At 37.0% G+C, this 144,179-nt stretch overlaps 4 protein-coding genes across 6 annotated transcripts; 1 reads left to right on the forward strand and 3 right to left on the reverse strand.

Annotated features, from left to right (window-relative positions):
• Positions 1-23,735: 23,735 nt before the first annotated feature.
• fbxo8 (F-box protein 8) lies at positions 23,736-31,195 on the reverse strand. The gene is made up of 6 exons (XM_079614867.1): positions 30,869-31,195; positions 28,372-28,720; positions 27,993-28,119; positions 27,320-27,438; positions 26,853-27,049; positions 23,736-25,428 (listed from the first exon to the last, which is right to left on the reverse strand). The coding sequence occupies exons 2-6, from the start codon at positions 28,710-28,712 to the stop codon at positions 25,241-25,243; spliced, it is 972 nt and encodes a 323-aa protein (XP_079470993.1). The 5' UTR covers positions 28,713-28,720; positions 30,869-31,195; the 3' UTR covers positions 23,736-25,240.
• Positions 31,196-31,374: 179 nt separating this feature from the next.
• Positions 31,375-39,808, forward strand: cep44 (centrosomal protein 44). Of its 2 annotated transcripts, none has more exons than XM_079614866.1 (11): positions 31,375-31,670; positions 31,753-31,843; positions 34,197-34,344; positions 35,854-36,000; positions 37,145-37,240; positions 37,342-37,506; positions 38,497-38,709; positions 39,091-39,151; positions 39,253-39,347; positions 39,463-39,497; positions 39,655-39,808. In XM_079614866.1, exons 2-11 carry the CDS (start codon positions 31,755-31,757, stop codon positions 39,701-39,703), a joined length of 1,098 nt encoding a protein of 365 aa, XP_079470992.1. In that variant the 5' UTR covers positions 31,375-31,670; positions 31,753-31,754; the 3' UTR covers positions 39,704-39,808. The 2 variants fall into 2 exon arrangements, with proteins under 2 accessions (XP_079470992.1, XP_079470991.1); XM_079614865.1 differs by having other exon boundaries at positions 31,409-31,521; positions 39,655-39,807.
• Positions 39,809-51,137: 11,329 nt separating this feature from the next.
• hpgd (15-hydroxyprostaglandin dehydrogenase) lies at positions 51,138-58,649 on the reverse strand. Its single transcript, XM_079614868.1, has 7 exons — positions 58,513-58,649; positions 58,159-58,282; positions 57,511-57,617; positions 56,195-56,291; positions 52,773-52,849; positions 52,326-52,489; positions 51,138-51,691 (listed from the first exon to the last, which is right to left on the reverse strand). The coding sequence occupies exons 1-7, from the start codon at positions 58,603-58,605 to the stop codon at positions 51,568-51,570; spliced, it is 786 nt and encodes a 261-aa protein (XP_079470994.1). The 5' UTR covers positions 58,606-58,649; the 3' UTR covers positions 51,138-51,567.
• A 210-nt stretch (positions 58,650-58,859) lies between these two features.
• Positions 58,860-117,096, reverse strand: glra3 (glycine receptor, alpha 3). 2 transcript variants are annotated; one of them, XM_079615016.1, is made up of 10 exons: positions 116,712-117,096; positions 91,683-91,810; positions 90,726-90,793; positions 80,746-80,969; positions 77,404-77,486; positions 76,171-76,308; positions 65,322-65,536; positions 64,716-64,865; positions 62,470-62,586; positions 58,860-61,065 (listed from the first exon to the last, which is right to left on the reverse strand). In XM_079615016.1, exons 1-10 carry the CDS (start codon positions 116,780-116,782, stop codon positions 60,793-60,795), a joined length of 1,467 nt encoding a protein of 488 aa, XP_079471142.1. In that variant the 5' UTR covers positions 116,783-117,096; the 3' UTR covers positions 58,860-60,792. The 2 variants fall into 2 exon arrangements, with proteins under 2 accessions (XP_079471142.1, XP_079471143.1); XM_079615017.1 differs by lacking the exon at positions 62,470-62,586 and having other exon boundaries at positions 116,712-117,075.
• Between the last annotated feature and the right edge of the window lie 27,083 nt (positions 117,097-144,179).

Below are 144,179 nucleotides of genomic sequence, written 5' to 3' on the forward strand. Positions count from 1 at the left end.
TCCTCTCTTTTAACGGCCCTTTTGAATAAGACATGGCTATTGTTCTGTATTGACAGCACATACTTGGACCTGTCAGTCAACGTGTCACAAAGTGCGTATTGACGAACACAGAGGTTGCGTTATCACTGAGAGTAATAAATCCGATGGCGTTTTAATGCAGTGCATTTCAAGTATTTTTACAGCTATGTAATCGGTGTGATAGAAACCGCCAGAGCTGTTATGACATGGGAAAGTTGCCTTACCACCCAGGTGCTAACACCCTTTTGAGCAGCTCTGTTTAGCATTGGCGTCTCCTCCAAAGCTTTCAACAGTGCTGTGACTTTACAGACTCGCAAAGACCTCTGGGAGGTGTAGTCCTTCAGAGTCTCGGAAACCCAACGGATGCGGATTTTGCTTCTTTCATGTGAACTGAAGAATCCGTCTTGCCTAAAATGTTGCAGTTGTGTTCAGAGTTTAGCCTTAAGCACAATCGCAGGCTGAAAAACACAACAGATCCCTTACGCTCATTGTAGCCGAGCTGGTAAATGCAAGACGCCATCTGTTTTTTTTCAGTGAATGCCAAAAGTAACCCAAGGGGATGGGCGAAGACTGTGATTGGGTCGGCACCCTGTTGCTTCAGAGGCCTGGTCTCTGTATCAAACGACGCCATGCTGGAGGAAAGACCCCATGGCACAGGGGATACTGGTGTAGAGGCAGTGACCTGGATGTGTGTCAGTAGGGAGTGTGCTTTATCTCCTCTCTATTTGTCATTTGTTCTTTTCCTTTTTCTATCACTCCTCCCCCATTTCAAAAGGGCAGTTGAGTTTCCCTTCTCTACTCCTTCTTGTTTCCCCTCTGTTTTTCCATGAAATCACTCGTCTGTCACCAGATCCTAGCCATCGTACACAATTCAATTGTCTCGGCGGACGTCGCACAATGAGTTCCTTGTCAGCTTTGATGCTTTTGTCTGGAATGAGGCCCGAAACAAAAGCTGCTGTGCTTTTAAGCGCGTTTTAGCCTGAGTTTGTTTTATTTCTGAATTGAAAGTTGACCCAAGTCTCATTCATATAGCGCCATAAAAAGGCCTCATGGACTCCCGGATTTACAACTCACTGTGTTTTCCCAGGGCCTTGGAGGCCATAGTATACCTGACTCAACTGATTCCCCCTCCCGCCACCAACAAAATATTGAACCCAAAGCATTCTAAGCCACTAGGCGGTCAAGGCCCATAAAAGCCTAACAGTCTATGCTGTGGCTGTTGGTGGTCTGTCTTGTTCTTTGGCCTTTAGATGGCAGAAGGGGCCTTTTTGTCTGTCTGTGTGTAAGTGTGTGTGTAAGTACGTCTTTTGCAGGGACGTCTGAGAGAGAAAAACATCAAAAGGCAACATAATCCAGGTACAGGGCTTCACTTTTAACTTTTCAGCAGCTAGTGTCTGAAGCAGCTATAAAACTGTGGCCAATGGGACGAGAAACGTGATTGATGCTGAGCACAGCTTAATTGCTAAGAGATTTAGCTGCCTGTTCATAATATACTGAAAATATAGAGGCTTTGGGCAGAAGCTTTATTCAGAGTTGTGTTTCCATAACTCAGCTCATTCACACACACACCGGTGTTCTGAACCGGCCACGCATATATTTAAGGTAGTTTATGTTCTGAAAATAAAGAATGTTTAGTTTAGCATTTACATGTTGCTGTTATACACAGTAAAAAAGCACTGTTACTTTAAAAAGTAAGTTTCCTGGTTGCATTCATTGAGACAAACATTTGAGTTTTTACAATTAATGAGATTGGTTTAATAAATAGAGTATGAAGTTATCCGAACCACATTAATTATCCAAGTTGATTTGACAAAAAAAAAAAAAAAAACTGTAAGTCACGAAAATTATTTTTTACAGTGTTGCTTGCAGCTCATTTTCTTTTATTTTAATTAATGTTCCATTTAATGTTTTATTAACTTTTATTTTTCAGGTATACATTGTACAATTCAAAGAGGTGGGGTAATGCAGCTGGGTAGACTTCATGTGACCACCTGGGTTCTTCTCAAGTCTAACCCACTTCCAGAGCACCCTCAGAGGTGAGTGAGAGGGCTCATTGGGATAACTTTTCCTGTAAGTATGCAAGTCTTGTTGGAAAACATAGAGGGAACTGTAAGGAGGGGGAGGGGGGAGTGAAGGAGTACACTTTGGAGATTTCTCAGGCACTGTCATAATCTTTATTGCATGATGTGATAGAAAATAAATGTCTCTGGATCATTGAGGTTGACGTGCCAGGGGAGCAGCTTACAGTTTAAGGGTATATGACTGCATAACATCTAGTTTTCTTTTTCTTTTTCAGTGTCATTCACATGCATGCGGGTTTATGGTGACCTGGTTTTATTTTGATCCAGCCTAGAGGGATGTTAAAGACAGGCACTTGAAAGCCTTTCACTAAACCTCATGGTTGAAGGGGGTTTTATCTCCACCTAGCGGTTTAATGGTCTTAATGCTACAGGTGAATGCTTTGTAGTGAAACTTCTTTGTTATCTAATGCGTCAGTGGTGCATGCGCTTGAAATGCAAGATGCAAATTCTGAAGCAATATTAACCAACCCACTACTGAAAGGAAAGTGGAAAAAAGAGAAAAAGAAACACATCTGTATAATCATTTTCTTAATAATAAAATGTATGCAAGGGGATAATCGGCTACATTTTTTGTAAGTAATTAAAGTTTGCATAAAGGACATGCAGAGTTTCTACCACGGAAGTTACAAACGGAACACTATAAAGAAATGCAGTAGCCTATGATCTTATTGAAAAATGTATGTTATTTGTAATTATCCTCATTAAGGATCAACAAGTAAAAGCTATTTTCTGTGTTTCTTCGGGATTTCCCCCCCTAAGCATAATGACTGAATATTAATTATTTAAATACATTAAAATAAAACAGTTATAGTTTACTGCTAGATAAAGACAATACAACATTATACAAAAATATCACAAAAATACCACCATTATTTTTAATGACAAACTGTTGCAAATAACAAAGTGGTGCAATAAAAACAAATGTGCTGTCAGTGCAGTAGCATATTTTACAAATAGTTCAAATGATGCACAATCATGAATACCGCTCTAACATATTCCTTTTTAAGACATGGAATCATGGATTAATTATTTTTGAATATGTTTTTCTTTCACGAATTTACGGACTTTACCAAACCTAAAGGGCATGGATGTCATAATTTCCACCAATGTCCCGTTCAATATTATGCCCAGCCAATATATTTTAATTTGCCCTGGTTTTGATCTTTAGGAAAATTGCACGCGCATACAGATGAAACACACATTCATGAAAACAATGAAATTATGATTAAATCCATTTGTTAATTAATGTAGCTAATTTAAAAGAAAGAAAAGAAAGAAAGAAAGAAAGAAAGAAAGAAAGAAAGAAAGAAAGAAAGAAAGAAAGAAAGAAAGAGCTTTATAATCTATTTTGGATATTGGATATCCACTTATGATATTTTTGTTCATAAACATTTCATTTCTCCTGCTTATCTATATTTTACAATGTTAGCATTATATGGTAACTTTTTAAATTAATAATAATATAATATATAGGCCTATATATAGGCTATGCTTAAAAAACAAATAACTAGCCTATTAGTCTATATATATATAGCCTAATAGTTATTTGTTTTTTAAGCATTCAAAACACACTTTTATTTCAGGTATTTAAATATGCTAATGTTATCTCGTTTAATTGGCAGTCTGTGGCATCATCGGCTATTACGAAATGATCTTGTACTCTTCATCTTTGGTGATAAATGTTTTAGACAAGCCACTCTTGACATTCTTACTCAATATCCTCGATGAAGCCATAAAGGAGAGCGCTGGAGCTGCAGCAGGACCTGTTCTTTCTCAATGCACAATGATGGATACCACTGCAAACTTCTTCACTTCACATTGCGTCCCAAATATAGATTTACAGGTGTACAAAAATAGGGCAAATGTAATCAGTTCGCGTTTGCCGAAAATTACTGGCAGTTAATTCACCTCAAAAATGTATGTGTAAACAATTTATGACGCATGATAAATTGAATAATAAACGAAAGACATAGCGACTTAGTATGACATTTCTTTAGGCTATTATCGCGTTGTAATTAATTATATATGTTTTAGGCATTTTATGACTATATATCTAAATGTGTCCTATACTGTTTAGTGTTTAGTGTTAAATGAACGCACGAAGCTTGCCTAGCCTACCTGCTTGACACATTCTATTTAATTTCGTTTTCATATTTTTTTTTTGTCAGTTTAACAATGATAAACACCATGACACATTTGTCTGTCTAATAAGTACCACATAACATGATTATTACTATATTTATTTTGAATAGACGACAGTAATCGCGATCAAACGTGAAAGAGAAATGGCTTCAAGAGCCATGTGTCGTTATTGGCGCTCTGTCCTCTGAAGTCATTATGAATGTGCTTTCCGTGTATAATGCACACACACCTCTGAGTTTTATTAACTTGGTTTCTTATTTTACAACGTAATAATGTGTGAAAATAGGGAGGGTTCATAGTCAATTAAGACTTGAAGAAATCTCCACAGTGTTGCACACTGAAAAAAACTCTGATGAAGCTATAGCCTAATAATAATAATAATAATAACAATTACAATAGGTTTTCAGCACTTCGTGCTTGAACACCTAAATAATAGTAGCCAATATTATAATTATAATAATAATGCAGTCAAACAATCAAAATTCACCTAAAACCAACAACATCGAAAACCTTATATGAAACTGCCAAATTGAAATCCGTGCGCATTAGCAGTTCGAGCAGGCACGTGCAGAGGGGGGGGCTTTGGGTGCTCGAGCCCCTGCCCTTTTTCAAAATGAATCAAAAGTGCCCTTCTCAAACAAATATCATTGATAATATTGTGGTCAATAAAACAAAATGCATTTGCTTATAATTTACATGACAATGTGTACAAGACTAAAGTAGCCTAAATTCACGTTTTTTTTTACATTTCTGTCAGTCTGAGGTGTCGTTGCTATAACGCGTTGCTATGGGTTGCGTCACTTGCGTCAAGTTGTGCGTGTCAGTTGCTTCGGTCTTGACTGACGATCTCCATTTTCGAGGCTCTAAAACTCCGGAGTAGTGTGTGGGCGGCAGGCATATCGTAACAAAAGTTATGCATTTTAACATAAAAATGTACTATTCAGTGTACACGTAGGTATCCCACACAGTCTGCTTGGGAACCGATCGCTCTCGAGCGTCTTTCAGTGAGTAACGTTATGGCTCGACGGCAGAAAAAAAAAAAAAAAAAAATTATTATTATTAATTTTTTTTATAATAAAAGGTTGCGTGTCGATTCAATTAAAAATCCACATAACACATATTTTAAAATATTACTTAATTCGCTGAAGCCTGTTTGTCATGCAAAATACACCACAGACCAATCGTCATCTGGCACAAGAAGTTCAAATATCATTGGACGGTCATTTATAAATAAATCATTTGAAAATTACATGGACAGACGAATTTACATTGAAGTGATCTGAATCTCCGTCGTTGACCTAATGGATGTTAATTGACTACAAACCAGCACCAAAAGTAGCATTAATGGTAAGTATAGTATTCAAGTCACTTGTATATTTAGTCTATATTGATACACCGTTTACCATTATGAAACTATCATAGTTTGTTAAATGAAGCCCAGGCCTACTGCAGGCCTATTATGTGAAGTGTAGGCTGCCTGACAACAACACGCGAAATGGTGACTTTATTATTTTAACATTTTTGCTTAAAGCCTTATGCACTTTAAGCCTGCATTTATTTGATCAAAAATACAGAAAAAAACTACAATTTAAAATAATAGTTTTCTATTTTAATATACTTTAAAAATATAATTTATTTCTGTGATGCAAAGCACACACACACACACACACACACACACACACACACACACACACACACACACACACATATATATATATATATATATATATATATATATATATATATATATATATATATATATATATATATATATATATATGCCCCTTTTTATATTTGAGCCCCTGCCCCTGTGGAACTCTCTGCACGTCCCTGAGTTCGAGATAAGCATATTTATGATCATCAGCGTGATAAGGAAATTGGTTAGGCTATGAAATTAAATTCTTATTAGAAGTAAAAAGTTAACTTTAGACTGAGATTAAGCAGATAAAATAGCAAACAATTATGCATTAGTAGTGGGCATGTGCGCAATGTTTAGGGTCAAAAACAAATAAACAAATCTAACAACAGCAACAAACATGCAATTACAGTATCAAGTAGTACGGCTGTGTACAACAATAGCTGTGTCGGTTATCTAAACAGTGGACTTGCGAATGTAGTGTGTCTCTCCCATAGACAGTAAAAGAAATGGACACAGCGACCCCATTGGATTCAGCGGAGACAAGTGAAGTCAATTAGAAGCAAGCACTTCCTGATTGCCGAGCGTACTGCGCAGACTCAAACTGAGGTTGATGACGTAGATGTGACGTGGGCAACCTGTCTGACAATTGTAAGTCTTCTAGTAGCTGTGCCGAGAGAAATCTGAATCACCCACCGAATCTTGCAGAGACGTGAACAGGAGCAACTTTTGGTAAGTATTTTGATTAATTATTTTTGTCATTTTGCATAGTTTTTATTTATTTAAAAATGTAACGCCAGTACGCCATATTAAGTTAATGCATAATATTAAGAAGTTATGTAAAATTATATTCAACTTGTGATATTAATTAAGTTACCCAATACGTAAGCAGATAATACTAGGCACAGGCTAATTATTCCTAACTAAATGCTAGTTAACATTAGTAATTAATCTTAAACAGCTAAGTCGAATGTAAGTTAAATGAGTCATATTTATTTAATATATATTTAACCGCCCAGGGAGCGCATATTTTAAATATAATTTAAGCACGATTAAATTAGGCATTGGTAAATATAACGTGCTTGCTGGGCACATGTTTTAATCATAGACAGTATATAAACGGTTTTAATTGATGCACATGTTGTATGGGGTTGTATAACGTTAATGGTCGCCGAATATAACCACAAAATGGCGTTAACTGTTATGTTATCTACATCGCAAGAGAAATGGACGAAATAGTCATATAAAAAATTACTATAGTTATATAGTAAATCGCTTTGGACAAAAACGTCTGCTTTGTCCTGTTAAATAACATATAGATAATAGATGGACAATAACGAATGTCACCAATAACATCTATAACTAATGGTTGCCCTTTTCATTTTCCTTTCCTCATAGGTTCAAAAACTTATTTTAGAACTTCGACTGCACTACACCTATTACACCATGGATAACAACAAAGGTAAGCCATGTAGCTATAGTATAATTTAGAAATATAGTATAAAATATGGAAAGCAACACATTGACTGTAAGAGAGAATAAAATAATAAATGAACCTTGTGTAATACCTATATTGTCATATTATTATTTCAATGAACAGATAAGAGCAATTAATTTGTGTTTTATTGTATGCATAGACTTTTTTTCTGTTTTGTTCGGATAGAAAGAAATCAATGACCCGAGACAAGTTACTTGTGTGTGTTAAAATATGTGTACTGACACTGACTAATCAATGTTTTGATTGTGATTGCTGTATGCAGTGATTTGGATAATGGGGAGCAGTTACATTCGTCGTGGGGAAGAGAGGGCCAGAGAGACCATAGGGGCCAATCTTGGCCTTGCGGCCAAGGTTCACTGGTTTGGCTGGGGTGGACTTCGATGGCACGGACTCCTTCCTTTTTTCTACCGGTCCCTTAGAGGAAGAGCAGCCCCGGATGTCCTGCTGATTCACTGCGGCGGGAACGACTTGGGATGCAGGAAGAGCATCGATCTCGTCGCAGCAATGAAGCAGGATCTGCAACATCTCTATCGGCGTTTCCCTCAGATGGTCATCGTGCTGTCTGACATCACCCAGAGACGTCGGTGGAGATCGGGCCTTCCGGGGAAAATTGACAAGTCCCGTAAATGGGTGAACAATGTTATGGCTACCTTTGTCTTGGGAATGCAGGGGGGTATCGTGCATCACCCTCAAATTGTATTTAACAAGCCTCAACTGTTTCTTAGGGACAAAGTTCATTTATCCACTATGGGTAATGATATTTTTTTAAATAATTTAGCTGAAGCCTTGAGAGTCTTAATCCAGTAGGGGTGATTCTGGATTAAACCTTTCAACATGTTTTAAACATGAAACAGTTGAAGATTGTTAAATTCTTTTGGGGTTGTGTTTGTGCCTTTTGTCTTTAGTTTAATACATTATCACATTGGTAGATATAACACTGTTCAATAGTCACTGCTCTTTCTCCCCCCCACCCTTTCTCCCCTCCGTGCCATTTATGTATCACCCTAGCCATCCACCCTATGGCCTCTCTCTTTTCTTCCCCATGACGAATGTAGCTAGAGGGCATAGGGATTTTTTTTACTTTTTTTATTGTTTTTAAAAAAAAGATTTTCAAAAATGTGTGTTTATGGTATATATACGGTAATAAAGGAATATTTATTAACCAAATGATTCAATATTTATTATCGAAAAACACAGTAGACACTTCAAGTAGACATACTTTGACAGAAATGTGATGTGGTTTTATTACTTATGGTTTAGAACTTCGTAATGATACATATTCAAAGTCAGTGGCCTACTGAATATTGATAAGGGAGGTGATACCTCAAGACACCTTTAGATTAGATTTATCTTTATTGTCAATGTGTAGAGTACAAGTACAGAGACAATTCAATGCAGTTAGTGTCTAACCAGAAGTGCAAAAAAGTACAGTATAGACAGGTAGTGTGGTATAAACATTAAATTACATGAAGTGTAGACAGTAGTATACAGTTAACCTAGTGGAATGGTTTACAGTAAGGATATGTGCAGTGTATTAACGATAGCATTATAAGAGCAGAACACATGGGTATGCAGTATGAAAAATACAGACAGATATGTACACTGTTAGACCTTACCAGGTTTTTTTTACAGTAAAATTGCCAGTAATTTACTGTTTTTGTGCAGTTCCTTACTGTAATCTACAGTATGTTACTGTAAAAATTCACTAAATTAAAACTGGAGTTAATTCATTTCACTTTGACCAAATTGTCAAGTGAGGACCAAATTGACCAACTGTCGTTTAAATGTATTAACTAAAATTGATAATGCAGTAATAATGTGAGCAAAATATTACTGAGAACTTATTTCATTTGAGACCACTAAAAAACTATTGTACATAAAAAGATTTCCACTGTCCACAACTGTGACTGTGCAGTCACTGCATGTTACATAAAGCAACACACAGTGCATCATCAAAGTTTCTAGATCTTCTCCTGGACTGAAGCACAGGCTCTACTCTTCAGCACAACGGTGACCCAAAAAACACAATTTTACAGTAAACTACTGGCAACAGTGTTCCCAGTATATACCTGTTTTATTACTTACAGGTTATTACTGTTAAAATACATTTTGTGGGTGTGTCTTTTTATCTTACACTGTTAACCCTTTCAACCCCACAAGAAAATCCACACTACAAAGAGTAAAAGTAACATTGCAAAGTAAAAGTAACAAATAGTCTTGCTATTTGAACTGTTTTTTTGCAGGTCACACTTGTGCACACACACACACCTGTAACGCATCCAAGAGGAGAATGGGGTTAACAGTCTGGTTGAGGTGAGCTCAGTCTTTGGTGATGCTGTGCGCCTTACTAAAGCATCGCTTGCCCTGTATGGCCTTGATGGAGGGGTGTGAGGAAACAGTGATGCGTTGGGCATTTTTCACCACCCTCTGCAGTGCGTTCCGGTCAGAGGCATAGCAGTTGCCATACCATACTGTGACACAATTGGTAAGAATGCTCTAGATGCTGCAGCGGTAAAAGTTCACCAGGATCTATTACACCTGTAATAGCAATGACATAATAATAACATAGCTGAGAAAATAATTAAATTGCTTTGGTCTAATAGATGGCTATAAACATGTTGGCTAGAAAGCATATAATACAGTAAACTACAGATGTCGTAGCTGTAACTTAACTTGGCTTAACAGCCAAGTGACTAAGTATAACTAAACTTTGTATGTGTGCTGCTCTTCACTGTCCTCAATCTGAGTTAAAAGTTATTTTATACTTAGCAGTGTTCGTTACTGGAAAAACTTGGAAACAACCACCACCAGCATGTCTGAAAAAGAGAAAGGATGAGCAGCATCTTGGCTTTAACTCTCAACATCTAGCCTGGCTTAGTTAGAAGCCCACTCACCACGTCAAGGTGCAGGCTCAGAGTGGGTAGACGGGACAAGACAAACGTAACAAACAGACGCCACAAACAGACAACATAATGAAACATCTGAACATTTGATTGTAACATTTGAACAGACTGTACTGTATAATCACAAAAAAAAACAGTTTAACCTTAAAACTTCATGTAACTTGTTGATAGCATTTGCGTAACAGCGAACAGAAATGTGTTACTGACAGGTTTTTCCCATGTGCGTGTAAAGACTTGGTTTTCTCAAAGCAAGTGAGAAGCGTGACAGCTGAACATATGTAAAGTCAGGTTTATTCAGCAAATGCTTATGCCCCGTTGATGCGGGCTCTAAGCAAAGCAAGTGTGAGCGATGTATGAACAAATGTGAAGTGAAGACAGGTTCTCACAGGCTCGGCAGACGTGACGTGAAGCTCAGGCTCGGTAGACGTGACGTGAAGCTCAGGCTCGGCAGGTGTGACGTGAAGCTCAGGCTCGGCAGACGTGACGTGAAGCTCAGGCTCGGCAGACGTGACGCAAGCAGTCTCTGGATCGGCAGACGTGTGCTTCCTCCATGCATGCAGAACCGCCAACGCATAAAAAAGGAAGACAGCTCTCTTGGCCGTGGCAGGACTGATGGTGGGATCGTCCGGGGCGACCTCCAGGACGACAGCAGGCTGCAAGAGCACGGCCTCCGGGACGACAGCGGGCTGCACGGGCACGGCCTCCGGGACGACAGCGGGCTGCACGGGCACGGCCTCCGGGACGACAGCGGGTTTGCTCAGGGACGGCCTCCAGATCATTAGGGAGGCATGAAGTGTGAGCGATGTATGAACAAATGTGAAGTGAAGACAGTTTCTCACAGCAAATGCTTATGCCCCGTTGATGCGGGCTCTAAGCAAAGCAAGTGTGAGCGATGTATGAACAAATGTGAAGTGAAGACAGGTTCTCACAGGCTCGGCAGACGTGACGTGAAGCTCAGGCTCGGCAGGCGTGACGTGAAGCTCAGGCTCGGCAGACGTGACGTGAAGCTCAGGCTCGGCAGACGTGACGTGAAGCTCAGGCTCGGCAGGCGTGACGTGAAGCTCAGGCTCGGCAGACGTGACGTGAAGCTCAGGCTCGGCAGACGTGACGTGAAGCTCAGGCTCGGCAGACGTGACGTGAAGCTCAGGCTCGGCAGACGTGACGTGAAGCTCAGGCTCGGCAGGCGTGACGTGAAGCTCAGGCTCGGCAGGCGTGACGTGAAGCTCAGGCTCGGCAGGCGTGACGTGAAGCTCAGGCTCGGCAGGCGTGACGTGAAGCTCAGGCTCGGCAGGCGTGACGTGAAGCTCAGGCTCGGCAGACGTGACGTGAAGCTCAGGCTCGGCAGGCGTGACGTGAAGCTCAGGCTCGGCAGACGTGACGTGAAGCTCAGGCTCGGCAGACGTGACGTGAAGCTCAGGCTCGGCAGGCGTGACGTGAAGCTCAGGCTCGGCAGACGTGACGTGAAGCTCAGGCTCGGCAGACGTGACGTGAAGCTCAGGCTCGGCAGACGTGACGTGAAGCTCAGGCTCGGCAGGCGTGACGTGAAGCTCAGGCTCGGCAGACGTGACGTGAAGCTCAGGCTCGGCAGACGTGACGTGAAGCTCAGGCTCGGCAGACGTGACGCAAGCAGTCTCTGGATCGGCAGACGTGTGCTTCCTCCATGCATGCAGAACCGCCAACGCATAAAAAAGGAAGACAGCTCTCTTGGCCGTGGCAGGACTGATGGTGGGATCGTCCGGGGCGACCTCCAGGACGACAGCAGGCTGCAAGAGCACGGCCTCCGGGACGACAGCGGGCTGCACGGGCACGGCCTCCGGGACGACAGCGGGCTGCACGGGCACGGCCTCCGGGACGACAGCGGGTTTGCTGAGGGACGGCCTCCAGATCATTAGGGAGGCATGAAGTGTGAGCGATGTATGAACAAATGTGAAGTGAAGACAGGTTCTCACAGCAAATGCTTATGCCCCGTTGATGCGGGCTCTAAGCAAAGCAAGTGTGAGCGATACACAGAAAGTGCTGTAAACATTATTCAAACAGGAAGATGTGCACTAAAAACACCATACTATTGGTGATGGAATAGTATTAATTTGTTCATCCTCCTCCTCACAAGAGCCCCTGTTACTTTCTCAGTTTCTCGCCTTGCCAAATGATGAAGGCGTATCTTGCAGTACATGGAGGCTGCCATCTTAACCAAGGTGTGAACATGATTGTCCTCAACACTGGTCTCAAACATGTGGTTGTGCAACTCTGAAAAAATATTCTTGTCAGCACAATCACTCAGAACCTGAATTATAATGGCAGCTGTAACTCCTTTTCCTTGAGGAAGCTTTCCTCCACTGGTGTTTAGAAGTCTTTGAAAGCACCTTTCAGAGGCTTTACACACCTCTACAATGCTTGTTGATGGATTCTGTAAGCCTCCCCTGTTCTTAAGGGCAATGAAAGCATGCATGCTGGAATCAGAACTCAGTGCAAGAGAACAGGGCATGCACAAGATTTTCTCCTTCATCTTTTTCACCACAAATCCAGCAATGTAATGGATAGCGGCGTCCTTGAACTCGGATATTGAATCGACAAAAGGTAAGCTACTGTAGTCGTGGTCAGAATCCAGAGGGAGTGCTGGTGTGACATCAAATTGACGAGAAGTTGGACCAACTGTCACTGCCAACATGTTGGTTCCATCTCTAATGAGACAGTTCCCTGTTCCATTTTTTACTTGATGTCTCACTAGGAGGCGTTTGTACGCAGCTTTGAACTGTCGGGCAGTTGGGTTGTTGTTGTAGCCTCCTCGTGCCCTAACTGCAGAAAAGAACAGCTCAAGATGATCCTGACTGAGTTTGTAAGTGAGGAGATACTTACAAGGTGCATCCTGTGCTTCAACCAGCTCTTTAAAAATGTTGGAAATGCTTCTGGAGCTGGCAATGAATCCAATGGGACCTGTTTTCCTAGGACCTGCATAAAGATGTCTCCCAGAGCTATCTCTGAGCTGCAGAAGGAAATTTTCAGCTCTCTCCAACAGACTCAGCATGTGAAGTTTATTACAACTTCTCAAAGGAGCTTTGGAACCCTTTGCCAGAGGGTTCCTGCTGTTGAGAACATCAAAAGCTAAGTCGATTGTTCTCAGAAATTCGACGGTTTCCTCTGAACCATGAAACTGAGGCAAGTGAAGCTCCTTGTTGCAGAATTCAAGGGCATCTGCAACACTGCTGCTGAAAACTTGAGCAGCAAGATTTACCTTCATCTTCTGATTTCTCCACAGAATATGTGCCATCTTCAGCTTATTACCCAGCCTCAAGCCCTCGGTCTCCTGAAGTTTGTTGAGGTCTTCTAGGTATTGCCACCTAATCTTTTTGCCACTGCCTGTCTGGAAAACACCTCCATCAGCAAAAGCGTTCCTCAAGAGTTTCATCATGTGACACACGTCAAAAACCACATGTACAGCCTGCATTGGATTTGCAGGGTGAGGAAAAAATGGCCTCATGTTTCCAACTGTGATATTGGCTCCAAGAGCCTGCATCATGGTGAAGTGACAAGACGGTCCATCACATGTCAGGGAAACAACGCGCACTCCAATGTCATGTAGCTTGTAAAGACACTGTGTGACAATATTTGCTCTCTCTTGTCCGCTTAACCCGTCAAGGAGAAAGTAAGCCACAGGGATTTTCCAAGATCCATTAACAGCTACAACCATAAGGACCAATGCATCCTTGGCTACTGGCAAAGAGTCATCAACTTTGCCACATCCTACATCAACATACCCATGGAATTTTCCTTCAGCATATTCAACATGCTTTCTGATGGCCATCTCATCCATCATAAGAGCACAAACAGTCTCCTTACCATCCTTCCTTCCTTCCTCCACATGGGATTGGAGGGCAGCGAATGATGCCTCTGTAAAGCCTGGGTCTGCAGGAATGCTGCTGTACCAAGACCTGATTGTTTCAGGATGAGGCAGAACACAATCAAAGCTATCACGAACAAACTGGTAAGCTTTTGCAGAGTAGAAATGGAGAGTCATGGCAAAAGATCTCAAATGATCAGAGATTCTAGAAGATTTAGTCTTGCACTTGGCCCTTGTAAGAATTTCTTTAGCAACACCGCTAAAGGAAGCCTCCAGCATATCACCACAGCTGGTGGAAATAAGCAGCTTCTCTTTCAGATCAGTGATAACTGAAGAGAGAGACTTCACTTTCTTTTTCAGTCTTCTGACGCTCTGGTGTTGAAGCTTCAATTTTTTCTTGCAAGAACGCAAGCTATTTTGAACAAATGCCACCTTCCTCTTTAGAGGACTGGGGGAATTTTCCTGTGTGTATGCACCATGATCTGCAGAATGGATATGGCTGCAGCTGGCTACACTCATCTCGACTGTCTGTGGTTCACTGTGAGTGCAACTGATGTAATCATGGTCATGACTGATGTTCCTGCGTTTACCAGCTTGTGTGTCAGAGTCAGTCTTACTAACCGTTGTGTTTTTACTGACTCTGGTGTGCCTCACCTTGACCTTCACCTGGCAATGGGGGTAGAAGATGGTTGGCACCGCGTTTGGTTTAAGGGTGTTTCCTCCCCGGACAGGGATGAAACAGTCCTGTGTGAAGTGAAGGGAGCAGAGGCGAGAACGCTTGTTTGGTATCCAGCTCTTTCTCTTGACATTGTGTATCCACTGCTGCAACCTGTCTTTATCATTGAAGGGGAACCTGACAAGTAAAAAAAAGCATATCACATTGTTCAAGAAAATGAATTTAATGGAAATTAAACCAAAAGTGATGTTTTATTCTCTCTCAAAGAATCTGCATGCCATGCTACCCTAAAATGATCTCACTGCCCCCCGCCCCAGTTGAGAATCAATTGCAGTGCCACTACATGCTGATCTGTCACTCACATCCAACCAAAACAATAACATGTGGCTGTGGTGGTATATTAAAATTGGTAGAAAGCATTAAACTGGGCACTATAAGCTATTGTATGACACACACCCATATGAATGTGCATGTACAGACATGTACACACAAATGCACACGTGTGCATACACAAACACACACATTATGCACATACACCCTATATTCACAAATATTTTATTGTTGCAGTCATTCATTTAAAATAAACCTGAGGTGTTAATATTGAGGTGTTCAGCTTTATTTTGATTTTAGAAAATAAATATGATTTCTCATCTTACAAATCAATTGTTTATTTCACCTGCATGTCTTAAGTCATCTGCATGTCTCTCAGGTGTTGAGGACGACCTGCATCTTTTTTAGCCATATTCAGTACGAGTAAAATATTTAAATATTGTTGAAATCAGAAACGTTAAGACTTTTACTGTCAAGTTGTATTGGAAATGGTGACTTGTCATTTCTAATGGATTCTTTTTTACTGTAAGGTATCTGTATTTTTACTCAAATATGGATTTCAGGTAACGTCACTCTTTACACCTCTGCTTAGGCCCATATAATGATGATTCAAATAATCATAATCTGGTAACACTTTACAATAAGGGTGCACTAATAAGCATCAATTCATGCTTAACTAATGCACAGATAATACTGAATTAATGTATTACTAATGATTATCTAAGCTATTCATTATAAATTGCCTCATTAGCAACTAATGAAGAGTCTGTCTCGTTAATATATTAGTTCATATATGAATCTTTATTAATTAAATATGTAAGTGTGTATTAATTCCATAATACCTTATTTTATTAACTAATAGTGTTAATTAATTTGTTAATTACCGCAATGAGCCAAAGCCTTATATTTCAACTTCCAGATAATACAGGTAAACTAATATGCATTAATACATTTTTAATCACAGCATTAGTGTGTCAATTACTACAATGTTTTTGGAAACCAGTGTTTAATAAACAGCTTTTATAAACTCTAGTGATGGTCATTAATGATTAATTAATCATTAGCTAACGATCATTATGTTGTGACTTTACTTGTTGGGGCACATCTTTATTAACTCATTATCTAGTAATTGTAGTAATTGACACACTACTAATTAATAATGTATTAATGCATATTAGACTCATTGTGGTAATTAGCAAATTAATGAACACTATTAGTAAAAAAAATAAGTGATTATGGAATTAATCCACAATTACATATTTAATTAATAACAATTCATATATGAACTAATATATTAACCAGACAGACTCTTCATTAGTTGCTAATGAGGAAATCATTAATGAATAGCTTAGATAATCATTAGTAATAGGCCTACATTAATTCAGTATTATCTGTGCATTAGTTAATGCTTATTAGTGCACCCTTATTGTAAAGTGTTACCCATAATCTTTCATTATATTGATGGAGACGTGGACTTACCTGAAAAAGCTTAACTCGGAAGAAGAGTCTTGTCTCTTAGAACACATGTATGCTACACAGCAAGGCATGTTCGCACGAGGGACAATATGCTAGCAACAAGTCAATTGAAGTAAATAAAGGAAGATGAAATAACGAAAAAAAGGCAACACACTGAATTAATAAAATACCACCTATAACACAATACTTATCTTGAATGATGATCAGAAGTTTCCAAGGTCGAATATCACGGCTCTCCAGAAATAAGGGTTTTGACTATTGCCAGGTAAGCGCAAGCAAGCTGACAACGGTCAATGACGCATCAGAGTAAACTCACATTGAACATTATGTGTGTGTGTGTGTGTTTTGGAAATCAAATCGTATAGTATAGTAATAATAACATAATATAATGTATATTAATATTACAATAACATATTACGCTATACAATTACATTAAAACATTATAGGCCTGACAAAAGAAGTGGCTAAAATCGACATTAAAATATAGCCTACTTTTGTATTGTAATCGTCTGAGTAGCCTGTTCTTAGTAATTTTAGTTAGTTAAAATTATAATAAAACATACACACACACACATATATATATATATATATATATATATATATATATATATATATATATATATATATATATATATATATATATATATATATATATATATATATATAGGCTATAACCAGATAAAAAATTAAAAGATAAATAAGTACATGTTGTGTGCATCTGTGCCTATCTGAATTACTTTTAATAATTTTGGAAGATTGTGCTGAGATGATCTCAGCACAATCTTCCAAAATTATTAAAAGTGATTCAGATAGGCACAGATGCACACATACATGCATTTAAATAAAAAAATGTCCTTTTCTTCTATCTACATCAAACCGAATAACCCATTCAAAACAGACTTAGTAAGCCAAGGAAGGAACCATACTGTAAGTATACAATATACTATCCCCTCGAGTCATTTTCGTATCCATTCAATATATTTATTTTAAATTGTCTCTTAAAATTGCTCATTGTTCTACATGATTTTATCTCTTCACGTAAAACATTTGACCATAATATTCCAATTTATAAATAATTAGTTTTGGCTAGGCTAATAAATCATGGTCAAAAACACTTGAACAGAAACGTTTTTCTTTATTTCACATTAGGTTATGTAGACATGGCTTCCGACCAGGATGAAAGGGATCACATTCATCTTCAAGCGCTATAGCCATCTGTAAATAAATAAAGGAATAACGTTAAGCGCGATTGACATTGAGATGTTTTTTTCTTTTCTTCCATTGCATGTATAATTTCATGATAATTTCCCCATCCCCCGTTAATATAGATACCCAGTTACCCATACTTCATTATTTAATGAAGTAGATACATTATTTAAAGGTAGTGGATAAATTACTTCATATCATATAGGCTATATTCACTTGCCACATACCGAATTATTTCCAATTCCTCAAAACGTTGTTGAACAATTTTGTCCCGTTGCTTTTATGGGCTCTCTATGGGCTTCTCCCTTGACTTTATGCCTCCACGTCCCCTTGATTGTCTCGCAGACAGTAAAAGAGTCCCTGGGAGCTTCTCTGCCCGTCCATACGGTAATTTTTCGACTTGTGCGACAGAGTCGCGCGGGTATGACGCAATCGTTAGCCTATTTTTACAAAAACTGCTTCTACGGGGCCATAACGTAAGATACAAGGTAATGGAGCCTTTTATACATTTTCGTGTTTCTTTAGAAATAAACAATGGACAAACGGTGTCTTTAAACGCCTCAGATGTAAAGTTATTCGCTGTCAAAGTGACGCCAAAATGAATGGGAGTCAATGGAATGCTAACAGCAGGTGGGGGTCCGCTAGCCAATGGCGGCGCCCAGGTCGGCTTCAATATCTTTCGGAACACTGCCCCCCTGGTCTCTCCAGCAGTGCTGCCACCAGAGATCAAACAGTTTGACACTGGCGCAATGAGCGCAGCTTATGAAGGGGTCCGAGTGCTGTGTTGGGTGCTGGCTGGGGAAATGTTATGATCTTGTAATTACGGGTCTTGGACAGATGCATTATCCAGGCTCAGCGTTGGAGCCACTGGATATTATTGTAGCCAGAGAGCCGGAGGGCCAGACACCTACCATCGCGGAGAGGGGCTGACCCCGCTGGCCCTGCGGCTCCCGCGCCATATTGCACATTTAAGCACAAGGGTTTTTCAAGTTCACCGGCGTTGTTGATTAACAGGCCAGCATTGAGGGGAGATGATGTCTGCATTCTCCAAACGAGTTCCCAACAATCCACACGCGGTGAGGTCATGCTGATAGGGCGTGGGTTACTGGGAATGGCAAACATATATTAACCCGCTTTGTTTCATGTTGTCCCCTTTGGCATAACATTTATTTATTTATTTATTCAGAAGAAGAAGAACAAGAATAATATTGCTTGACAAAAACATGAGTTCATTGCAACTTGTCTGGTTTACATGAGATTAACTAATTGCATTTAAGTTTATTTCGTTGCCCTTAATAGGGAGACCTGAGAGTGTTGCAATATTTTTTATCAGAATTTAGAAATCTACATTTCTCTAAACTTCAGATATAATCTGCCACAATATTTAATTGTAACATCAATTATAAACATCTATATTTTTAAGTTCGTACGAGTGTCTCCTGTTAATTAAATAGCATAGGTTATATATGTAAAAATAATACAGTCATTCCACAGCAGTTATATTTCATTTTTCTATTTAATGTTTTACAACATGCTGATAAAAAAGATTAGCCTATATAAGCCTAATTATATACATGTATGTGGCTACCAAATTATTAAGAGAACACACTGATTTAGATGATAGCCATATTTAACATATAGGCTAAATCTACAAATCTAAATACAACTCAGATTGTATAATACCAAATTATAGCCTACTTTCTGTAATGCTTTTTTTATTAGGCATATTTAGATATGATTAATTTAAACTATAATCACATTAAACTGACTTAAACAAAAATGTCGACTCATTTATAACTTATAAAAAAGTTGAACATTTCTTAACTTATTTTGATGAGATAAAAAGCTATGTAAACACATATGTTGTCACCTAATGATAATATATATATATATATATATATATATATATATATATATATATATATATATATATATATATATATATATATATATAAACGTTTTACATAGGCTACATCTGATTAGGAGGGTGCTATCATAATGCTAAGAGAATGTGAATTTATTTGTGAACATACACATTTTTAATCACTCACCCTTCCTAACATGGGCTGTACGCTATTCCTTGACAATTCCGTGTAAATAATGAGGCTATCAATTCAAATCCACAAAACAACGCGCAGCGGTTCAGTTAGTCCAGTGGTTGCTAGGCCTAATAGGCTACCTGTAGCCTATATAAGATGGCATGCTCTACATGAATGTCTTCCATCGGCTCTGCGGTCCTGGAATAACTCTTTTCTTAATCCCACAAGTGTCAGACACCCGCAAACGTCAAGCGTCCTGTATGGCATGATGTGACAGTGGACAGCGCCTGTCAAAGAGATACGGCCTCGCGCATAAACAAACCATAAAACAAACCTCTGCTATAATATTTAAGATGGGTTTCAATAACTCAACGTGCTTGTGAAGGCCGTCTTTCCGTGTCTCACATGAAAAGCTCACCTCAGACAGGTAAAGAAACAGCTCTCAGGAGCGTTTGATGCTCTTCGATTGGTTTCTAGCACAAACTCACAGCTGTGGCACACCTGTGCCGTTCTCTGAAGGCCGTTTATAGCATGAATGACAGAAGACTATCTGCGCAACCCGATCTAAATGCGTCTCTATACGCGGTGTGTTTATCGTGCAATTTATACGCGTAAATTAGTTTTTACGTGCATAGGACACGCATATGTTGGTTAGGGTAGGTTTGTGTGTGTGGGGTGCGTGTTTATTATACGTTTGGGTAGAATTAGTGGTGTGGGGTGCGTATCAAATGCACGCTAAAACTGCGTATCATATGTTGTAAAAACAATTTTTCGCGTATAAATTGCACGATAAACACGCGTGCTATAGACGCATTTACGCGAGAAAGGGCTGATCTGCGCATCACTGAGACATGGCAACACGCTCAGCTCATTTGTGAAGCTCATTTCCAACACTTGTTATCTTAGACCTGATCTTATGATGCGCGCTCATTAGAAAACTTTTGATAGTTTTCATCCCTTTCATATAGCCTTTATAAAAAGTTGAATCAAGCATATAGCCAGTCTGTCTTTAGGTCTGTCAAAAAAGTATCCTGTTAACCCAAACGCGAATTAGCCTACTCAATATGTTTTACTCATTTTCATCATTAGGCCTAATACGTTAGGCTATTTAAAAAGCGATCAATGTAAATACTGCGCAGTTTTAAGGATTGGCTACACTTTATAAGCTTATGCAAATACTTGTGTGTGTGTGTGTGTGTGTGTATATATAGGCCTATATATATATATGCTAGATAGTAGGCCTATGAAATATACATAATTATATTTTTATTTATTTATCTGGATATACATATTGACCTCATTTAATTTTAAGGTAGGCTATATGAGGGATATGCAGAGTCTGTCTAAAAAAGGTTAATTTAATGCGGTAACGTTGCAAAGGGAAATGCTGCAGTTGCGGGCGCGTCCATCATCAGCACCAGTTGATTGCGCACTGGCCTAAATTCCTGCATCCAAATGAGCATAACCAACACGAGGTATTGACATTTTAATAAACTAAATTAGGGCAGGCCTGTATTAAATCCTTCTCTGTAGGATTTTTAGAAGCGTCACCCTGCTGGGTAAAAACAAAACAAAAATAACATAAGCGAGCCTATATGCTGGTTTTAGCTAGTTTAAACTGGTCTCACAGCTTTACTTAACATGGTTATATTAGCCAAACAGCCTGGCTAGGCTGATGTTCAAAAGTCGTCTATAGCAATTCTCCCAGTCTGACGAGCTTATAAAAGCCCCAAATCTTTGTAAAACCAGCCTGACCATGTTGGGAGAACAGCAAACCAGACTGCATTTCAGCACAGAAAAAGTAATTCATCGCATTGTCTCAAGACCAAGGAAGCCAATCAACCCAAATAATCACTTACTCAGAAATTCGTGATTATTTAGTAGGCTACAGAAACCTATATTGCGTTTGAGGCGGTGGCCGGGGGTGGTTTGCAGGAAACAATTACAAACAGGGGCAGTCCCATCCTAAAGCATAGTCTGGGTTATACCCGTATTATAAAGGAGGACACCTAGAGGACCAGCCTAAACAACCTGTCGTCATCAGCCTCCATCCATAGGCTATTTGTATTATTTAGGATTATTTCAAAACTCACATAGCCTATAGTGACTAGTGCGAGATTATAAAGAATGCATTTGGCTTTTGAAATCAAATTCATTTATTCGAAACAAATTTAGACGATATCCAGGGTAAATCAGGGCTTAAAACCAAAAAAAAAAGCAAGACACGTTCTTCATTGTAACCATGTCTCCATTGGATCTGCATCAATGGCCCCTGCCTTTCAACACAGAAAATGTTAAATTTATCGACTTCAAAGACAGATGTACGTCGAACTCGCCTTTTCCAGAGCACAGAAAATCAACTTTAATATTAAACAAACAAAAAAAAAAACATAAAAAAAAAAATCCAATTACTCAAGACATATAAAAGCGGGGACATTTGGTTAGGCAGTTGTGGTTCTTTTTTTTATTTGAGCATCATGACGTTTGGCATCTGCTTGGCAATCATGTCGACGATCGAGTTGCGTAACAGTGTTAAAATACTCAGCGCACTTGCAGGAGAAGAAAGAATATAGCCTATCCAAAATAATATTAATAGAGCATTCGTGAAAAATATACTATATATATATATATATATATATATATATATATATATATATATATATATATATATATATATATATATAATAATAATAATTATTATTATTTTTTTTACAAGGCTAGGCTATTGTTCCCATATCTCCGTCAACGGAGAAGTGTCAAAATCACAAGGTCTTTGCATTTTCTCTGGGGTGTCAGGTAGACCAGACGCAATTTCAGGCGTCAGAGAGGCTCGCGCTGTTGTTGAGTCAGTTGTATTGATGAAATGCAGTCATAGCGAAGGCAAGGACTTCATCAATCATGCCAAATTATAGCCAAAACTCTGCCATTAGACCTGAGAAACATAACGTCACCTCAGATAAACAACATTTTAACGACATGCCTTTGATAAATCCATGGACAAAACAGAAAAAAGTATGGGCCTGCTATAGGTTATCTACTTGCAAAAATAACATGCATTTTGATTGAATAAAACTTTTATTGTGTTCACCACTGAACTGGTTGATGACATAGCCTATGAGGTCGAGTAAAGTAATAAAATGAATCATATGTAGTTTATTTTATTATAGAAGTAGGGGAAACCGAGACCAGTTGTCACACTTTTTACATAGGCCTATTTGTTAGACTAGGTTTATTTTTAAAGATAATTTATGGGCGCATATACCTAAAAGTTTTGGCTACAAAAACAGCTACTGTTATTTCATGTTTTTTTTTTGTTCTCCTAGCATACGTATAACATTTAAAGCACAAACAGCTCGCCCCAACTATAGATAACAGCGCAAAATGTTCAGTTAAATCTACCTTCATTATTGCTTCTTGCCTAAATGTTTGTTAGTGTGTGTAGCCTATCAGTTATTGGTATTCAATTTCATGCAGAAATCTGTACTTCCATTTGAAAATGAAGTCTCATTAAATCTTTTCATTTGCCCGCCACACATGAACTGGGAAACGATCATTCTTGCGAAGTCTTTCTAATGCAGAATAATTTTGAAAGCATTATACAAAGTATTTGAAACAATCGCATTTAACCTGTGAACAGTTTTCTTTTGTCAGACCCAAATGGTTGCTTTTTCTCATTTCCAGGAAGAAATAATCTCATATTACTTTGAAATAGCTTGTTTTAATTAAGGTAGTCGCACAATTTATGTAAATTTCAATTTCCCCAAAAAATCATTAATCAATTAATGCAACATCAAAATTCTTAAGTTTTTTTTTTTTGCAAATAAATTCTCGTATTTAAACAAATGCATTGCTTTTGAAGTGCTAAGGAGTGGACACACATGCACACGTGACTATGCAAGCAGTGACTTTCAAAGTTTTATTTTTTTTGATACAATCTATAAGTGCGTTAGTCCAGTGTTATCATTCTGAAATCTATACTAAACAAATGCGTTCTGCTATTTTACTAGTTAAGCAGATTTGTTCAAATAGAATTGCATTTTTTGGATAAATACCAAAATAATGCATGGTGAAAAAAAAAAAAAAAAAAAGAACCAGGGAAAGACAAGCTGTAAACTGTTATTAAAATTACAGTTAATTCAGCACTGGATAACAATGGTCAGAATTATGTAGCATTGTGACATGGTAAATATGCCCAAATAAAGTGCAACCGAGAATGAACTCTTTTAATTGAGGGAAAAACCACAACTCTTAGTTAAAATACTCCAAAATAAATTTTAATGTTTATAAATCTCTATACTTAAATATATACATAATGTGCAAATAAAATGTTCAAGATTAAATTAAACTATGCAGAGCGTGTGAATAATAGTATCATTCCTTATTATTGTGTATATGTTGTTTAGTATTTAATCCTCTCTATTGGCACCCAATTGTAGAAAATCTAAATAAAAGACAAATCTGAATAAAAGAAGGAAAAAAAATACCCACATTTATGAACAGAGCAAATACTTAACCAAAAGACAAGATGTCCAATTAATTTTTTTTAGAAAAGTTACTCTCGAGTACTCAGATGTTCAATGATACATGACGATAGCTGATTTCATCTGCTTGTATATTAATTATTTGCATGTATATAATTTATATAGGATTGGAAAATGGTCTAACAGAATGTCTACATACAAAAAAAAAAAGAAAATTAGAAAGGAAGATGACCAAAACAAGGTACCAAACCTACGAAACATACGTGATAAAAATTCAGTGCATACAATGTCTCACAGGGTTTTACTCTTCTAAAGGAAGATGAGACATATGTGACAATGCACAAACACAAAGCCTCCTAAAACACAAAAGTGCACACAGAGTTCAAATAAAATGCTTTTGTTCATTTTCAATAGTTCTGCTATTTTAGCATGTCAATCCTTTGATATCACAGTGACTAGATTGAATGTCTTAGACTTGCCTGAATTTTGTAGATATGGCAAAAAAAGCTGACATTCATTTGATATGAGAGGTTTTCAAATTAGAACGAGGAAGAAAATAGATGTTGTTGTAAATATGACGCAAGCCCCATTAAGTCTACATTCAGCTTTAACTGACTTCATAGCTTATCTCATACATCTTCATGTAGCTACATAGTTTTGCATGTTTAAGCGGTTTCTTGTAGGTAAACCTTGTCGCTACCATTGCTAGCCTGCTAACAACCGACTTGCTTCACTGATTCTTCACATTGTGGCCGTCCTCCACGTCTGTAATGCAGCACATCATATCTAGAGCTCATAGGACTTCATTTTAAAATTAGTTCTGACAGTGTTTCTTCCTGCTTCAAGTGCAATCCTTCCTAGTGGACTGCTAATGCTTTACGTGCCAGCTCTCTCTGACGTACAAGCGCTGTAGTGCCTAGGCCGCCACGTGGCCGATCAGATAGATGTTGTCATAGAGGTGGCCTACAAAGTCCTCGCTGATGTTCTGAGCAGCCCGCCGTGTGTTTCGGATAAACTCCCTTTTGGACATCTTGTTCTTTACGTGAGGGCTGGTCAGATCGATGGAGAGAAGGATGAGGGAGTAGCACAGCACGTACACAGCATCTGCAAAACCAGAAAAAAAAGAGAGAGGGAGAGAGAGAGAGAGAGAGAGAGAGAGAGAGAGATGGGGGGGGGGGGGGGGGGGGGTGTTTGTCATTTTTAATTGTAAAGTTGTAATCCCTAGAAACAGTAATTGTATTTCACACTATTACATTTTAACTTAACTGTTTTTTGTTTTAATATTTAAAACATAATAATAATTTAATTTAGTCCATGTGATCGCAAAGCTGAGTTTTCAGCATCATTACTCCAGTCTTTAGTGTCACATGATTCTTCAGAAATCATTCTACTATGCTGATTTGGTGCTTAATTAGTATAAATTATTATTGGTTTTATGAAATTGGATTATTTAATTATTAATAATGGTTCATATTTTCATATTTTTGTGAGCCATTTTTCTTCCAAGATTCTTTGACGAATAAAAAAATAAAACAAAAAAAACAGCATTTATTTGAAATAGAAATAAATACATACATATATATATATTACTAACTTAATTGCCCCAAACTTTTAAATGGTAGTGTATCACTGTTTACACAAAATATTAAGCAGCACAACTGTTTTCAACATTAATAATAATAAATGCTTCTTATTTTGTTGTTGCAACAAATCAGCATATTAAAATGATTTCTAAAGGATCATCACTCATGATTTCTCAAGGTCATCATGACACTGAAGACTGCAGTAATGAAATTTCAGATTTGCCATTACAGGAATCAAATTTTTTTTTTAATATATTCAAATGGGAAAAAGTAATTTTTTGTAAGAATATTTTACAATATTTCTGTTTTTACTGCATTTTTTCTATCAAATAAATGCATTAATTAATTATTTATTTATTCTAATTAATTAATTAGTCCAAACTTTTGACTGCCAATTTATATACATATATGTTGAAACAATGTGAGAAGAGCACAACTCGGCTTGAACCCTGTCAGTAATTTATAATAAATCGTCCTGCTTGTACAGTTAGACACATGCACTACAAGTCACATGTTATTGCAGGCGGTAACTCTGATTGGTTGGACTCAACACAGGGCCCTCTTCTGCTAACACTTTAAGCCAGCGGGCTTAGTTTGGCTTTAGAAGCAAACGGCAGTGTTAGTACAAGGATTTCTCACATGTTGCTCTCTATACAAAGACAAGATCATGCATTGCAGATCTGCAGCTAATAAAAGATGGTTGATTCAAATCAATACACAACAATAATATTGCAAGTTGTGATTTGCATGTACCACAAAACCAGTACTTCAACTTTAATTGTTGCCTATGGCAAAAATCTGTGAACGTCACTTGTGACATGCTGTACATGTCTGACACCGAGCAAAGCAAACCACCGTGATCTTGATGTCGCAATTACACACTAGATCACATTGTAGTATAAGTTCCGTTTGGCATCTGTAATGACTGTGCTGTAGTTCACTTACCAGGACTTAAGCCCACTTCCCGGACCAAAGTGGGGTTGCAGGCACAGAAACGATGAGAAAACTTAGTGATTAGGGTCTCCAGGTACTCGCCCCGCTCCTCCGGGGCATGAATGTGTCTGAAGAAGTCCCTCAGTGCATTAGGGAGGAACTGGTTACTAAAATTATGAAGTGTGACTAACTCATCCAGGACATCTCGCCTGCAATCACGGGAAACTTAATCAACGTTTTTAGTTATTATCAGTAGCAGAATATCATATACATTGAGATATGCATGCATGTATACACACACACAGACAGACACAGACACACGAGTGCGTGTGATTTTATATATATATATATATATATATATATATATATATATATATATATATATATATATATATATATATATATAGTGCTTGGTATAAACTATAAAACTACATGTCTTATACAATAATAAAAGCGAATGAAACAGTTAGAAAACAAACCGTTCATCAAGATAATTCCGCAGCATCTTCCAGTTGAGCATTCTGGTATAGAATATAAACTTGGCAATTTCCTTCGGGTGGTCCAAAAGAATACCTCTGAACATGAAGTAACTGATACCCTGAATGAAAGAACCCACAAAAAACAGGGTGTGGGGATTAGGGGAAAAAGTGAAGGAGGGGGCGAGCTTTTTTGCCAGACACCGCGGTTTAGTCCGGAGCAAGGCTATCGCATGTCCTTTAAGTGGACAGCTAAAGCTTTGCTAATCTAACCTAAGACACGAGCGAGGGGGAGGCAAGACATTCAAATGCATCTTTGAACAGAAATTATGTTTTAAGAGCAACTTGCATGAGAGAAAAGCCATTCATTTCGTTTTAATCCGGGTTGTGGTCTAAAAGCCTATGTCATGGGCCATTATTCATTCTAGGTGAGCTTGTAAAAATAATATATTTAGTCTGCAGTATGAGCATTGGTGGGTTATGTGGGAATTTACAGGGTGGAGGAGGAAACCGTCATATTAATCATAGCTGAGGTTGGTCAGAATTGTGTTTCCAAAGCACACTGTGGCCATGATCATTTCTCTTTTCTTTGCCCGTTTAAACATTAAATGGCTTGGCCTCTAATTACAAAGACATTATTGTGGCGAGACAGAACAAAAGTTTGTATTTTTTGTACCTCTTGCGGGTTGGCGTTGAAGGTTAAACTTCCTTCATCTAATTCCATGTAGAGCTTTCTATAGGAAAATCCATATGGAAGCCTTCGATTGTATATGGAACAGTGACCCCAAGTGGACTTGCACAGGCTAGAGGGCAGACAAAGAAAAACAAAGCAGTTGAATAGGAGGAATGCTAAAATATAAAAACACACAATTAGTGGAAAAATAGGTAATATCCCTATTTTTATTTATTTCGTAATATTGGGAAATCTAGGAGCTGAAATAATGAATACGGTCTAGTTTGCATCAAATCCATTGAAAGAAACATGATCCTCCCTGAATTATTATTGAGAAAATAATGAGATGATATTTTATATGGAAGCTAAACTCATCACTGACCCTTGCCACAGGTACTCATCACTGCCCAAGTCCTGCCAAACACAGGAGGCCAGGCACAGGTCGGTAGCATTCAGGTAGGAGAGGATGGTGATGCTGAGTTCGGGCGGCAGCATCTCAAGATCGATGAAGCCCTGCTCGTCTTTGCCCCTGCGGACGCGCAGCAGGTGACTGATGTCGGAGCCGGGGACCTGGCACTGTGGCGTACGGCCCTGCTGCAGCGGTTCAGACAGTGGGGGACCCATCCTTCGGCCCTGCTCTCTCTCCTGCTGGAGGAAGCACTGTTCACTGTACTGCTGCTGCAGCTGCTGGTTCCTCACCACCCTCCACAGAACCTGACCCATCTGCAGATCTGAAAGAAAAATATTCAAATATGCATTTCATTGGAGCTTCATGCATTAAAATAGTATACTCGTATTCAAGTTTGTGTAGCTTGAGAAAAACAAATCCACAACACCAACTTTACACTACACAAAAAGCTACATTTTTGGCAGCCATTAATACAGTCTTCAGTGTCAGACATCATTCTAATATGCTGATTTCGTGCTCAAAAAACACATTACTAACATGTTGAAAACAGTTGTGCTGTTTAATATTTTTGTGGAAACCATGATACACTACAATTTAAAAAGGTCAAGGGTAAGTAAGATTAACACAAACACACATTAAATTGTATGAAAGTAACCATAAAAAAAATGTATAGTGTAAATTACTTCTATTTCAAATCAATTCACTTTTTAAACTTTCTATCCTGAAAGAAAATGTATAGCCTAACTGTTTAATTAGCAAAAACTGATAAGGATAATAAGAAACGTTATTAATAATTGAGCATCATATCAGCATATTAGAATGATTATTGAAGGATTATTTGACACTGAAGACTGGAGTAATAATGCTGAAAATGCAGCTTTGCTAGCACGGGAATAAATTACATTTTAAAATATATATATTAAATAGAAAACAGTAGTTATTTTAAATTGTAATCATATTTTTTCAATATTGGTATTTTTACAAGACATAAACTACCGGGACACATGCAACAGATTCCGATTACTAAGAGTTCAGGTCTTAGATCAGTTTCTGTTTTTGATTTCATATACATTAGGCAGGAGAAGCTGATGTAATCTCAGCGAGTCAGGGCTCTGAGACATTTGATACGCACAAGCTGCTTTTATTTCCTGTTTAACTGAGAGCTTTTGTAAATCATATAATCTCGTATTGTATTTATTTATTTATTTATTTATTATTAAAGGAAAGCGTTGTGTATTAAGCCTTTTATCTCACTGCCTTCTGTTCCTACAAACTAAACCAGAGTAATCCAGAGGCCTCAAACTCTCAGCACATCATTTCTGTTAGGTCCCCCAATCCTTGCATTATCCGACAGAGCAAAACAGCCCAAAGGAAACTGTATTTAGTGCTGGTGTGTGCAGTAGTCCGCTGGGAAATAAAACCCCTGATGGCAGCTTTATCTCCACTGCAGTAGCACTAATCCTCTCTCTGAGATATGCATTAAGCCTTTTTATGTGGCCCTGTCTGACTCCCTCCAAGGGCCTTTCTCTCTAAAACATATCTCAGTCTATGAGAAGCCTTGTTATTCTTGTCTTTAATGGCCTCTTGAATGCTCTCGGGTCACTTTCTTTGTCGCAGAGTCTCTATGACAGCTTTTTACATATGATCTTGACATATTACTTATTCGGGACTGACGCAATGCTCCTTGGCATTCTGTAGGAGGAGCTTGGGAATTCTTAGACCTGCTTAAAACATGGAACGGAAATCTGAACAAGGTCAATGAACTCTTACAAGCAATTTCCCTCTGCTTTGCCTAAGGGCAGAAGCAGTTCTTAAATCATTACAAAACATTTGCGCTTATTAAAGTTATATAATGAACTTTTTAATGTACCACATTTCTAACTCTTGTCTTTCTATTAAAAGTGAAAGTAAACAGGTCTGGCAACTCCATGCATGTTCTAATTGTGTTACTCTTGACAAAACAACTATTTACAGTAAACTGAGACAATGCAAGCTGGAAAGGACAGCTATACAAGAATATCACAAAAGCACCATTTACAGGATCTAAAAATACATTTTAGGTAAATTGAAAAGTACTTAAAACGTAGTTTAACCCTGACCTAATTTGTCTGCCTTTATTTGCATAGTAGCCTATCAGTAGCCTTTCAGATTTCTGCCCGAACAAAGGAGAACTCATCTGACACATTATGGAAGTAAAATAAAATATTAGCACAACATGTGAGACTGTGAATTATCCAAATATATATTATTTGGTGTGATGACTGACATACAAATCGAGGTTTTCTACAGTTTGTATTTTTTAAGCTTTGGGTCCTCTATCATGTTTGGCTGAAGCACAAATTCCCGCCTCGCTCTAAAACGATTGGTTGGAATACCAATTTGACACATAAACTCGAACTCTGATTGGCTGTTGCGGAAAAACTCTTCTGTTTTTATTTTCGCAGCGTCAATCGCTCTAAGCACCACCCACCTCTGTGTATATGAAATACTTCTACCGCCGCCGCGACGAAATGAGTTGCTAGTGATCTGCCAGTGTGCCACGGATGAAATCATCTCAGTCTTTTAACAAGAGCCCAGGACAGCCATCTTGACAGCTCCAACGCTGCTGATCGAGGTGAGACAGTCCTGTGACACTATCATTCATCAGTCCACTCGCTCCTCCTGTCCGTCTCTCCGCCTCTTCGAACACTCTGGCCAGACTGACGTTTCTTGTTATTGGTGGAAGTGACGCAAATCTCTCAGAGTAAATCAATCACAGGTCCTAACAGTTGCACTTTCGATCAAACAGTTTTCTGTCATGTTCGTACGTTACTATTACATAAAATAAAATACATACATAAAATGAATAAAGGAATTAAGTTAATCAAAAAAATATATACATTATTACATGCGTGAATTAATTAAAATACATGAGTAAATTAATAATTAAATTAAATTGCATTAACAAATTTGTACGCTAAGACAAGAATGTTTAGAAGTGAAAAAAAGGGTTGACCCGTCGTCCCCTCGTGCATAGAAACCTGATAGAAACCAATAACAACACACCCGGATATTTCAGCGGCAAAAACAAAAAGGAGGAATTAGCAATAACGTTAACTGTTTAACTATAAAATACAACCATCGGTAAGACAGTTGTTACTGTATTACAAAAGTAAATAAGTGCGGAATTTAATCATCTAATGCAAAAGATGTAACTTACTTGTTGAAATAACATGCCACGATCATTTTACATTGTATGGTCTATGAATGGTAACTTAGCTAAATTGACATCGGTATGTAACGTTACTTAACGTTATACAGTAGCCTACATATTAATAAAAATGTAACTCCTAATGAAATCCTCTGACATTACAGAGATGGGCACTGGTGATTTGAAAGGATGTCTGAGAAAGCTGGAAGCCTCTCTCCGTTCTCTAAAGTATCCGAGAGAAGTGGACTATAAAAGGTATAACGAATTTTAAACCAATAGCTAATCATATATATATGCAAGACTGGTTTAAACATAACTAAAATACATGTTTAAACAAAAAATCATGAATAAAATTCATTTGCCAAATTATGCTACACATGGAAGTACAGGTGTTCAGGTGACCATTCTACCTAAGATAATTTCCTAATTCATTTACATGACGTTGACCACGCCTGCGTAAATAAAAGACTGGCAGTGAACCTTTTTTTTTATTTTATTTTTTTATGCACTATGGCAGAGTGAGCATTTTATAAATCTCCATTCTTGTACTACATGCATGTTAGCACTTTATAAAATAAGATTAGTGTTTATAGTATACTCTAAATCGTATATTTAAAGTCACCATGAAATAAAAACATACAAGTCATATTTATTTAATGGAATATTGCAGTATTTATTATAAATTATTTATGTGCACATCATCATTATTATTTTTACCCTCGTAATCTTTAATCAAAATCCTTCCTCTTGTTTCTCTTCTCTTCTCTTCTCTTCTCTTCTCTTCTCTTCTCTTCTCTTCTCGTCTCTTCTCTTCTCTTCTCTTCTCTTCTCTTCTCTTCTCTTCTCTTCTCTTCTCTTCTCTTCTCTTCTCTTCTCTTATCTCTGATGGTGTGTTTACTGGCACGAGGGTGGGACACATGTCACTCACAGGAGAACACATAGCACTCACAACCATCCAATCAATGGACAAAATCAAGTCCCGCTCTACATTTTTTACTCGTTCGAGAAGCTGCTTCATACGTCACAATAGGCAAGGAAAGACTAGCCTAGCAACTTCTGTTTTATGTCGACTTTAAGATTATTTTGATTTTGTAAATGCTACCCTTGTTATTTTTGTGTGTTGCATTTACATTTATGCATTTGGCAGACACTTTTATCCAAAGCACTTACATTGTATTAAAGGAATACATTTTATCAGATCATGCATTCCCTGGGAATCAAACCCATGACATTGGCGTTGCTAGCACCATGCTTTGCAGTTTGAGCTACATGAGTATTGCATGTCTCGAATATATGGATGGGGTAAAAGGAAAGCTTAATTGTCCTATGATGGTTGGCAGCATTAAATACAAGTTAACACTATGTTATGAGCGAACATCAGGCCATTGACAATAAGTCCAGGCCTTTTATGTCTTCGATAGAGATTAAGAAATAAGTCTTGGCTAGCTGAGTGGCTGTGTGAAGTAATTGATTAACTGTGTAGAAATTTGAAAAAAGTATTATATGGTTAGATTAGAGCTGCACAATTAATCGTTAAACGATCAGAATCTCGATTCATACGCCCACACAATCTCATTCCTAAATGGCAATGATTCGCCTGTGTCTATTAAACCTTTGACAAAATCACACCGGAACATTCAAATCTGAGTTTGCGCTGTCGCTTACCCGGGGAGAGCAGTTGTCATGCATAGGTATGAGCAACTTCATGAACAGCCTCTTTAACCACAGTTTTGTTATGTCTGTGTTACAACTATTCAAATTATCACAGAAGTGGAATACAAGTTTATAGTTTGGATAAAAAAATAAATAAAAAAGTCTACGGTAATGTTAAAAGTGTATTTGTCATTAAATCATTCATTCAAAGAGATTTGTTCAAAATCTGATTAAACGCTGATTAAACGCCTTTAATGCTTAAAGTAGGTTTTTAGATATAGCCTATTCCCCTGAACCTAAATTAAGTAAATAAAGGAACCTCCTATAATAAAATCTGACCACACTTGACATTCAATACAAATCTCCTTCACTTCCTAGCCTTTATGAATGCATTGCTCTTCTGAATTCATTTTTCACATGCTGTCAGCAGAGATGAGATGCGGGATGTAATTCATTAGACATTAACGTCCCCCAATTCTGCCCCCACTTTTTTTGGCTTAGACTTTAAACATCTTGACTCACGTAAACATCCAAAAGGGGGGTCTGCCAGTGTTTCATGTCCCATATTTTGTTTTGAAGTTCGGAGAGTTGAAGACTTGTCCCGAGCCTCTCCAATGCTGAGCTATTTTGTAAACATGCTTTACAAAAACCAGCTCCGTTCCTCCACCAGGATCTCAAGCTGCACATCAGATGCTCAGTGAAGAGGTTTTGATGTGAGATGCATCAAACACAACATTCTTCTCTGAAAGACAGATCCGTTTGGCTTATACATGCTGGAGATGATCCAGAAAAATGACTTAATTTGTCTCCAGCACGATACTCAAAATGGCTTGCAGACATGTTATAAAACTTTATTTGTTTTAAAACCTATATATGGTGTTGATTTTTGTAACTCTTTTTAGTTGTTTGTCAGTACAAGTGCTTTATAATTTTATGTTGTGTTTTACTCTTTCAGATTGGCTGTGGGAGATCCATCAGCGTGTCTTCCTATTGTGAGCTTTACCTTCACGTCTTTTTCCCCCTCACTCACGGAGCACCTGGTCGATTATGGTGTGGAATTAACCGGAATGAATGATTTACGATTTATTGAGAATGTTTACAAGGTGAATTGCATGAATGTAGCTTATTACATTTATGTAGCTTGTTATTGAATAGGATGAATATATTTTAAAGGGATAATTCATAAAATCAAATTATGTCATTGCTAACTCTTCATTTCATTTTATATCTTCATAGATATTTTGAGAAATGTTTCTGTGTTCCTTTTTGCCATTTCTAAGAAAGTCAGTGGTCACCAAAACTGGTTACCAACATTCTTCAAAATATCTTATTTTGCATTCAACAACAAAAAACTCCTCCAAAAACGTATAGGTTTGAAACAACATGAGGGTGAGTAAATAATTGTAATTGTTGTGTGAATTATCCCTTTAAATTCTTGTGGTCAGTTAAACTCACAGTTCAGTTAAAAGGCTATTTAATACAGCTGACATGGTTTACCTATTGGATAATTTTCATTTGAAATCAATAACAGATCTTTATTAGCATGCATATTTGTGATATTGCAGCCCTTTTTAATTTGACTTTTATAAACTGTTTGCCGTTTCATTCAAGATCTGGTTTTGAGGAGGTGGTTGTTTTAAATGGATCCAAGAGGTCGGAGTTGCTTTGTTTCAGTTATGAGGACAGAAAGTTCATTTTTGAGGTCTATGGCGACCGAACCGAGTCAATGATAATGTTTTTCACGTCGTCTTTAATGGGGTGGATTTTTTTTAATGAAAAGCAGTTTCACATTTAATTAAACTCACAAAGCCATGCTTTATGTTGCCTAATAGCCATATTTTCTGGCACTGTCCCTGATCTCAGAGGGTTTTAACCCCCAAATCAGAAACGCGGGTCTCTTCCAGAGCTCTGTGATTCGGAGCATCTGTAGCCCCATTCTCCGGCATTCAGATGTTCTGGCAGCTCTTCTCCACCAAGTCTTGGGTAATTAAAATTCTCTGCTCACGTCTCTCTCCTGCAGTGAGAGAACAAAAAAGGAGGCTTGCCTTCATGTTGGTCCAAGTCATCTGATCTCAGATTAACTCAAAGCTGATTCTGTGCGTTTAACCGTTGGACTGAAGAGCTGCTCTGTCTTTTGACACTTCCTCCTGTTCATTGACCTTTCGTGCAGTTCTAAAAGCTCTGGCCTGCGTCCCAGCAGGATCATCTGCAGAGTCAGACTGCAGCTCACGTGAAATATTCTGAGGGGAATTCGTGCTCCCAGTATATTACCTTGAGGGCCTCGATGGCATTTGCTAAAAATTAGAGTTGTTGTAACAGGAAAGTAGTGTTTAACAGTTTTATCATATTTTTCCAGTCATCGTTTTTCCATTCGCGCTACAGCTCATTGTTTACATCTGGCTTAGTCCTCCTGTGATTAGTCTTGGTGGCTCTTCTGGAGTTCTTCCTGTACCAGAAATTCTACAAATACATTTTTTTTTTTTTTTTGTGATTTTAATCCACTGAGGGGATCATTTCCTTTAATATGTTAAACCCCTGAAGTTGTAATATTTATTTTAGCACTCTTTTTTGTTGTATCTGCATTTTCATGTGGAAATCTCTTTAAAATGTAGGTCTTGCGGGATGTTTTCAGCTATAAGCCGTTGTTGACCAAACAGCAGTTTCTTCAGTTTGGCTTTGCTGAGAGGAAAGTCACCATTCTCTGTGATATCATTGGCCTTATTCTCAACAAGCACAAAGAACTGACAAAAGAAAGCAAGGTATCTCACTTTTTTTTCTTCTAATATAGCAATAAGTGAAATAAGTAGCCTACTATTTCAGTTATCAGCCAATATTAGAGATTGTTTTATTTAAAGGGTTAGTTCACTCAAAAATGAAAATTCTGTCATCATTTACTCTCCTTTATGTCTTTCCAAAACCGTAAGACTTTGTTCATCTTCGTAACAAAAATGAGACATTTTGAATGAAATCTATATAGAAAAATTTTAATCCCGCTGTTAACAGTCTACGCAACTACCACTTTGACGCTTCAAAAAGTTCATAAAGAGAAACTAATTCATATGAATTGAGTGGTTTAGTCAACATTTTATGAAAAGACTTGATCGTTGTGAATGATGGACAGATTTAATTTATGGTTTTATTCACATTTAAACATTGTTGAGCGATCATAAACAGAAGCTCAACCGTAACTGATTAAAACAGTAACCTCATTGGTTCTTGCTGAAGCTCAAACGTGATGCGTAACACACGAGAATGAACCTCATTGGTTCTTGTACGTCAAGCGAACATGCTTGAGCTTCCGTTTACCACAACTGATGTGTGAGTTTATTCATTCGGAGTATAATGTTTATATGTAAATTAAAGCCTAAATTCAATCTGTTCACCATATAAAGTGATTACGTCTCTTCAGAAAAGTTGGACTAAACCGCTCAATTCAAATATTTGCATTTGTGTTCTGAACATGAACAAAAGTCTTACAGGTTTGGAACAACATGAGGGTGAGTAAATGATGACATAATTTTTGGGTGAACTAACCCTTTAAATGCGATAATTAATTTTGCATTCTCATTTCCCCGTTTACGTTTTTACATTTGCTGTCATCTGTCACTTAAGGTTAATCTTTATAAGCACTAATATTAAATAAAATTTTTAACATATTAAATAACACTGTTAAATGTAATCTTTAGCAAATCTCAAAATGATTATTTATTTTTCATATTTACATAATGTTGTGATGCCTAAATTCACTTGTAGCATTTAAAGTGATATTAGTTCTATTTGTTTCAAGACAATAATATAATTTTAATATCAGACCTTTATTGTTTGTTGGCCATATTGTATTTATTTATGTTTATTATTTATATGTTTATATTGTAATTGAATAAACAGCAAATTGTCTTACAGCCTGCCAGTAAGCCAAAGAGAAGGCCTCAGTTGAAGAGCTGCATTACAAATGAGATCCCTTCTGAGAGTAACTCACTGGTGTTAACAGCCCTGACAGTAAGTGTAAACATAATTGACAGTAAAATAAACATAATTGATTTGATGAGGATGATAATAATAATAATTATTGTTATTATATCTGCTTCTTTCCCTCTTAGGTACCTCAGAAGCAGCCACTGGTAGAAAGGCATCTTGGCAGCAGCTCGGCACAAGCTCAGATCAGACGCTGCTCATATGAGCAGCAACAGCAGGAAGAGGAAACAGAACAGAGGGAGTTAGACAGTGAGGATCTTGAGGATTCGCCTCAACCTACAGATTCCACTGTGAGTGCGCATCCTGCAACACATGTACACACAGGGAGGTGCATAAGTAAGCATATAGTTGAGAGCACATTATGCACCAACTAGTCAGCTTTAACGGTCGAAAGAAAGTATGAGAAACTTGGTCTCTTATCATAAGTAGTAGCAGTGTTATTTTCTCCACAGCAGACCATGTTGTTAATATAAATACTTTTTTTTAAAAGAAAATTTAGAAAATCTTGATGGGTTTTTCTTTCTTCATATTTTTCATTTATTTTTTTTATTTTTCCCAAAAGGAAACCGTAGGTTGTTAATTTTTTTTTTTTTTTAAACCATTATTAATGAGAACAATATGGTGATTAAAACAACATTTAACATACACTAACAGTTCAAAAGTTTGTGGTTGGAAATATTTTTGAATGTGTTTGAAGTCTCTTATGCTATTGTTTTTAATCAAAAATACAGTAACAACTAATATTGTAAGCAATATTGTGAAATATTAGTACAATTTAAAAATAGATTTCTTTCATTATAGATTAAAAATGTGATTTTTTTCCTGTAATGAATTTACAGCATCATTACTTCAGTTTTCAGTGTCACATGATCCTTCAAAAATCATTCTAATATTGTGATGTGGTGCTCAAGAACATTTCTTATTATCAATGTTGAAAACAGTTGCTGCTTAATATTTTTGTTGAAACTGTTATACATTTTTTTCAGGACTTTTTGATGAATAGAAAGTTCAATGTATCATTTCAAATGTCTTTACTGTCACTTTAGATTAAATTTAATGCATCCTTGCTGAATAAAATCAATTTATTATATATTAAAATTATTATATTTAAATCTTACTGGCCCCAAACTAGTAGGGTTTTTCTGGGTAATAATTTGCTCTTTTTGTGTGTTGTGCAACTAAACTATACACAATTACTCAAATTGCCAATTCCTACACACAAGCAACTGCAAAATTCTGAACTTGTTCAATCCACTGTAATGCACATGGGGTCTCTTTAGGATTGTATGTTAGAGAGCCGGCTCAGGGGCGTGGAGGTAAGTCTTCTGGAGAGTGTTGGCAGACTGGAGCAGCGATTGGCCCTCATGGAACACAGGATACATGCCCTGGAGAAAAGCTTGGCTGGCAAGATTATCATCGAGAGCAACCAGTGGGAGAACTTGGAGAGTCGCGTGCTGCTGCTGGAGACCAGGCTGGCACTGACCTCAGCACAGGTAGGGGAGGTTAACATCTTTTTGGAAGTTCAATTTCAACTTATTTTGCAATTGTGGCATAATACTGTTTTCACCCAAAACTCACTTTGACGATCAAGCTTGCGTTACGGGATGAAAAGCAGTGACAGTCAGCACAGATACACACAGTATAGCAAAGCTCTCACGTTTCAGTTTCGAAGTTTCATAAGAAAATTCATATGGAAAATATGTTGTTTTATGAAGACTGCAAACCACTTTAGAGGTCAGATTACAGTCTACAGCAACTGATTTGTTCAGGAAAACATGATTTTGTTGCAATTTAATATCCTAATATAACAGTTCCTGGGTGTGTTATTTTGTTTTGTTATATGGTGCTCACAAATGTTGTCTCTACTACTATAGGGTCTAACTTCACACGATGGGGTCTTCAACTCAGGCAACGTTGAATTTAAAGAGAATACAGGTACTTCGCAATGTTTTAGCTTTTTTAATTAGAATAATTTAAATAAATGAAATATTCATAACATCTCAAATATTTTTATTTTCCTTTTGTATCTGTTAAAGTATCTGCGAGTGGCTTTTCTACAGTGATTCAACCACCATCTGACATCAGTGATAATGGCCATCTTCTAGCCAGTTCTCCTTCAACAACTACCCAGGTATCCATCCATCCATCCACCCATCCATCCATCCATCCATCCATCCATTTTCTCATCTTATTTTCAAGAGAAATTAGTGTAATAACTATTGTATATTTTTCTTCCAATTTCTTAGAATTTTAAAGCAAGGCTGGACAGAATAGTTTACATGTAAGTGTTGTCATTTTTATAAAACGTAATAAATAGTTTTTTTTTTATTATATATTAAATGTATAATATAATTTTATTTTATAATAAATTTTGCTAGAAAATTGTCACTTAGACAAAGACTGCACATCAATACATTGTTGTTCCTTTACCATTTCAGGATGAAGGATACAGCTAACATTCTGCAAAATATAGAGCCGACAATGTGAATTTGATCTCAGTCCAAGTTAAAAAAACAAATTTCATCATTTACTCACCCTCACATTGTTGTTTTTCAGTTTTCTGAGAAATAAGTAAATAAAATTAAGTTTATAAAATTATGTTTGCTTTGTTCTTACTATACTGTAAACCCACATAGTAATAAGAAGTGGTCATTCAAACTCCAAAAAAGGGGGCAGGGGGGAGTATCATAATAACACACCATGTGACTTGTGTGCTATATTTTTTCCTGACTTTCTGACAGACTTTGTGATCAACAGAACAAAATTGTAATTTATTGGAAAGCTTGCCCAGCATTGTAGCTTTCAAATCACATATGGCGCCTTCGCATCACATCTGGTTGGATGTCAATGACTTCATCAGTTGTCATTGATTCTTGTGTTTCGTGATCAAATGTTATGAGTCTCACATGTGGCACCATATTTGATTGAAAGTTTGATTTGAGAAGTGATATTTTTACTGAAAAATACCTAAATGTCAGTCTGTTCCACATACAAAGTGATCATTGACTTACAACATGATCATTAAAAGACGAGTGTTCCACTGAAAAAAAACAAAAAAACATACAAGACTGGAATGAGTAAAGGGTGAGGTAAAATATTTGTATTATTATTTGTTGGGTGAACAGTTTTTCACCTTATGCCAATATATATATATATATATATATATATATATATATATATATATATATATATATATATATATATATATATAATATATATATATATATATATATTTTACCTTGTGCCTTCCAATTGATTATACAGTTGCATTGACATGCACATTAAGTGTCTTGTCCTCTAGATGTCACTGCTAACCAAGTAAAACCTAATGGTGAATTAGTCTATAGCGCCCTCTGTGGTCAGTGTTTTGTATTGCACTCTGTGAAAGCAACATCAGCCCATTGCCACACAACAATTGTGCATTTACTTGAATATCAGGTTAAGGTGTATAATGACTGGGTGATGTCTCTGTGCATTAATATTAACGGCATGTATTTATTATTGTACAATTCTTTCTTTAGCACATGCTCTGAAAAAAGGGGAATAAAGTCTGAATGTATGACGTTTAATGTATAGTTAAAGTAGGCACGCTTGTGAAAGTAACTGGCATGAGTTTGGTATGTGACTCTATTGTGTGCATTCGACCAATGACAGATGAGGGAGTGTTTGTAGAACTTATTGAATGATTACTTTACCTGAGTGAGAGTCCATCTCTTGTACTGATCCAGGCAGAGGGCCATTTCCCCCCCAAAATGTTCCTTTAACCTGGAGTTAATGGATGTATTTTTAAGAACAGTTTCTGTATTAATGTTTGGTAGTAATTTGAGCATGTTTCTGAGTTCAGTTGACCTTTGGATGGTCTTTTGGTGTTGGGTGTCATTGCACAAGTTATCACATTCATCAGATTTCAGTTTGCGTTAAAAAAACATGAAATATCTGACTTTGACCTTGCGATGCTCACAAAATCAGAGGTCTGACTTGTTGGTCTCACAGGACAGCTTTACCCTTCTCATATTTCTGTTCAAGGCAATGATGTAAAAACTGTTTTTCATCAGTGGATTTTCTCTCTGACAACACATAGACAACAGTGACCTCTGGTCGTTCTTCCAGACTTTTCCTTCAGTGCCCTATATATACTGTGCAGGCACAATGGGAATTGCTCTGGTGAGATCAATCGGACAAAAAGCAGTCATGGAGAGGAAAAGAAAGGTTAGATGACCGTTGTAATTGTGTTGAAGGAGAGTGTGTGCTTGTGTTTGTGTGGTTAGTCACTTTCGTGTGTGTGTGTGTGTGCGTGTGTGTGTATTGAATAGCAGTGAGAGTTGGAAGAGATGCTCAGACAGATTCTTTGGGAACTGATGTGTGTCCAATGGATAGTTTAACCTCACTAAACTGAAGGGAATGCACAATGTCTCCACTAACCTAAAGACAGGGTTTTGCTGCTGTCTGCATTTGAACAAAACTGCTTAAATTTTTTATTAATATTTGTATAACTTTAGATTTTTTTCCAAAACTAAACATTTCTAAGAACTTGGTAGACAGCAACGTTTTTAAAAGTTTTCTTTTCATTAGTGTGAACAAGCTTGTCATTGACCCATATACCAACTCTGCTATATAACATCATAACCTGGGCCCCAGAAACCCCCTGTGGAATCAACAGGCCTCTGACAGGGGCCAGATGTGAATGGGAAATACTTTTTTTTAACCTTTGCTCTGCTATCTCCTTGAGACTGCATGCGAGTTTCTCAGTAGCCACGGCGAGTAGATGTTTTTTATAAATAATCTAACTAGAAACTGAATTTAGGATTTTAAGAACTTTGGAAATACCGGGTACTTAAAAGTGGATTGTTTGAGCCACAGTCTTCGTTCAGACTGGCAGCTAAAATCCGATTTTTGTGCATCTGATTGGAATTTGATCATATTTAGCAAGTGTGAACAGCAAAAAAAAAAAATCATGCAATTTTTAGGAATCTGTTTTGAACTACAATCATGTGGATTTGAAAGCCTATTCAAATCGCATTTCTGGAAATCCGCTTCAGTCTGATTTCCATGGTTTATGTCACTTTTATACGCTACGTCAAATGTTTGGTAACATCCAGAAAAAACAACGTTGTGTTGTTGTTGAAAAGTTCAGATCAAGCAGAAAATTACAATATAACGGAGACATGTTGAATTTTAAGACTGGCGGTGAGGATGACGACCAGAATAAAACCGTAGATACTAGAGCCTGCTACATTTCTGCCGCTGACGACGTAATCATCCTGCGCGGTGACGTGGCTACACATTGCCATGTGTTAAGCAAGACAAAATCTGCATTGCCAACGCCTCCATGTTGCGTTTTTTGTTGTTTTTGTATGCCTGACACAATGTTGTTGCCATTAAATGCAGATAGTCCAGAAAACGATAGAGCTCCACGGGACACACAAATCAGATCCGAACATCTGGATAGTATCCAGATAGTGTGGAAAGTCAATAATTTAATTCCGATTCCAATCGGATACAGAAATAACCAGAATTGGACTGACACTGTGAACATAGCCTTAGCAAGTTAACTTTTGAGATATTTATTAAAGAGTTTTTGCTTTTAAACTGGTATTATTATTATTACAACTATTTATGTCATTTTAATTGTATTTACATTTTCAACTCGGTTGGGTATTTTACAAGAAATCAATAGCCTTCTTTTATTCATGAGAGTGTCATTAAATTGATCAGTAAAAGCATGTTTAATGTTACAAAATATTTATTTCAAATAATTGCTATTCTTTTCAACTTTATTCATCAAAGAATCCTGAAAAAAAGTATCACAAGTTTCCACAAAAATATTGAGCAACACAACTGTTTACAACATTTATAATAATAAGAAAGGTTTCCTGATCACCAACTCAGAATTATGATGATTTCTTAAGGATCCTTTGACACTAAAGACTGGATTAATGGCTGCTGGAAATTCAGCTTCGCTATCACGGGAATACATTACATTTTTATATATTAGAATAGAAAATAATTATTTTAAATTGTTATAATAATTCACTATATTCATTTTACAGTATTTTACATCAATAAATGGAGCCTTGGCGAGCATAAGAGACTTCTTTCAAAACCACTTTTGAATGGTATTGTACAATTACAGTAGGCTACATGTCGGTCAGGTGGTCTCATCCTTTATGAGAAGATGGTTCTTGCAAAAAACATGCAATATGAACCAGAACTTATTTTAGTCAATGGCCTTGCTATGGAACTAAAAATGAATGGATCTTTTCTTATTTTATTAGGCTCATAAAATCTTCATCTAGGCTTCATTCAGCATTCAGCAGTCATTTTGTTTGGTCTCGACATCAAAACTATCCAATCTAAAGACAAAGCAATAATCAAGCTAAATAAAATAAAATCTGTTTTCTTTGCTTATAGCTTTTTTACTGTAACTGGAGAGTTTGGAGCTGGACCATGATGTAATGTGTTGCAATGATATGAATAAGAAGCAGACTAGACCAGGTCTGATGATTGCAATAATAATCCTGCTCTGGTTTTAAAAAAAAAAAAAAAAAAAAAAGGAATGAAAGATGAGAACAGGGATCCATTCATAATGAATGTGTCATTAGGTTCTGTTGATTGGCCATGGGAGCACGGCTCTGTTGCTCCAGTGCTGCTGTAATCCCCTGTTCTCATTAATCATTGTCCTGAAAGAGGGGTGGGGGGGATGAGAGAAACTTGGTGAAGTGGGTGAGAGGGAACACTTTTTGCATTCCTCCTCTTTCTTAAAGCGTGTATGTTTATGCAAGCTCCCCTCATTCCATTCCAACAGCCTCGCCATTCCATATCCCTACACATTAGGTTCATTTTCACTCCTAATTAGCAGGACCTCATGCATGTCTATGAACTCTTTACCTTCCTGATTGGTTTGTCGCGGACATGCCGGCATCTGCACCTCTTGTGGAGCACAAGGCTAATTGAGCTAATCACTCAAGTTAATGAGAGCATTTTTAAAGGTTGGAGGGCATAAGTAAATGAGATGAAGAAAGTGAAATGAAAAAGAGATATAATTAGAATCACAGATGAGTTTACTTGACTTTCAGCCATATGAAGATGAAATGAGTTTTTAATACATTAAAAAGCTACCCAGCTTACAAGAAACTTTCTCAGAATTGTAGCAAACATTCTGGCAAGGTTCTCTCAAAGTTATGAACAAAACATTATTTCTGTAATGTTAATAGAACATTTGTTCAAAGTTATCTGGGCTTTAATAACATTTTCAAAACTTTAGCACAAAAAAAGTTATTTAGATATTGTGGAAGGTTTTTTTTCTGAAATATTTTAGGTAGACTTTCGTCTAACGTTTTTTTTAAAATTATTATTAAAATGACTACTTATTTCAGAATGTTTAGAGAACATTAAAAAAAAAATGTCATTTGCAAAATTATAAAATGGAACATTCTCTTAATGTTTTCTATAGGCTAACGGTCGAATAACCAGAAAATTATTTTGAAACGTGGATGTTTTGAAAGTTATTTCTGACTGCTCTCTGAATATTTTCAAAACTTAAGGGGAACGTAAGCAAAGAACATTAGAACATATTTTTGTTAGCCGAGTATTTAGTGAGACTTTAAAGTACAATATATACAGATATAAAACTTTAATAAGTTGACAACATATGTTTTTACATCGCTTTAACTCATAAAAAAAGTTTAAAATTGTTTAATTTAACCTCCACAAGAGGTGCAATCTGCAACAGACCAATCAGCAAGGTAAACATCAACTTGGATGTTAAGTCATTTCAACTTAAATTACAAGATTCAACTAATTTTTTAAAGTCAGTTTAATGTAATTTAGGTTGAAATGACTTAAACATCCAAGTTGATTGTACTTAAAATGTAAGGCAGCAGCTTTTTTTTAAGTGTAACATTTAAAAATAATAATATGAAGCTAACTGCATTACATGTTTATGTTGCCTCATGAGCTAAATATTTTTTATCTGAGCGTCTCTTTTGCTAACCTCTTAAATTAGCATTCATTTTATTTCATTGTTTTGTTCCGAAAAGAATTTCCTCCGAGTCTCTTGATTACAAATTTACACCACTCTCAATGCTTATTTTCGTTGCCAATAGGAGCCGAGTTATTATCCTTGGTCAGCCGCCAAGACCTCATTGCCTGCCAGTCAAAACAGTTTTCACATGCTCATGGGAAGCCCTACAATAACATCTTATCATTAGAAACGAGCACATAGGCAAGTATTTGGGCCACTTGGCTCCCCTGATGTAAAATAAACATAGGGGCGCTCGGTAAACCTGCGAGCTGATTGAGTCTCAAGTCCTTAGCAACACCGATGGGAATGTACACAGTGATACTATCCACAAGTCGCTCTCTATGCTGTATATTATTCTGTATCTGTGCAAAACGTCTTTTAGAAGTTAGTCTTCATCACCTGAGGATAAAGACCTCAGATGCTCTGTTCAAATATCAGGCTGTTCATGCAGTATTTGGCATTGTGTGCAAAAGCAGCACAGTTTACAATGCCAAGACACAATCCCAAGAGACTGTCCCTGCTGTGTTTACATTGAAGATATCTCCTTTATGCACTCCTGGAACTGGCAGAAAATAGAATATTGTGTTCGATTTTCCCACCATAGTCCGTAAAGAATATATGAACTAAACACCTCTTCCTTATCTCAGATTTGTTTGCCTCTCTGCCAACAATAATGGCATGTTTGCACATTTCCTCTTCCTTGTGACAAGGGAGGACACTTTTGGGTCATTTGATTTTTAACTTAAAACCTCTTCAAGTGTGTGTGTGTGTGTGTGTGTGTGTGTGTGTGTGTGTGTGTGTGTGTGTGTGGGATGGGGGGGGGGCATTATTTACAAAAAAATACTGTTTTTTATTTCATGCTACAGATGGTTACTTGAAGATTAATTTAATTATAATAGTTATAATATTATTAATAATTATAATATGAATTTAATTATATGTACTGGAAAGGGATCAAATACAAAATAATCAATATTCTGCTTAGTAAATAAATAAAACATGAAGCAATCATGCATAACATTGAAATGCAAATCAGTAAAACAATATAGATTAGGCATAGCTGCTAAATTATGCTATAATAATATATAAAGTTTTTTTTAATGTTTTTTTATTTTATTTCCTGCTGCAAGTAAAAGTTGAAAAAAAAGTTTATATATAGGCTATATATATATATTTCTTGATATTAAAATGCAACATCATTTAATCGAGCAAAACCTATCAAATATGTGAGGCCAAACCAAAGAAGCACCATAACACTATTAAATGATTCAAAACCAGCAGTTAATTGGCTGTGTTTTTACACTATTCCTTTCTCGATCCCTTCCTGTCCTGCGCTGATGCAGGCTTAGCCCCCAGCGAGAATCGAGCTAGAAACCTCAATTCGCTGGACAGGTGACACAAGGGAGTGAGGCATCCTAGAGAATATGCAGGCCGGCCTGACGTCTTGTATGTCATTTAATCTGAGGTGAAGGAGTGTGTTTTATCATAGCTTTTAGCTTGCTTTGTTGCAAATACTCTATTCTATTTTTGTTTTGCCTCAGACCAAGGCCAATGTGACCCAAAAATTAGATTCTTAAAAAAAAAACAAAAAAACCCCAACAACAACGGTGGAGCATAGTGACTCATAGCGATTAAGTTAGACATTTTAATCTGTAATTTCGAAGAAATTCTGCGAGCAGTTTATACAGTGAGGTCACTGAAATTTCTAAATTTGGTCTAAATGACAGAAAATAACATTGCATTTATGAGAAATCATAAATTTTATGAGACATTTAAGTGCTGTTCACTGGTCTATTTCCATTTAACTTTTTAAATGGCTTATTTCTTGCTGTCAGGTCACCGTGGGTCCCTTAGTTTATAGTCCGAGACATCGGGTATAGCCCCCTCAGCACACTCTGTAATCTGTCCTATGTGACAGTTGCTAGTTGTAAACGATGTTTGAAACACTTAAGCCCCACCAGGACTGCTGAAGAATTACACAAAGCATCTAGGCAAATAAACAGCGAAGTAGTGGGTCTAGACATCTGCACAATATGAAACTCCCAAAGAGATGCATGTGAAATACAGCAATCTCTAACAACATGATAATCCACAGTACAATTTGTATCTTTAGCAACTTCCACAATAACGTTTTTGCTTCAGTAATAGCTTGTTTTGCCTTTAATGCCACAAACAGAAGGTCTATTTTAAAAGCAGAATTGTGAATCCTTAGTTGGATCTGATACCCAATATACTTGTACAGTATAACGTAATAGTGAAGTGCTCACACATGTTCACAGATGTTGTTAGAATGTGGTTCTGTCCAGATGTCCACACAAACTGTGGGACTCAGTATGACACAACGGCAGCCTCACAGAGTATTTCAATTACGCACAGTTTTAACAAGATTTGATTTAAACTATTTTATTTTTCCACAGAACATTTGTTTTGGACTTGACCAGCAATTTCTGTCTAACATGGTTTCTCAGGTTCTTTCTGTTTTGATAGAGAAATGCATGAACTGAAGTAAATAATGTTTTAGAAAATAATTTAATGGTTCTTCACATGCATATATAATATACGTGTGTGTGTGTGTTTGTATGTATGTATGTATATATATATATATATATATATATATATATATATATATATACACACACAAACACAATCTTCAAAACAATAATATATATATATATATTATTGTTTTGAAGATTGTGTTTGTATATATATATATATATATATATATTAGGCTATATGAGCATTGTTTTGGATTTTGTCCTGAGGGGGGCGCCAATAAACTAACAACACGCTATCAGAGATTAAGGCTTTATTTGTGTAAAATTAACAACTTTTAGATGATGTTTTGAAGATTGCATGATCAAATTATCACCTCTTCACGTTCACCCCCCCCCCCCCTCTCCCTCCCCTCCCCCTTCACTAAATGATTACACTAAATGCATGTGTTAAAATTCCTGCTTTGCTTGGGTGACCAAAAGCTAAACCTGTGCAGAGATCACGCTAAATGTTGAAGACACAAGGAAGCACTCAACCTGATTCCCCTTTCTCAGAACTATTACTCATGGAGGAGTTCCAAAACACAACGAAACGTTCAGTGGAAGAACATTTCTGCTTTGTAAGGATTCCCTTTGCACATGGATTGCCAAAGTGAACACGAGTTACACGCACCAGGGTCAGGAAATGACCAAGGCCACTGGAAGTTCAGTACTGGCCTCTGTGACCTAGAGCTGTCAGATATCTGTATTCACTGTCTCAGTGTGCATGCTAATATAAGTGGTCTTTCATGGGGGGGACTCTGATAATATGAAAAAAATAAAAAATAATATTTGACTGTGTTTGATCACACAGCTTGATATTGTCTATCAAATAATATTCTTTAAAATTCAGAGCATTAATTGTTTGCACATTGTTTTCATGTTTAGAAAACCAAAAATCCATCATAAATAGAAAATCTGCTTCTGAATATCAATTCCTAGGATCATATTCGTATTGCTTCTTCATGAAAGAATTTGTGTCACACAGTAATGCAAGTCATTCAACGCACCGTTTATCTCATGCCACAACTTCCTTCCTACACTGAGCTAACCGAGCTGCATATCTTTCAGCAGAGATACTAGTGATTAGTTACGTAATCTTTCTCATCTGTTTAGCCTGTAGTCACACCCCACCCCTCGGGGCCTTCACTGCGATCTCAGTGCCCTGGTTCATCTGGTCTCCTCTTACTCAAATTACTGATTAAAGTTATTTGCATTGTAAAACCTAATGGAGAAGTCCAACGGCCTATGTGTACAACAAGTACGCTATACAAAAAGTTTCTCTACGTTAGCATTAGTTACTGTGATCATGAACGAACTATGTAAACACATACCAATTGAAGTGTTGTGTATTGTTTGTCTGTGTATTGCGTTACCGAAACTATTGCATACGTATTTTTTTACTGATTATATGATGAAAACACATTTGTGTTTGTGGTTATTACAAGAATTAAACGAGGAACTGTTTGTATAATATATATGTTTGTAAAACATGCACTTTCTTTAGGAATTCCTCAAGATTCTTGATGACTAGAGAGTTAGTTGACATGTAGTTGACAACTAAATGTCAACTCAACTCACCAAGACTAGCTCTGACTATCAGCATCATTCAAACATCTCCCTCCCATGCAGCCCTCATAGACTTTTATATCTTTATCTGCTGTCATACCAAAGCTTAGTCACATTCTTGGTAATCTCTGATGTTTCATCAACATTTGTAAAGTTACAGTGATACGCAAAAAGTGTATCCTCATTTGCAAAATAGTTGGACACTCTTAGAACTGTTCTTGTCAAATGTAACCCTTATGAATCAACTAGGGCATTATATTTATGAAACTACTTTAGTGTAGACTTGGTGACTGTACTGAGGCCACTATACAACAAAACACAAGTCCTAAAGTATGTAAAACAGATAAGTCATGTTTTGATTGATCAAGATAAAGTTGATGCATTTCATGTCACGATATGTACCATTACTGTACCATTTGCAATTGATATGTCTTTGTTTTGACTGCATTTATGGAAAGTTCATGGAAAATATTATTTTTTATAAAAAAGTATGATCAATAAATCATGACAACATATCTTTTTACTATTACTTTAAAGCAACACTAAATAATTGTTTTACCTTAAAATAATGTTTCCAAAATCGTATCAGTTTTCGTCAAGTCGTAACAGAGTGAAAGGCACTTCTGGATTCGCTTTGCGGTCCTATATCTGCTATAACCGCACTATGCAAGTTTGCCAGATCGGGTAGCGTTTCTGTAGTTCGAATGAGACATACAAATGATGCATGATTTCATGAAAGTATGATGTATTGCGACATCAGAAATGAAGAAAAACTAAATAATTTTTCTTCGTTTCTGATGTCGCAATACATCATACTTTCATGAAATCATGCATCATATTCTACCTTGTCTGTGGACATCGTTCATTTTAAAGCCGGTGCTGGTTAAACAGACAGTAGGCAAAATTATTTACGACAGCGGTAATGGACAATTCCGCTTCCAACCTGTAGGGCGACCGAAGAGAAAAAGTTATTCAGTGTTGCTTTAAGTTATACAAGGTTAAAGTAGATTTAAGTAAGTTTGATATAATTGGTTCCACTTTGTTTTGACAGTCCACTTTAGACACTCTACAAACTATAAGTAACTTTGTCAACTAACTCTCATTAGAGTATTATTAATATACTGTAGTGTAGACTGTTAGGTTATGGTTAGGTGTAAGGGTTCGGGTTAGTATAATAAGTTGACGATATTAGAAGATATTAAGCAGACAGTCTAATACTCTAATGATAGTCAGTTGACATGCAGCTGCAAAGTTACTTGTAGTTAGAATGTATAAAGTGGACCATCGAAAAAAAGTTAACAAATATTACACAGTGATACTCGAGAGTTAGTTGACATGCAGGGGCAACGTTACTTGGACCATCGAAATAGTTAACAAATATTATAGTCTACTAATACTATAATTAGAGTTAATTAAGATGCAGTTGCACAGTTACTTGTAGTTAGAATGTATAAATTTGACCATCAAAATAAAGAGTTAGCAAATATTAAGCCAACCCAATCTCATGAAATGTGTCTCTATAGCACGCATTGTGTTTCTCGTGCAATTTATACGCAAAAAAAAATGTTTTTACGTGCATATACGCACTGTAAACCTCTTGGGTAGGATTAGTGGTGTGGGGTACGTGTGTATTATACATTTGGGTAGTGGTGTGGGGTACGTGCGTATGACATGCCATAGTGCAAACTAATTTTCACGTATAAATTGCACGATAAATACAATGTGTGCTATAGAGACACATTTCATGACATCAGGCTGATTAAGCAGACAGTCTGTGCAGATTCTTGGACATAACGATAAAGAAATGATTTGCTTTAAGTTTTCGGAAGTTTATTGTTTGATTTATACATAAAAAATCTTGGATATTCTCTCACAAATATATATGTAAAACAAACAAAACAAAAAAGGTTGGTTGAGCACTATTGAGGTATAATAAAAACAGTAATGAATTAGTAATAAATATGATTTTTTTTTTCTCAAAAGCAATTACTCACAGTTATGTACAACATAATGTTCAAGGGCATTACAAAATCAAACAGGTTTAGATAGATAGCTGCACACCAGTATGCAGTCCTTTTTGATTTTCAAAACTGATAAATGATAAACAGGAAACTCTCCTCTTACAAAATCTATACCTCCCTATTTATTTCCAGCTGTTTGCACTGGACTTCAATAAAATAAATGTTCTGGTAAGGAATAAACAGGACTGGCTTGATTGTTCATCACTTTCAAGCTGAAAGAGGCTCATAGGTGTGGAAGTGAATGCCTTTAGAACAGGTTATCTTCATCACGGCTCCATTTAGGCTTTCGTCTGTTATGATTCGCAGCATTCCTTCAGCAATAAGAGATGGTCTGTAGATATACACACAGACACAACATCATTTGACTATTTTGTCCTGTAGCATTAAGTGAAATTAACACAATTCAGCAAAAAAAGTGTCCATTGGCCTCAAACTTATTTTTTTTAATGTTCTTGTCAACATACTAACTTCAAATAACACATCCTTCTTTTCTGTCTACAGAGAGTTTGAGGAAGACATAACAGACATTTCAGAGGGGAAAATAAAATAAAACATCCTCTGATACACCACCAGCACCAGTGTGAGTCAGGCAAAATGCAGAGGTATGAAAAAAAGTATCATCTACTAATACTGTAGATGATTAGTTTGGGTGGAGGTGTTTGATTTGTTTAAAATGTAAGCACATGTCAAAAATAGTGCAAGCAAAACATGCGGTCTAATCCACATTTAATCAGTGGGTGGTGCAAAATGGAATGTTGCCCAGTAAAGGCAGGGTTAAAGATTTAAAAGCATTCAATATTTATATTGGAACTGTAAAGGTCTGGACTATTTGTGCCATTTTCTAGAGAACACTGTTGCTGTCTGCCCAAACAACTGTTTATTCAAGGGACTGAATACAACAAACAAAGCAAAACTACTAAGACAATCCCATTCAGAAGAAACTGGTTCAACTGAGTTTAGCTTACTTAAGAACGCCATACTTGTCGATCCTTTCTTTGAATTCATCTTTGTACTTGACAAACTTGCCCATTGTTTCCTCATGCTCCACCGTGCGAAGTAGTTGGGTGTCCACAAAGGCTGGGCACAGTGTGTTGATCCTCACTCCATAATTGCCCTGTTCAGATGCGTCCTGCCGACAACAAAACGTGTCCAAACACGGTCAGCCTAAATTACACACACAGCGCAAAGAATGTGTCAACACACACGAGTAAGAGATCCTATCTGTGAGCAAACACAACTACTCTCTCTTGGGGGAAAAGCTGGGCTGTTTAAACTGCATTGGGTCAGCCGGTTTGGTAGTCAGCTGGAATGGTAGTCAGCTGGAATGTACCATATTTTAGGCAAAGGATTTACATATGGTTACGGTAAACTTTACTTAGGGTAAACTGATGAGACAGGATTGATGTACTCACTGCTATGGCTCGTGAAAATCCAATCACCCCATACTTTGTTGCTGTGTACACTGGCTGGTGAGGAGAATAGATAAATGCTGGGAAGAAACAAAACAAACATTAATTCCCCTCCAACAAAAAGGACCATGTCTTTTAAGCTCCAGAAATGCACCATAAAAGTAACCTATGTGACTTGAGCATTATACTCCAAGTATTCTGAAACCATATGGTATTTGTGTGAGCAACGGGACAAAATTTAAGTCACTTCAGAATAAATGAGATGAGTTCAAGAAATTAGATGATTTGTTCTTTTGGTTGGATTGGTTCTTTTCAGTCCACAAATCTGAGTTCAACTCATTGACTCAACAGTTCCTAAGTTACAAGGGAATAACAACTAAAATTGTAATATATTCCCCATATATCTTTATATTTTATATCCATATATTTTGTTATAATAAACAACATTTACAAGCCGCATCAAACTGAGGCAGCCAAGGCACACCAGGGGCAAATAGCTGAGACAGTATTTACAATTAAACAATTCTTGTGTGTTCTGGATGAACAAATCTAAACACAACAGTAATGCACTTCCAGAGAATATCCCACTTTGAAGGCTCTGTTCCCCATTCTGGCTGTTTTAACATCTCAGAGACAGTTGTCAAGATTTCGTTTCGGTAAACATGTAAATTGAAGATCCTAATAAAAAGTAAATCAAACAATGAAGTCCTACTACAAAGACATGTTTCCATTCAGCATAGTTAAGTTATTACTTATTTCAGCTCGCGCCCTGTATGCTCTAAAACCAGATGCATATGATTAGTATCTATTTCCCAAAAGAGTAATGTAGTTTTAATTATAGAGATCTCTTTATTAAATACTAAAATTACTTTTGCTCCATGCTGTTCTGTGGGACGGTTTGAGGACAAATCATAATCATATAATTCATATTATATTTATAATGTTCTATTTATAGCCTTATCAGGTCTGTTTAATTTATTGTATTTGCTACTTGTGGATGTGAAACTGGATCTGACTCAGGGCAACCTAGTTTTTTTTCTCACAGCTTATGAGATTTGCTCACAGCAATAATGAAAACATCTACAGGTATAAGACAAAATATTTATTTACAATAATATTTTTTTTTTCAATTGTTCCTAGTTTCTGATAAATAATTATTTGATGTACTGTCAACGTTAATACTGATTAATTGGTGTTTAAGGAGGGTGAAAGGGGGGTGAAGCAGGCCTATATTTTAACTTAGCCTTGACGTTACTTTCTGATAAAAAGTTATGCAATTTAATGTGTGGTTAAACAGCAACAATATCAAGCTTCCAGCTTTGGAAGTGAGGGCAATGAGAGAAAGTGAGTTGCCTCAACAAAATTCAAAAGAGTACATATCCACAATAAAATAAATTCCATTTTGATAGTCACAAAGTGAGAGTTGTTCCACTCACAAAAAAAAAGGATAATCACCTGTGTTACATTAGTTAGAAACTTGAGATGCAGTGAGGGAAATATATCATCATTTATCCCATCTCTCAGGGAAATGAAAAGCCTGTTTCAAATCCAAAGTCTAAAAACGTGTTGAGCATGTTGGGGGTTATAACAAGTTCACTGTCAGCCATGCACCATTCATCATCCACCATGTACACACACACGTATATATACAAAATCATATTCATATCTTCAAAACAGTGCCCAGAATCAGTTTGTCTATGTCCAAACAACTCAATGGCACCACAACACAGGTATCTGATGGCAGATGGATAGCCTTCCCTTTGTTGTCATAATAGTTATGCTGTTGAATACAAATCTATTGATATTTTTTTAGTGTGAACTTGGATTTGCTTATGTGAATAGTCACAAAGGCAGAGATATAGCACATACAACTTCAAAGCAAGGAGTGTCCCATAATGTACTGTAAATAATTAGTGTGAGACAGATCTTGAAATGTCTCACACTCTGCAATTTCCCAGAGACTATTGAAATGGCTGTTACCAAAAAGTTTTTGTTTACTTTATGCCGGCTTTTCTTTGATGCAGTCTTGGACTTAAAATACCCCTATCATGGTCTCTTACAATAGGTTAAAATGCATCTAAGGTAAAAAAAAACACATGTATTTTCTCATAATATACATTGCTGCATCACCTCTTTTTACACAGTGTTTGAAATGGTTCAATAAAGGATTCAGTCTCTCCAAACCCTTCCTTTCAAAGAGCCTACTCTGCTCTGATTGGTCAGTTGGCACTCTGTTGTGAAAGGTCTACCTCTTGCAACGTGTTGAAAACGAAACGGCCATGACCAAATCTGAATTTCAGCTCCGGGGGTTTCTTCACCACTTTTATACACAATGATACAAACAGTAATGATGGTGTCGTTTTTACCGTATCAACGACTGGACTTGCTGACGTCTTTTTTCAGGCAGTTCTAGAACCAATTCTTTCTTTTGGGAGACAATAACTCCATGTATCATGCATTTTGATCTTTGAATCTTTGTAGACCTTTTACATTCACAAACAGCTATATTACACACTACATGAAATGTATTATGCGAAAAAGCATAAAAGTGTAACTTTAATGCTGCCACCTACTGTGGTGGATGTATTAAGTTTGTTTATCAAATTCTGCTGCATCATACAAAAACATTGTGTTTATTTTATTTTAAAACTGTATATTAACAATAATATGATTCTTGAATTCAATCTTAACTAATTTACATGCATTGTTAATGGTTTGTGCTGTAAGTACGTGGCTGTATTTCATTTGTGTAGTAAGCTTTTTCATTTCATGTCAGTGTATAAGGCTATAATTCCAATAATATTTCTCAGAAGCGATATGAATATTTTTTTTTCAGGTAATACTTCAGTTGACCAAAAAGTCCAGAGTGCCTTTTAAAGCAGACACTTTTGTAGGTTAAAGTGTCGCATTGGCATACTGCTATTATATTTTTGCATCATGTTCTTATGGCGTTTTGTTCATATTACATGCGTTCATTTAAAACTACATTCTTGGACAAATAAGGTGTGCCCAAATGACCTGTTATGCTAAAGGTTTGGACTATTTTACATCTTAATCATCAAGCAAGCCATTTATCTTGATGAGGTTGACATGGTAGACTTGGCTTTCCTTCCCTTTGTATCTTCACAAACTGTAATCTTGCACAGCATCTATTATGTCATTTATTATTTAGGTGTAATTGTGCTTGTGTAATTTTTCAAAAGTCAGTACAGATCTTTGGCAACAGACAGAACAAAACATATTTTCTTTAGTGTGAGCAAACATTTGACTCATTCTATAGTTTGCTAAGTTTCGTTCATAAAAAATACTGTTATGTAACCTTCTTGAGCACAATACTCTGTACAGGCTATATTCTGAACTTTTAGGCTAACTTTTTCAAAACAGGCACATATGTTATACACATGATAAAGTTATCAGTAGCTTACCTGCCATAGATGAGACGTTGATGATAACCCCTCCCTCCTTTCCATACTCTTTACTCATGTGTTCTAGTGCTAAATATGTCCCCTTTATGACGGATGTCTGAGGAAGAAAACAGTTGTATAAATCTACTAGCACATAGTGAACAGATGTTTTCTTAGGAGAGTGACATTATGTTGACATTGGCCTGCTATTATGAACTAAGATAAATACACATTATTTTACTGCATCATGTCCATTATGAAATCAATCTGCAGGGCATGAATAATTTTAAAGATCTGTAGATTATTTAAATTCATGTACTATTGCGAAATATTTTGGACTAGAAGCAGGGGGTGTAGTATTGTTTTGTGAATTTGTAACTCCTTTCCTGAAGTGTGGTTGAATGTTGTGCCCTAAGGCACAAAACGTCATCCACACTATCTGTTTAAATTATGTGTTCAAGGAAATGAGGTTGAGTGGAAAAGCAAGAGTTTTGCATGATCTATGCAAGTGTTTTTTTGTTGTTGTTTTTTAACCCTTAAATGCATACCTCGGGTCTTTAGTAACCCGGGACGTGATTCACTACTCTCCTCCTCATTCATTTTTTTTAAAGACATCAATCTTTTTAGTATTCCTCAATCAATTAATTATAAACAATATAACAAGAAAAAATAATACAATTATAAAATAATGCCTTTTTTCTCATTAATTTTTTGTAAAAAATTGTATAGGGTCGCTAATGACCCGAGTTGTGTAAAAGTGTATATATTTTTTTGCACAGAAAATAGAATAATTAATTACAATAATTAAATTATTTGATAACTGAATAAGTGCAATTCACCTTTATTCTACAAAGTGGCAATGTCTGATACACAATGATGAAGTGACTTTCAAGCATAGTTATCGCAGGCAGAAAACAAAAGAATCATCAAGCAAATCTTGAAATGGCTCAGCGATTCACTGCAAAGCAAGTACTGCACGCAATTAAATACTAGAGTCACTGTCACTTGATGGTGGATCTGGTGAAGAAGCTGTCAACGATCAAAATATTGATTTTGAAGAATATGTTTGAGATCACGAATATGAGCCAGATGCTGAATGTACTGGGAAATTAGCTCTGATGAGGACAGTGGTGATGATGATATAACACATCTGCTCAAACTGAACCGTTCCAAGCTCCAAAAGGTAAAAAATAAATACAAAAATGCTTTATTTAATTCTTCTGTTATTGTCATAACAGGAGAGTTGTATATATTATCGCGACAGGTAGAGATCCATCCGTGTTAGATATAAATCCGTATGATTGGTGAAACGTTCATGCATTTAAGGGTTAACTCACCAAATTTACTTCAATGGTCTTTTCCCAGTTCTTCTCGTTGTTGATTCCAGCATTATTGATGACAATATCCAATCGACCAAACCTCTCTACTGTGTTTTGAAAGGCATCTAAAGCAAGACAAACAGTTTTCATGTTTTGATAGTCAATAACAATAGTTCCACTTTTGACAGCACAAAGTGGCTGTATCAAAACCAAATGAGCAATCCAGGTAGGCAGCTCACTATAGGTTTTGAAATACAGCCAGTGTCAGCCTGCATGTGCCCTCACCTGACTTGCAACTACAGCATTCCACAAAGAAACATTTAATTAAACTCTATAGTAAGTGTGTCGTTATAAACAAGTCTAACAGGAATGAACAATCTCCTCGCACTGACCCATAAACCATTGTCTTGGAGAAATATTAACAAAGGACAAAACATTGTATTCTGTTAAAAAAAAAAAAAAAAAACTATAACATTCTTCAATGTTGACCTGGGGCCCTATGAAGGTCTACTATGACCTATTAACTTCCCAAACAATGAGACTCTGTTCAGGAATAAGATGCGCTTCACATACAGGTGCGTAAATGAGAAGTGAAATTGATTCCAACCTCAGAGAAGATGATAAATGCCCTATAAGTAAAAGCCTAAGTAAAAAGTACGATTTTACCTTTAAGTTTGCCCGAGTCCGTCACGTCACACTGGATAAAAATACAGTTATCCTCTCCAAACTGGCCATCTAGATAACTTTTGCATTCCTCTCCCACAGACTGGTTCAGGTCTACCAATGCAACCTGAATTGTCAAAAAGTAAATAAATTAATAACGTAACACTAAAACAAGTAAACTAACTAAAGCCACCAAATGATGGATGATCAAATGGGGGGAAATCGCCACAAAACAAGCAACTCAAATAGTTTAGATTTGTACAAGGTTTCCCAATAGTTCATTGAATAATTCCGCATTAAAATGTCCATTAAAAAAAAAAAAATATATATATAGAGAGAAATCTGAGTAAGCGAAACCTTCGCCCCATTCCCCAGGAGATCTTCCACCACGGCTCTTCCGATGCCTTGCGCGCCGCCGGTGACCAGAGCCACTTTCCCGTGGAGAATCATGCTGCTCACCGCCGGACGCACCGCGCACTGCTTTATGTAGGCGTACAGTCAGATGGGGGCGTGTAGATGCAGTACTACAGTAAACAGACGGCCAGGTGTCGTTTTACAAACTGTAATTTACCCCCAACAGTTGATTATACTAACAGGTTTGTATAGCTCATTAATGCCCGCAGCAGTCGAATCCAGTACAAGTACACACACGTAAAGTGAGAAAATGAACGCACCTAAATGAACGAGAGACCAAGGATTCTTTTATAAACATCTTTATGTTTCAGTCTTTCTCAGAGGGCACCTCAGTAAAACCTAAAAAAAAAAGAACTTTACACTTTACATTACAGTGTTCATGTTAAAAGTTTAAACTGTTTTGTGTGGCATTTCTTTTTTTTTGTTTTTTTGTTGACTTATAGCTATAGGCTATATGTGGACACTGTAAAGTAGAGTGTGACCAGAAGCCTATATTTGCAGATGTACTACACGGAAGAACATATGCGTCTCACCTGTAACCAACTCTCTTTTGATAGCAGCGAGAACATTTGGACTGACAGGTCAGATTCACATAAAAAAAAAATGCAGTACAACAGACTTAAGTTCATGCATAACATTTAATACATTAATATGTACAAAATAAATTACAACTGCTCTTGCATTATACTGTAAATGTCTATGAACTTCCTTTATCCATTCCATGATGAATGTGTGTGTGCCAGATGCTGATGTCAGATGGTGTTCAAAACAGAACATCACAGCTCTATTTTCTCTTAGGAATGTGTGAGACTAGATATGCTTTGATTATTTGTATGGCACAGTTTTCCAGCAGATTACTTTTATTTTCAAAGAAAATGAAATACAATTATCATCATCATCATCAGCATGACAAAACAAAACAAACAAATAAAAAAGTTTTAATAAAGTCTGGTCCCAGTATTTTAACGGTTTTGAACAGTATTCAAAGAACATATAAGTGAACAGACAATTCTGAATTTCAGTGCAATATTGATAATATTGTTTCAAACACATTTTCAGTACTCTATGGATAATTAAAATATAATTAGAAGCAGAATTGAATATGGATCTCTCTTTTAGTATAATTTAATAGCTCCTATTCAAAACCAATTGCCATATAATCTGCATTCATGCAATTAAATTAGTTTAAAACCACTCAATTTTTATTTTATTTTATTAATTACGAGACATTTTTTTTGCACTTTTATTTGAGTATTCTCAGAAAACACATTGGCTGAGACTCCAGCCCACCTCTTTTCTCCATTCACGAATTTGCAACACATGTCTGACAGAATTCACTCCCAGCCGCATTATTTTGCAGTGGCATCATTAGCTTGAAGTGATTTGCAATGGTTTTCGAACAACAATGCTTTTGTTTGAGGAAAAAAACTTCAGTTGGACTTGTAGAATGGTTTCAATTAGTCTATGACAGTACGCTACCCATTAACGGTTTGGAAATGTGTTTTCTTGAAGAAATGTTACGGTGTTCATAGCTGTAAACAGAATAGACTTCTCTGCTGGTTCAGGGTCATTCTTGAGATTTAGCTCAGAATGTTTTTTGGCCTGGATGCTGGTTTCTAGAGCTGGTCAACAATCAGGTCAGGACAAAATGATCAAGGGTACAATACGCTGACCAAATGCTAATAAAAGCAATTCAACACTTCCTTATAAAATCATCAAGATTAAGATTATATTGTGTTTGTAAATTTGTATAATACTCTTTCACTCTGATATATACTTGCCATTTTTCAATAGCTGTGTATCAAAAATACCACACAGAACATTGGCAGTAAAGCTGTAAGACAACAGAGTTGACAAAACCAGTGCAAGACACACACATCTGTCTCTAAAGGGGCTGTAATCGGTGTCGGACTGTGCTCCTGTGTTTTAAACAGGTGTGAGGAAGTTCTGTCCACTTTTGTTGTAGTTTGTTAAAGGACGAGTGTGTCAGAGGCCTTACGGTTGCCTATCCATTGCATAGTGAGCGAGCGCAGTGTCCTTGAATGGGTGCACAACACAAACAAACTATTGAAAGTAACCACTGGTCCTTGACATCACAGTTTTTCATAGTCATTTTCAGAATTCAGCATAGATCATGGCAGGAACAGGAGCATCAGTGTTTATGGATGCAGCTTTACTGTGTTACTTACAGTGCTTCCCAAGCTGCATCACGCCATGTTCCATCTATTGCTTGTGCACATCCTCGTGGCGTAGGATTTTGTACAGAACCCAATAGAAAATATTGAAAAACAAGAAAGCCAGTGGGAATCCGGCACGGGACACAGTGTCGATCTTCTTGGCTCGGTCGATGAAGAGTTTTCTCATCTCCTCATGACTCTTACTGGCAGCAAGGGCTGGGGTAGAGGGTGTTGGGGCCGCATTGTTAGCGGCTTTGGGCACAGCCCCGTCTTTCCCTGCGTTGGGAAAGCTCAACCGGCTCTCCCGTACATCCTCCTCCTTAGCAATAGGAAAGGATACAAAGAGAGAAGCAATAAATACTCTAGTAGTCCTACATTCACAAAACCTGGTGCTTCCCTCATTGGGAATTTGGATAATAATGTGAACAGTAAATTAGTTTTGAAACTCTGTTTTGGTTTTAAGAGATGTTCGTAACACTTTAAATGTTAAGTCATTATTTCAGTGATACTGGACATTTATCTTAATTTGTCTATTTAGTTGATGCTTGCATTCATTGTTATTCTGTCCCGATGGTTTAATAAAGTGATATACTATTGTTTGATTAAATGAATGCAGTTGTGGTGAGCACAATAGACTTATTTCAGAAATAAATAAATATATATATATATATATATATATATTTATCAAATATATATATATATATATATATATATATATTTATTTCTGAAATAAGTCTATTGTGCTCACCACAACTGCATTCATTTAATCAAAAATAGTAATACTGTGAAATATGAGTACAGTTTAAAATAACCATTTTTTATTTTAATATATTTTACATTTTGTTAAAATTCAAATGTGATGGCAAAGCTAAATTTCCAGTCTTCAGTGTCACATGATCAGACATAATTCTAATATGCTGATTTAGTGCTCAGCATTTTTTTATTAGTATCATCAGTGTTGGGCTGCTTAATATTTTTGTGGAACGTGATATTTTTTTGTTTGTTTTCTGGATTCTTTGATGAATATAAAGTTCAAAAGAACAGCATTCATTTGAAATACAAATCATTAAAAATGTATTTACTGCCACTTCTAGTCAGTTTAATGCGTCCTTGCTCAATACAAATATTATTGACCTTGACATTTTGAATTGTTCTGTATATTATCTTAAAAGAAACACATTGGGGGAATCTCCAGATGTTAGATTCAAATTTAGTTTTTTCTTAAGAATATCATTTATTATGTCATGCTCTAAATTGACTGTTTTATTTATTAAAAACAGCGTAACAGTTAATTTATAAATTTACCATTGTATAGTTAATTCGTGTTCGTTAGACATATATTTAGCCTGTTAACATTATATGATTACATATACTGTAGAAATTAACATTAACTTACATAAATGCTCTAAAAATAATATCCAAAGTTAGTTCATGATACCAAATGTATTATCCAATTTAACAAATTGAACCTCAAGTAAGGTTCCAAAAATGGAAAAAAAGATGCAATCAAATGAATCCATTATCATTATAAAAGACTCAAGTGGCTATTTAGTTAACATTATGATCACTAGTACTAAATGGTAAAATGATGTGACATGCTGTTTCATGAGGACTGGACACTGAAAGAACATGAGGAAGAAGGGGATGAAGAGGAGTGACTGTATCATGATCTCATCAGTCAACCGAAGGGACAGAGATGAAGTGCTGTGCGCTCTCTCTTTACCCAGTCATTGGATTCGTCGAGTTGGCCCATTGATCCGTAAACAGGCTCGGCACTGCGCAAGCCATTGATACTACGCAATGACTCGGTAAGCTCCTCATCAAATGTTTGATCGAAAGTCTTTCAGCACAGCAGGGGGATCGAAAGAGAGAAAGAAACACAAAGCATGCAAACTAATAAAATATAATGGCTCACCACATGCAGGATATCATGCGAGGTCCATAATTGAAAAATAAATAAAAATATTAACCAGTAAGAGGCATTCAAAAATAACTATTTCAGGCATGTACTGTAAAATAATGAAATTGCATGAAAAATGTGTATTCTTAAAAAAAAAAAAAATTTTCATCGGTAAATTGCAGCATCCAATATTGTGGCTGCGCCTGGACTGCTTGCACATGCATTTTATAATGTCATTTAAACTTAATGCCCTTTGTACCAATTTTTTTCTCTTTATGAAAATTGCCAGAATATTCCACTGTCTAAGCTTCATATCAATAATCTTCCAGCTCCATAGTGCCAGGGGTAACACCCCTGCCCACATGCAATATTAATACACTCAATAAGACAACATATAAACAGACAAAAAAAAAATGGCAATGTGACCTTTGTACTGTTCAGCAGGATTTAGCCTTTGCTTGAAATATGATTGTAGGCTATATATAGTTGCTATATATGCCATAAAAATGCACTGAATACTTCTGTCCTCTAGGGGGCAGTGTTGCATATGTGTAGGATTAACAATGTGTTTTTTTCTGTAATACAAGTGTAAACAAATGTAATTCCAGATGCTTATTTTAACTAAGAGATGCAAATAACATTTTTTTTTTTTTTTTTACTATATGCTATATAATAAATAACATTATCAATGATAGACTGTTGTTAATGTGACCTTACATGTTGCTCAGTCAAACTCAACATCATAGTCCCAGTAGCATCAGATCAACTCAACATGCCTTCCAGAACATACAAATTCAACCAGTTAAACTGTGTTTGGCTGTGCATTTAGTATTTATCTGAGCGGAGTTTAAAAGGCACAGAAATTCTGTCAGTCTCCCGATCATCTGCTTCAGTTACTGTCTAGTTCAAGTTCAGTGACAGTTTCTCCTCATACAGGGCAAAATCCTTCCCATAGGATTTTCAAATTCACGTCGGTGCTTTGAATGGTACTCTATTGGATTCTGTTTTTAGACGTATAATATGCTACAGATAATCTTCTTATAAGGTGAATTGTCATAAATTACCTTTATTACCATTAATCTAACTTGACAAAAGGTGTGTTTGCCACTGATATTTCCAAGAATTATTATTATATATATTTTTATTGTATCTTTAAACCCCCAATAGGCTACATCTAGAGCAGTCCAAGACAGAGTGCTGCTTCTTGTGGAAATATTTTTCTTCGGCAGAGCAAAAATAAACATAAAAGCTGTTTCTGTAATATCAGTTATATTTTAATTTATTTATAAAGCAATTCGTTTTGGTCCTCAAATCTGATTGGCTGAGCTGTGACTGTAGTGTCAAAATAACATCAACAGAACAGGAACTTTTTATTGTTTGTTCAATTTATATTTGTTGGGGTATTTCAGACAGTATGTCAGTATGTGCATTGGTGGGTATTTGTCAGTGACTCTTTCTACAGGTTACGAATCCAGAAAATGTCATTCAATGATTGATGAGCTATTTAATCATATATTCAACCGCCTCATTCAAAACCACTCACAAATAACTGTCTATTTTGAGTGAGTCATTGAATCATTCATCCAATCGATTTGTTCTAACACAGAACAATTTAAGAACAAACGACAACGACAGCATCAGCAACGATTCTACCGTGGATTTGACTGGAACTATTTTCATTGACGGAGCAAGATCAAAGTAAATCAAAACAGTGTGTCTAAAATGTTAGTTGCTCAATATAAAACTTCCTTTTTTATACAAGTAATATCAGACTCTCAGTCGTGCTGTTTTTGACAAACAGACTCAGTGTGCCATCATCAGCACTCATAAACACTTGCTTCCAAATTTCTCATGAATTTCTATGGATAATAAATAAAAATAATTTACATTTGAGTTTCGAATTGTATGTGTCCACATCGACATGAAAGGTGAGAACTCTGTATTGTCACATACCTTCAAAACACAGGGAAGCAATTTACATCTTATCATAAATGTGGGTTCACATTAATCAGTTGTGTTTTGCACAATTTTGTGACAGATTGCCTGTTACGATTCAGCTCAGTCCATACCTTTACAGACTTCTTCCTTCTCCGTCGGAATCGTAAGAGTTCCTTGTGTTGCCGTGAAACAAAGTTGACTGCAGCATACTCCAAAAGGGCAGAAAATACAAAGAGCAAGCACACAGCCATCCAGATATCAATAGCTTTCACATAGGACACCTGCATGTCAGAAACACACAAAAACAGTTGTTCTCAGAGACCCTATTTAGCCTTTGGCTTTCCCATTACAGCCTGCATTACAGCCAAGTCGTTTTATTATTGAACAAAACCGGGACCCATTTGACTATTGTCCTCATCACCATATGCATCAGAGATAATTTTCTCTCTGCCGGGTGAAAAAGACTATTTTCTGGAATCTTTAATTGTGTTACATAACTCAATGTAGCATTTATGAATTTTTAATATGCAATACACACTGCACGCCTGCTTTCACACATGGACGCATTTACACATTCTACTGTGGACTGCATTAATAAATGATAACTGAGAATGAACGGCAGGAAAAGAGATGCTTTGAAGTGCTGAAAAAAACGTATACCCTAACTGATCAGTGATGTTCATATTTGTAACAAATATGTTGCAAGGCTCTTACTTTGATGCTTTATGCACTCTGACCTTAGGTAAGGACGTCCTGGATCCAGAGCTCTGAGTTGTCATCGTGAGCACTGTGGTGATTCCCAGGGCGACACGCGCAGGAGCGGCATCCATGTTGATCCAGAAGGAGACCCATGAGAGGATGACGATGAGCAGGCTGGGAATGTACATCTGGATCAGGTAGTAGCCCATCTGTCTTTCCAGGTGAAAACGTACCTCGATGCATGTGAACTTGCCTAGCAGGAAAAAAAGTTGACATGAAAAAATATAAATGAGGATTCATGCTACTAAGCTACTTTCTCTCTGAGACCACATTTACACAACTAATGGGTCCTATGGCCTCGGAATGCTATAGGATGGAATATTTTGTGAATAGGCCTGTTCACCTGGCCATGAACTCACACAACCTGCAAACTTGCCTTGAAGCATCTTGTTTTACTGGACTGAATAAACAGCCCGATCTCATGAAAGTGAGTATCTATACGACAAATGTTATTTCTCGTGCCATTTATTCGGCAAAAAAAGTTTTTTGTGTGCATATGATACGCACTTTATGGTGTGTAATACGCACGCACTCCCCACCCCTACCCAAGGGTTTTCAGTGCGTATAGTTTCGGCGTATAAATAGTATGAGAAATAACATTTGTGGTAAAGATACGCACTATCATGAGATCATGTTGGAATAAATCAACATTCAAGTAAGTAAAATGCCTAAGATATACAGTATGTGTTTAGTAACATGTATAGATCATGCATATATTTAGGTAGCCTACTCTTGAATGCTTTAATCATATTAGATTTTACCTGTGCACCTTTCACATAACATGGGTGAATTTTACTTCTTGCCTGCTCCATGTCCATCATTCACACGTTTTTAAATGTTGTTTGTTACAATTTTGAGTTTTAATCCTAACTGAATTATTAAATGATAAGTTCAAGTTGAATTATGGAATACATTTTCTCTTAGAATTAGAAAGTACTGTATTTGTGTAGCAATATTTGAAATCTGTATCTTATATATTAATATACCTTAACTGATTCGATCCGGTTCTTTTCTGGACTTTGCTTGTTTGACCAAATATCTGATTGCTGCATGAGGGACAGGTTATAATGTTTTGGAACATGGGAGCTATAAATGCTATTGGCATGATAAGTAGAGGGCACAATATCATGCTAGCCAGGCGGTCTTGTGTGAATTCTTTCAATGTGTAAGTATGATTGGGATATGGAAAATAACCAGTTTTTTTTCCACCAGTCAGGAAAGACATGATCTACAAAGTACATGATGTAATTGATCCCGTCCAAAAAAAAATGTGATTTTTAAATGGATTCTGATACAAATGATGAATAGGAATGTGGAGATTACTGTGAACTGGAGAAGGAAAATAAACAACCCAATGATCTGATGATTATGCGGATATCATGCCAACAAAATCAAGTCATTCAAGAACACAGACCATGCCCCCTGACAGGTATTGCTGGCTGAACAAGGATTTTATCAGTCACAACATTGATTTTTCAGGTCAGGATATCACTAATGATGCCGTCTCCCTTCATACACCATTGGAGTATTTCCGAAAGTTTGTGTCAGAAGACATTAACAAAATAGAGGACGCTGCAGACACAGTGATGCAAAGACTCAAACTTTGCAGCAAGTGCAATGTCCACCTCTTCTTGGAGGACAAGAACCACCTTTGGGACCATCATGAACAGAGCTAAATCACATACATGCCAAAGTTTTCAGTTTTTGTAAATACAATCTCAAAAAAATTTTTGCAGTACACCCTGCAAATGAACCCTTAGATGTTCTTTATATTTGTTCAGACAGTGAGTGAAATCACTGAAATTATGCTACCCAACTGGCACAACGTTGCAATATTGCTAAATTTCCCTAAAAACATACTAAATTGTAAAAAAAAAAAAAAAAAAAATCCATATATTTCTGCATTTGAGGCATCCCACAACAACATTTAAAAAGTGGATTTAAAAAACAAAAAAAAATCTATATTTGGGTCTTACATATTTAGTCTTAAAAAAAAAAAATTGTAAATGAGGATGTAAGTTGTCGGACACATTGCAAACCCATGATGCCACAAACTGAAAGTGTACTATTTATGTACATTTAAAAGCAGATATTTGTTTCATATCTGGTTGTGGAATAATTATTTTTATGCACATAATCCGCATGAAAGGTAGAGAGCAACTTAAAACGCCTGAGAGCTTTCAGCTGCAGTCTGGGTATTTTTTTTTTTTTTTTTTTGTTCTCTGCAACTGAGCCTTTTCCTCTCTCAAAACAAATTTCTGCAAGGCTTGTCTTTCCTGAAAAGCAGGGAGCCGGCTTTCACTTTTTCTGTCTCTTTTGTTCCAAGCTACTGCAGAGATTTTTGCTTGGTAATATTCCAGACTGTCCTACTATCTAACCAGAGTGCACTTGGGGGGTAAAAATACACTTAAAAAAGTCAATACTTGAATGAAACATCTGTAAACCTAAATGTAAATGTAAAGAATCACATGATGAATGCTTGCTTAAACCTATACATTGGTCTATACATGTTTAGGCACATTTTAAATTAATATACTACAAGTAATTGCTTCTAAAGAGTATATTTGACACAGAAATGCTCCCTCTGGAATATAACCTGCTCACTCTCACACACACACTTCTAGTCTCCTCTGCAGTTTGGGTGGTTGGAGCTGTCAACACTGTAGTTGAGGTGAACTGAGAATAAAGCCCATGAGAGACGAAAGGAAGAGAGGTGAGAGAAACAACAACAGGAGGAAGAGGGAGGGAAATGAACAAAAACCAGGATTCAGTCCATGGAGCCTGACAGCACCTAAAGTTCCCATGACGGAAGTGGGATGTGCTGCAGGCTCAGGAAACAACTCAACAGAATAAACCATCCAGGGGTGCGTTTCCCAAAAGCATTGTTAGCCAACTATGTTCGCAAGCTCTGTCGTTATCAGCGTAGTTCAACGAGTCTGTTTCCCGAAACCGTCGTTTCAACGAACATTCGCCAGGGTTGCCAACTGTCACGCATCTGGCGTAAACACTCACGCTTTTAAGCATCAATCTCACGCTCTCACGCACACGCAAGAAATGTCACACCAAAATCCATTTTCTCCCCTCTCATTCCGTTAATTTTCTGTTGATGACTAGACTAGACCACAGCATATTAATGACAGGAGAGGAGTTTAAGGCCCACAGCTGTAACATCTGCCTACAACGTTCTCACTGCAGTATTCTCTGATCGTTGATTTGCTAAAAACCTTGCACCTGATACGTCAGTTGCGTGTGAGAAGTTCAGAGAGAGTTCAGAGCATAGGAATAAAAAATACAAAAATGAAAATACAAAAAAGAGTTCAGAGCAGAGGTTCGGAGTCGGAGCCACTGATGCGCGTTTGAAAGTTTGGATGACAATCAAGGTATTGATTGTCATCAGATAATAAAGATTATAAAAAATGGTCATACAGATAATAAAATGGTGTGCCTTGTCACTACAGACGTAGCCTTGCTTAATCAGTCTGTGTGCCGAGAGTACAGACTTCAACTATAGTTGCAAACGTTGTGTGACGTGCGTTATGTGGGCTAGCTAATTGTTCAATACAAATAGGCTCATGGTACAAATTACATTTTGGCAAATCGGGCAAGCGGCATTTTAAAATTCCCCAAAGGTTGCCCAGATTGTGTTGAGCCTGCCACACTCAAATGCAGATGCTGAGCGAACCTTTTCAGTTATTGGCCTAAACAAGACTGACGCCAGGAACAGACTGTCACTTGATGGCACCCTTTTATCAATCATGACAATGAAAATGAGCCGCCTTAAACCCTGCTTCAGATACGAGCTCCTGCAGAGGCTGTGAAGTAGGCCAAACTGCCACTGTGGCATCCAACAGGACTAATTTGTGAAACTTGCGTGTTGTGGTTTTATTGTTTTGATGTTGTTATTTTACATGTTTGTTATTTAATCACCTCTATCTTTATTTTTTTTATAGTGCAATCAATAAATGAATTGTACATTTTGAAAAAGCGTTTCCATTAAAAATTTTCCATTCATAAAATTAGAATCAAGGTTGCCAAAAAAATTCTCTGCGCGCGCACTGACATTTTACAGTCTTACTCCAGCCAAAGTCCCAAAGTTGGCAACCCTGACATTTGCAAACAGCATCGCAAACTTGTGTGGTTAGAACGACAGCAACTCGACCTGTGGTTAAAAGCATAGTTTCTAGTTTGCATGACATGTGGACTTAATAAATCCTTATCTTGAGCCAAATAAGCAAGCTGACATACTATCTGTATATTTTATTTAGAATACAATCAAATGTCATTTACGTTTTTTAGTTTGTCAAGAGATTTAAAGCATCGTTTTTTGACGAATGCGCATGTGCGAACGTGCTCTGCTACGCAAGAATGAGCCTATGATTGAATCTGGAAATAAAGCAAAATAACTGCGATAAATTAGAAATAGTCCTCAGATGCCATGTCTGTAATTTATATAAAAACATTTAGCGTTAATTCGATCTCAAACAGTTTCATTAAAATAAGTTATTACTCCACCACGTGCGTGACGTCATAAACCAAGGTGGTTGACCGACCACTTTACGACAACATGGTTTCGGGAAACAGTCGTGACTAGCGAGTTGATTTCTCCAACGATGCATCGTACTATGGTAGTGAAGCAGCGAGTTACGTAGTTGTACGGGAAACGCACCCCTGATAAAATACAATGGATTGGGGTAAAAACAGATTGGACAACCACAGAAGTGTAATTTCTCCCATATTTTCCATAATTTATCTTATTTCAGGGATCGGGATAAGTTATATTTAAAAATGAATGATTAAATAAAAATAGTAAAAAAAAAAAAAAAAATCAAATATGCTAGGGTACCATGAACATCAATGGGCTCTATAATTCGTTTACCTCCCCGGTTTGTCAGCCATAATGTCAACCAAAGAAAAAAAGCGAGAGCAGATAGGAAGGATAATGCTATTGGTGTCCTCACCATGAGCATTAACAGTTAATGTTAATGTTAAATGTTAAAAAAATCTATAATCTATACAAAATATCTATATGAAAACAAATCTATGATCAATGACCATAATCTCTCTCAGGGGAAAAAAATGTCTACTAGAAACAAAACAGAGCTTGTTATTATGACTACTGCTTGTGACACACACTTGTACATACACACACTTAGGCCTATATGAAGACAAATATATGATCAATGACCATAATCTCTCTCACACTATAGGGAAAAATATATATACATAAAAAAATATATATATACATAAGTATTTTAATTTCATGTACAGATGTAACAATACCATGATTATTGTTGCTTGGTGATATGAATATATCCTCAAGGTAATGTTTTCAAGGTTGCTAGTATGAGGTTTTGATGAATTGTGTGAATGATTTCTAATACTGTTGGAAATGTAAAGTCATATGTCATCATTTCCCATCAACGTGTGCATAAACCCACATTGTGGCTGTCATGTAGTTTCATAATTTCAGATGCATCGCATGATGTTCAAGGCATTTATGCATTATGTTGAAATCAAATCCACGGTCTTTTGGCGTTGTTAGCGTCATAACTGTTAGAGCTAATAAATTGTTGGAAATTATTTCTTTCTTTATTTTGTACAATTTCATTTATTAAAGTTAATGAACTGTTTTACTGTATGCGCACCAAGATTGCATGATTTGATTAAAAATACAGTAAAAACAGAAATATTGTAAAACAAAATCTTACCATTTAAAATAACTACAATAATTTGTAATGTAAATAATTTAAATATATTTTAAAATGTATTTTATTCCCGTGATGGCTGAATTTTCAGCAATTACTTTAGTCTTTAGTGTCAAATGGTCCTTCAGAAATCTTTCGAAAATGCTGATTCAGTGCTCAATAAATATTTATTATTAATTATCAATGTTTGAAAACAGTAGTGCTGCTTAATATTTTTGTGAAAACCATGATTTATTTTCTGTAGGATTATTTGATGAATAGAGAGTTAAAGTTCAGGACTACAGAAAAAAAAATCTTTTTTTTTTTTTGTACATTGCTTAATTTACATACTTAGGAAACCTAAAGGATCCTCAATCCTTTCACTGGTGGCGGGCTTGTTCTGTATTTGCTCAGGGATGAAAACCCGCTGTGACATCACTAAAGCTGTGCCATGTGGTTATTTCACATCCCTCATGACTCAACTGATGGAACATGCAGCTCTGAGCAAATGTATGAGTGGGCTGAACTACATGACAGAGTAGGAAGTCTTGTGTGACAGAGATGGAAATGTGTGAGCAATCATGCAGAAGGCCCTGTGTCCATCCTGTCACACTGGAGATCACATTTAAAGAAGTGTTAATGAACCGATGGTGAAAGTAAAACGTCATTGTGGTTAATGGCTAATGTGATTTTTAGCATCATGCCCCTGTACCTGTTGGTATAGGTAAACCGGGTTGAGCTGGTTGTATGAGTAATACGATTGTAAAAAAGGCCTTTGGGTAAATTTCAAGGGTTGTAAGTCTACATTACATTTATGCAATAACTATAGGGAAAGCAAGCTTGCAAAGAAATGTATACTTGAATAAAAGGGGCATTGATTATTATTCAGTATGCTTATATCACAGACACCAGTCTTATTTTGCCACGTACCAGCATATACAGCAAGTGTAGTATATTTTCACAGTGTGACAGTCTGGCAAATCTGTGGATTGTCAATGACTTGAAAGATGCCATAGAACATATTGAATTATTGATTCCTTACTATAAAAATGCAACACAGGCAATTGGACACTTAAGTGGTGTTCAACCAATCAGAGGCGCCTGCAAGGGATATGCTATGAGATCAATATATTGTATACAGGTCGGTTTGAATCAATCACTCTAAAAAGGCATTCAAATAGTAAAATTGATCTATTCAATTTGATTGTACAAGCCAAACTGAGCCAACATCCTTTGGCTATTACTCTACTTGTAATACCCAAAAATGCATAATTGTAGTATCACTGCAATGATTTTTACACATTCAAGCATTTGGAAAGTGTGATAAGAGAGTTCCACTCTTAATGCTGATAGAGGGTCATTTATTGTATATTTGTATATGTCTCAGGGTATCATTGTTATGATGCTCTGCCAACTAAGGAGCGCTCGAAAAGAGGTCCTGAAAAAGGTGACCCTTGATGTAAAATATTGTGGGGCACTATTAAAGCCAGGGGTTAAATCACTGCACTGTGCGAAAAAGTCACGATTTTGTCAGCTCTGTTTACATTACTTAATTAGTCTGCTCTGATAGGACATTTTGACAACATTTCAGCACCCTGCTGGCCTAGATACAGCAGCATTAAATGAACACAACAGCTGAGTTGAGTTTACCATGCCTTCTTAGCAAGAAGCCTTTTTAAAGGTTGCTGTGGTACAGTTCTTGTTTGCAGACTTAATCGCATAAATAGTCAAAAAGAGAATAAAAAGAGTAAAAACAAAAAATATAAAATGGTTTTAAGCATTATGAAATTTAACAGAACAAAGTACAAATCCAATCCGACCTCAGTAGATGCTAATAGCTTTTGGACTTTATGCTCATGATGTAAGTACTGTAAAAATGAAACAACGTGAATTACATGGTACATGTTTATAAAAATGCATATGCATTACACATTCCTATTTTTTTTTACATTATGTTTTTTACATTATGTTTTTTTTTTTTTTTTTTTTACAATATTTCCTGTATGTAGAGGATTTAAAAAATTATAATAATAAAAAATAATAATAATAATTATATATATAATGTATAATAATAATCATTATATATATACATATATATATATATATATATATATATATATATATATATATATATATATATATATATATATATATATATAATTATTATAATTATTTTTTTAAATCCTCTACACACAGGAAATATTGTAAAAAAAAAACAGAATGCAGAAACCATGGACCCCAAATTGGTCAAATATAAACTGGTTAATCTATATACCGTATATATATATATATATATATATATATATATATATATATATATATATTCATTTTTTATTTTTTTTGCATTTTTCTTCTTTTTTTTTGCATTTTTCTTCTCTAATTTTTCTAAACATACTTTTGCAGTGAGGAATATGCATAGAGGAAGTGTTATTCATAAATTAAACAAAATAATATTTAATTCCCTAAGTGCTTTGGATTTGTCTTTTACCTTTTATTTGGACACTCAAGTGTCAACTCAATCAATATCAATATGCATTTGTGAGCAAATATTGATTTAATTACTGAGTTTGAACGGAGTCCAGGGAATAAAATTACTGACATGTAGCTCCCTATAGACCTTATGTAGCTCCGCCCCTTTTCAGCGCTGTGTTCGTTGTGTTCTGTGTACCGCTTTCTATTTCCACAGCAGGAAGGTAAAATCTTATGGATTTATGATTGAACCCCTCGTTTAAAAATATTCCCGGTCTACTGACATTGACAACTGCTTCAAACATTACAATGCATGACAACTTTCGTCAATAACTCTACAATAAGTAAATCCACTTGACCAGCTAATTACTCTTCGTCAGCAATGCCATATAAATATATATTTGTATACAGAGCTGTATACAGAGCTAACACAAAAACGTTAGTTCAAACACGAAATTCTCAAGATGGCTGCATGCTTGTTTCTCTGGTGCATGAGGTCTATAAAGCATACAGTGCCCCGAACACAACAGCCAAGAGATTTCCTGTCGAAAGAAAAGAGACCTTTGAATCTCAGTGTTCTTATACAGACCCTCCGATTCTCTATTTCTTTTTTCCCTGCGGTTTTCCATTTCTCTTTCCTCTCAAGTCTTTTAAGGGGTGATCTCTCTCTCATTTTGTCCTCACACAAAATAGTTTGAGGCAACCTGACCTTGACCCACCAGCATCTGTCATTCGTCCTGTCAGAAAGTCCCTCTGAGGCAAAACACACAGGGAGACAAAAGACCAGCACACACCTCTTCCCTCGGGATTGTGTGGTCTTCCGGTATACAGTATGTACTACTGATATAACTGTAATATGTTTCAAACACAGGCAGAATTAAAAGTAAGAGTACTGAATAATTAAATCAATTACATCTGACAAGGCTAATGAGAGCTTGGTCTTTAAGGACCTATTTGACAGGATGATGGGTACATTAGAGATAAGTACAATTCTACAATGCACTGAGCTTATCCTGATTTTTTCAGCTTAATAAAGATCTTTCCTAGAAATCCGTAGAAGTCTTTATAACATAGTGTTTTAACTAGTTTTGCTGTTATTTTGTTTGTTTTGAAGATAACTTTCTCTAAATTGCAGATTCATAATTGAGGCATTGAGAGATGTGATAACAAGCTATTATGAGCTAATAAACGCCGCTCCTTAATGCTGCAGCCCGTAGTTTTCCCTCTTTGTTGCCATCTCTGTTCGAAAATCTGCAATTGCAGTTATTCGCGGAATTATCAACTTTACGTGGGGTGTGCATCGGCACGGCACAGCGCGGGCCAATCCAATGTTTTGATGAGAATGTGCGGCTGTCAGTCACCGCGCCGGTGTTGATACTCTCATTCGGAATCACACATTCTACTGACCAACATAAGAATTTTATCGGAAAATGTAATCTGAACAAGTACATCCACTTTTGTTCTAACCAATTATCGGGAAAAAAGAATTGCAGTAAATCACGCTGATTAAATCTAACGATTGCTAATCATATCACGTCAAACCGTGCAAATTATACTTTCTTCTCAAATTATTAATGTTAACAACATCAGCATTGCGTGACTACATTTAATGCCCTTCCAATATTTATCCTTGTTTTCGCATGGGCAGTCTCTTTTTTTCAGTAGCCACTACGAAGTCCGAAGTCTTTTGCATTTTACAATGGGTAAATCTCCAGTTGTCATTGGTGATTGTCGTTTGAACCTTTCTGGATCCGCCATCAAATTGATGTTTAATTATATCATGTGCTGTGAGAAAAGGCTATACATCTCCACCTCCAACATCCTCAAACGCAATATAGCCTACTAACCGAGACACCTTCTTTATGTGTACAGATGTGACGTAATGACGCAAAGACATGATCGAATTTTCTGCGGAAATCCACCAATACCACTGAAATTAAAAACATTATTCCAAGCTTACCATTTTGAATCGAGCTAAGGCAAGCAGAAAGTTTTGAACACTGAGTGGTTATGTACTTGCTCAAAAAAGTTTTGGGGGATGAAAATTTTACCCAAAAAAGTTACGTACAGCAGCATTAACCTTGCGTCTCATTAAAGCAAGATTGCAAGCACATTCTCCTGGATTTAGTTTCTCTCTCCACCTCTCTAACAGTCTTCTTCTGTTGGGATGTGACCCAAAAATTAGCCCCATATATGTGGTGATAGTGTTGAGGGCAGTAGGGAAGAGCAATCATAAATGCAAATACTGTAATTATACTGTATAATCATGCTTAGATTAGGAAAAAATAGAGGCTATTCACATATTTTGCTCTTGACACAATAGACTATTTGTCCAATTGATCTCTGCGATATTTCATTTTGCGTTAAATTCATCTGTCACATGGTCGAAAGCTAGCCAGATGCCAACATGGACCGGTTGCGGGACATCCTCTCATCATTGAAAACCATAAACACGACTATCCAATTTGTTATTTGCTGTGAATTAATGGCTTCTGAAAGCATGGGACCATCACAATTCAATTTACGTTTAGACTAGACTGTAAATCTAGTAAAGTCAAAAATTAAACATTTTCCTGGTCAGCCTGTGTCATGTTAATAATATACTGTTTATGATCGTATGTAGTTAATTAAAAACAGTTGTTTAAATTTTGTTGTGACATGTTTTCAAAATTACCTGTGTTGTAGTGCTTGGTGCAGTATCTTAAATCAGACTCATCCTTGAGGATGAACTGTGGGAGGGTTAGTCCGTCGGCCACCTGCACAGGTCCCTTCTCTTGCCACTCAAAGATCAGGTCATTCATTGTGTAGCCAACTGGGAGAAAGACCAAGAGATAACTTTTAGCACACTTTGAGCCACGTGGACCTTGAATGCAACTTCTAAAATACAAAAAAAAAGAATTATTCTTATAGAAATATATATTTGAACTATTATCCATACAGGCATAAAGCATGCTAAATACAGTACATACTGAAAAGGCGCAAGGCTTCATTAAGAACAAATCATATCACAAAGCATTAAGCTGTTCACCAGCACAATATCCTCAGGGCTGCAACTGCTCCGAAAAATGTATGGTGTGATGTTTCTTGATATAGCTCTAGTGTCACTTTTGCTTCTCTTGGGGGTACCACTTTACTGGAGGGAAGGTGAATCTGTTTTCTATTCTATTCTATTCTATTCTATTCTATTCTATTCTATTCTATTCTATTCTATTCTATTCTATTGAACGGGCAAGCTATTTCTAACAGAGAATCTTTGTGTTAGAAACTGTCTCCTCATTTAACATTGTTGCGCATCGTCAAGAGCCTTTCAATGAGTGACTCTCATAGCAACATGAACATGGCCACTCTAAAATATGCAGTTGTGAAGACAGATTCCCCATGACATGGGGCCTTTCTTTAAAAGCCTCAACCCCAGCTCAGAGCACTCATCATAGGAGGGATCGAGGGAGATGTGGCATGTTTTCAAGTCGACAGAAAGCTCTTGGAATGATTTACCAAACACTTTGACCACTAGCTTCACTAATCTTTAACCAGGCACACAGTACCCAGACTGTGTAGAGAGAGAGAGAGAGAGAGAGAGAGAGAGAGAGAGAGAGAGGGAGAGAGAGTCCTTAAGTTAATGTCTAGGATGGTATATAACTTCTACGTGATGATTTTAAGGCAACAGGCCAGATGTCTTCAGGGTCCTTCCCACATATAATGACATAATTTAGCACGACCATGCCAGGTAAACGCTAAAGCCAGACATGCTTCACATCAAATCTACTATTGACCTTATCCTGGCTACCGGCTGAAGTTACATTATCAAATGAGAAACACTGTTTGCTTTCCACACAAATCTGAACGAGGGGTGGGGGGAGTTACATAACAAGCTCTTGATGAGAGGAGGTCATATGAGATTACTCACAACTCTCCAGCTGCATAATGCACGTCTGCACATCCATGGGGAAATTCTTCAGATCCATTGGACAAGAGAGTGTCAGTGTCAATCTAAAAATTGAATGGAAAAAAGTATCGATTTTATAAATCATACACACACCTTTTGTTTTAATAAAGAGTAGAAAACATGGTAAGATAATGCAAATGCAATTCAATACATTTTCTGAATGTTTGTGAAAAGCTCAGACAAAGAAGGGAATCAAAGAGGAGGGCTTTGAGCATCCGAAGCGGCTTGAGTGGTGGTATTTCTGAACTGGGCCACTAAAGCAGAGGAGAGACGAGTCTGACAGCCGCAGATTGGCCATGTTTTAATTACACTCTTTCTCCCTCAGGGCACCACGTGCATTTCAGTCAGAGTGAATCCTCTGTCGTCTCACATCTGCTCAGCTTTCCGTTATATCTTCTCAAAAGCCTGACATAATTTACCACTCACTATTAACTCCAGCACTTCCCATCAACCCTCATGCTGCCACAATCATGTTGTTTTCTTATAGCTTCACTGCAGTGATTGATGTTGAATGACATTGTTTATCCTGCCATTTGTTTAGGGGTTAGTTACATTTTAAGGTTCAAAGGGAAATTATATTAAATGACTCAAGTCTGTGTCAGCTGAGATATTTCATTACTATGGATTGCAGACTGACATTTTCAGAAGCTAGTGCAGCAGTTATTGCAAAGGCCCTGCCTACACAAATTTATTTGTGATTGTCAGTCATTGTGAAAAAGATCAACAATAATTTATTCTAATCGTAGGCTTTGCCGGATAATTTACCTCTCTTTTGTCATGACTGGTAATTGAATTTATGAGTATGTATGCTTTTTCTTATTCATAAACGTAGATAAAGTGTTTTTAGGGATGGGGGGGGGGGGGGGGGGGTCTAATACAAAACTGTATATTTTACTAAAAAACAACTGACAAATATTTTTTTAAAGCAGAATACAGTAGATGTAAATGTTTTTAATATTTATTTTAAAAAGAAGTAAAATAAATGTTAAAAAACGAAATATGCTATATACTTTGTATAGCTATACAGTAAATATGCTATAATTGTCGCCATGTTGAATAAATGAGACTGAATTGAAGACTATCAATATTGATCAATATCAGAAACCTATTCCATCAGCTGAAATATAAATGAATGAATCTTATGAATCTTATGGCGCTTTTCCACTGCATGGTACGGTACGGTTCGGTACGGCACGGCACGCTTTGGCGCGTTTCCACTGCATGGTACAGTACGGCTCGGTTCGCTACGGCTCACTTATGCCGCATTTCCACTGCATGGTACGGTACGGCACGGCTCGCTTCGGCTCGCTTTAAATGGTACCACCTCTGTTGAGGTTCCAAGCGTACCGTACCGATACTAAATGTGACGTGAAAACACTGCAGATCACTGATTGGTCAGACAGAATCGTCACTTCAGCGTCATTGTATTTGCGATACGAGACACGACTAAATCCGCTAGATTTAAATAGCCAGACAACAGCCAACGCGGTAGCACCTGTATTTACTTGACAAAAGAAGTTTAAAAAAATCAAACAAGAAATGGCTGAATCGTGGTCAGTGGACGAGGTGTAGACGTTCCTCTCGTTGGTTGCCGAGGAGCGGATCCAGCGAGAGCTGGATGGGGCAACACGGAATGAAAAAGTGTTCCAAGAAGTAGCACAGCTCTTAGCCGCACACGGCTACCACCGGACCCAGGGATGTAGTGGAGGCTAAACGCACGTAAACGCCGTTTGGGCACCTCCCAAAATGCTGAAATAGCGTTTATCCACCTCCAAAGTGCGTTTATCCACCTCCAAAGTGCGTTTATCCACCTCTATAGCATATAGTTCCTAAGCCATTTTAAATTAAGCTTAGGCTATTAGTTTCATATTGTTCATTATTAGTTTCAGAGGTTGTTAAACCTAAGACGAAGTATTTTATATTGCGCTGCATTACGGTCAGTAGCCGCACGGGTTAGACCATAATAATACAGGGCTAGCCTATCACAAATAAACACAAGATTTTGACGCATATCCAAGCGTTTGTGGAGTGGAGTGTGAGCGCGCACTGCATGGCACAGACGCGCGGGCGCGAACACTTGTATTTCCCTATCAACAGTGAAACAATTAAAAATACTCTATTTCTGGTCATACAGAAACTAATAATACATTATTCGCAACTACTTTTATTTGTGTAAACTCGCAATAACAAGAAAACGTTGTGCTTTTGTCAAATCAAATAAAACAATCAGGCGCGCTTTCATGATCTCCGTGAACTGGAGCGCGAGAACTGAAACTAAATAGTCTATGTAGGCTAAAGCTCGAAATGTCCACTTTAAAACGAACAAATTCGAATCGAAAGCTAATACATTCTGATTATGTAAAGCGTATGAAAGGTGCATTTCTCTCTAAAGGCGCATCCGCTCAACAGAGGAGATGGAGATATGTTTTTAGCCAACACTGATTTAGAAAACAATAGTTTATTAATAAACAATTAAAATGCCTCGTTATTTTTTCAGACACATTTATTATCATTAGCCTATAAATCACCTTTCTGTAGGCTGTGGTTCCAGAGATATATGGCTCTTCTCATTCAGCACTGCGGGAATAATATAATTTCCAGGTTCTAATTTTGTCTTAGAAAAAAAAATCAACAACAACAAAATCCATATTAATTTGTGAATATTTTAAATGTTTAATTAAGGTGCAAAAACTAATAAACAAAAATTCGTCAATATGTATTTTTTGTGCAGCATTTGGTGTAGCCTAGGCTACAGTTCAAATTAAAATTTTGGTGTTCAACTTTGCCTTTTAAAAATACAACAACCGTTTTCGTTTTGTAATTACAGGTTAAAAATATTTTTGTTCTCTCTGTTTTGTCATTTTGTAAACTTTATAGATTTCAACCATATTATTCCTTCTTGAGTCTTTTTAACTAAAAAGTGACTACCCAGCCAGTAGAGGCGGCAACTATTAACGATCAGTCCCACCCACTTTGAAGCGGTAGTAACTGCAGTGGAAAAGCAACCGAGCTAAAGCGAACCGAACCGTGCCGTACCGAGTCGAGTCGTACCATGCAGTGGAAAAGCGAAGCGAGCCGAACCGTTCTGCGCTGAGTCAAACCGTACCGAGCCGAACCGAGCCGTACCATGCAGTGGAAAAGCGCCATATCTGATAATACAGCTCTATAGGGACGAAACACATGATGGAATTTGAAATGGTTCAAATTCCAAACAAAGTAATTTGGGACATTTCGTTTATTGATTTCAAATGCTTTCCATGACCATGACCCATGGTTATTCTGACTGGTGCTGAAGAGTCTCACCTGATTGAATAGAGGACATTTCCATTTTTGAATATTCTCAAGAGCTTGTTGTCAGTGGTGACCTCGTGGAAGTGCGCACCCTTCTCGTTGGCAAAGAACAGATCAGGCTTCCAAATGGAGTCTAACATAGAGGGATCCAGGTCCAGGGAGTCATCTGGGTACTCGCTGTAAGCTAACCGAGGGTCGTTCCACTGCTGCCGGAGGAATATGTTCACTCTGTAATCCTAAGAGACGAGTAAGTGCTTAACATCAGTCAAGGCAAATAGCACAGAAGAGTTGAAACAGGCCTCTCTGCCTAAATCAGACATAATGGGTACTTTTGTGTACAAGCATGCACAGCTGCTGGAAGTTAGAAATGGAAATGAGCATCATTACTTAGAAATTACGGTACAGTAAAATATGGTGTGAGACTTACACATTCAATGCACTGCTATTTACATTTTCACAATTATATGTGTGACATCACTCTTTTGAAAATCATGAGCAAAATACTTCAAGGGGAAAGCACCACGCAGACTACATTAAATATGGGCTAAAAGTTTGAAAACCCCAACGTTAGATAAATAATTAATGATTTTGTACTGTGATAAGATGTGTACTATCATCAGTATGATGTTGTGACAGGCCATGGAGTTTAGCCAACTGTTACATTGTCAGCAGTTATATTAGATTCAATATCTTAGCAGTTTAGCAGAAGTTTATGCCTCCAAGAGGTTACTTCTGAAATCCAATCATTGGGCATGTCGAAACTCAAACATCAATCTGTCCTGCTGTATATGGTGTGAAACGTGACAGACAAGCAAAATGTTTTTTTTTAAGATGCAGTCATGCTTTGTTGAATATGTAAAAATATGTTAGAATATATGTGCATGTCTGAGAAACAGGATATTTTTTATCTCTGTCAATTTGACGTAGAGACATCACAGACATGCCATAACATTTGTCTTGAGACAAATGAGACAGCCCACATTAAATTAAAGTTCTGAGGGGAAAAGTTATACAGTTTTATATATGCCATAATTTTCATGATATTTGCTTAGAGGCCTGGTTGAATTGCATGAGTAATGAAGAAAACAACCTTAATGAACCTCAACAATAGGCTTGCAGACAAGGTTACAATAATTTGAAACTAATAAAAGCTGAAAGAAAATGTTAAAAATGCATCCAAGTAGAGAGTGAAACTTCTGCTTTTTGACAACAATAGTTATTTTGTTCAGAATTTTAAGAATATAGTATAGTCAGACTGAATTTTCCTGAAAGCGATAAGACGAGCAGTCACTAATAATGAATGGAAGGTGACGGCGCATGGGTGATATAATTTGCTAGGCAGCAAGGCGGATAGAGAACAGGGCGGTTTTCATATCTTATCTCTGTCTTTCTAAAACACTCGAAGAACTTCATTAGAAGGTCTGTGCGTCTGAGTGCATGAGTGGTGGGATATTGAAAAGAGGTTCTGCTCATGTAGTTCCACATGGGAAATAGGTGCAACACAGTTAGTGACTAGGCAAATTTCAACTGTGTCAGATCCACAACTGTCAGCAGTCATGTAAACGTCTCAAGGCTGAGGATGGAGCGTGGTGATTACCACAAACAGGAAAGCATCAGTGTGCTGCTCCACTTCCCAAAACATCTAATTGCAGTGGTTTGTTGACAGAATCATGGCTGATGCTCATAGATTACAGATCACTGAATTGGCCAACATCAGCTGATAAAGCATGCCTTACTTTCATTGTAGATGTCACACCCCTTCTTTGTCAATCTATTGCCCGCTTTGTCATCAACTCAGCGGCTAATTCTGTCCTCTGCACATTTCTTTACGGTTTGTGTGGAGGAGCTCGATTGAACCCGTGCAGCGCATCTGCGATTGCGCAACCCGCTGCAGGCCTTCAGTGGCTCCATGGCAATCTCCACACATCTGCTCTATGATTGCCTACTCAAGCGGGACTTTGAGGGGGGAATCTGCGCCCCGTGCCAACAAGCCAGCGATTAATCACATCTCCCTATGTCTGCGACTTCTGTAACATTCAGATGGTCCTGTCAATACATTCACTGTAGCGACTATTGAAACACTCAACCTGCATGTTGTCAGCATAACTGTTGGCAACTCTAAGCCAGCATGTTGTAAGCATATGCCAAAAGGAGCAATGGCAAAAAAATGTGGCACTTACAAGCAAAAATCAAGTTTCACATCAGTCCAGATGTGCAAAACATCTTCACGATGTGCAGATGGAATTGAAAACCTTATTTTGGTTAACCATCTTAACTCCACTTAATGAAGCTGTCGATAATCTTGAGATTATTGTTTTTATCAGCTGGTGAACAGAACAGGGCTCATCAGATCAGCACATGGACAGGCAGAAGTGCCCTGATTCTGAGAAACCAAAGGGTAATCTATCTGTATGGAGACATGTTCAACAACAACCCGTTAATAGTTGTTTTGAAACTGCAACTAATTGAGGTTTGATCTTCATAACCTCATAATCGGACAATAAATAAATAATAGATTAAAGCATGGATAATCTGAGAATCCCTTAGATGTTTAGATGCTCCTGTCCTTTGATTTTCTTTCATTTTAGTGAACAATTTAAGTGGCATATGAAGAAATATAAATGGTGTCACTTGTCATTGTGAATATCAGCTGTCTGGGAACTGAGGATTGTCCAGAAGAATGTTCTGTTATTGCAGTGTTTTTGTTCCTGGATGTTAGGATTATCCCATGGCCCTGATGCTGAGGGAAGGCGATCTCCAAGGGCCAGATGGTATGGGCAGTGAATCTAAGAAGGGTTAATCCATATGTAACATATGAGGAAGCATAACTAGAGAGAATTACTTTCCATGACATTTCACCCTCTTTTTCACCCTTTCCTAGTAAAGCTTACAGACAAGGACAACCAATTTGAAGGATGTTATTTATTACTGCACATTGACACTCTCCTGAAGATGTGTAATATACCAAAAAGTTTGGAAATTATCCAGATATTTATACAATTATTTGAAATATATATATTTTATGATAGACCTCAACAATGTGTTTTAAGATAATCTTATGTTAACATGAGTGTAGTTAACTGATCTGACCACTAACTTTTCAAATTTCTCTTTTTTTTTTTTTTTCAAAACATAAAAAAGAAAAATCTTTAGAAATCTAGTTTAAGGGCATTTTCACACCTATATCGTTTTAAGGATTTGTTTCAGAACCCTGCACGTTTTCTCCTTTGGTTTGGTTAATGTAGGCACTTATGAACATGGAAATCATGTTTGGATTAGCAACAAAAAAAATCTATCTGAAATTGCTTGAATGAGGTGGTCTCGGCTGACTTGAAAACGAACTCTGGAGTTGTTCGCTTGTGGTGAGAAAGCAATCTGACCCAATGGACCAAAGACAAAGATAATATTTTAAACTGAAATTTGGTCGGACAAAGATATTTAATAACAGCTACAAAAATAGCCACGGAGCTATTATCTATCCATCCTAATGGAGCGCAATCTGTATGCGAAAAAAAAGAGCTGTATGAGTTGCATTTGAAATGTATTTTTTAACAACTAAGGAATCTGGAACCCCTTCAAAAAAGAAAAGGAAAAAAAAAATGTTATGCCACTGTGCTCAGTTGTTCCCTAGATCACATAGAACAGTTTGTTGATTTGAGTAAATGACAAGAGAATTGTACCCGGCTTGAAGGAAGGAATATTTATGAAGAGAAGTCCACTCTGAGTGAGGGAAAGGCTTTGGCAAAAGCACATTCTCTTCAGACATAATTATTTCAGAGTGAGTGTGCCATCTCACAGCGCATAACTTATTCAGAGCAAGCAGAGGGATGAAGGTGACAAGGCACTCTCAGTATGTGCGTGTGATGAGCATGTGCATTCACAGACAGGAATGTTGGGACACTTGTGTAGATAAGATAAAAGCACACATCCTTGTTCCTGTGTGTAGATCTGTGTTGTAATGGGGTGAAATCCCAAATGTGGCTGTCTGCAGAGTATGGCATGACCATATTCAAAAAGACAAAATAAATAAATAAATAAAGTGCAACATACACAGAGTTCCGTTACTGAGCACACCTGGAGCCTGTTTCTATTCAACCGTGGTGGCATATAATGTACAAACAAGATCCCTGCAGGGATGAACTGCTCAAGTAAGTATAATAACCCCTTTCTACTACTCATTTTCTGATTCCCTGGAGGATTAAAGATATGGCTACCTGTATACAAGCAATCCAGACCCAAGTGCATCCAAAGGGTTGGATGCTTTCTTCTGCATGAACAGCTGTTTAACCCTCAGACGGTCCTCGGTCGTTTCTGAATTTTTAAAAATCACAGCTTCATCTGAATGTTATGAAACTTGGTGACTTTTATGGCATTAGGTATGTGAATACAAAAAAAAATTGAGGTCATGATCCGAGCATGTTAAGTGGTCGTGAAAAAAATAGTCACACTTGTGGTCTTTGGTCAAAAATGACCCCCATAGGAAATGAATGGGAAATTAACAAAAATTCTCCGCATTTTTGTTTGTACAATCTACAAATCGGACACAATCCTAAAAAAAAGTACACCGCAGGAAAGGGGGGAAACTCTACAACATCAAGAGTGCAAAACAGACACACCCACCCACACACACACACATACAAACACAAACACACTTTTATACACATACACACCAATAAATTCAGATTACAAAAAATATGTTTTGAATTTTTAAAAATCACAGCTTCATCGGAATGTTACGAAACTTGGTGACTTTTATGGCATTATGTATGTGAACACACAAAAAAATTGAGGTCATGATCCGAGCATGCTAAGTGGTCATAAAAAAAATAGTCACACTTGTGGTCTTTGGTCAAAAATGACCCCCATAGGAAATGAATGGGAAATTGACAAAAACACAAAAATTCACCAAAAAATTTTTTTTTACATTTTTTTTAAGTACAGAGCATTAAAGGGGTGACACTCTAAAACATCTAGAGAATAAAAAAAAAAAAAAAAAATCATAATTTTTTTTTTTTTTTTATATATATATTAAAAAAATATATATTTATATTTATATTAAACATCATTATATCACTAAGCCATGATGACATATTAGGTGGATTGTGTGATTTCCACTCTAGGATAATTTTTCTAGGCTTTCTAACACAATGTTTAGGTTTGACTAATCATAATGCAAAAACTAACACTTTAAATCACTATTTCTAAAAAAAATATATATATAAAACTTGATAAGAAATAGTTTTTGAGATTGTTTAAATATATATTCAAATCCACAAAAAAAAAAAAGTAAATGTGTCCATTAAACAGCTCCATAGAGAGCTGTTTATGCCATCTAGTGGTTACAACATGGTTCTACGCTTTCTCTCCATACTCTCACCAGATGGCGCTAATCTGCTTCAACCATTTTTTTTTTGAAGGCCTAGACTCTATATTAAACTAAAATACTGCATTAAAAAAAAAAAAAAAAATTACAAAATTCTGTATTATTTTCAATGGCAAAAATAGACCATAAATATTGCATAAATATTAATAAATTCAATCAAATTCTCTCAAAATATAAAAAAATAAAAAGAAAAAATATTATAGAACAAAAATAAATTGCATTGGTTTTACTGGGATGGAGGAAATTTAATTTTTAGGTGTCCGGTCACTTCTGACCGGGAAGGCCCAGGAGGTGACTCCGAAACGAAGACCGTCTGAGGGTTAAATTGTTGTCTCTTCTCTACTCCTGATGTGATTCACCCCAGTGGTTGTTGTTAACCCATCATTGCTGTCTCCAGCTCAACTTGTGAACCACTGGAGGTAACCTGCTCACTCGCTCGCTCACTCACTCACTCACTCACTCACTCACTCACTCACTCACTCACTCACTCACTCACTCACTAGGGTTGCCACCTTCAGTGTGGCAAAATAAGGGACACCCCCCCCCCCCCCCCCCCAAATGCTCAACTTTGACAAAGTCATTTTTATTGTTATAATTGTGATTTCATAATATGTAGATATGAATCCAACTAAAAGCTATTGAAAATGTGTATTTTAGTCAAATTATAAATGGTGTAGCTCTGCAGCCATCTACTAAAGTGATCATTTCTTTACTTTTAAAACTGCATTTTCCAAAAGATGTGCAAAAATCTTACACTAAACCAAATTATTGTCAAATTATCTATATCCATGAACGTTAGAAATGTGGGTCTTTTATAAAGTGAATTTAACTTTTTTTTTTTCTGTTTTTGTTTAAAAAATATTTATTTATATAGCCTAAAGTAAAAAAATATATAATAAATCCTCCTAAAACTATAAATCCTAAAAAAAACAAAAAACTATTATGTTTCAAAATGACATTTTGTTTTTCCCCCCACACTAACATAAAAAAACAGATATTATTCAAATTTATTATTTTTTTGTTGTAGATGTAGAAAGTGTTGTCAACCGTGCAAAGTCTCACATCATTTGGACAAATATAATGTTTTATTTATTTCAGCAAGCGTCATTTGGGGTCAAAGACCCGAACAGTGCACTACAAGGGGTTAAACACGTGCAGGTTTACAGCGCATGTTCACAAGACTCAGTCGCTATAGAAACAAAGACGCTAAAATGCAATCACGCAATGAGCTTCTCTACTACGAAATAGATTTTTTTATATTTACTATTAGTATTATCCATACTGCAAAATCCTTATGTTTTTATTCAACTATATGTGGGCCTAATGTGAAATACGGGACAAATCGCGTCCCTTATTGATTTGATACGGGACGCATCATCTTACTTGTAAATACGGGACGATTCCGTATTTTAAGGGACGGGTGGCAACCCTATCACTCACTCACTCACTCACTCACTCACTCACTCACTCACTCACTCACACATTTACTCACTCACTCACTCACTCACTCACTCACTCAGTCTGTCTGTCATACTGATACTGTTCTTCTGATGTAGAAAAGTCATGAACTATTAGTATCAAATCAGCAGATCAAAGCAGTGAAGACATTTTGTCATTATATATGTCTTCACTGCTTCGTACTGTATGGAAAACTTTTGTGTGACAAGGTAGATTAATTCAGGTTGTGAAATTGCATGGTGCTCAAAAACAATTTACTGTAAGGAATTACAGTATTTCACAATTGCTAAAACACATTTCTTGAAACCTTCACCCATATTCTCAAAACTTTAAACACAAACCCCAGTATTTAAACTACATTCACAAAACCCCTGACTCTTCAGGCAAAATCAAACACTTGCCTCAAAACCATTTGATCTGTGCTCAAAATCAAACAATGCTTTCAAAACATAAACACAGCCAGTCAATATATAAACACTCATCGGCATTCATTAGACACTACATCAAAAAATTTACAACACAGCGTCCAGGGCATGTGGTTACAGATATTTTTTTTTATTGCATATAGAAAATAATTTTGCCATAAATAAAAGTAAATAATTCACAACTCAGTACAGCAAATATATTGCATACTGTAAGTACTGCAAGTAATACAGTATTGAATTTCTGTATTTTTCATATTTTCAACAAAGACAACTCTAAATGAAAAGCGTATTACAGTACACAAAATATTGTGCAATTGCAAAATCAAAGTCAATGAGAGACTCATTCTGCCTCAGCATCCCGTCTTCGTGCTGGGTCCTAGGAAGGGTCAACATTGCATCACATGCAATGTTGTCCCTTCCTAGGCAACGTGGGAAGAACCCTCTCGTGTGCCGGATCCAGCCTTGACAACACTCCACACCTATGCCATCACAGGCCAAATCCATTGCCTGTAAAAGATTTACCCTTGTATATGGGTTACGGTCATAGACCTTCCATCGCCACGCAGAGAAAAACTCTTTTCGGGTTGTACTCTTTGTCCTGCTTCCCTCATTGTCATTCCATGAACAAGAACATGGTCTATCACAGTTGCCCGAATTTGATCTGAAATTACTATTCTTGGTCTTGCTCTTCGTTGTACTTGTACTCTTCCTCCTCGTCCACCACCTCTTACTCGAACTCTTCCTCCTCTTCCTCATCTTCCTCCTATTCCTCCTCTTCCTCATCGTCCTCCTCTTCCTCCTCTTCCTCTCACATTGTTTCCATCCATTGTGGTATCAACACTCAATGTACCTGGGCCACCTGTACTGGCTTATATTCTAGACAACTGATTTGATCACATCATTAGAAACAAGTGTGAACAATTTTGAGTTGTTGTGTGTAAACGATGACAACTGTGTTGTAGTTGTGTTTAACTTTTGCCACATGTATTTACCATTTTGCAACACAGTGCAAAATGTGTTTTAGTGAGTAAGAATGTGTTTAGAGTTTTGCAAAAAGAGTGGATGACATTTGCAAACAGTGTCTTAACTACCTGAACTTGTTTAGGGTTTTGCCTACAAAGTGACTGATTCGACAAATGGGGTTAGGCCACTGAGCATTGGGTTCAGAGAATGGATTTTAGTGTTTTAGCAATTCAAAAATACTGTAAAAGGGTCATTGATTATGATTTAACTTTTTTTCACTTTAGTTAAGTGTGTAATGTTGCTGTTTGAGTATAAACAACATCTACAAAGTTACAACGCTCAAAGTTCAATGCAAAGGGATATATTTTATTTTACAACAAACGGCTAGTAGGAACTACAACAAGCATATTCTCTGGTTGGTGACATCACAAATCCTAAAGTTCAGTAGCCCTGGCCACTGATTCGAGCATGACAAGTAGTAGTAGGTAAATGACAGCCGTGATGCTAACAATGGATCGTGCAACTAAGCAATAAACATGCCTTTGACGAGTGCAAAATGTTGTGCACTGCCAGGTTGTGGAAAAACACTGTATTGGATTTGCAGACAGCCTGAAAAAATAAAACTATGCTGTGCCTTTCTATATTTGGATCCGACTGTAACGGCGCAACACACTTAAGTGAGTAAAGTTTTTACTGTGTCACTATTGCTTTGTTACAGATAGTTTGATATGTATGGGCTATGTGTACATGTCTAACCAAAATCACCAGTGCCTTCTGATATGTCATGATTCATGTAGGCATTCAGTCAGATGTTTTTGTCTCAAAATCGTTTAGTCAGTAAATCAAACTTCACATTGTTTCTTTTAGTAGGATGAAAATAACTTATTTAATCTGTGATTAAATGATATATAGAAAGTGATCAAAGAGCGCTTCCTTTTATAATAGCTGGAGCTGTCAATCAAACAGCGTGATGGACCCTTGCCCAAACTCCCGTTATAATCATCAAAGCTCTTATTTGCATCGTGTTTGCACTGTTAGTTTTGATGAAAGCATTCCTTAGTGTAAAGAAATCGAGTTAAAATGAAGAGATCACTGCATTCATGCACTCAACATTTCTGTGATCGACTACAATGCTCATCCGCTGCAACCTTTCATACCACAATCTAAATATAATGTTATAGATCCAAATATAATGATATAATCAACAATTTTCACGATTAGTAAACCTTGAGAACTGTAATAGTAAAAATGTGCTAAAGGTTTTCAAGAGAGTTCCACATGTAACGCCCACTGGTGTTGCTAATGACAAGGGTTTCTGAATTCTACATTTAGCCACTTTAAGGGGAGGATTTCAAGGGCTGAGACAAAAGACAAAGGGTCTAAAGCCCTCCTAATTTTTTCTCACAAAATGACTTCCTAGGAGCCTTGTGACGGAAGCAAGTGTGTGCCCCCTCTGACATTCAGCCACTGGACACTTCCTAACAGTGTCCTACAGTCTTTCTCACAATCTGGATTTAGATGTAATACGACATGCACGCAAGCAGGAAACGTTTCCTCTACAAAACACACTCTTTTTTTTTGTGTGTGCTATACTGTTTCTGAACTGCATATTTTAATGACAGACTATTAGTGCATTAATTACACCCTGTAGAAACAATCATCACAGTGCTAATATAATTGCTATGATTTATAATGTGTAAACACCACCATGGGGCATTTGTGCATGAAAACTCATGCATGATCGTCGGATTGTGAATACATACCATAGTTGTCTCTGCAATGGAGCCGAAACTGTTAATGAATATGTTGCATGATACATTCACAGGCGGACCTGTAAAAAAGTAAAGTGAAATCAGTCATGATACACCACAACCTCTACAAAGACTTTTAAAAGCGTTTTAAAAGGTTAACCAAGGTTGTTACATATGCAAGTATTTAATACTTCAATTAATATAACTGTTTATACTTTTGTTTTTAAATTTCTTATTAAATGGTATTATCCAGTTTGATCTCTTTTGCATATTGCTCCAGAGAATAATTGTTAATTCAAGATCAAGAAAAAACAAGAGATGAAAACATTTGGTTCCACTTTATACTGACAATTAAATTAATCATGTTTTTACGTTGTACTTATATTTAACAAATACCTGCATGTAATTACAGATGTAATTAATTTCTGTAATTACATCTACAATTACACTGTTGATTTATTGATGTGTACAATGAACTCAGGAGAAACATTTATTGCTTTATTATGCATCTGTTTGAAACACATTGAAGTCAGGTTCCTGTCATCGAGTGTTGCCTCTCTCTCTCTTTTATAGAACTTTTCAAACTCCCTTTACGTGACATTTATGAATTAGTGGCTTCTGTAAATGAGCTTCTGAGGGGAAGTCTTTTGCCAGTTTAATAATTTAAGAAAGCTCAGGCTGATTTATGGTTTGAGATGGTTTGGGTTCAGGGCCATTCTGTAACAGCATGGAAGAATGTATTCAGGGTCACAGCAGAAAGGAACTAATGGAGCTGCGCAGTATTATTACATAATCATTTCATAGCATGAAACGGAATAGTCACATCTGCTTCAACTTTGTACCACATGAAAGATAAATCTCGTTTAGGCACCAATGATCATTATAACTAATGGTTTTAAAGATATCAAACCTAAAACTAAACTAAAGATACCAAAATGTATTCCTTTCAAGGAGAAAAAGAGCAACTACCTTTAAAGTTGGGCCTTATTCTGGCATCATAACCTGAGATTCTTCCCATGAGCTTGTCAAGGAAGACAGAGGGTGACATGGATTCCGCTTTTCTTCGAGGAGTTTCTTGTTCTTTTGATGTTACCAAACTTGAGAGAGAGAGAGAGAGAGAGAGAGAGAGAGAGAGAGAGAGGGGGGGGGGGGGCAGAGATATTTTAGCAGATCAGCCACGACAGTCAACAAAGCTACAAATATGGGGAGCTATAAATGTCATCAAATTCACAGGTTTTGCATTTGTGGCATTAGACAAGGCTGTATAATAAGCAGCTTTTATTCACTTCAAGATATGAAGGTTAAAAACACAGATAAATATATTTGCATTCAAATTGGTACATATATATAACAAATTTACAATCTTGAACAATGGATTTAGCAATGCATGCAGATGCCTGTGGATAAGATTTGTTATTGCACTGCATTAATGCCACCACTATAATACCCAGCTCAAAAAAAGAGATATTATAAGAGTAATATGTTGCATAACAATAATAATAGCATTCAGCTTCATTTCATTTTGAAATACATGTCATATGCTTCTCTGAGACTTATTGCATATGATCATACATGACTAACATGCAACATAAACAGCTGGTGTACAAGTAATGCTGCCAAACTCCCTAGACAGAACTCTGTATTGTGATGCACAATGGAAAATTGTGCTGCCATATTTCCTTTTAGTAATGACTGAAAGAGAATGTCAGGCATTCTTTCTCTTGATACTGATAAGGGGTAAAAGGAAGTTCTATTGGCAGCTGTAGATAAGGGATAATTTATGTCTTGATCATTACCCCAGTGTTGAAAGGTTCTATTCTTAGTGATTGGCTTTTATATGTGTATGCTGTTTTTTTTTGCAGTTGCACCCCTCTGTTCGTCAAAGAGAAGTTCACATACGGCAAGCAGTGATATGCCGTGCAAGAAGTAAGGAAACCTATAAAGAGTAGGAAGCACATGTATTGATCGATTTGGCTTAATGAAAACACAAGGTATATTTTCAGGAATTTGTGGACTTGACATTTCATTGATCTTTTTTTCCTAAATTAATCAGGTGAGAGATACTTACTGGGGAGTTGGAAAAAGCTATGGACAAATATCCATGAGGAACATCCATGCTTTTAAACATTTAAACCGGTTGCATAAGCATAATTCACACCTTGTTAAATGACTAATGAATTAAATACTTTACATTTTCTTTTTCATATTTTTCTTTTTCATACTTTTTACAAAATATATATTTTGTGAAAGTTACACATCTGTTTACTGTAATGGACACAATACATCTTGGTAGTGAGAGGTGGTGAGATAAGCACAATATGCTTCTTCATTTACTTGAATAATATTTAATTTATGCACAGAGTGCTGAAAATATAACAATGACGTTGGAAAATTGTTCAAAATTCTCTAAATGTTGAATGTAATATGTTTATATTTTCAAGCATAGCATATTCCCCTCACTCCCTGAACTCTTTCCTGATCAGCTTAAGCTTATCCAGTCAGTTGTGCTGGTATAATTATCCAGGATGTATTAGTCATGCAAACCCCTTTGACACAATCATTATCAATTATCATATGGAAATGAGGACACTGGCGATCTGAAACATAGTGCAGCACAGGTCACTTTTTGCAAAATATGAGGAAGTCTAGAATTAAATGAGTAAATTCAACAATAGTCTGTGAGTGTATTATTGTAATAAAGTTGTAATGTAGAATACATTATGTGTGCAGTATGAAAAATAGAAATGTGCGTTCAAATCAATGTTCAAAATTTGAGTGAAAAAAATATAAGAAATATAATTAAAAATATTATAACGATTTTGAAAAAACAAGTTTTCGAAAATAAATATAAACTAATAAATAGAAAATAAATAAAACATAAGTAACATTCAGTGAGTGGGTATACATAATGTTGGAGCATCGTCTGGCTTCCTGTGTAATCTGTGACATGATTCATGTATTAAGCAATGTGACAAGATTGTATCTACAGAAATGCTTCTTTCTGGCTACTGAAGCACCTCATTAAGTTTCTGATGAACATAGGTCAAAGGTCAGGCAGTAAGATTAGGATTAAAAGCTTGTGACGCAAAATTACAGCATTACTGACACTCACTGCTCCGTCCCGCAAAATCATCCTGTGAGGCAAACACACAAACACACACTTTCACAACTCTGAGGCTGCTTTGCTCAGCACAGATCAGCTTTGCTCACCACTGTTGTCACTGACATTCCTCTGAGTGTTCTGTTGCCATTTATTCTTCACCAGTTTCCTCTTTCTCATTTGTCTAAGGCTTTGAGTTCTGTTGTTTTAGTTTCGAAGCTCTGAGACTAAGAAAAACTAGATCAGTTTAGAGCAAAGCAGAAGTGACTTGAGAGGGCTTTAGTGTTTCTCCATATTTGGCTGGAGCAGTATAGAGGATGATGATTTGTATTCCAAAGCTAACTGCATGCAGAGAATAATCACCTTTGACATCTTTCCACATCTGGGACCAATGTACTGTTTTTTTGTCACATACACTGTAAAAATGTATATGATCAATCAGTTATGACAACATATGTTTTTACATTGCTTTAATGCATCAAAGTACGTTCAGCAATTTTCAACTTGTTTTAATAAGCTATCAACTCATTCTTTAAGTCAGATTAATGTAATTTAAGTTGAAATGACATAAACATCCAAGTTGATTGTACATACAAATTTGTGGCAGCAACTTCACTCGTTTAGGGCGTAACCACGATAACCACGAGTATTGAGGAACACTGAGGGCGACAAGTCCACCGCAATAAGATCGTCCCATAGAAGCCGAACATGAATTCCAGCGCAATGCTTCAGGTTTAGGGGCAGTTTACAAGACACTTTTTCAACAGAAAACGTTTATGCGTTTTGACCGTTCATTTATGAAAACACAAACGTTTGAAAACACATTTCAAAATGCAAGTTTTTGAAAATGATATTACCATCTCCGTGTAAACTACATTAATGAGAATTTGTGAAACCGGTGACGTCATGCACATGCGTATTACGCGTTCACTCTATAGGGGCGTAGTGTTTCATGATAAAGTGAAATTGTCAACTGGCTTGGCATGCATACTAGAGGTTTTTAGTCATTTTCGCTGATTTGACAATGCTCTCATCTGTTCGAAACCATTCAAAAATGCAAAGAAACCGTTTCCTATTTTAGTACATCATTGTTATGTAAATGTACTCTATGTATGGTGAAAGTGGACCAGTGCATGAGTAGAAAAACTAAAGTGATGAAAGCAATTAAATGCTAACGTCAAGACCGTATAGACATAATACTCTTCTAATTTTACTTAATTTTAACTGAGTATCTCAAAACACAAATATTTTCATTATAACATATGGCTGTCTGGAATGAACATAGACAGTAAAAGAAATGGACACAGCGACCCCATAGGAGAACGGAGAAAAGTGAAGTCAATTTGAAGCACTCACTTCCTGATGGCTGAGCGCACTGCGCAGCCTCAAACTAAGCTTGACGACGTAGATGTGACGTGAGAAACCTGTCTGACAGTTGTAAGTCTTCTAGTAGCTGTGCCAAGAGAAATCTGAATCATTCCCTTCTGAATCTTGCAGAGACGGAGAGTGTGAGTAGGAGCTGTCCATGAACTAGCAGTAGGAGCAACTTTATCACTCTCTATGCACTTCTCCCTTGACTTTATCGGACTTTATGCCTCCATGTCCCTCTGATTGCCTGCAAGCTTCTCCTCCTGTCTATACAGTAATGTATCTACTGTGCGACAGAGAGTCGTGTGGTTATGACGTAATCATTAGCCTATTTTTACAAAAAACGGCTTCTATGGGACCATAACGTAAGATACAAGGTAATGGAGCCTTTTATACATTGTCGTGTTTCTTTTGAAATAAATAATGGACAAATGGAGTTTTTAAATGCCTCAGATGTAAAATTAATCAATGACTGCCCCCAAGGAAGACCCGGTGAATTACCCCCTTGGGAATGAAGAAAGTGAAGACCAACTGATAAACAGGATTTAAATTCATAATGGTAAGGAAGCACTTTTTTGTTTATGGTTTGTATAGCCACCACAGTCCTAATTCTGTTTTTGAATCACAAATACAGATTAATGCATGGATTAATGCATGGATCTCGATTAACTCGCCTTGGTATGGAAAGGTATTTCCTAAACCGCATAATGTGTGCGCTAGTTGGCCGTTGGCTGTCTTTGCGGTGTGTTCAAGCAGCAGCAAGGTGATTTTGCTGGTTAGGTTTTTTGTTATTTTTTTTATGTGGCTTGGTGTGTCACATACTTAACAAGCACTGATGTTGCTTCTGAAGCTGACAGAAACTGCTGTGTAAAAGCCTCTGGCTATGAGAATTGTGTCATTGTGTTGGGCCTTCCTGACTATGCAGAATTGTGAAGTCAACAGTGCACATCCCACCTTTGCTCCCAGAAGCAGTAAGTAAAGTGCAAATCTCCAATTACCAAGCTCCTTTTCAGCAAAAAGAGCCAAGCCTCCAGCAACAGCTAACTCTCTCTCTCTCTCTCTCTCTCTCTCTCTCTCTCTCTCTCTCTCTCTCTCTCTCTCTCTCTCTCTCTCTCTCTCTCTCTCTCTCTCTCTCTCTCTCTCTCTCTCTCTCTCTCTCTCTCTCTCTCTCTTTCTCTCTCTCTCTTCCCTGAAACCCTGGTCTAGGCAGAAACATTCCTACCAGAGAAAGCCATCAGCCATGGATTTGCTCTTGCAACCCCTAGAAGGAGTCACCTCTGGGTCCAAATGTCTTACTGGTTTCCTGCAGTCCCAGATATATTGTCCTTGACACTCTCCCATTCTCCCATACCAAAGGAGGCCTAGAGATAGTTACCATGGAAACCACAGGCCAATGAAGCGTCAATGGTGGTCAACAGAGCGAGGCAGTCACAGAGGATGCTCATGTTGGAGCCGATCGAAGGGGATTGAGGAGATGGCGTGAATGTGCATGTGTGGAGCCAGAATGGAGAATACCGACATCCTTGCATTCTACCTCAGTGCACAAATGAATCATTCACAGAAATAACATATGGTTAAAGTTAGTGCCTACTCTCTCACACACATACATATATGCATTGTAATTGTTTCTGAATAGATTTGACTGTGTGTGGATGTTGTATTCATTGCTGAAAACATTGCTTTGGTTAAAACTCTCATTAAGGATGAGCCCAATGGCTATCATAGCATCAAAATATGACTTTTGAAAAAAAGATATAACTGGTTAAAAAATATATAAATGATAAAACACAGGGTCAGAATGACAGATAAGTCGAGTGAAGGACAGGGTAGTACTTCAAAGTCTTCACATGGCCACATGAAAGATTGGGAGATGAAGGGGAAGACAGAGGATATTTGAAGAGGGGGGAAGAATGAAAGAGACAGATTGACGGAGCATATCAATGATAGAAAGAAACAGGATAGCTAAGACAATTAACTGAAAACACCAGCTCACAGTTCAGTCATTATAAAAGAAGAGTTATAGCTTCACCTTTACACTGTGACAGCTCTGACTTAATCAAAAGCACTTACAATTCACACACGGTTCACTTCACATTCAGTCTCAGGCAAGAATAAATGCCAGCAGACAATATGCTCAAATTCACACGCAACATTCGTCCACATAGATTGTATCTGAAATATGTCATTTAATAGTTTTGTATTGTTCAGTTACACAGATTACAGCAGTATTATAAAATTGCTTTCATGTGCTGCACACATTTATTATTTTCGGTTACGCTCTGCTTATTCACTGGCACCACACACAGGCATCAGCATTTGTGCACTGTGTACTCTTACTGTCATTAATGTGAATAACCAAAATGTACTGATTGATATTATATAGGTATATATTACTAATTATAGACATGTTTTTATACCGTATATGTGTATAAATATAGCTGCAAGCAGCAATACCGGGGCCAAGCGCAAAAAGACAATAAGACAACAAGACATGGCTAAAAGTGTCAGACCAACTGCAACAATTAGCAAATAAAGACAATTTAAAGATTAATTTAGTCAAAATGGCTGACAAATCCCATACAATAACTAAAAATATGATTTAATGGATTATCACTTTCGACAAATAGGTGGCGTGGTTACAAAATCGATAAGATGTTGTCAGAGTCTGGTGACAAAGACAAACCTTAAGACCAGTGTTTTAACCAACAGGTGGCGCTGTCAAAGTCAGGTGGTGCTTGAGTACCTTCAGGGCATGGTGCTGATGGCACAAACTGAGTTTCGTAATGTTACAGCAATCCATTCATTAAAGTAACACTAAGTAGCTTTTCAACCTTCATAATATATTTCCAAGACCCTTGTGATGGTACATCGACTTAAAATAAGTTAAATGACACGTCTGCCATAGCCTGACGTGGTCTGTATCGCTTTTACTGGCACTATGTAACTTCGGGTTTCGGGTCGGAACCCGTGCACAAAAAGAACTACAAAATTCGAGTGCTTTACGGCATACGTCACTCCCCCCACCACTTCCTCAAATTCGGACGCTTTTGTAAGCGTAAATCATGCATCATACTAACAATTTACCTTACACTAAAAGAGTAAGGGAAAAGTACATCACGCAAAACATAAGGTAACGGGTGGATCTGATGTATACTGGGGTGATTACAGACAGAACCCAGCTTATTTTTGGTTAAGAAACCCCTTAAATCAACAAAATAAACAAGCAATCATACATGTATAAACTTAAAATAATTGTACATTAACGAAAAGTTCACAATACTCAGGTTCAACAACGTGTATTGACAGATATATAAGGTTTATACACGTCGGGCAACACAGAGTTATTCAGCGCTGGAGGCGCGGCCGCGCTCCGATATACATCAAACAAACATTGCAACTCAATTCCACGCACATTTAAACCCCAGAAACCCAATGTCCCAGCAGATCAAATACTCAGTCAATCAAACATAAATTGTCCGGACTGAACTAGATGTCCTCCGCGCAGAGAAGGGAAAAACAAAACAAAACAAAAAGATACCGGGCGAAGCGTGGCGAGACGCCGCAGTCAACACATTTCCTCCATGAACTCACGCAACCTCGCCACAGTCTGTTTAGCCGCCGGGATGCTGTAGTAGTCCATAAAAACCCGCGTATAATCCACAAAAAGTCAGTTGAATTCCTCAGGCCACCTTTACACAGAGCCCGCTAAACAGCCAGGCTGCGGTAGGCTAAATTATTTACGACAGCGCTAATGGACAATTCAGCTTCCAACCAGTAGGGCGACCGCAGAGGAAATGTTACTTGGTGTTACTTTAAGGATAGCATTTTACATAACAAAACTGTATTAAAGTCAATGGGAATTTCATGTTTTGTTCTATTATAGCGCCACCAAGAGGCTCAATCCCACCATTTTTTTATGTGTCCTCAGAGTGAGCCCATACATATGTGTGTCAATTTTGGTGAAACGATATCTCAATCCGCTTCGGAGTTATAGACATTTATGTGAAAAAAGATGTAAAAAATGACTGATTTTTTTTTAATTGAATTTTACTACCCATTCCTATCAATATTTTCGCATTTGGGCATTGACTAATGCCTATTGACCTATGTTTCCAAACTTCTGACGGTGGTTTCGTCTCGATCGGACTGGCGGTTTCAAAGATATCGGCAAATGTTTTTTAAGCACTAAATTACAACGCTGCACAAACCATATGCCAAAACCTGGCAAGTCTGGTATCGTTGGACTCGGCAAGGATTCAGGAGTCTAATGAGATGACTCCCGTGAAAATAAGTCAACCACAGCCAGAGTTATAAGCATTTGAAAATTTAATTTTACCACTAGGTGGCGCTGTTTCTAAACTTCTCAGGCTCCTTCAAGGCACCGTGCTGATGACCCGTACCGAGTTTCGTAACAATTTGTTCATGTGTTCATAAAATACAGCATTTTAGCACATAATTAAAAATGTCCGACAGCCAAAATGGTTGATCTGGGAAAATTGGATATCAGTCGACTCGCCTTGACGCCCTGAATCTAACAATATCACTTTTATGATTTTGGGAAAAAAACATTCAGAAGTAATAAGCAAAAATAGCCATTTTTCATATCTCCGGACCAGTAGGTGGCGCTGCGCCGAAACAGAGCATGAAGCCTCAGGTCATGCTTGTGATGACATGTACCAAATTTGGTCTGAATCCGATAAAGTGTTTCATCATTACGTCTGTTTTCGCAAGGGCTACGTTCAATTTATTTGCACGGTATTCGAGAACGGTTATTCGAATCAACTTAATTTCCATAACTTTTTTTCGTCATGGTCTGGAGATGATCTGGTAAAATTTTCGTGAAATTCGGAGCAACGGCCTAGGAGGAGTTTCCTTGACGGAAAATTACGTCAAAGGGTGCAATCGATTTGTATTGAGCCAAGGAATAAGTGGAAAAAATCTTTCTGTGGATTTTTGTTGATAGGCCTTACGGTTCAAAAGTTATTAGCATAAACATGAGTGAAACTTTGGACAGCTGGTGGCGCTAGAGGGAATGAGTTTGAAACTCCAAATTTGCTATGGTGATAGTTCAGGCTGTCCTCTATCACTGTGCCAAACTTCATAAGTTTCCCACAAACTGTAATAGGCTGCCATAGACGCCCAGTCGGAAGAAAAAAATAAAAAAAATGAAAAAGAAAAAGAAGAAGAAGAAGAAGAAGAAGAAGAAGAAGAAGAAGAAGAAGAAGAAGAAGAAGAAGAACCGGAACAGATACAATAGGTGCCTCCGCACCTTCAGTGCTTGACCCCTAATAATGTATACAATACCATTTAAAAGTTTGGAGTTGGTAAGATTTTATTTATTTGAAGGTTTTTCAGCATTTATTTGTTAAATAAACAGTAATATTGTAAAAATATTATCACAATTTAAAATAGCTGTTTTCTATAACCCTCCACCTTCCCCAGCTCCACCTGTATTTATCTGCTGTGGGTAATGCATGTATGCTATTATATAGCAGCAGCATGTCTTGCTTGCTCACAGCAGCGTGTGTATTTGCAGTAGCAAGTCCCGTTCTTGCTCTACAGCAGAAAAAACAGCAGCATAACAGATCTATTCCGCCAAGTCCAAACATTTCAACATTGTCATATCCATTACCATGTCACAGTCAAACACTCACAGAGTTGTTGTTACAGAAATATAATTAATTACTGTGATGACAAAGCTGATTTTTTAGCAGCCATTACTCCAGTCTTCAGTGTCACATGATCCTTCAAAAATCATTCTAATATTTTGATTTTGTGCTCAAGAAACTTTTATTTTTTCCGGAACAGATGAACGTGACTATGGCAATGTTTCATGACGTTGGTGTTTGTACGTATCACCACAGTTGAATTGAAATGTCCAGTGAGTGGCGCTAAAAGCTCAATGCTCCATCACGTTTTAAAATAACGTACACCTACACTAAACCCTAAACCTATCCAATAGTGTGAACCAAAAGCAAATGTGACATAAAAAACCCAATCGCATTGCGTTGTTTTTATTGCGTCTGCATTTTAGCTTGTTTTTGAGCTCTTTTATCGTGATTCTACTTTCATGGGATTCGTACCCAAACTCTCTACATCGCAAGAACAATTATGTACCAGTTACTGCGCAAGCTTAGTATATCATTAAAATATGGAAGATATCGAAGATATGGAGCTGGAGTGATGCAAACTCCAAAATATATTCGCTTACAAATCATGCACTATGTTAAAAAAAGGTGTGCCATGTGAAAACAAGTCTTTATTAATCTATATGCCCTGTAATCATAATTGTGTATGAAAACGATTAAAAGTGATTGCTGTTTTACTGCCTCTAGTGTTCATTTCTGTTGGAAAATGCAATGATATGTATTTATTGGTACGTATTTTGCGTTTTACAAAAATGTTGCCACATGTACATTTTTCCACTGAGCCTGTGTTTGAACAGTTGTGCTGCTTGATAGTTTTATCGAAACTGTGAAATACTTTTTTAAGAAATATTTGATATAATTATTTTAGAATTAAAGGCACAGCCTTTATTTGAATTATAAATATTTTGTAACATTACTGTCACCTTTGATCAATTAAATCAGTCATTGCTCTTTAAAAAAAAAAAAACTTTTGAACAGTCAGGCATATGTGTGCAATTGAATTTATTGAAACTTTATATACTGTATTTTGAAAGAAGGACTTTTTTAAGCATTAATGAGTTTTTAAATAGGGAATGATTACATACTATTTTGTAGAGTTGCTTTATGCATCTTGACATTTTAATTTCAAACAATCAGCTTGTTTCACATAGAGTAACTTGCATCACAATAACTATACAACCATATACAGCATATCTTCCATCTCATTACGCCTAACGAGTCTGTGAAATGCATCCAGTTAGTATGAGGAGAGTATGGCTGCAGTTTTGTTGTCACCCCCTGTAGGCTTCAGTCTCATTGGGTTGTCATTGCTGTGGGACAAACAGCCCGCTCCCCCACCCCTCGTCTGCTTCCCTTAACGTGAAACCACAGCTAAACTGCTGGATCGGTGTGACCTGTCCTGTCAGCATGGTGCTCGCTGTGTTGTCTTGCTTTGCTAATGCGAGGAGGCTGGACACAATTTGGCTCCTTTGTTTTCTAGTGGTTCGTCTTCTCTGAATGTTACCCACTGTCGTTGTTGTGTTGCATACTGTGTGAGATGCTGATGGAACTTGTGTTGTTTAGCTGACGGGCATAGACTGGCCATCAGCCTGAAGTGTGCTGGACTAATATGTCTTTCCTTATTAAGGTGCTAGTTAGTTTTTTATAGTCAGTGAGAAATGAGTTAATGTGTATGGGAATGTGTTGCCACCCTGTCCCAGATTATTACTGTGACAGTTAATTTAGATAAACTGCTATTTATCTAAATTAAAAATCCAGTGACATCAGCCAGCCCAAATAATACCTCACTCAGAGAGTGATACTACTAACTGGTTCCAAACCACGGAGTAAAAAAGTAAAAATGTATTAAATAAAAATAATAACTCTTATAAAAAAATCTATTAATCAACAGGGATGTGATTTTTCCGTATTTATACAAATGATTATACTTTGCTTTTGTTTCTCTCAGTTAACTGGTTTCATTTGTTCCAGTTTCCCTCTCCTCGTTTGTCTCCATGGTTTTTGATGTCATTTGTTTATGCCATAAATGGTGTTACAAAGTAATTAGCCTTATGGATTACTTCTTGAGTTTGTTTAATCGAAGAACCTTTTGTTTATTGGAACCTGTTTGAACCTTTTTCATCATCCTCACTATCATCCTCACCTGACCGGGATGGTTTACGCCACTGAATAAAAAAGGTAATTGCGACTTTTTATCTCACAATTCTGACTTGTTTTCTCAGAATCGCACGATATAAACACGCAATTGAGAGTTACAAAGTCAGAATTGTAATATTTCCCCCCCCCCAGAATCGGACTTTATAACTTGAAATGATGTGTTTTATCTCACAATTCTGGGAAAAGAACTCAGCACTGTGAGACATTAACTCAGAAAAAGTCTTGTGAGATAAAGAGTTGCAATTACCCTTTAATTTGTTTTTATTCCGTGGTTGAAACAAGCTTCTATACATTAATGATTTAATAAAATAAGCAGCTCACATTTATTTTATTTTTGGAACTAAGAGCAAGAGAGTATGCTGCTTATATCATGCACACATAAATGATTTGTGAGATTTATTTTATTCCCTACAGAAACCAAAACAAAAGGCTGTTCAGTTCTGTCTGCCGTCCACGCCATGCTTTAAATACATTCCATTTTGTGGTCATGAGGGAAAAAAAGAAGCAGATTCTTAAAGTATGTTTAGATACTCACTGTTGTCACTGAATGTGAGGATGGTATTGATGATGGTGGATTAATCCCCAAGTACTCACTAGCTTTTGTGTCATGCATCACCATTCATAAATGAATAGTGTTGTTGTGGATACTTTGTATTGATTTTCTGGTGGGTCCTTCTAGGAATACTGTCATTGTGATTGACTAAAAAGCCTTCGTCCATTCTGTTTCAAATGAGCACTTTTACATTTAAGTCACATTAAAAGTTAATTAATTTAGGCGACTAAAGAATATACAAATGAGTATTGGTGCAAAATTAGAGAATCATGAAGCATTATATCTTTTGGAAATGTATAAACCTCTAGTCTGTCTTTGGTAATTGATTTCCTTAGAGATACAAGCACCTTGTGATTTGTCAACTGATTGGTTGACTTTTCTGCTAAATTGGATCAAGACTGGAAGCGGTCAGAGACCTTCTCCTCCCCCATTGCTCTCTGATATTAAGCATGCACACTCTTGCCAAAATAATCAAAAGGGTGTGCTCATGTGTGTGTGTGGTCAACCACAAAATTGGTAGTCAAGATAACTGCAATTTGGGTGAAACGGCTTCCATTGCTTGAAGGCAGTGGCACATCTCAACAATCTGTCATTATAGTCTCTTAACAAAATGAAAATTCTAACAAACACAGACAAGAAACTTGAATTCAACATAAATGCCAATAGTAACAATTACGTTCATACACAATCATATAATGATCTTTGTTCTTAGCTATATTCATAAGAAACTAGATTATTTTACAGTGTCTGGCTCTGCACATGCAATGAGTAATGTTTTGACTTCCCCTATAGACTTAATTAACTGTACACCAGATAAGAACTGGGAAAATAAATCTCGTCAGTTCAGTAGATCGGTAGATACAAATAAACAAACAAATAAATGAGTAAATAAAAATGAAGCAGAAATCCAGAGCACATGGATTCAAACAATGATCAGAAGACATGATCGCCTGAGGGTTTCCAGCAGTAACTGGAGCAGATGGAAGTACAAATGAATAACCAAATCCTTTATTTCTAAAATTAAGAATACTTCTGGTTTGTTTAGCTGTCCTTGTGTCTAGGTTGCTTGTGTGCGTAGCAAACAGACAGACGAAGATTCAGAAGAAAATTATTCCAATTTTACGAAGTTTAATCCAAACAGGCAATAATCCAATAGGGCAGAGACACACATTTAACGTGAACGGTAGACCAAACAATGTCATACTGTGAAGGAAGAACTTAAATAGTGACTCAAACAAGATGATTATTGACACACAGCTGATGCAAACTCATAATGACAGCGACCACGGAGACAAACGAGTGGCGGGAATCTGAACACGGAAACCTGAAGATGAATGAAAAACAAACTAAAAGTCTGTGAAAACTAAACACACTAAACATACTGTGACACCTTGTACTTCATTTCAGACCCAGGTCTATTAGGCAGTAGCTTCAAACAATTGTTTCGTGCTCTATTGTGATCCTTGATTTTTATTTATTTTGTACTGTGTTATCTACACTACTATTCAAAAGTTAAGATTTTTTATGTTTTGAAACGTCTTTTATGTTCACGAAGGCAGCATTTATTTGAACGAAAATACAGTCATATTTTTGAAATATTATTACAATATCAAACAACTGTTTTCTATTTTAATACAGGCCCTGAATTTTAAGCAGCCATTATTCCAGTCCTCATTGTCACATGATCCTTCTAATATGCTGATTCGGTGTTCAAGAAACATCTCCTATTATTATCGATGTTGACAGTTGTTTTGATTCATATTTTGATATACATTTATTTCAGGATTCAGCTCATTCTGATTCCGAATTCCTTTTATTCATGGTCACTATAGGTACTTTGATAGAATCTGAGCCTTTCTTCTATTGATTATTTCACCATCCCCCACTTTGGCTTTCCAACTGAAATGGATGTAACATGAAGGTGCTTCCTAAACACTCCCCTGGAGTAAGTGCAGAGAGACATGTGAGGGCAGAGATTATCAATTTAATCGGGATCAGATAGACACTAGATGATTCTCTGGATGGTGTCCATCACAAACACTAAATGTAATTCCAGCCAGACAGAACATGCTCTCCAGACTAAGCAGGGAAGAGAGTCAGTTTGCTAACTGTCAGTGTTGGAGAGTATCTAACTAAGTAGTGAAGCTAAACATCAACTACCTTCTCTCTTATATTATGTAGCATTAGAAAGTCCAGACATTAACATTAATAAATAAAGAAATCCACCGTTGTAAAATTTCCCTATATTTTAAAGGATCCTAATTTTGTACTGGCGGCCTCCTACAATAGGTTTACATGCATCCAAGGTAAAGCAAATCTGATTTGAACTGTTTTCAACACAGACCAAACTCTACAGGCCTCAGCTACTGTAATGTTTGAGGGCAGATACAAGTAGATGTTGTTTGTTACAGACATATGTAGGTCTGTGCATGAAGTAATATTGTAATACTGATGACTCATTTTAGGCAGTTCAGAATCAGTTATTTCTTTTGGGAAACAACAATTCCATTTATAATGCACTTTGATCATTCACAAATAGCTATATTACACACTACATGATATATAATACCCGAAAAAGCATAATAGGGGCACTTTAACAACTAAAAAGTGAGTTAAATTCTGCTGGTTTAAATCACTGTCATCAGCTCAATTACATAAATCAGGGTGTATATATATATTTTTTTTCAGTTTAAGATTATCTGTTAGATTTGTATGATGTCTAATTCCAATTTGTTTGTTCCTTCAAAAACACTCATTATTTTGTGTCATAAAAAAACGGCTGTAATTACATTTTAAAGGATCATATCGTTATATACTTAAAATAAATGTTCTCCTTAAATAGCTTCAATGTCGTTAGCTCCTTTAAATTATGATGAGTAGCTTGTAACTTGGCACGCAACAGTTTCAAAGCAGCTGCCAAATTTAGAAGACTGTCCTATTTTTTCCTAGAGTCACCCTGTGGAGTCTGGGTTTATTGAAATATGAAAAATCCTGGTTTTAGTGCTAAACAGGTGTGAAAGCTCCCTTCCATGTTTGTCCTCTGGGATCTCCGCAGCAGGAGATATCTACAGCACTCGAGTACACCATCAGCCAGAACCCAAAAATGTTATGTCTGATTAGGTGACAGAAACACTCTTTCTCTTCTTAACCTTACACATACATGACAATTGTAATATGCTTCACTTATGGTGACAGTGAAGATTTTCTGTGCTTGTAAACCTGTTTTTTTTTTTTTTTTGTCTCTTTCCAAATCATTTTTCTAGCTTATCATTATGAGACAAGTGCTAACAGTAATCATGTGTTCCACATGGTGATTTTCCACATGCTCTCAATCTAGCACTTGTGTGTGTTTTTATTTTTTATGGTGACAGGAGACTTTGTCGTTTAGTAAAGATAAGTCCATACACAGCTGCTATTAAACTTTAAACTCTGTTTCTAAGTAATTGCATATGCTCACCACTCCTCGGTGTACTTTAGTTGTACACCACTAACTGAAATTACCAGAGTACCCTGGGATCATCTGTCTCATTCTCCATATTTTATGTAAGGCCCTCATTTCCCTTTCACTCACATAGCTAATACGCAGACTGCATACATTTCTCATTCAGCAGAACACTGAACTGTCCTTTTCCATATGTTTGAGGTGTGGCTGATAAACATTGTCTCTAAAAGTCACCATATTGACAAAATCTATGTGATTTATCTGTTTCTCTGTGACCCAACCTCCAGATCTTTGCCCTTAGCTGCACTCCTAACAGTGTTCCTCTAGTATTGTGGAATGCTGACCACGAACTGGAGATCTGAAAAGACTACTGATGAGATTTAAAAGCAACAAAGAGAAAGAGGAGTTCAGGTATACCTGCTGAATAAATGGCTTTGCTCTGTTATCAAAACTTTGCTGTAATCATCATACTGTTACAGACAAGAATGCAGCTACCAAGACAATCTCAGAATTGTTATTTGAAATATTATTGTTTAAAGTGCCCCTAATTTTCTAATTTAGAGTTTCCTAATGTTGTTTTGAGTCTCCTACAACATGTTTACATCCATCAAAGGTCAAAAAACTGTTTCATTTTCTCATAATATAGATGCTTTGCCTATCACCACATTTTTCAATAATTCTCAAACGACTCGTCAGATGAATCAGTCTCTCTAAATACCTCCTTTTCTGTGAGCTACTCTGCCCTGATTGGCCAGATACTGTAGCTCAGTCTGTTGTGATTTGTCTACCGCGTACAGCGCGCGCGTGTCGAAAAAAGAAACGCCCATTGCCATAACTGAACGTCAGCTCTGTCCTGAGGCTTCCTACAGCTCAGCGATTGTACACCGTAAACTAAAGACAGTAACAAACAATGACCATCATCAGCATTAACAAGTGTAAGTCCATCAACAAAGTCCATCCTCAGTTCGTATGAATTAATACAATGTGAATCGTATGAAAATGCATGATTTTTCAGAAAAAAACTAGGCTAAGCATTAAGATCATCCCCAAATATAACCATCATGTAAAAACATGAATGAGATTGTACAATATACAAAGTAGCCACCAATTTTACAAAATGTAAAATAGTTATGAATTGTGATGACATTGTGTTAAAGGAAGCCCACTCTGTTCTGGAACTGAGCTCTTGTGTCTGCGTCGTCTAATATCCTATATCAACTTATATTACATTAAACACACACACACTCACACATACAGTACTTAACATTATGTTTCCATCACTTACAAAAGACTGATTGTCCGTAGCACAAAGGCTGGACTGAGGAAACACTGCATCAATACTCAGATCAATGCAACCACAGACCTCTCTGCAAAGATCTGCACCTTTCATCTCCATCTTGTAATGTACCATCCTTTATGTGCACATACACAGACAGACAAGCACGCACACGCACACGCACACGCACACGCACACACACACACACACACACACACACACACACACACACACACACACACACACACACACACACACATACACAAATGCAAAACATTTTTACAAAGCCCTCCACAAGACATGCAAACTACACTGTGGCCACGAATTAACAACTAGTTCTCTCGTTTAAATTGTGGCCATGGATTAAGAATTCATTCCCAAAATGTATTTATTTGGTCCCTCGTTTTAGAAAATCATGGACACATTGAACTAATTAGTTTCCTAATTTTGATTTAACTAAATATAGGGAATTAATTATTACAACCTGGCTATGATTCAGTGAAGGGAACACATTATTATTATTGTGCACACAATTAACTTAAAACGAGGGAATGAACACATATTAGTAAGTCATGGCAATGAATCGTTCATTCGTGGCCACAATATACATCATATATCTCCAAACATTGCCATTCCATTGTGATTAGGGTCCAATTCTCACTATTAACTAAGTATTAACTATGAATTTTGCCTCAATAAACTCCTAATAACTGATTATTAATAGTTACTAAGGTAGTAGTTAAGTTTAGGTATTGGGTATGATTAAGGGATGTAGAATATGGTCATGCAGAATAAGGCATTAATATGTGCTTTATAAGTGATAATAAACAGTTAATATCCTAATATGCATGCTAATAAGCAAGTTAATAGTGAGAATTGGGCACTGAACTAAAGGGTTACCAAAATTGTTCCCCCACCAGATGAAATGTCTTGAGATGACATAAAACAAATAGTTTGTTGGGTCTTTATAATAAAATATGGTAAGTAAGTAAAACAGTAAGTACGGTCAAAACAACACTCATAGACCTTTATTTAAAAAAAAAAACTTTATCAAAATGATACCAAATTGAGATATACTGAAAATATTTACTAGCAGCAATGAATGTGTTGGTTTGACAGTATATCAGGACAGCCACAGTGGCTCAAGCTCTATAATCTGCTCAGGCTGGTGTAGATACATGCACAATTCTCCATTCAATGTTTGTGGATTTGGGTTTAGCTGCTCATATGTTGCATCACCACAGCACAATATTTATAAAAAGTGTCCCTGAAATTTCACAGTGGTCCTCAAACCTATAGCATGTTCCCGAGCCAAAAGCTCTTATCAAATTAACACAGTTCCGTACTTTTAGTTTGTGTACCGACTTACAAGATGTACACTTCACCCAGTTTAGTCTTTTAGTGTGTGTTGTCAAGCCAAGTGGAAACAGGAAACAAGTTAAGTGGACAGGGAAGAGCTCTCCCACAAGCCCCGAGAGGTATTTTTATTGATGGGAGTAGATGCAGCTTTACTAAGCGTGAGCTGAGAAAAACAGGAACTTACACTCCACAGTATGTGACAGCAGTGACACTGATGTGTGACAGAGATTTGCGTTTCGCGCATCAACTGCCACGATGGTAACTTAAATGTCACAGTTAAAGCTTATTTTCGCCACTATATACAAACTGTGACCAGCATGCATAACTTAGGTAACAGCTCCCATCCTGGAAGCTCTTTTTGCTGAATGTCACCACCACCACGCCACTGCGTCATCACTTAGCAAGAGGCATAACTGCTGAGAGATCATATTAAAGGATTAGTTCACTTTTAAAATGAAAATTCTGTCATCATATACTCACCCTTAAGTTGTTTCAAACCTGTATGAATTTCTTTCCTCTGCTGAACACAAAGGAAGATATTTAGAAGAATGTCAGTAACCACACAGTTTTTGGTTCCCAATGACTGCCATAGTATATTTTTTTCCTACTATGGAAGTCATTGGGAACCAAAAACTGTCTGGTTACTGACATTCTTCTAAATATATTCCTTTGTGTTCAGCAGAGGAAAGAAACTCATACAGGTTTGAAACAACTTAAGGGTGAGTATATGATGACAGAATTTTCATTTTAAAAGTGAACTAATCCTTTAATGGTGTTTGTTGTGACGTTTATGATTAATCATATAGGGATTGTAGAGTTAGCATAGCTTTTTTGTAAACTACTGTTCAAAACTTTGAGGTAATTTAAAGAAATTAAAGAAATGAATGTTTTTACTCCGCAATGATGCATTCAATTTATATATAATATTACAGTATAATACGCTTTTTTTCAACTGTGATAATAAATGTTTCTAGAGCACAAATTCAATGAAATGATTTCTGAAGGATCATGTGACTTTGAAGAAAATTCAGTGTTGCTATCACAAGATAAAATGACATTTTAAAACATATTTAAATGTGACATGAAAGTAACATTTCTCAATATCACTGTTTGCACTGTATTTTTGAACACATACAGAACAGACATGGAGCATCAGAGACTTTTTTCAAAACATTAAAAAACTTACTAACTTATTTTTTCAAATGCTTATATCAAATAAACATCACTGTTTGTTGAGTACTCTTGTGTTTGTCTTAGTGTTCCCTGTTGCCTTTCAGATAATGAAGTGTCAGATGTTTTATCTTTTTAATCATTGTTGATGTCAAAATTTTTGGTTTTAACCTGGCATTTGCTTAGATCTTACTCCTCGACATTTTCCTCATACATAAAAGCTTTATGAAAACTTAAACATTTTAAGCTGCTTACAGAGGCCTCCCTCTGTTTCTCTGTTCCTCTGTCTTTCTTTAGCTTTCAAAAACTCTGACGAACGTATTCAAGAGAAACAGGGCTGGCAGAATAACTCAAAGTGCAATCAATGCTTTGTGACAAAATCTTATCAATAATGCAACAGGAGCTACCTAATCTGCCTTTTACAATACACAAACTGGCACAGGAGGCAGAGGAGTGAAACGGGCTCAAAGAAAAAGACTAAAATACCCCTTGAAGGCAGAGAAAAAGAGAGCATTAGTGCTTTTGGAAGCCAACTGGTTTGTTAAAGAACAAAAGCCGGTTGGTCCTAATGCACACGGTGAAAGGTACACGGAAAGAAAACAGAAACGATGAGGTTCTCTTCCCGCTGAGGGGGTCGCTCTCATCTTTTGGAACATTCCGCTCCAATGAGCGTTTCAGCAGATGATAATGAAACCAAGAGCACTACAAATATGAACAAACATATGACTTTGCATGTGTGTGTGTGTTTGTGTGTGTGTGTGTGTGTGTGTGTGTGTGTGTGTGTGTGTGTGTGTGTGTGTGTGTGTGTGTGTGTGTGTGTGTGTGTGACTCTCTTCTTAATGCTTCATGTCACAGAAAGTGATTTTATGTATTGTTACAATTAAAAGTTGTATATGTTCATTTTATGTATACCTGAGCTAATATGAACTAACAATGGATATTTGTATTCTTTATTAATGAAACAAATGTATTGCTCATTATAAGTTAATGTTAATTAATGCATTAACTAATGTTAACTGATGGGACTTTATTGTAAAATGTTACCATTTATGTAGGTTTAGTACTTTTTTTTAAAATATAAAAACCACTACTACTGTACACTGTCCACATCACTCATTTTTAACACTACTAACTGCCTATGAAGTACATCCTACCATTGAAAGAAAATCTGACACATTAAAGATCATACAAGGTATTAGTTTTTTAAAAGGTATATTAGTTGATTCCCTCCCATTGTTAAAGTTGTATGATTCCCTCCCATTGAAAGCTGTATTTTTAGGCATATAACACTTTAAAAGAATGACATGCGTCTGTATATTTTTGGTGGGTGAAGTGTGAGACTCTCTTGGACCAGATGACACAATGATGCACGGTGTCCTACACTGTCTTTGGTCCAGTGCTGACATTAGCCTGTCCTTGTCTATTCAAGTTATTTGAGTTGGCACTGGCAGAACTGCTGCCACAAAAAGTCCCTAAATAAACAGACAGGTCTGACAAAGCGACAATCTCTGTCTTTCTCTTACTCATTACGTATGCAGTATTTCCCCCACTCTGAATAGTACTTATGAATAAACATCATAGACACAAAGACATACCACAGGAAACAGCTTTTTTTGTTTTCTATTACACAGCTGTACATAATTAAACCCAAGTCTTCAAACCATGAAACTGTAATGGAATTGTCAGTTTTAATAATAACACACTTTTCAATCCTTCCAACAGTCAGTCTTTGTGAATTGTCAGTGCAGATTAATTCAAATCGTCCGTCTAAATGCTAATTGCTTCTGTCCCGTCTCTCTATATCAAGTTCTGATTGATGGAGTGTTCTCTCTTTACCAATCCACATCAAAGTTAATATTTGCAATAAAGTAGGGGAGATTTTGGCTAGTTGTCACACTTTTCACACCAGTGAATATTTCTCAGATAAAGGTAACTTTTTTCTGATAGTTCATTTTAGAGATTCTACTAACTACAAGTAACTTTGCTACTATACCATTACAACTAACTCTCATTAATTAGCAACTACATGTCAACTAACTAACTAATACATTAGACTGTTAGGTCATGGTTAGGGTTAGAATAAGTCAACTGGACTATAGTTACTAGAATATCTGTGAACGGAGGATCAAAATAAAGTGTTAGCAGATATTAAGGAGAAAGTCTATATACTCTATGACTGCTATAGTTAACATGTAGTAGCAAAGTTACTTGTAGTTAGTAGAATGTCTGTGAACGGAGGATCAAAATAAAGTGTTTTCAGATAGAGAAAGTCTACTAATAATCTAGTTAACATCTAGTAGCAAAGTTACTTGTAGTTAGTAAAATATCTGGTGACCTATCGAAAAAAGTGTGGTCGAAAGATTATTTTTAAAAAAGTTAATATTTATAAAGGCACACATAGTACCTTAAAAAGTCTGGGCTACAGAAAAAAAAAAAGCTACCAAACATTTTCATGGTGTTTGCTCAGGGGGGAAAATGCACATGCTGACCTTTTGTGACAACATGACCCAATGGCAGTTGTCACTGTGTTTAAAATCCTCACATAGGCTTTTCGGAAATGTGTTGAGTAAAAATTAATACAATCTGACATAAACGAAAATAACTCTTGTAATGTACTGTACGTTTATTATACAGTTGACCCTTGCCTAATGCTGATGTGTTTTTTTATTTTGTTATTTTTTCCCCAACAACTTTAGCCAAAAATGAGATTTTAGCTTATTATTCAGTTGAAACCAACATGCGCATAAAAAGCATTTGAATAATTGGACTTTCACTCAAAACCTTAGACTGAAATATAGCACTTGTGACAACTTCCCCGTGTGACAGCTAACCTCCGTGACCCTTATTTGGGTTCCTAAAGCTATTGAGAAATCAGATTAGTCATCCGTGAAGCCACCAACAAGTTAGAAACTGTGACAATATTCAACGTCCATCAAAACAGGGTACGACAGAAAGATTCTGGGGTACTAAACAGGCAATTTTGACCCTTTATGTTCTTGAAGAAAACAACAGATTCAAATCCGTTAACCCAGAGGCACATAATGACTAGCTACTGTAGTATGACGCTGAGGCATGTAAACCTGTGCTGAGTGGTGTAGGGTATGAACACAACACTGTACTGTGCCATATTCAATTATTCTCTCTGAGGATAGACTGACAGCTGTAATATCTGTCTGTACTCATTCACAGTGTGTGAATGCCTGAGCGTATGCGTGCTGGGGGCCGTTTTTTGATTGTAGTTGTTGATGTATGTGTGTTGTCATCTGTGGCAATGTGGTGAGGACTTTGTGTTTTGATGTGTTTGATGTAGTATATTCTACGTGGCTTTGGGAGTTTGCATGTAAATTATTTTCCTTTTTCTTTTTTCTTGTTCTTTTTCTTTTTCTTTTAGAATGTTCTGGAAAGCTAGTCCACATGTAAACTTGTTGCCAATTTTTGTCATAGTTATTTTGTAAATATCATATCTGGTTTACACCTATATTTACATCTGTATTCTTTAAAACAGTATATTCTGAAAAAACAACAACATTATATACTGTATATATGTATTGTATTTACCGGTATTATATTCATAAATATTTTCAAACACATAGAAGTAATTTGGTTATCAAAATATTAGGTGTTTAATATATAACTCACAATATAATTATTATTTCTTATTATATTTCATTTCATTTCATTTGTTAGTTCACCCACACATGAAATCAAGACAAATGGCACAGACCAGATGGCACATATAGTCACATATGACCCGAGACCACAAAACCAGTCACAAGGGCCAATTTTTTTTAATTGAGATTTATACTGAGAAATATACCGAAAAAATTGTCTTTCCATTGATGTATGGTTTGTTAGGTTAGGCCAATATTTTGCAGAGATACGACTATTTGAAAATCTGTAATCCGAGGGTGCAAAAAAATTGAAACATTGAGAAAATCGCCTTGAAATTTGTCCATTTATGTTCACGATTTTGCTGCATCCACTCACACAAATATATATATATATATATATTTGTATATGTTTACGGTAGGAAATTTACAAAATCTCTTCATGGAACATGATCTTTACTTAAACCTAATGATTTTTGGCCTAAAAGAATAAAATAAACTTCTCAACTATTCTTTCACAGGAAACTGTCAGTGTCACACAGCTGGTTTTGATTTATAATGTATTAAAAAAATACCTCCCATTAAATGATCTTATTTTCAAGAAGATCTTAATGAGTTATATGCTGAGAGTATTTATGGTACAACAAAGTCTGTATAATGCTTTGCATATCATTTTCTTTTTCATTTAAGTGTTTTAATTCAAATCAAAGAAAAGAATCATCAAAGAAAATGACAAATGTGCTGCTAGTATACACATCACTATTAACACATTAATAAGACTGAACAAGATTCCATCAACCGTGAAAATCAGAAAGAGTCGAAGAGAAGTCTTACAGAGCCTGCAAATTCAATCTTCGCACAAATATCTTGATTAAGATACAAGCACACTGAGACCACCTTCTGAGCACCTTGCTGGCAATGCACCTGTTGTGGAGTGATTCTGAGCCACTTTTGACTGATATCAAAAATAAATTATCGTTGTCCACATCATTTCGAGCTATTCACTATACACAGTCTTTGCCCTCTCCGAGTAGCTCTTGCAAAAAGTTATTCTCAACGTTTTGCATGACACATTCTAAAGTAAGACTTGGTAGCAAGAATGAATATTTCCTGTACACTGTAATTAATTCTGAGTGGTGGAATGAGGCGCATCCAGCTTTTCTTTGAAAACAACTTCCTCTGAGATGGCTATAAGTAAAAACTCTCCCTCAGGGTGCACAGAATGGCAGCCAATACAAAGGCGGCACATACACTGCAAGTGCCAACGTATCAATAATGCAAGACTTTATGCTTGCGTGAGCCCAAGGATCGTAGACAAATGAAACATTAAAAATTCATAGCATCATCAGCCAAAAGAATTGTGAGGATTCAGTACAGTTCAAAGGGACCCAGAACGCCAATTTCATATTTTGAAGCTACTTGCAAGACTAGACAGAAAGGGTTATGGAAAAAAAGTGTACAGCAGAGTAAAAATAATTACCTAAACTAAGAGATTTATGATGCGCTTAAATGAATATCATTTGGGACTCATATTCCACTGGGGTGTAGTATCAGGAGTACAAAAATAAAATACCATAAAATTAAACTGTTTTTAAAAATCCATTTACTCCTTTCAAATTCAAGTTAATTCATTGTTTATAAAGGAAGAGACTATTTGAAACAAATACATATTTCCTTTTCTCTACTTTGCATCATTTTATATATTTTTTATGTTCCCTTTAATATTTTAAAATGTCTAATATTTTTCAAATCCGTCATTAACATGTTTCCTAATAGCAACATTTAGAATAATTTAAATAATTAAATAAATAATAAATACAATGATTAAAAGTATTTTACTTCAGAATAACACTATTTTCATTAGGATCCCCGAGCTCTAAGTTACTCTATCTGTGAAAATGACAATCACCTGTTACACTGAGAACAAGCTGCTTAAAATCTTTATCTGTGCCTATAGCCATCATGCATGCTGTGGTGACGAGATATATTCATAACAGTATAGCTTATTGTACTGATAAATTATCTTAAAGTAAAATATTCACATACAGCAAAATAATAGTGTTCATATGACTCTGTCTGGCACTGTCTCCAGAATCATATTTATACTACCACCAGGATGCCTCTGCATGGTTGCTCTGTAAGGGTGAAAGTTTTGCAGTTTTTTTTAGTTTTTGTACTTTTATCCTCCACAGCACGTGACGATCAGCTAAACATCAGCTAAACGAGTATTCGAGTGATGCTGAATCCCAAGACAAAACTGAAAAAAAATAATAATACTATCTTTACTCTCTTCACCAGGGACAATATTTGCTCTTACCTCAACAGAATTCCTATTTCCCACGCAATGAATCCCCAGACAGCCACAGAACGCAGCCTTTTCCGAGTCATCTCAAGACTTGATCGGCATAGACATACAGTCCTCTGTGAACGCCTGTGCTCTCTTCAGCACTTCTGGCTTCTTGACTTCAGGACGCTGGACAGCGCTCCAGCGGTTCTTCCTTCACTCCTATGAACTGTAGGCTCGTTGCGCACGGCAATCGCAAAGGAATCCCTCATAATCGTATAAAGCTAAACAGCATATATGAAACCCTTCCCTCGTATCGGCACTGGAAGAGATGGAGTGCTGTTTACAAGCGTGCGGCAGCTGAAGTGATTCTTGACATATTCAGACATCTCTGAGCAGAGACCGCCCCACACAGCGCGCTTGACTGACAGTGCGCTTCTCCACTCCCACCGCACACGTGCATGCGCATCGCTTACTTACAATTAGAGAGAACTGAATTTGAATACTTCCCCTTACTCGTGCCACCCCTTTGACTATGAGAACTGCTCACGTGATTAATAGCCCAGCATCGAGAATAACAGGATACCAGATTATACCATTATTGTCTTTAGTGGTACTATGACATTTATATTTGTAATACAATTCAATATTTGAATAATATATATAATTGTATATGCACGTGTATGTATATACTCAACGAATTAATTATTTTATTCATTCATTTATCCATTCATCCATTCATTCATCCCCTTTCTATGAGGATTCCCCTTTGGCCAATCTCCATCCACGTGATTCCAACTTGCAAAGATGCTCATTTTATGGACATAGTGTTTATTAAAAAGACTGGAAATTATGTGTCCAGGTCAGGTGATATGTCAGGGATGACTGACTACTATTATTCAACCCTGTAACAGTGAGCAGATGATTACAGAAAAATAGATATTTGTAGAAATATCAGCATTAATTCTCTGTCTAATAGACACATTGCTGTGTCATGACCTTAAAGGATTAGTTAACTTCAAAATTAAAGTTCTGTATCATTTACTCACCTTCACAGTGTTTCAAACCTCTATGATTTCTTTCCACAAAAAATATATATATTTTGAAGAATGTCGGTAAGCAAACAGTTGATGTACCACCCCATTGACTTTCATAGGAAAAAAAAATACTATAGTATAGTCAATAGGGTGCATCAACTGTTTGGTTACCGACTTTTTTTCTAAATATCTTCTTTTGAGTTCAGCAGAAGAAAGAAATTCATACAGGTTTAAACAACTTGAGGGAGAGTAAATTATGACAGAATTTTAATTTTGAAGTGAACTAATCCTTTAAGCACACGACAATGGCTAAATTAAGTATATACCAGCACCGACCCTTGGTCTTTTAAAGGCTGTTGCAACATTTACTAATAATAAAAAAACTTTTCAATGGAAAAGGCATCTTTTTTTGAATGCTTGATTGCTGTCTTCAAAATAACATTTAAAATAGAAAAAAAGCTCTGTAATGATATCATAGCTCCAACTAATGATCTGTTTTTAATAAATGATAACACATTTCATGTTTAATTATGGCTAATATTCAGTAGCCTATATCATGACATGGTGTTATATTTAATATTTGTGGGTAATACTACACTCATTGCAAGCTGACTGCATCAGTAAGCAATGCCAAAACTGTAACTCGTGAGTCATACATGATGGCAGATGCTAGAACGCATGCTGATTCCCTCTTTGCTGGAACGTACCTGGTCCAATCTGGCAGAGGGGTCCTAAGTTGTATTTAGGTATATAGGCCTAACGCACTGAGCTTATACTGCCTGTTTTTGATTTACCCATGAAATCATCGTTGTGTTACAGTGAGTGACAGTGTCTGGCACGGGCTGCCGTAGGCAGCGTGTATGGCACAGCTGAGACCGGGTGCATCTGCGCAGCATGTGTGTGCATGTGTGTGCCCACTCCTGTTTATTGTGCCACGTTGACCCTGTTCCCAGCTTTATGCCATTGCTCTGGAATTGGGCGATAAGCTCAAAAGCTCTCTGCTGCCAAAGTTTGGCATCAGGGAGCTTTGGTCTGTTTTTCACTTTTCATTGATTCTCTTCTTTAAAAGTTACTTTTGTGTTCTAGGGTTACATCACTAACCCTAGAATTTACATAATCCCCACCCCGGGAACGCAATTTATAATTATCAAGACAGAATATGCTAATCAATGACTAGAAGATATCAACACATAAGCTATATAAATTAATCAACTAACCATTCAGATATGTCCTGTTGCTTCTACATCTTATCACTTCTTCTTGAGTCTCTCCATCTTTCTGACTCCGGTTTGAACATAAAAGTCTATTAGGTTTTGAAATGTTCAGTGCATGTGTGCGTGAGGTAAAAGGCCACAAGCTGTTGTAGCTCCACCCCCTGTATCGGGAGCAGCAGCTCATTTGCATTTAAAGGGACAGACACAAAAATACGTGTTTTTGCTCACCCTCAAAAAGTGACGATTTTAACATACAAATATCTATGGGGTATTTTGAGCTAAAACTTCACATACACACTAAACCAGTTTTTCCATCCTTAAATGGGACCTATTATGCAAAATTCACTTTTATAAGGTGTTTGAACACCAAAGCTCTGTGCGTGTCATATTGACGCTAAAGGGTGCCATGTGCGTTGGATGTAGACGAAATGTCAAAATTGTCAGTATATGACGCCCTATGATGCGTTGATATGCAGTGTGTGAAAACACCAGCCTATATTGGTAAAAATCCACTCACTCATTTATTTTATTATTCCCATAAACCAAAAGCGGTCTCTTCAAACTATAGCTGATTTAGCTGGAGTTGTACAATGTTTGCGCCAAAGAGTCATTACAAGAGTTGTGTTTTGGGATGTACCAACATAAGAGTCTCCATAGACTTTCGCCATCTGAATCACTGAGGACATCGTAAATGTATTTTTCGAAGGAAATGTCCCGATAAATCTCTCACGTTTGCGGCAACCTTGGACACTTTGGCCTCCAAGTGGGCCCCAGTTTAGAACAATTTCTTCAACTCTTTCCCACAGTAGAACGCATTAAAATGCATTATGAATATTATAGATTTCTCCCATTCATATTCAACTGCATACTAGAGCATTTTTTTAGCTATAGGTTTTGAACACATATTACTGGCAGGTGAGCCCATTGCTTATTTGCAGCTGAAGTGTGAGCAGGCACGCGCTGTGTGTGGGTGGATGAAGGGTAGATGGATTGGAAGAACACTGATAATGGCCTAATGTGTACTGTGTCAATTACAAAGGTCACTGTGTGCCCTCAGATAATTTCCCCTGCATTCGTTGAATGAACACTTCTGTCATGTAAAATAACTGTTTGAGGTAGAGCTCTTTTGTAGACTAAACACTGTCGGCCTGAAAGTAGCCTGTAGTGTTTGAACACTCACCCAAGACACTCAAAAAAAGTTATTTGCAAATTTGGTTCACGGTCTTCTTCTTTGTACAAAGGTATGCTCTGCTGCAGTTAGAATTTACATTAAAGGGGTCATGACATGAGAAACCAAATTTGCCTTGATCTTTTAGTATATAAGAGGTCTTTGTACCATTAAAACGTCCTGCAAGTTTCATAGCTTAAGACTTCCTCCCCATTATAAACAAATCATTTATTTAATCAAGCTCTAAATACAGCTCGTTCTCGATCCATGTTAAGAAGTGACGTCACGGTACGAAGTGACGTACCAGCGTTTGCATATGACCGCCTCCAGGCACAAGACAACTACGCTTTAAGTGCAAGACAACTACGCTCATTTCGTATCATTGTCGCGCCCGCGCGCTGCGCGCCTCACAAGTGTTCAGTCGACGGACAGCGAGTGGGTCTGTGTACAGGGAAATTGCGATGCCACGCAGATGTGCTGTTCCTGGCTGTGGACAAACAACATCTTTGAATACGCTGCGAAAGATCCAGTTGTCAGGGGAAAATGGATGCACTTTATTTTTTGCGGACGTCTCAGTCACGGCAGTGTTAGTTTAAGCGTTTGTTCTATACATTTGAAGGATGACTGTTTTGAGAACAAATCCCAAAATGATGCTGGCTTTGCCAGAAAACTGTTGCTCAAAGATAAGTCCGTGACGACTATTCTGGGCTCAACAACGACGACGCAAACTGTAAGTAATGTGTTTAAAACTTTACACTACTTTTTAAATACGCTGAATCCGCACAGGTTCTGGCTGGGGCGTTAATAATTGATGCATAGGCACTGACGTTAGCCAATCATAGCAGTGAGCGTTAACACTGAACTCTTAAAGGGGAAACACCCCCAAAACAGACTGTTTGAATCAGAGGATGAGAAACAGGGTGGGAAAAGGTCATAAATCACTACATTTTAAAAGTTTTTTGTAAAAAAAAACTATAGTAATACTATAATTGCACCTAAGGGAACATAATAATAAAATAAAAAAACCCATGTCATGACCCCTTTAAGGTTAGGCATTCTGTACCCTACTAAAGAAAATTCCACACTTGTTTATCTTATTACATAGTATTTCTAGTATGTTCTGTCTGTCAAGATGTGCTACACTGGTTGTATTTCAAAGAAGCGCATTTTCTTAGACAAGCATGACAACTTTAACTCAGCTCATCTTGACAACTTCATGTTAAGTGGATTTAGGTCAGATTTCAGAACAAAGAAGGCAATAATCTATAAACCTGTGACTGCAACAATGCCTTTAATCAATGCATTGGCAAGCAGTGCCAATCTGTACTTATTTTATATCTGAATGTAACCAAGAATGATTTTAATTATGATGGCATTTCATGATATGCTGCATTCACAGAGTACAGTTTCATCGCCAGCTTTGCCTCTAGCCTCCCCTTCTCTGAAACCTTCTGTTTCATGCATAAACTAGTCTGCCTAATCAATACTATAAGGATCAAACCTCATTATGCTTCACTTAACTAGTTTGTCTCAGAAAACATCAAGCAAATGCATGGATAAAAAGATATTCACAATCAACAGACTCACTGAGCAATGAGCAGTGTGGCATATTTCAACACCCGCTCTGTAGGTGCTCATCACATTATAATGCAAATGCGTTTACTCGGCAGCCAAAGATACACATGGCATTTACTGAATCATTTCTATATGGAGAGATTATTGCATTCTATTGGCTGGGAAAAAGACGAATTGCTCAATTACTGGTGTGTGGCGAATCGTTATAAATTTCGACCCGGCACGCTGCATATTAAAGGGGCTTATTTGGAAGACATATAGACTTGGAAGGACAGTTTAGTCTCAAAGGAAGGCTGTTGCCATAGAAAACCTCTAATAACTTCTCATTATAAGAGTATCTATGAGTCAAAAAGATTTTGATTTAAGATCAAACCACATTAGGATTGAACTTAGTTGTGAAATATTTTTTTATAAATATTTTAGTGGGGGATAGTGCTTTAAATATCTAGTATGATTGGAAGCTCAAACCTGCAAGGAGCAATTCATGAGCTATCACTCTTGTGTCCTTGTTTAAGAAGACGTAAAAATGTTGCCTAATGTGACTGTCCCCCTTAATAAGTGTACTATAAGTTAATTTAGTCCAATGCCTAAGCCAAATGATTCCTTACATGTGCACCTATTTCATAAAAAAATGTTAATCTGCATCATTCTAAGCTGAATTTTTAAATCAAATCAAGTTTACAACACATGTCGTCTCTGTCCATCACCTCTTCCTTCTATATCCATATAGCATGCACTTTGCTTACGTGAGAACAGACCATGACCACGGCACACCACACACTACATAGTTGGTGCCATATTAAAACCCTTTGAGTGAATGCTAAATTAAGCATCTTCTCAGAGCTAATGGTTTAGTTATTTTCAGCCAATGGGCTGCACATCACTTTCCAAATGGGTCACACCAGCAATGAAATGTTCCAATCTGTCTGGTGGATCCATCAAAAGGGACTTTAGCCATGACTGCAGTAATAGTTCTGAGCAGATAATTAGAAATGCACTCTGCTATGACACGTTCAGACGTTAACAAAGCCTTAGTAATCAGGATTGAAGAGAGCTGCGTTCTGACTCAATCTCAAAGCATTACTGCCTTCTTTTGCTGTTAAATGGTGACAAGTTCATGACGAAAGCTGTTAATCTTATTTGTTTGGTCAAGAGGAATATTGATGAGAAGCACACTGAACTACACACTACAAGCTCCAAAGCTTTGCTTGGAAATGTGACCTTATTAAATGCCTTAAACTGACGCTAAAACTGTGAGGAATTCCGAAACGTGTGCTTTCACTACCAATATTTTTTCTCGTTCTTGAGAATTATTAAACTTTTGTGATGTTGTGCTTTCCTGTGTGCATTATGGGGCCTAACGGCACATGGAACATTTCCTTCCAGTTGAGAAAGTCTTTACGCTTCACTCAGCTGCCCGAGCTCCATTGAGGTTTATGTTGGTCACAGAATTCTTGAATAACATATGTCCAGGCACTGACTCACTAAAACTATGAGGTAGTTCTAGTAGAGGAGATGTTGCACCAAAATGATGGCAAATGAATGATGCAATACCCAGAGATCAGCATTAAATGACGTGTTTGATTCAACTGTCTCCCACTGGATGCCAATCCCTTTATTCTCTGTTCATGTAAATATTTCCGTGGATGCCATGGCTTTTCTAACACCCTGACACGGCCACAGTTTTAATGAGTTAAAGATAACAGTTGTATTTTGCATGATCACCTGAATGCACACTGTATGTGGAACATGCAAGCGCTTCGAATCATGCACAAACAACAAGGAATAAGAGACATGTCAATCAAGCAACATCTGTTTCTCAAAGGGGAGGAATAAAATTGTGCAAAGTCTAAATAACCATATGTTCATTGGGATTTACACAGTATGTACACAATCACGTTTACCAAGTGCCTGTTTTTTCTAAGGACTGTATCTTATAATTCTGATAAGAAAAAAAGCATACTGTTTTAAATCACTGCAGTTTATTTTCAGTTAGAATAGAGTTGGATTCCTTGGAGTGCAGAGTTAGCAAAACACTTGATTACACACATTATGATGTCACAGAGATTATTTCTGTATCTGTTTAATTCGGTGATGCGTGCATTTGAGTATAGTTAGATACGGCATGGGACTGTGAGTACTATTATGTAATGTTATAAAAAAAGGATAGCTGGAATGCCACAGAGCAGTCAGAAACACAAATATAATTGTTCTTTTCTTACATTCCATCATGCTGCAGAGATTAATTAATTAATTACCAGCACCTCATGCATGTTATGGCCTGATGTCAATTAACCACATTCATAATTCATACCAATGAAGATCCCTGATGGATATATAGAAGCATGAAAGTGCTGATCTGTCAAACCCTATACAGAACATATCATAATGATCAAAGTGTATCCACGTATCAATATCAAAGCTTTGAGTAAGAACTATATTTGAAGGCCAACCTTCTGTCACACGCTCAAGCAGTTCAACAATGAGATATGGAAATTATATTAGAATAGAGACAATTCATCGGTGAGTGGTGTTCAATTTAATCATGCATTTGTCCAGCAGCACTAATCTCACCTCCCTACTATGGCTAATATGATATTATATGATATGATATGATATGATTTTTTTTTCAATTGAAAGGATGGCTGTATTGCTCATGTAGGCTCTTCTCATGCAAACTGGCATGCACTGCTGCACACATGTGATGTCCAGATTAGAAGACAATGCACACAAAAAAAAAAAAAAACACACACATGCACTCCTATATTGCCCTGGCAAAAATACAACTTATATTTCACTATGATAAAAAAATGAATGATAGGATTGAAGACCTGAAATGGTCAGCACACATTCCTGAAGTTAGGACAATAACAAATTGAACAAAATTGAGAAGTTATTTGGAAGTCTAATCTTCTGACAGCTTTTCCTAAATAGTCAACAATGGGTGGTTTCTGACATGTGCTTCCATGTACACATAAAATGGCATTCTATTGTTCTATTTGGAACATAGAAGAAAAGGTTTTTTTTTCTTTCTTTAGAAATCATACAAATGCATAAGAAATCTCCACCTTGTAAAATAGCATTCACATTTTCCTGTGAGATCGGGATACATTTTTCTGGTAAAAACGTCATACTTGCTATTCACACAAAACAAGTAACAGCTTTCCATAATTTTACAGTTAAGATTCCATTTATAGATCAGCACCAAAATGCCGGTAAACTCTTTGATGCCACTAATCAGAAAATTAATTAGCATGCATTGACAACATCTCAATGTTCTCAATGTCTACAGAAACTCAATGTGCGTGAGGTAGCACTTTGAAGAAGCCTATCATTCTCATTTAAAGTATCATTTAAAGGCTTCTGTATCCATTATTCATGTTGTTCCAAAAGCGCCTCCCATGAATAAGAAATGGTTTAGTCTAACACGATAAAGTACACATCTGCCCAACTTACTAATGTTTGGCTTTTAAAGACTGCACAAATTAACTTGAATTAGGAAAGGTGTCAAAAATAATGAAGAAATTAAATAAACATGGATCACCCCTGGCTATTTCATCCAAAAACAGGATGAAAGTTGAGTTCAAAATGTATTTTTTTGCCAAATGAGATGATACAAAAAGAGTAAGAAATTAAAGAGTCAAAAAGGGGAATAAATGATCAGATGCTCCTCCAGATTTTTAGGAGAAAAATAAATAAACTACTTAAAAAGATACTAGATGAAAATACTGTCAGAATGGCCCACTCTATTAGTATTTGTTCAGCCTTTTGGTTATTCTTCTTTGGGAAACAAGGAAACATAACTTTGGAAAGCTAGGTTATTTAGAGAAAGAAATACATGTGTCTGAAAAGCTAATGTGAGAGTAAAAAACAAAACAAAAAACAGTTCAATAGATGTTACAGGTCTGCCATTTTCCTGAAATATTTCCCATCACACACACCTGCACCTCATCATCACCCTCATTATTGCCACTACTAAAGCACACACTTCACCACAGTTCACTGTCGGGTCACGTTGGTTGGAAAGAGGACTACTCACCTTGCTTCCTATGGGCTACCTGACATCAGCGCGATCTCTCCAGCGCGATCTCTCCAGCTCACTTCATCACTACCCCTTAATTGTAAATAAACCTCACTGTTCACCTGCCATCTTGTGTCTAAATTATGTAACAGAAGACCGCACCAGTTACCTACAGACAACAATATGGTCATCCTACTCAGTCCCCTAGACCCGTCCGTTCTGCTTCTTGCCATCTCCCAGGACCACCGCACCGATTGAGACTTACATAGAGAAATTCCTCCACCTCGTTCACCAGGTGTTCTGGAAAAAGGCAACCCTCAAATCCCTCTTTTGGATGGGTCTGGACGATCCACTCTAAAGGCGATTTCCATCTACTGCCACCGTGTTCCTTGAGGGAATACATCGACAACGTCCTGTGGGTGAGTGGATTGTCCTATAGGAGAAGCAGATTCAGATTCCCTTTTCCATCCCTTCCGCTCCTACAGAGCCTTGTCCTGTCATGGCCGCCGCCCTTCCAGAGTCTCGTCCCGCCGAGACCGCCCTTCCAAAGTCTGGTCCTGCCGAGTCTTTTGGGGGTTCCAGTCTCCGTACTCGCCCAAGGTCCAGTGGGAGCTCCAGTTTCTGTCCCCATCCAGAGTCCATCCCAGCGACACCTGGATCTCCCCAAAAATGTTTTGGGTGGGGGCCATATACCCTTACTGCCGGCTCTGAACAGGCCGCCTGAAGGGCTGTCTCCGCCATGGCCACCTGAGCTGCTGGCTCCGCCCTGGTCACCTACTAGTCCGGCATCGCCCTGGAGTCTGCACCCACCTGCTTACACCTGTCTAGACTTCAGGGCGCCCACCCCCTCCTCGGTTGGATCATCTACGCCTATCAGGAGGGGGGAGTACTGTTACAGCTCTGCCAGGTTTCTGCACTACATTTCCCATCATTCTCCTCTGTTCCCACCTGCACGTCATTCCTGATCACACACACCTGCACCTCATCATCACCCTCATCACTGCCACTACTAAAGCACACACTGCACCACAGTTCACTGTCTGGTCACATTGGTTGGAAATAGGACTACTCATCTTGGCTCCTATGAGCCATCTGACTTCTCCAGCAATCTCCAAGTCCCCAGCGATTCTGCATCTCATCCCTCCATGTCTCAATCGATCCACCACCATCCCTGTAAGAAGACACATTCCTTTCACTGCCAGCACACCACTCTCCAACCCAGCATTGCACTTCCCACTGCCCTGTTGTTATCAAACTTCCTATTTGCGTTCATCTCTGTCGCCCTAGTCTCATTCCATAACAATAGAATATTACTCATATAAATATTCATGGTAATTTATACAATAAACACTGCAGAAAGTGATCATTCATACAATTCTGAATTAATGATACATTAGTTGAGCTTATATTGGAGTAGTAAAGAGTTTTGGTTATTGCATTTTCATGAAATTATATTATAAGGTATTATATTTAGTTAATTATGCAAATAAGAAAAGATGTCAAAATGCATTATATGAAATAAACACAATGAATGGTTGGCTGACTGAGGAAATTGCAAATATTCAAAATAACAACTAACTCTATAAGACTCCCGCTCCAAACTCCAGTCTGGCTTTTCACATCCATTCCCAGTAGCTCTAGAGGCTTCACAGTACATTCAAGGCACATTGCCACATCACTTCTCAAGCAAAGGGATTTAATCGGCTGCTACAAAATCTTCTGGATGCCAGGAGTACAACCAATTAAGTTGGTAGATGCTAAAGTCTAAGTGAGTTCAGTTTATTTTTGATATCCTCTGGGAGAAAGCAACTAGTCAATTTGATTGCAGATGTAATCAGGATGGGGAGATTGCAATAAAGCTTGTGTAAATGTAAATAATGTAATCACTACATTCTACTCACTGTGACTTGATACAGAAATCATCACTATTACAAAATATGCAAAACATACAATCTAGAATTCTGTAACTTGCCTCTACACATTGTTTTGGCAAAGGCCTGTGCACAATGTCAATATTCAAAGTCCCCCTTACCCCCCCCCCCCCCCCCCCCCAACACGTTATTTTAAAATTTCACATCAAGCATTACAATCACACTGATTAAGATACACACAACCAAAAAAATATATACCCCTGTAAAAGAACATAGCGATTCATGGTAAACCACTTCACCACCTAAAAGTTGGGGGGCCTAATTTATAAAATGTTGTGTAGAAACCACCCAACATTTGAACTTACGTTCGTTTCTCAAATGTGTGTACGTGTGATTCAGAGAATGCCTCTCTCCCAGACAGCATCATAGTGATGGCCCAGATCCGGGCTACATCTGGTACATGTTGATTCAACGTGTATACCAGATATGGGCCGTATCTGGGCCGAAACTATGATGCTGTCTGGGCTTCCAGATGTGAAATTTAATAAATAGCAAATTATCTTTAAATTGTGTACAGCTGAAAAATCTTCGCCTTGTAAACGCTGCCTGATTAATGTCATTAACATAATGTTCCAGTCAACATCCAAATCCTTTACTTGAGAATTGTGAGTGGCAAGAATTGCTTAGATTTTCAAATAGTGTACCTGCAGTACTCTGAAATGGCGCTAAGCACTTTTCCACATCAAAGACCTGTATTATAAATATGAACGCCGTGGATTTTAGCGTACGTACACTCTAGGACCAAATCTGTGCGTATGCACCTTTTATAAATGAGGTCCATTGCTATGGTCACATATGCAAATTTGTTCAGCTGTTTACATTTGCCTGAATACTTATACCTCTTAGGAACTAAAAGGAATACAATGACTGACAAAAAAAAAAAAAAAGATTGGACTTGCCCTAATAAACATCACAATTGCAGTATTAATAACTGAAGCTCATATGGGATCCACAGAGGGTTGGAGCTCCATGTGACTCTCCATTGGAAATTAATGTCTTCCACTCAGTGTTGTAAGCTGTGAAAAGGTGGTTTAAGAGGTGTGTGTTTTTCTCCCACAAATCTGGGACCGAGTGGGTTAAAATGAGTTAAATTAGTTTCAGACTTTAGCATAAACACATGCACATTGTAGACTCATTTCAAGCATACTTTATGTAAAAGTCTTTAGCATCCTCTCATGACTTCAAACACATTCTAACAGCCTTTACTAGATTATACTTTGGTGATGAAATATGCATAATCTGAAATGCTATTAACATGTTATGGATTCCTAGGCAGCATGTAAGAGGCTGCTGCATGAATAAAATAGTATTTACTACAGTACATGATAAAAAAGGAACCAGTTTCTAAATGTGGATTCACACTGCATTAGTGCACAAGTTCACTTGCACCATATATAGACAAGTGCCCCACATTTTAAACTATATCCTCTTACCAAAACCCTTTACAAACCCAATCATGCACAATAATTGATAGGCAGAGAGCGTTTCTGATAAAGTGAAAATGCTTGTAGGACACTTTTTTTTATCTCTCTCTCTCTTTACAGAGCCTAAGGCTGTCACAGAGAGAAGTGTGAAATCTCAGGACACCTATTTTAGTGATATCTACCAGGTATAGAGGCATTTTATGTGTAATATTTAAACAGACAGCACACTGAGCAGCTTTAAATGAAAATAAACCACTTATAAAAATAAAGCATTCATTCTGATCTGCAGAATTGCAGCTAGAGTGAAGATAATATAACACGGTCAGAAAATCCATTGTCCACTCTTTGTTATGATACACTGGTAATCTGATAAACTGCAATCACAATGACTCATTGTATGGGGTATTTGTGATAAGATGTTGATATTAGAATGGTGAAATATTGTGTATACCGTATATACTTTTTTCCTGTTGTCACAAAAATTATGCAAAAATAAAGGTGTCCTCTGTCTTCGAGAATCTTCCCTCATTTAGTCCATTCTGTTGTTGACAGTGACATGCCATGGCTGACCTGGTGTAAAGACTCTCCAATGTCTAGGCCCTTAGTATCTAAAATAACAACCCACTTCAAGCAGTAGTGGATTTCATCACTGTGTAGTTTGAGGAGAAGGATTCTGTTGGACCTGTTTGACTCCCAGAGCTAGAAATTCAGTGGAGATGAGGTGTGCTGTGCTTTTGCCATGCTGTTCCTCCAACATTTCTGCAAAATTTTGCAGGCATTATAGGTCCATCTATTTTGTAGCTGTTTTTTAAGGCGCAGCTCACACAGAAGTCTCTTTAAAAAACAACTTTCTCTTGGTCAATGCAGTGAATCCCTGTCGCAAAATATAAGCAAATTGCATGGATTTCTATTGAAATGACTGGATTTAATCGAAAGTCCACTGAACAACAATAAATGTAACCGCACCTTTAGCCAAACACCAAGTCTCAGCAGCAGACGTCACGCTCAGGATTCGCTGGCTGGAAGTCTGATGCATATGGAAGACAAAATTAGAAACACTTCAGGAGTTTCGAAGTCGTCATCTGATTGGTTGAATTCTACAGGATTTCTGGGAGATGTGTGTAATGGTCTGCCTGGAAACAAAGCCGTTGTGACACCAACCCCACCCCATGTAAGAAGAAAGCCATTGTGTTTACAATTGAGACAATGAGCGCTTATGATCAACTAAACACTGGAAGTATTTGAAATGTGTGAAGTGCACAGCATAGACTCTTTAAAATACGTCCAAGAGAGAAATATATATTGACTTTTCATTTCCATGTGCCTAATAATAATGCTGAATAAAACAAACTGATATTGGTTGCATTACATGTCAGTCAGATGGCCTCTGCGTGGTCCTTGGCCAATGAAAGCTGATGTGGATTCCAGACCTTCTGCCGTCAGACTGAAGATATGGCTAACGTGAAACTACCACACACCTTTCTACATCCCCCATTCTTCATCCTCCTCTGCCTCTGCCTCTGCCTCCCCCTCTCCTCAGAGATAGATTCAATTTTTCTCAGGCTATTTTTCCTCTCAATTACCAGACTCCGAGCCATAATGAAATAGTGATGGGTGAGGGGATGGCCTTTGGTGTAAGTTCCATGAGATTGTCCAGACGTTCAACCAACCGTGGAGAGTTGTCTGTTAGTAGACATAGAGGGGAGGAAAAGTTTTACTCTCTTTGTGGCTTATATATTAAAGTTGCAGAAATGTTATTTATTTAATCACAGTTTGGCATGATTATTTGAACAAGTATTATACAATAGACATAACTTTCACTGTATATTTTAAGCAACTGGATTCCAAAGTTTGCATTACATTTTGATGTTCATCTTCAGTCATTGTCATCTTTTATGACAGGAATAAGTTAAAGTATGTTCAATTATTAAGTAATTAATGCACTTGTGACTGGTGTTGGCAACTGCATATGAAAGACATTTTGCACTTTGTGCCAAGTTGCAGCAGACTGAAAACCTTTTTTTTTTTTGCTTTCACTTATGCAATGAAAATAAAAGCTTGAGCAGCTTAACTTTAACACTCTCGCACTCTAATCATTTAATGACACTGAATATCTCTGTTTCTATATTTGCATTTGTTAATTGTTTTATTTAATGAAGATGTCAATAGACAAACTAAGGTTTCTGCTAAGGCTCATTGGTCTCGCAGTAGTTTTAGAAAGATGCACAAAGGCTGTTTCTGAATCTCTCAAACATATAGTGAAATCAGGTCAAATAAAACGCTGGCTGCCTCTTTGGGAAGCCTGGCTGCGTAAAAATGGCCAATTCTCAATCAAGACTCAAGCACTGATCATCAAGTTGCATCAATTATGAATGGCAGCTGCCATACCATGGTTGCCTGGCAAATGGCAAATAAATTATTATAAATAACAAAATAATAATAAAAAACTTAAAATTATTAAATTAGCTGTAATTTTAATAATTTGAATTATTAACACACTGTCATGGTCCCCAGTCACAGACCAGTTTTCAGCACTACACAATTCCCAGAACCCCTTTCAGTCTCTGTCTGGCCTTAAACAAAGAAAGACTCTTACCTGTTGCTAATCTGTGTTGCCCTGTGTGTATTCATAGTTCTCCTTGTCTGTTCCTGAAGTTATCTGCCTGCATTGGACCAGTTACTGAGGTGTGTGCAGTCCAGTTCCCTTCACTATTCTCCATTCAGACAAAAGAGACTGTTACCATCATCGTCATTCTCCATATTCAAGATTGTGCAGTTCTACTGACCCGTTCTTTTCTGGATTCACTTAACCTCTGCTTAAGTGTATATTTCCTGACACAAGAAAATAGTATATTGCACAACAGAATATTGTAATATTTACCTCAGAGAAGAAAGTGCTGTACACTGTACTGAGATGTACGGTGTAGCACTTGTGTTTCATGTCATGATTATATTCATTTTGATTTTACAATTTCTCAATGGCCAAAAAAAATAAAAAAAATATTGACAAACCATACCGTATGCCTTCAGAACACTTGGAATATATGGTACAAGTTGCTTCAGATTATTTTATGACACATTTGCATGCTTTTTAAAAAGCTTGAAGGTGATCATAATTTCTACTTTTGTGTTTAAACAAATAAGGTAATACAGCTTTATGACAACATCAAGATGAGTAAATAATTACTGAATTTATATGTGAACCATTCCATATACAGTCACCTAGAAATAAGTTGTCAAGGGGTAAACAAACTCCTAGCAGATGAAAGCCTTTGGTGTCAATTTTGTCAAATGAATTTTACAGGGGTGTTTATTTTATGATTATTTATGCTGTTGGTTAATGTTCACCTGCTGTTTTGTCTCTCTTTTGTCATTCTACACTTAATTGAATTGATAGGTTCATATGATATTGTTAGACTGGATGATTGTAGATTTGAAAATCATGCTTTTCCCCATTATTGTTAAATCATGGAAGCTACACCAGGTACTTTGCCAAGATATCTCTTATTTATTATTATGCATGGTCAGACATACGAGAGAAACAGGCATAGACGAATAAGGCTACATGAGAAGTGGTCTTCATTCCAGATTTCTCTGTTCCCCATTTCTCTGTTCCCCCCAACTCCATTATGCCACTATTTTTTTTCTATGTTTCTCCTCCCTCACCCCATCATGCCTTTATGTTTCTCTGGGGTGGTACAGTAGGATTGAGCTTATACACCACCGAGGGACTTACAACGTCCTTGTAAGGTAGAAAAACATGTTGCTTATTATGTTTAAAAAGAAACATACCTCATGCTTACACATGGCACAATCCACTTTCCATATTAAGAAACTATCCCTCGTGGTATACATTCATCGTACATTTTCTTATCAGTTAAAAAACATTCATTTCCTTGTCAATAACAACTGTACACATTTGAAGTACACATCATTGGAACATGTTACATTGCACACATACTTGTATACAAAATATAGCCCATCCAATATCTCTCATCAGCACACATGTACAAACATACTCTGACTTCATAAAATATATTATGAAATTATTATGAAAATTAATAAAGAAAATAATACAAAAAAATTACATTAAACATTATAAAATGTTAGTCTTCAATTATGTCATCTGAACTTTTAGTAAATTAACGCCTCTGTGATGATAATGTGCGATCGAAATTGAACAGACCCAGCTTGTGTTCGTTCTTTTAAATCATCATCTTCTGTGAATTCGGAGGAGCTCACCATAAGCTGTTTAGTGATATTTGACTTTTTTTCACCAATCTCTTTAGCGTTCTGACATATTGCTGTGCCATTTCTTCCTGAACAGATTGCTCCTGAACGAAATTGCTCATGAACGCTGTGTGAAAAAGTGAAACATCTTGGCTCATGCAGGCATCTGTGCAAGAAACAATAGCTTTTGTCAGCCCGCTGAAACAAGATTAGGAGCCAACTGTGCCCTCTGAGGCTTCAAAGGGAAACAGTTAGAGAGAAAAAAACAGATAGGTGAGAGATTGCAAGCGGTTGTTTATGGAAAAATCTACTAATGATAAGAAAGTCATGCAGACAGCTAAACTTTGAGGTGAAGCTTGAAAAAATGAACCACTCTGCTCTTGGAGTTCTGTCATGCTAATGAAGGCTAAAAGGGATTTAGAAACTAATACTTGCAGAAGACCAATATATGCTGGTGCTTTGCCACTAGGGGAAAACAGCACCAAAATGGCCCGTCTCTCAGCAGCCAGTTACCAGGGGGTCATCGCAGCCTTCCAAATCTGTCAGGGCAATTCACTACCCGTCTGATCACCAGCATCTGCCGCCCAACTCATTATGGCTCCCACCAGTAGCTCAATCAATCTCAACACCACCTGCATCCAGATCAGCTGGGCTTTAGGAGAAAAGAGGAGTGGGTTGTGAAATCACTGAGGTGACAGGAGCACAGAGGGCAGTAATTGAAAGTTCAGAGATCTTTCATGCCATAATGTCAGTGAAAAGGTTTTTAATGTGATTTCACAGGATATGCATGCAATGAAGATCCAGCAGACAGTCCTTGAAATGGCATAGCACATATAGCATAAATTTTCCAGACACACCTGGCAACCTTATAAATTTAGCATTTTCCATATTGCTCCCTCTTTATTTACTGATTATAAAGATAGAGGGGCAGGTGAAAGCTGCATTTATGCAGTGTTATGAAGCAGAATTTGACAAACAGTGACTCCATATGGTAGTTTAGCTGTTTGGTCTTTCCATTTGTCTGACTCTGTATCCTTTCTAAGCACAGTATCGGTTGAAATGGGGTGAGCTGTGTACTTGATAGCGTGTACAAGCGCGTGCGGCTGCTTGCAGCCGTGGGCTAAAAGGTCTGTTATTTCTCTTGGGAAGCTCTATATGCTTTCAGGTTCTCTCAGGTCTCCATCACATTTTGGGACAGTCTGACTGAACATGCCGGCTTAAGACTGATTCACTCAGACGTGGTAAACTGAAGGTGGGGTTGGTGGCATCATGGTGTGGCATTCAGTCTGTATTATAGAATTTGCACATTTCTGAATAAAAAACTCAAAAGCAAACAATGTTTCTATTAGAGAACATCAAAAATCAATTAAACTACTTCAACTGCACTTTGAATTTCCAATTTTTTAATAAAACGCTATTATTTTAGATAAATAGATAATATGCTAATTTGCATCTTTAGAATTTGTTCGTTGAGTGGTAACATTTGAGATTTTAGTCTCAATTTAAATAAAACACTACATTTGTTTGGTACATTTGATTTCAAGCTGTATGCTGGAGAGAAGTTGCCGTCAGGTTTTGCAACTGATAACAACCCAATGAACACACAGCATTAAAAATAGCAAATACCAGTGCTCTATCAGCACTCGTTATTACACACCATTACAAAATGAAATGCCTGTTCATCATTTGGAGATGCTTCCTCTGATCAAGATACATCCCTGCTGCAGGCTGTTATTGAAACAGTTGGTGAAAAAGTAAAATATCAGTGCTCTATTCTATGTCCTGATGTCAAGTTATAACCTCATTTATTAAAGGTACAATATGTAAGAATTTTGTAATAAAATATCCAAAAATCACTTCCACATGTGATATATGTCCTGCAGTTGTGGGCCGTGCCGGAATCCCTCTTCACTTGTAGCCTGTCAATGACGTAATATCTGCGTTATCCATGTTTCCGTTCGTACTGCCATAGTAACCATGGCAACAGACGTTACGTCTAGCTGCACGCTCACGCTGTTGTTATTTCATTCAAACATTATGGACCATAGCAAGCAGACTTTGGCACAAATGAGAACTAAAACGAGGATCAATATCAGCGTGGCGTTTTCGAGATGCCAAGAGCTCCACGTCCGTGACTAACTTCGACTCGACAGAGACGCCGCTCTTGGATGTACTTTATTAGACAGGTGAGCAAATGTACATAAAACTAATCAATGTTATATAGCTCAACATGATGAAATGTTAGAATATGATCAGTATGTTATTCTAATGTTGATCTAGCTTTAGTCTCATACTGCCAACTAAAGAACACATAGAATAACATTGTAACTTTCACCACATTCAAATGCAGTTTAGTGTGATAGTGGAGACCAAGTGAAACAGTGATGCATTACCTCACACGTTTCATTCATCTAATAAACTGACCTGTGTGAGTATTAATTCGACACTTGGGTAGTTCGGTAGAAGGAATGTCCTCATTCCTTTATATCCGCTGGACTCATGTGTGGCGCTGATCTGTCTCTCATTTGCAATCGCGCCCTGCTTCATACCACAGTCATGTTAAAAACATCAATGTATCAATAAACATTATTAGATCCATCAGCTTGACGACAAGTTCCATAATTCCGATGGAATTTTGCGTCATCAAGCTAAGCCTTTGTTATTGGTAATTGTAGGTTAGCGACCTAGCGGCGAAAAAAAATACATATTGTAGCTTTGATCTTTATTAATCTCTCACACAACAAAACAATAAATAGTCCCCCTGAAGAAATACATCTTTCAAAAATGTTGTCAATTTCTTCTAGAGATTGATCATACTGTAGGTGATTTATTGCCACATGATGCTGTTCATGTACCTCTTTGTAAAGGTGTTTAATTTAATGTTAATGGCCTGGCTTATAATGTGTCTGCTTTGTTTTATTGTGTTTTTGTTATCCCTACTCACCTGTGTAAACCTTTTTAGTCATTTTACACGCAGATCCGTGTGAATGGCGATCATTTTGACAATATAGTCATCTGTTTTAAGTACATAATTGTTGTGTAAACATAACGCTAGTTTCCATGTCTGTGCCTGCTTCATTCTGTTCACCTGTTGTCAATTAATTAACTCATTATTTCCTTCGTTTAGTTATGGTAAACATACTCTCTGTTTTATTCAGTTCTTTGTCCTTTCTCGTCTGTTATGTGGTTGTGTTTTCTCATTTTTAATTATCCTTCGTCGCTCCCTCTGTTATATCAGCCACCCGTGACACCTAGTTAACTAATCAGGTCACTGAAGAACATTACTCTCGTGACTCATTGCCTGGAGTTTAAATGGAGTTTAAAGCTGTTGCAATTGCAATGACACATATAAGTGGTTACTGGATAATCTATTGTTTTAAGCAGTTTAAAACACGTACTTATAGTCATGTTTGAGTGAATAATTTTGGGCTATTCTGGTGCCTTAACATGCCTTCTTTCAGATTAACGAGTCTGTTTGCCCATAAAATCTTTAAGCTATTAGGTTCAACTTATTTGGCTTGCTGTCCGCTGATGAGGGGCTCGATGATGCAGCTTCAACCAAAGCTCTGATATACACGGGTTTCTGTGCAACGTCATCACGTAGATGCGCGCGCATCTAAGAGGCAGAAAGCAACAGTCTTTACGGCTATATCTAGCAGAAGCAGAGATGACGCGGAGCTATTGTGCTGTAAACTAACCTAAATGCATAGGGTATGTCATGTTTTTATGATTTGCAAACTTAGTTGGACAATTTCATACTAGTCAACTAACTAACTTTTTACATAATGTTATATTAATATGCAAATGAAACACAAGCAAACAGATTCAACTCTGAAATTGCAGTTTATTATTGAGTCAACAAGAATTTACAAACAATGCGAAATCTACGTTAATTACAATGTTCTTTTACAGAACTCGGCATAACATATAGCGGCCTTGCCTCTTGGATGCGCGTGCATCCGGTATTGTTTGTATACAAGAAACCTGTGTATACGAAGGGCAAGGTACCTAATAGGCCCTATGCACAGCTGCACTACTTCCTGAACTTGTGCAGGCTCCTTTGTTTCCTGTCTGCCAGGATTGGCCAAACTGATTAATCCAGGTGTGTCTGATTATTGTTGTTGGTCAGACACACCTGGATTAATCAGTTTGGCCAATCCTGGCAGACAGGAAACAAAGGAGCCTGCACAAGTTCAGGAAGTAGTGCAGCTGTGCATAGGGCCTATATGAAGTTGGAGTTTGGGGAGGTGGAGGGATGCTGGAACAGCTGATGCTAGAGAGAGGTAAGCGGCTGCTTATATACTTCGGCTGTTGATTGAAAGATTAGATTGGCTCACTCCTCCCTAACTTACGTTTAGGGGAAAGAAAAATCTAAAAAGTACATTTATGTGTTTATTTTATTACCGTTTACCAATTTGCGCTCTATGGAGTTCAATTACAATACTTTATCTTTAAAGGCTGTTTTCTCAAAATGAGATTAACACAATGAGATTATCGCAACCGCTCCATGCTTTTTTTTAGACCAGAATGTGGAACCTATTTGTCTGTGACTGATTCTGAGGAGTATGGGTACGGCGCGGTGCAGAGAGTGGAAGAGACGCTTGCAGGCTATCTATCCCCCTCGAGTGCATCTTCGTGGAGGAAACCAAGCCTTATAGGGTAACATCTACCCTTGTGAGTAATGTGTAGGGGATCTTCAAAATCTATTGTGAAGACTTTTATTTAGATTTTTGACACGGACGCAGCCTTTTTTGTATGATGAGTTGTACATTGAGAGAGTGGAGAAGAGCAGTGGAGAGCTGAAGAGGAATGCTAAACTTGGGTATTTAATAACATTAAAAAGTTTGGTTTTGACCCGCAACATACATTAAAGCTGCATGATGTTGCCTCTGAGTCTCCATTTCTATGAACACTGTTGGACAATGGTACGCATTTGCCTGCTTTTGGATTAAACATTGTATATATTTTGAATCTGCCGCCTTGCAGTCTTCTTCATCTGGTGACAGTATGGTGATATCTATTAGATAACATTTTGACCCTATTCATTCATATTTTACAGATTATTCTCTTCTCTTCCCATTACTAGCCTGCCAATTTTACGAAGGTTTATAGAAGGTTGGAGCATATTGGAGCCTAAAAGAGCTTAGTCTGTAATAAATCCTACAATGTTGAAAGTGACAGAAAAATCTGATATACAATACAGAACAACCACGGCAGAGATCTGGATTGCTCTAGAGAGGATTACAGTGTAGCATCTGCTGAAACGATGCATGCATGTGGGAAAGTTATATACCTATAGTGTGAATGTCAGCAGAAAGAAATATGCAGAGTGGTTTTTGATGTAGAGAATAATCACATGCAACAGCATAGCCTAAATATATTTTCTGATATATAATAACATTTAGCATAAGTTTTAGCAAGCACATTTAGTTTGGTTTAGCAAGTTTATTAACCATATTCAGCATGTTTTGGACCCAAGTTTCCTTTTTCATATTATTTTAAATTCTGGGGACAAGTGATGTTTTGATGATTTTGATCTTGTAAATGTTTAACTTGAATCTTAACTTTAGTCATGTGCTGCAAACCTGGCAAACAAAGACAATCTGAGAGATTCAGTATCAACTTATTAATTTACTGCACTTGCTTTTGCACAAACACACTTATACAATGGAGTATATTGACAAATGGTAGTTTGTGCATTAAAAAAATATGAAAATATAAATATTATAATATTACTATAATATTATAAAAAACTTGTTTAACTTGTGCAATGGCTCAGAATGTCAAATGGTAATCATGAGTTATTAATTATTCTATTGTGAATATTACATTTTAATAAATATTAATACATTCTGAACTGATAGAATTTAAAGACTTATATATATATATACACACTGTAGGTGGCTTCATATCTAGGAAGATGGCTTCAGTTGTTTTGAATGTTCCAAACTTCCCAATTTTTACTTTAGCACTCAACAACCAAAGTACTATTTATAATATATGATGCCACATATTTAAAACCTTCGTCTCCATCTTAGGCTAACTGATGTGCTTGCATAATAAACGCCTCATCTTGATCTTTTGAAATATTTACATTTTCAATATAAGATGTGTTCCATCTCCAAAAGGACATGTGATTTAGTGTAAATACAACAGATGTGCAGCTATGCTATGCTTTTTGCAGCCACTTTAGGCATTACTGGGTACACATTCTATGTTCCATACAAAATTTTTACTTTTGTGAAGCTGCCCAACTGTTTCAGTTAAACTATATTGTCTAGTGGTTGCTGTTACCATTCTCAGTTTTTAGAAGTCACTTAGACTCTAAGGGCCCTATCTTGCACCCAGCGCAATTGACTTTGAACACCGACGCATGTATCATTCCTATTTTGCACCCGCGCACAGCGGACTTTTCCCTCCACAGACGCACGTCGGTAAATTAGGAAATTAACTTGCGCTCGCGGGGGCGGTTCAGCGCAAAGAGGAGGTGTGTTCCGGCGCAAAACTTCCATGGTGCTATTTTCCAGTTTTAGAAAGCAATTGCGCCATTGACCAGGAAAAAAAACAGTCTAAAGACAGTGGCGCGTTGCGCGTTATGGTATTTTAAGGGCGCGTGCTTGGCCATAATGTTAACGCGCATCCACTTTGATTCTCTAATATAAACAGATGCAGCAGTTTTCATTTTTGCAAATCATACATTATTACAAGGAAAAATATTAACACACGAGGGAAATCATTGTTGTGTCCGTGAAGATGTGAAAAAGATCTATCTAGATAAAAAATAAAAAAAATCTAGATTAGGCTACACATTTACTACCCAAATTATACGCCTGTTTATAGTGTTGGGTCCGAGTCCACCTTTGTCGAGTCCGAGTCGAGTCCAAGTCCTTAACAACCGAGTACAAGTCCAAGTCCGAGTCCAAAGAGGGTCGAGTCGGACTTGAGTCCGAGTCCTTAACATCCGAGTCCGAGTCGAGTCCGGCCGAGTCCACAAAGATTTAAATGATTTGAAATTGACCTTTCACAAAGACCCACCCCTCTTGGTTACTGTTGCTACGTCCGACAAGCCATTCCTCTCTCACTCCACATGTTCTCGGTCGGAGCAAAGAGGACACTAACAATGTGCCAACAGACAAGACAGAGCAGGGTACTTTTGGTTTGAAATAAAGTCTCAGCTTTCAATTTTTAAAAATTTTATGAAATTCAAACGATAAATACTGTTTTGTGGTGCTTTAATGTGTAGGCCTCAGTTCAAGCAGCACGTGAACTGATAATCTCTTCTAGTTATAGCACAAATTTCTAAAAAAGAAATCAATACACACTATTTTTCAAGTTCAAGAAACTTGAAAATCTACTAACTGTAGATTTTCCTTTAATCCTTTAATCTACTAACTGATTTGGTTTGTTTGTCGAACAAAAATGGCGTGTATCTGCATTATAATTGGTCAGATCACCTGTCAATCAAATCCCGGCGAAAGGTCTCAACACTGAGCTCTTAAATTAATATTTTAAACCTTACAAAATGATTGCAATGTATAGTTACAGTCATACGTTTACCTATTGTACATCTTTTAGAATCTGCAAGGTAATGCTTAATAATGCAACACGATGCATTAAGAGCCAGGGGTAAACTTTTGAGCAAGATGATGATGTTTAAATTTTTCTTATTGTGTTGTACATGCTAATATCTTATTTAGCCTCTGAAGGGTTGGACTAAATTAATGAATGCATTTTTAAACAAATAAGACCAATTTACACCAATGATCCAGTTCAAAAGTTTACACCTCTTGGCTCTTAACGGATGCTTCCTTCTTGTGCATCACTAAATGTTTGTAGGGTTTGTAATAGTTGTGTATGAGTCCCTCAGTTGTCACCAGTGTGAAAGTATGGATCTTACAATCATAGTCACTGCTAGTAAGTAGTCAAATATGCAGAAGATGCTGGAAAAGCAAAGAATGTGCAGGAGCTGGATGATTTTTCCTCAACCATTAAAAAAAAAAAAAAAGTTGTGGATCATTCAGGTAATGACACAATATTAAAATCGAGCCTATGTAATTTGTCTTTATTTTGTGTTTGTATTTTATTTAGGCTATTAAACATCTGTTATGTGAAAAAGCTTTTTCAGGGCAGTACTAAATAGAAACAATGTGTATGATCCGTCTTATTAAAAAACATAAAAATAACATTTTGGAGATTCTGCAAGGAGTATGTAAACTTATGGCTAAAGTATAAATGCAAAAAAAATGATAACATTATTAGACGCCAAAATGTTGCTATGGTTATCACGTTCTTATGTTGCTATGTGTCAAATCATAGCAATTTCATGACTCAAAGGACACAAATTAAGTGGATTCAATCCCAGATTTAAATGCAGTTATCACTATTTATAATTTACAGTGTGAACGTAACCACTGGTCCTCTAGAAGTATGAAAAACAAAACTATTTAGATTGTCAACAGCGCTCCCTTAAGCCATCACTTACCGCGTTCGGCACTCTCCCTAAAACTCTCGTCATAAACACTGACTGAAGTTGTCCGCACTGCACAGTGAATATCTTATTTATATTGCGTCTAGAGAGACTTTGTTGTTTATGAGGGGATTTGCGAAAGGATAAAGCTCGTGCTGATTCTAAACATACATTTTGAGCGAATTATTCGCATGCGGACTCTAAAACGCCTCTGATTTGCCACTGATTTTATGCACTTAACTGTGATTGGCTACAATGCTCAACGCTGAAACAACGTTGTTTCGTTTCGTTTTTGAATTAAAAAAAATCACAAAATTTAGTTTTGTGTCATCCAGTGCCCGGACTCGACTGGACTCGGACATTTTTCCGAGTCTAAAATGTCCCGAGTCCGTGTCAAGTCCGAGTACAAATTCATTCGAGTGCGTGACAAGTCCGAGTCCATTCAAAATTGGACTCGAGACCGGACTCGAGTCCGAGTCCGAGTTCGAGTACCCCAACTCTACCTGTTTAACCGAAGCTAATTTGGGTGGGTTTCTCCCATCATCCCCAATGTCACTTCTCTGTGTTTTACAGCCCTGACGAGAACGTCGGTTTCCTCGGCTGTGAACCGCTCCTGGCGTGCGCTGGCAAATCCGCCGTTATAATAGCAATCCGCCATGGAACAAGCCGGCTCTTAAAGGGAATGTGAGAGGACGCTCTGATTGGTTTATTTCACGTTATGCCCAAACCACACCTATGAATAATGAAGCTACTTCAGACCAACCCCTTTTAGATTTGCGTCGGGCGCAAGAGTCATTTATCCCGCCGGGAAAATAGCAACAGCGCCGGGATCCGCCCACAATGTTACTTGCGCTTTGCACTTTGACACTTGCGTTTCAGATCGTTAAAATAGGGCCCTAAGTCTTCATGGGTTTCCAAATAAATGTGGTAATATCCTCAAGTAAGTAATATTTTATGCATATACAAACATTATCTTGATGATATTTTAAGAAACATTTGATTTAATACAATATAAATATTTAAGGTATTTTTTTAAGTATTGTATATTATTTTCCCATTCAAATAATAATAATAATAAAAAAATGTTGACAAGAGGTTTAACCTCTGTAAATGGTCTCAACTGTTTTCATTTACACACATAATAGCAAAAAAGTACCATTACAAATACCATTGTCACAGGTATCGTGGTGATCTGATAGAGCCACCTGTGCAGCTTCAGATAATTTTGCAAGCATGTAAGATAGACTTTAGGTTTTTGAAAAGAACCTTTACTGAACTTTCTTTGTCGACCTATGCAAACTGACATCAAAGACACCATCTTAGTAAAGCAGAGTAGAATCATTATAGTTTCAGTTCAAGTTTGCCACTGGTGCCTCAGGCTGAATGTAGAGAAAATCAGCTCTGAGTTAGCATACATGTGTTCCACCATTTCTAGCTTTCCATCTCCTGTGAGCTATTGAACTTTAATGTCTGCTCACACTGCTATGAATCTTAATGGTTCTCATTCAGTATTGCTATCCTAGAAGTGTGGAGAGACTGGCCGGTATGATGAATCTTAACCAGTGGGATGTGAGAGGGAGAAACAGGTTACTCTCTTAATTACCGCAGTGCCACAGCTGGCACGGATAACATATACATGTTATCCTATGTAGGTGGGTTTATTCGGCATATTGTGTTCCATTTTGGAGAGCAACAAATGGAGTGTACACCCTAGTTTATCATCCAAAATGGCCTTCCTGTCCACAATTTCCCACGATTGCAAAGTAGGCTATATATGTTCAATTTAATTGTAAGCAATTAACAATAAATATCTAGGAGCTATTTTATATGGCCTTATAGGGAAAATCTGTCATTGTGTACTTACCCCTCATGTCGGCCCAAAGCTGCATTATCTGTTATCTATTTAGATTTTTTATATAAAATGAAAGTCAGTGAGGGTACAATGTTTTTTTTGGATCCCTTGGACTTTTATATGAACAAAACCAGTTGAAACAAAATATCTTCTTTTGTTCAACAGTGAGTAAATTATGACAGAATGTTTCCTTTAAGATGAAGCTGCAACCATTGAATCATCAAAGAAGTAAACGGATTTCTTAAAAATAAACTGCTGGTTCACTTATGTTTGTGTATTTCCTCGTTGATTCTGGAAGTTGCAGCTGTGGGCCTGAGCACCTCTCTTCGTTCCTGACAGAGAGGTTGTTAGCAAGGAAAGAAAATTTGAGAGGCTTTTTTTGAGCAGTAAAAGCATCGCTAAGGGCCCCTTTTCCTCAAGAAGCGCCGTTTCACCTCTTTTATTTTTCTTCTCCTGTTTTAGGAGCCACTCTAATCCCACACAATACGCCAGAAATAGAGGCTCTTAAAAAGAATGAGCATATTGGCAGGTTCCAATTTCAGCACAGCAGAAGAAAAATAAAAATGAAGAACGAGCGAGTCT

Source organism: Phoxinus phoxinus (genome assembly GCF_949152265.1).
Source record: "Phoxinus phoxinus genome assembly, chromosome: 6".
Lineage (NCBI taxonomy): Eukaryota > Metazoa > Chordata > Actinopteri > Cypriniformes > Leuciscidae > Phoxinus > Phoxinus phoxinus.

Excerpts from the sequence above, each read along its gene's own strand:
- fbxo8 (XM_079614867.1), bottom strand. The coding sequence starts at position 28,712 with ATGGGTCAGGTTCTGTGGAGGGTGGTGAGGAACCAGCAGCTGCAGCAG. Across the intron at positions 28,120-28,371 it reads GATGAGTACCTGTGGCAAGG|CCTGTGCAAGTCCACTTGGG; the intron begins GTCAGTGATGAG and ends TCTGCCCTCTAG. Across the intron at positions 27,439-27,992 it reads TCAACGCCAACCCGCAAGAG|GGTATCAGTTACTTCATGTT; the intron begins GTACAAAAAATA and ends TCTTTCATTCAG.
- cep44 (XM_079614866.1), top strand. The coding sequence starts at position 31,755 with ATGGGCACTGGTGATTTGAAAGGATGTCTGAGAAAGCTGGAAGCCTCT. Across the intron at positions 37,241-37,341 it reads TGGTGTTAACAGCCCTGACA|GTACCTCAGAAGCAGCCACT; the intron begins GTAAGTGTAAAC and ends TTTCCCTCTTAG. Across the intron at positions 39,348-39,462 it reads CTCCTTCAACAACTACCCAG|AATTTTAAAGCAAGGCTGGA; the intron begins GTATCCATCCAT and ends CCAATTTCTTAG.
- hpgd (XM_079614868.1), bottom strand. The coding sequence starts at position 58,605 with ATGATTCTCCACGGGAAAGTGGCTCTGGTCACCGGCGGCGCGCAAGGC. Across the intron at positions 52,850-56,194 it reads CAACGTCTCATCTATGGCAG|CATTTATCTATTCTCCTCAC; the intron begins GTAAGCTACTGA and ends GTTTCTTCCCAG. Across the intron at positions 52,490-52,772 it reads GATTTTCACGAGCCATAGCA|GACGCATCTGAACAGGGCAA; the intron begins GTGAGTACATCA and ends TGTTGTCGGCAG.
- glra3 (XM_079615016.1), bottom strand. The coding sequence starts at position 116,782 with ATGACTCGGAAAAGGCTGCGTTCTGTGGCTGTCTGGGGATTCATTGCG. Across the intron at positions 65,537-76,170 it reads CACCAAGCACTACAACACAG|GCAAGTTCACATGCATCGAG; the intron begins GTAATTTTGAAA and ends TTTTCCTGCTAG. Across the intron at positions 61,066-62,469 it reads TCGACGAATCCAATGACTGG|GAGGAGGATGTACGGGAGAG; the intron begins GTAAAGAGAGAG and ends CCTATTGCTAAG.